At 44.3% G+C, this 144179-nt stretch overlaps 2 protein-coding genes across 3 annotated transcripts in view; one reads left to right on the top strand and one right to left on the bottom strand.

Annotated features, from left to right (window-relative positions):
• Positions 1-4160, top strand: part of LOC140425033 (cullin-1) — a 177511-nt gene extending 173351 nt beyond the window's left edge. For both annotated transcript variants that reach the window (XM_072508821.1, XM_072508822.1), the window contains exon 22: positions 3509-4160. In XM_072508821.1, coding sequence (XP_072364922.1) covers positions 3509-3589 — 81 coding nt within the window. In that variant the 3' untranslated portion in view covers positions 3590-4160. The remainder of the gene's footprint in view (positions 1-3508) is intronic.
• An 8550-nt stretch (positions 4161-12710) lies between these two features.
• Positions 12711-102571, bottom strand: ezh2 (enhancer of zeste 2 polycomb repressive complex 2 subunit). Its single transcript, XM_072508823.1, has 19 exons — positions 102395-102571; positions 89302-89430; positions 78418-78537; positions 77717-77837; positions 76110-76298; positions 69544-69646; positions 67432-67595; positions 56597-56688; positions 54436-54676; positions 48488-48654; positions 44202-44296; positions 39499-39539; positions 39256-39381; positions 32766-32944; positions 27794-27889; positions 24959-25040; positions 24775-24855; positions 16327-16411; positions 12711-13014 (listed from the first exon to the last, which is right to left on the bottom strand). The coding sequence occupies exons 1-19, from the start codon at positions 102509-102511 to the stop codon at positions 12954-12956; spliced, it is 2289 nt and encodes a 762-aa protein (XP_072364924.1). The 5' UTR covers positions 102512-102571; the 3' UTR covers positions 12711-12953.
• Between the last annotated feature and the right edge of the window lie 41608 nt (positions 102572-144179).

A 144179-nucleotide genomic window follows, 5' to 3' on the forward strand; every position in this document is an offset into this window, starting at 1 on the left:
GAAACATTCAATCTATTGTGTTCCGTGTGCCATTTTCCCCAGCCTCTTGGTCAGTCTGTACATAGCAGGAAATGCCTTTCCGATACGCCTGTTGATTTCTGCCTCAAGAGAGAGAGTTTGCTGGTAATGGTTGAGCTTAGGTAGTTAAACTCTTGGACCACTTCCAGTGTGTGGTCACCAATGTTGATGGATGGGCATTTATAACATCCGGTCCCATGATGTTCACTTTCTTGAGAATGATGGTTAAGCCAAATTCGTTACAAGCAGTCAAGCCTGTCGACACGTCTCTGCAGACGCGCTTCCATGTGGGATGTTAATGTAACTTTGTTGGCATAAGAGGAGTCTTTGATGTGAACTTTTCATACTTTTCTCTTGGTTCTAAGAAGGGCAAAGTTGAACAGGCTGCCATCTAGTTTTGTGTGAAGGAAAATTGCTTCTTCTGGAGACTTCACGTGAAGGAAGCAGTGAGATAAAAATCCCAAACCGTGTGGGTGAGAGTACACAGCCCTGTTTCATGCCGCTCAAGATGAGGAGGGGGGCTGATGAGGCACCATTATACTGGACTATACCTTTCATACAGTCATGGAACGAGAATGCTTAGTAACTTTGGTGGACATCTGATCAATTCTAATAAATTGAAGAGACCACGTTTGCTGACGATGTCGGCGGTAAGATTTATGAAGGCGATGTAGAGGCGCAACCCGTTGTTCACAGCATATCTCCTGTAGCTGGTGAAGGGAGATGACTAGCGTGTCGATAATGGATCTGTCAGTATGATAGTCACACTGTGCCTCAGAGTAGACACGATCAGCCAGCTTCTGAAGTCTGTTTAAAACAACTTTGGCAAAGGCTTTCTCTACTGTGCTATGCAGGGAGATTCCATAGTAGTTGTTGTAATCACCGCAGTCACCCTTTGTTCTTATAGAGGGTGATGATGTTGGCATTGTACATGTCCTGTGGTACTGTTCACTCATCCCAGCACAGGCAAAGCTGTTTGTGGAGTTTTGAGAGTGTAGCTGGCTTGGCACACTTGATTATTTCAAAGGTAATGCAATCCTTTCCAGGCACCTCCTCCTGGCTAGAGAATCAATGATGTTGCTGAGCTCTGGTTCTAGTGGCTGTTCGCCTAACTTGTCCATGACTGGCAGAGGCTGAACTGCATTCAGGGTGACATCAGTGACTATGTTTTTTCTGGTGTACGGTTCTAGGTAGTGCACCCAGTGGTTCATTGCTTTGGTCAGTGATTGTTTCCCCTTATTTAGACTTGAGGGGGTAGGTTTTCTTGCTGGTTGCCACAAAAGTTTCCTTGATATTGTCATATGTTTCTCTGATGTTTCCGGTATCAGAGGCCAGCTGAATAGGACTGCATAGATGTTGCCGGTAGTCGTTTGTACAGTGCCCAGCTGTTCTTTGAACAGTGCTTCTAGCTGCTTTAAGTATTTTCTCGCTGGGAGCTTGCTTGTAGTTAAGCAGTGCAGTATACTTGGCGACTATGACTGGCTCCATCTCTTCAAAGTGGGCCTGAAAGCAGCTGCTTGCATTTGCCAACAGTAATCATTGCTGAGTTATGAATGACATTTCTAATGTGAGTCCACTTGGTCTCTGCATCCCTTACAGGGGTATTTTGAAGGGCTTGTTCAAGGGAATCGAGAAACTCCTTTAACATGGGTGAGAGAGAAATTTTGGTAGTGTGATGTACAGGTGACCATTTTGCTTAAAATGATGTATCTTCTTTCGTTGGAGTCTAACTTTGCACACCAGGCAGTGGTCGGTGTGACATTCCACGCTGTGGAAGCTGCGTGTGATTAGAACACTGTTTAAAGGCACTCCTTTGGTGATGATGAGATACCTCCATGTCATAAACACACCTGGCGGCAGGGTTTGGTTTGAAAGAACCAGTTGGTCATGCAGAGGCTGTGATAAACACACCGGTCTCTGTCTGTTCTCGTTCATCCTTCCAATGTCATGTTGCCCGAGGCAGGGGGGCCATGAATCATGGTCGACCCCAACCATGGCGTACGTCCCCCAGCAGGAACAGATGTTCGGTGTTAGGGATGTTGCTGATTTATGATGTTGTGGAGTTCCTTGTAGAACTGGTCTTTAACTTCGGGTGAGGAACAAAATGTTGGGGCCTAGATGCTAAGCAAGTGTATTGGTCTAGGGGCGGCATGCAATTGGATGGACAGTATGCGTTCCAAACCATTTGTGGATGGCTGTATCATACTGAGCAAGGAGTTTCTGATGGCAAAGCCCATGCTGTCTTGGCTCTTTTGGATCTCTACCCTGCCAGCAGTACTATGAATGTTAGGTAGATTTTAGAAACCAACAAAGAATGACTTAAAAATTAGGGCAAAATTAGAGTGCGAGAGAAAGCTAGGTAGAAATATAAAACGGATGGTAAGAGTTTCTACAAATATTTAAAAAGAAAACAAGTGAATGTTGGTCCTTTACGAGGGTGAGATTGGGGAATAAATAATGGGAAACAAGAAAATTACAGAAGTGTTGAACAGGTCATTTGTGTCTGCCTTCACTGTGGAAGACTCAAAAGAGTTTGTCAGAAATACTTATTAATCAAGAGGTAAAGGGGAGGGGGGAACTTAAAACAATTCCAGACACTCAGAATGAAGGACAGGTGACTTGTCAGCCTTCAGTTTTCAAAGATTTTAAAGATGTGGCTGCAGAGAAAGTAGATGCATTGGTTATGACCTTCCAAATAATCACAAATGTAACCACGTCTATTCCACAGAGGGAATCAGAAAGCAGAAAACTGCTAGCATAACATATGTCATGGGAAAATACTCAAATCAATTATTAAGGTGTTAATAGCAAGATGTTACAATCAGGCAGAGTCCAGATGGTTTTGTGAAGTGGTATTGTGTTCTTTTGAGGAAGTAATAAGCAAGATGAATATAGGAAAGCCTGTGGATGTGGTATACTTGGATTTAATTAGTTGCACATCAAAATAAGAAACAGAAAATACTGGAAGTGCTCATCTGGTAAGGGCAGCATCTGTGAACAGAAAAACAGTTGCATTGCAGGTCTGTGACCTTTCATCAGAACCTGAAACGTTAACTGTTTTTCTCTTTGCAGATACTGCCAGACCTGCTGAGTATTTCCAGCATTTTGTTTTTATTCTAGATTTTCAGCTTCTCCAATAATTAGATTTTGTAAAACTGAGTGGTTGAACTCCCTACAATTATATGACAACATAAATCTACTTGCATTCACACACACGTGTTAGGAGTTCCAATATTTGCTCAGCTGTGCTCTGTGCCAGTCAGATATGGATTATTGCTTTTATTAAAATTATCTGCAAGTGTGAAATGTGGTACTTGGTAAGAGTTGTAACTAAGTCACCATCCTTCGAGGTTTTTGATTAAAATATTGAGTTGGAATCTCTGTGCATGTTCCTGTGATCAGACACCTGCCTGTTCCATGTATAAAATCTGTATATAAAGGAAACATTATATTTGCATTGTGCTGAATTGTCCTAATTTTTCCTTTGCAGAAATGTATCGACATACTGATAGAAAAGGAGTATTTGGAGCGTGTGGATGGGGAAAAGGACACGTACAGTTATTTGGCTTAATAATATAACAGTGTCTGAATAAAACTTCATTCCTAAGACATGCTGGCTTTGAAGACAGAGAATGCTATTAGTTTTGTGATAAAGATGGGAATGTAAAAGATTGCATTCTTGAACTCCTTGCAGCCAGCCTGCTGCACGCTGGATCTCCGGTAACTGTGAGAGCGGAAACCACCAGCCAGTCACATTTACTTTACAGAACTGTTCTCAGGATTGCTACATTTCAATATGTAAATATCGAAAGAAACCCCTAACCTTAATTCAGTAAAGTGATTTTTTTTAAAAAAGGAATTGAACCTTCTACATAGGGGTTGCATGCTACTGCCTATCTGCATTTAAAAACCTTACTTCAGCTATACATGGTCACCACTGCTCTGAATGTAAGGGGCAGCAGGAAAAAAAAAACTAATTTATGAATGCAATGTTGGCAGCACTTTCCAAAAGCATACTAGTGAATTTGAACAAGCCCTTTAGAAAATGTGTAATCTGCATTATCTGCTATGAGAGAAACCATTTGTATAGTGTGGTTCATTTTTTAATGTGTGATAAATAAAAATTTAATGATTTCTGTAAATGGTGTGACTTCATTTAAATCTGCCATCAAACTGTTATCAGACTTGCAGAAGTATCCTCACAAACAAATCCCTCAGTGTAACATTTATGTAAAAGTTGTATAGTATGCTTACAAAAGGAAACTATCCAAGTTTCAATGAAACCAATTTATTATGTATTCACATTGACGATGGTTAAAGTGTTATATTCTTCATGTACCCATTTTCAGTGCTTCAGAATACTTTAACTTGCAACTTCAGTAATGTATGAGGGATGGGCTGTTTTGGATTAGTAAATGGATATAATTATCCTCCTTTGTTTTGTTGATGTAAACTTGGTGCTAAAATAGAGTAGTTGATAACGAATGGCGATAACGACTTTCTTAAACATGCAAAGTTGCAGGAAAATTTGAATTGGTGTTTGGTTTAGGATGTAATTCTCAAGGTGCAGCTGTGCACTGTTTTTAAAATGAAATACTTTCTCATGTAACATCTTTCAACAGCCTGTTTTGAGCCAGGTTTTAATGAGTTTAAGTAGATTTTAGGAAAGACGAGCGATACTAAATTCCTAAATTTGTGAATCTGGAGGGATGGAAATGCTTTAAATTATTGTTTTGTGAGCACCAGATAGATCCTGCTCTCTCCCCCAAGACGAATGGTTGGAGAGTAGGACCTGGAAGAATCTGCCTTCATTGTCAATGATTGGGGAAGGGGCATTGCCTTAATGGAATAACGATTAATATCTAAAGGAGTTTGAACAGTGCAGGGCTGAAATGGAAAAGAAATTGAGCAGAGTGCATTAAAAAATATTGGCAAAAATTTTTTTTTAAATCAAGGAAAACACATTTGATAATTACATCAAAAGCGGATAACTAAGGAGTGTGGCTAATAAAGATCAAAAAGGTAATTGTATGGAGGCACAAGACACACACATGGTTCTCAATGAATATTTAATGTTTTCACGGGAGGAGTAAGCATGCTTGCCTTTATCTACCGAGGCATTGAGTACAGGAGTTGGGAAATCATGTTGCAGCTGTATAAAACCTTGGTTAGTCTGCATTTGGAGTATTTTGTGCAGTTCTGGTCACCACATTATCAGAAGGACGTTTAAGCTTTGGAGAGGGCTAAGAAGGTTCACCAGGATGTTGTCTGGTCTCGAGGGTATTGGCTATGAGAGGTTGAATAAACTAGGATTGTTTTCACTGGAAAGACGGAGGCAATGGGAAGACCTGATAGAGGTCTACAAAATTGAGAGGCATAGACAGGGTGGATAGTCTAGCTTTTTCCAAAGGTGGAAGGGGCCACAGATTCAAGGTGAAGGGGGAAAGTTTAAGGGAGATGTGCGGGGTAAGTTTTTCATGCAGAGTGGTGGGTGCTTGGAACGTGCCGACAGAGGATGTGGTGGAAGCAGGCACATTAGCAACGTTTTAAGAGGCACCTGGGTACACGAGTAGAGGGATATGGACCAAGTACGGGCAGAAGTTTTTTTTAGTTCCGGCATCAAGATCGGCTCAGGCCTGGGAGCTTGGAGGGCTGAAGGGCCTGTTCCTGTGCTGTACTTTTCTATGCTCTTTGTATGTAGCAGATGGTGTAGTTGTGAAATATTAGATGGGATAAAAAGTAGAGAGGAAATAAGGTAGTTAGTATCCTTGAAAGCAGGTAAATCTCCAGGCCTGGATGATATGCATCCCAGCTACGAAGGAAAACTAGGAAAGATATGACAGACTCTGGCCAGGTTTTCAGGTCCCTGGTTACATATGTGATACAATGGAAGACAGTAAACCATTGGAAGGAAAGAATCACCTGTGTAATGCTGGACTAGGTAAAGGAAGGAAAGAATCACCTGTGTAATGCTGGGCTAGGAAACAGTTAAGTGATGGAATCAGTAGATTAGTAAGAAAGGATCTTGGATTGCAGGCTCAAGACGTAGAATCAATTTGGATGGAGCTGGGGGTGGCACGGTGGTGCAGTCGTAAGCACTGCTGCCAACGGCGCTGGAGACCCGGGTTCGATCCTGGCCCCGGGTTACTGTGTCGAGTTTTCACATTCTCCCTGTATGTGTGTGGATTTTACCCCCACAACCCGAAGGTTGGGTGGATTGGCCACACTAAATTGCCCCTTAATTGGAAAAAGAAAATTAATTTATAGATGGAGCTAAGAAACAGTACAGGGCAGCAAACATTGATGGGACTTGTTTATTGAACATCAAACTAATGCTGATGTTGGGCTCGGTAAGTGAAGAAATTATTAAAGATTGAAACACATTATCAAGGACACTAAATTGATTGAATTTATTTAGATGAGGGTTGCATATTTAATGTATGGGAATACCTGCATGTTCTTGGAATTGGAACTATATTGCATTTCCTTCATTGTTGCTGAGTCAAAATAGAGATGTACCTACACATGGGATTGCAGCAGTTCAGGAAGGCAGCTCACCACCACCTTCTCAAGGATAGGCAATAAATGCTGGCCTTGCCAGCAATGCCCACATCCTATGAAAGAATAATAATTCTGGAGGTGCGAGGTTATGATGCATTTAGGAAGGGTTAAAATACACAATGACTGATAGATTGAGAAGTGTAGAGGAGTGCTTGCCCATAGATCCATGAAGATAAAGTGCTCAAGAAGGCATGCCAGAGTGATGTGATCAAGGCAGACTTGATTAGGGAACTGAAGGTGAAGGAACCCTTGCAATATGATAGAACTTACTCTGCAGTTTGAGAGGGAGGGGCTGCAATCAGATGTAACTATTACACGAAATAAGGGTAACTACAAAGACTTGAGGGAGGAGCTGGCCAGAGTTGATAGGAAAAAAAAGAGCCTAGCAGGGAAGACAGTGGAACAGCAATGGCAGGGGTTTTGGGGGGTTATTTGGGAGGCACAACAGAAATTCATCATATGGAAACATGCTGGATTTCCAGAAGACCTTTGACAAGGTGCCGCATGGGAGACTTAAATAATTTAAGAGCCCATAGTGTTAAGGTAAGATCCTGGCATGGATAGAGGATTGGCTGACTGGTAGAAAGCAGAGTGGGGATAAAGGGTTTTTATTCAGGATGGCAGCTGGTGACTAGTAGTATGTCTCGGGTAGGTGCTGGGACCACTTTACACAATATACGTTAATGATCTGGAAGGAGGAACTGAAGGCACTGTTGGTAAGTTTGCTGATGATGGAAAGATCTGTAGAGGAGAGTCTGAGGAAGCGGGCAGCCGCAGAAGAACTTGGACAGCCAAGGAGAGTGGGCAAAGAAGTGGCAGATGGAATACAATGTGGAAAAGTGAGTTTATGCACTTTGGAAGGAGGAATGGAGACATTATTTTCTAAATGGGGAATGCTTGGGAAATCAGAAGTACAAAGGGACTTGGGAGTCCTTGTAAGTTTACAAGCAGGTTGAGTCGGCAGTTTGGAAGGCAAATGCAATGTTGGCATTCATGTCGAGAGGACTAGAATACAAGAGCAGGGATGTACTTCTGAAGCTGTATAAGGCTCTGGTCAGACCCCATTTAGAGTATTGTGAGCAGTTTTGGGCCCATATCTAAAGAAGAATGCGCTGGCCTTGGAAAGGATCCAGATGAAGTTCACAAGAATGATCCCTGGAATGAAGAGCTTGTCATATGAGGAACGGTTGAGGACTCTGGGTCTGTACTCTTGAAGGATGAGGGGGGATCTTATTGAAACTTGCAGGATACTGCGAGGTCTGGATAGAGTGCACATGAAGATGATATTTCCACTAGTAGGAAAATCTAGAACCAGAGGGCACAATCTCAGACTAAAGGGACAAACATTTAAAACTGATGAGGAATTTCTTCAGCCAGAGGGTGGTGAATCTGGAACTCTGCCGCAGAAGGCTGTGGAGGCCAAATTATGGAGTGTCTTTAAGACAGATAGATAGGGTCTTGATTAATAAGGGGATCAGTAAGATTGAATGGGCTGAAATTATTTTCTGGAACACAGGAGGTTGAGGCAATTTAATTGAGGTGTATAAAATACACCTACATAGATAAATGGGTATGATATAATTGCTGTTATGTCGATGTGGTAATTGCATTTAGATGGATAGGCAAAGAGAAAAAGGTGGGGAAACTGTTAAGGGACAGAATCAGTACATTAAGTAGGAAAGGATCAAGATGTAGAATCAATTTGGGTGGAGCCAAGAATAAGTACGGGGCAGCAAACATTGGTAGGACTTGTTTATAGGCCACCAAACTAGTGCTAATTTTGGGCACCGTATGAATCAGAAACATGGTAATACAAGAATAATTGGTGACTTAAATTTACCAACTTAGTTTACTAAATAAGCACTGGAGGAATTCACAGTGTACTAGATGGGTTTCTGGAGCAGTACATTGACCCAACTAAAGATCTGGCTATTTTGGACCTGGTGTTGTGCAATGCAAAAGGGCTAATTAATAACCTTGCTGTAAATAAGCATTTGTTATTAAATACATTTTCTTAAGTTGGTCTTAATTCAGAAAGGAAGTTATGAAGGTCTGAGGGGCAAGTTGACTATGCTGGATTGGGAAAATACATGGGCAATGGCTAAGAAATGGTTAATGAAAGTTAAAGATTGCAGTAGATCAAAGGAAATTGCTTAAAAGGACGCCAATCAAAGTCAAAAGCGTGAGCATTCGGAGAAATTTAGAACACCGCAAAGGAGAACCATGAAACTGATTATGGGAAAAGAATATCAATGCAAACTAGTGAGGAATATAATGGACTGTAAAAAGCTTTATGTATGTCAAAAGAAAAAGATTAGCTGGGACATATACGCTAGTTACAGGTAGGACAGGATAATTTATAGTGAAGAACAGGGAACTGACGGAGAAGCTAGTTTGTGTCTGTATTCATGGAAGAAGATACAGAAAGTTGCCCAGAAATACTAGGCAACCAAGATATTTGTGGAACTAAAAAAAAAAGAGCTGAGTATTAAATAAAACTGGATTGAAGAAGCCTGAACCAGGTGAACTTCATGGTTATCATGCAAAATCCTTCCGGAACGTTTCCTGCAGACTGGAAAGTAGCAAACGTAAGATAACGATAAGGGAAGAATGAGAATGGAGAACTACAGATTAGTATGGAAAATGTAGAATCCATTACAAAAGGATGTGATAACTAGAAAGTGGTAAAATTGGGCAGTTAAGATGGATTTATGAACTGAAATAATGTTTGACAAACTTGTTGGGAGTTTTTTTGAGGATATTACCTGTAGCATTGATAATGGAGAAACCATTGTATGTGGTATATGGATTGTCATAAGGCTTTTGGGGTCTCACACCAGGTTAATAAAATTAGTGTGCATGGGAATGGGAGAAATATACTAGAACAGATTGAGATTTGTTTAAGTCAAAGCAGAATTGGAATAAATGGATCATTCTCAGGCTACCATCAAAGGATCAGTGCTAGGTGCTCAACTGAGAATGATTTGGATGTGGGGATCAATTCCAATACTTCCAAATGTGATGATGACACCAAACTAGGTGGGAACAAAGTTGTGAGGAGGATGGAAGGAAGAAGACTTGGACAGGCTAAGTTAATGAGCTGGAATATGTTAGATGGAATATGGGAATAAATGTGAAATTATTCACTGATGTTTTAAAAAAAAAAATGGCAGAATATTTATTAAGAGGGGTGAAGTGTGGGTGCCCAATGGGACTTGGGTGTCCTTGCTTGAGTCACTAAACGCTAGCATGCAGATGCAGCAAGCAATAAGGTGAATGATATGTTGGCCTTCAGCATGAGGGGATTTAAGAACAGGAGTAAAGATGTCCTGCTGCAGTTGTGTATCACCCGGAGTATTGTGTAGTTTTTGGTCCCCTTACCCACAGGGGGATATACTTGCCATAGGGGGAGTGCAATGGAGGTTCATCAGATTCATCCCTGGGGTAGCAGTATCATCTTGAGTGATAGTGGGTCTGTATTTGCAGAGTTTGGAAGAATTTTTTTTGGGGGGACGGCCTCATTGAAACTTACGAAATTCTGAGGGTGGATGTAGATGTTTCCCCCGTCTGGTGAGTCGAAAACAAGGGGACATAATCTCAGGGTTTGGTAGGCCATTTAAGAATGAGGTGGAGGAGGAATTTCTTCATAGAGGGTGGCAAACCTTTGGAGTTCTCTGCTCCAGAGGGCTCTGAAAGCTCGATCATTACGTTCAAAACAGAAAACTAGTGATTATGGAGTTGCATGGGAAAGTGGTGTTGAGGTCGCTGATCAGCCATGATATAATTGAATGGTGCAACAGGCTCAATAGGCTGATGGCCTGTAGATGGGAAGGGCCTCTTTCTGTGAAGTTGGTGGGCAATAACTAGGGGGCATAGACATAAAGAGCAAAGTAATCTTTTCACCAAAAGGGTAGTGGGGATCTGGAACTCAGCCTGAAAGGATGGAGAGGTAAAAACCCTTGTTTGCATTTTAAAAAACTTGATTGTGCACTTGATGTGCCCTAATGTCAGAGACAGACCAAGAGATGGAAGGCAGGGTTAGACTGGATAGCTTTTGCATATGGTATGGATACGATGGGCTGAATGGTCTGTTACAAATGTTTGTATCTTTAATTTCCCAAATATTGAGCTTCTCCTTGCCCGCCAGCAGAAAGGTTGGACCAAATGCCCTTGCTCCCACAAGCCATGGAAATAAAGAAATTCAGGGGAAATTATCTATTTTTGCACCCTAATCGAAGTATGAGTGGTGGATGGAACATCATTCTGAGAATGAGAAAGTGACTGCTCACCATTTTTTTACAGAATCCCTACAGGCAGGACGACATTTGACACATTAGAGTCTGCACCGACCCTTTTGAAAGAGCGCCCACCCAGACCCACTCTTACACCGTATCATAGAAAAATGAGGCCATACGGCCCATCGGGTTTGCACCGGCCCTTGGAAAGAGCATCCCATCCCCCTAACTCGGTAACCCCACATAACCTTTTGAACACCAAGGGACAATTTAGTATGGACATTCCACATAACCTGCACATCTTTGGACTGGGAGGAAACCAGAACAAACTTCACACAGCCAGTCACCCAGGTCCCTGGTGCTGAGAGGCAGTAGTGCTAACCACTGCCACAAGTCTTGTTACTTGGTGTTCCTGAAGGAAACAGTCATGTGTGTCCAGTCTTAAAACAGTGCTCCATTTTATTAAAAATTGTAAGCTTTGTTTTATCCATTCTTTTATTTTAAAGCAGACTGCAGTGTCACTGGGAACAGGAATTTCTAGGTAATAACTCTTCCAGCAAAGTTTATATTCTGTTTTATGCCACATCACAACTCTTCCTTTTGTAGTCTAGAATTTAAATCTGATTTTAGAATAGGATGAGAGGCTTGTCCTATGATGAAAGGCTAAGTCAATTTTAACGTACAAGATTCTGAAGGGATTCGTTGGGCACATGGGTTGTTCCCTTGGCTAGAGAATCTAGAACATGAGAGCGCAGCCTTGAGATATGGGGCCAATCATTTGGGGTTGTGATAATGAACAATGTCTTCAAAGGGCTGAGTGTCTTTGGAATTATTTATCATGTTTGATCGTTTTCTGTTACTTGTGATTGGAGCAGAGAATTTGCCTGTTTCAAGCTAGAATCTGGGGAGATCTTGGTTTTGGTCGGGCTTCCACTGTTTTGCCATTTTCTGCTGGTGGTAGGGACTTTAAACACATCTGGAGAGTTTCCAGGCTGCTATGGGAATTTCTACTCTTCCAAAAGCCCAAGTGGAAAAATGAACAGCAACGAACTGGCATGAATCTCTTCAAAGATTGAGGCAGGTCACTGCCCAACACTACCTTTTTAACTGGAGGCAGAATGTCTGAGCATTCAGTTTTCTGCACTCAGAATCTTAAATTGCTAATTTCTTCTGCCCATTATTTAATGCACCCAACTGAAAATGGGACGTCATAACGTGTATCAGTAGAGATGGATTCCTAATCGTCATTTGGAGCGTAAGTTGGGTAACCATCTTTGGAAGGCCATACTTGCTACAGACCTCTGCTGCCTAAAGTGGCAGGGACTTCACATCTGCCCATTTTATACTTTGAACTGGAGATTAGTGGTGCTAATGGGAAGTATATTATTTGGATAACAGGGGTGAGGGTGGGTACTGTCTGCTGTTTCTTGTGGGGTTACACAAAGGGTAAAATGTCAAAACTAGATTAATTATTTCACCAATTGTGGTACTGGAGTTGTCTGCTGCATCACACTATGAACCTGTAACTTCCTGTACACACTTATTTTCTTACTCAGTCACCAACACTTTATAACTCCCACGTTCAGCTCCTATCACCACCGTTGGAATGTGTGGTCGGTTTTCTTGACACACATTAATAGGTTCTGGAAATGCATACCTGCTGCGAGGCTCAGTAGGGCAAATTTGTGCAAAGTCGAGTCATGGAATACGTATACTGCAGGCCCTTAAAGGATCGCATCTCAGAACATTGGAAAATCCTTATCAAGAACAAGATATTGCTGAGTAATCCAGCACACATTCTGGTCATGCCTTAAAAAGGACAATGTTCCCATCACTAAAAAACATTCATGCCAAAACAAATCAAGTTCAAAAGTTTATGGTCACGTGCAAATTCAAGAAATTCAAGTTTTTTTTATTGATATAATTGCACCAACAGCTCACCACACTGGTGTAGTAAAAGATATAAAACCGGCAGCTTTTGAAAAAAGAAAGCTCTATTTTTTTTTTTTTACAGTATAAATTATCACAGTAGTTTGTTTTAATCAACCAGAGTTGTTTAAATACATCTCCATACAGTACATATAGAAATCCTGAAATGTAAAAGCAGCTGCCCATGTTTTGAATTGAGGCAGTTTAATTTCATGGTATTTCCATCTCTCTCTCTATACCAACATATTTAAGGGCATCAGCTTGACTGTACCTAAAATGAAAAAAAAAAGTGATTTGTAACAGTGATCTGTTTAAACCCAGCCATCGACTAACAGCATTTTTGAGCCCTGTCCTTGGTGTCTTCTTTAATATTCCTTTCCTTCAATATTTTTCAAACAATTGCTTATTTTCTTTTTGAAGTACTCATTGACTACTGCAATACCCCTTTAATTTTTGTGATCATAGATCTGTGAGCCATGGTGTCATTTCACCAACCAATGGAAATACTCAGTTTATCAGAAAAGTCTTCGTAGGAGCACAATAATTACTAGACGAAAAACAAAAGTCCACCTACCAACATGCTGTTGACGAATCACACATGGAGTACTGTATAGTTTTGGTCCCCTTATCCAAGGAAGGACAATTCCTTTTAAGGATGTAACAAGTATGGTGGATAAAGGGGAATCAGTAGATATGGTGCAACTGGATTTCCAAAAGGCATCTGATAATGTGCCACATCAAAGGTAAGAGCTTATGGTGTCAGGGGGTAATATAGGAATAATCGCTTATTGTCACAAGTAGGCTTCAATGAAGTTACTGCGAAACGCCCCTCGTCGCCATATTCCGGCGCCAGTTCGGGGAGGCCGGTCCGGGAATTGAACCCGTGCTGCTGCCATTGTTCTGCATTACAAGCCAGCTGTTTAGCCCACTGTGCTGAAGCAGCCCCTAGCAGCAAGAATAGAAGCGTGACTAACTGGCAAGAAAATGGGCCCTTTTCAGGTTGGCAAATTAACTAGTGGGGTGCCAACTATTTTCAATCTTTGTTAATGACTTGGGTGAAGAGTGAATGTATCGTAGCCAAATTCCCGACAATATAAAAAGGTAAACAAGTTGCGAGGACAGAATCTGAAGTCTACAAAAATTTGGCCGATGGATTTGGCCACAATCAATGTGGAAAAACGCAAGATTGTCCACTTTGGGCACAAGAATAGAAAAGCAGAATGCTGTGATACTGAAGGATCGGTGTCTCCTTGTACATGAAACACAAAGTTAGCATCCACTTACAACAACTAATTAGTGTAGATGAAATATCAGACTTTATTACAAGGGGGTGGAGTCCAAAAGTAGTGAAATGTTGCTACAACTGTACAAGTCATTGGTAAGACTGCATACAGCCTTATTGGAGGGATATGCTTGCATTGGAAGAAGTTTAAAGAAGGTTCAGTAGGCTGATTGCTGGGATGACGGGGAAGTTTGAGCAGGTTGGGCCCATACCCATTGGGAGTTGATAACGAGAGGGGATTTTATTGGAAGATAGAAAATTCTGAGGGAGGTTGACAAAGTAGATGCAAAGAGGATATTTCCCTCTTGGGGGCATACACCTCCTATTCCTTATATTCTTAAACACAATAGTTGCAGCAACACCTCTGGGACTTCCCAGTTCTATCCTTGCCTCTTTCATTTGTGGATTGCTCCCATATGTACCCTGATGGCTTGACAATTCTTCAAGAATAATCATTTCTTTGTTATTTGACTTCCTGGCAAAAATAGTGAATACTTAACTAGTCATGAGGAAGTTTGGAGCAACCAACAGCCTCAGTCACAAACTTTTCTGTCACTGCTGATTCCATCCTCAGAAATTTGCTCAGGCTACAAACACTGGCCTCTTGTTTGACCCAGAATAGTTTCAAACCTCAAACTATTATTCATCACCAAGAGTACTTAACTCTGCCTCACCTACTTGGTGATCATGGGTTTCCATTGGCCACAATTATGCTTGGAAATGTACTGCAATGGTTTGGCATTGCCTTCTACAGCCTCACCTACACAGCTGCCAAAATCCTAATTCACCTGAGGAAGGAGCAGTGCTCTGAATACTAGTGCTTGAAACAAACCTGTTGGACTTTAACCTGGTGTTGTAAGACTTCTTACTGTGCTCACCCCAGTCCAACGCCGGCATCTCCACATCATGGCCAAAATCCTCATCCACCCTTTTGTCACTTATCGACTAATCACTACTATTCAGTAAAAATAAATCAATAGAATCGGAGAGAATGGCAATTATTTAATTGGCACCAACTGCATGCTTAATGCCTTGATAAATGCAACTAGTTCAAAACTCAGTTACTCCTGTCTTGTTTAATCTCCCACTCTTATCCTATACCACTGTCACTCAGCATAATTAATTTAAAATTGTGGTCTGCCTCTTCAAATCGCTTGATGGCATTGCCCCTCTTCCTACATTGCATCCTCTGTGGTTCTTACAACCGTGGCTGAGACCTTTTGTGTACCCATCCCACCCTTTGTCTTGCAATTACCTCAAGTCTATTCTCAATCACCAATCTTCAATTGCTCCACTTATCTCTCTACCTGAAAAGGTGTTCAGATTTCAGTCTCCTCTACCAACTCTTCCTTGCCCTGAAAGAATCTTAGGCTGTTTTTCTAAATTAAAGCACCTTAATAATAGACAGATCTGGGCTGAATCATTCAAAAACCATTGAAAGTTTAATTCTAACCTAAAAGACCCAACTTTACTGCAATAATATGTTTGTGCCTTTAAGCACAAAAGGGTTGGTGATTTAGTCATTAATCATCAAAAACTATGTTTGGGATTATTTTTGACTGGTTTAAATTTATTGCAATGTTTTAAGTTAGTAATACTTAGACACTAAGTTTTGATACATGAAGCTCCTCCACCTCTTGCCCCAAACAAAATAAAATCTGATGTAAAATGGGTCATCTAAACAGTTCTGTACTCCTGAAGCACGAATATCAAATTTGCATAATTACAAAATGCCACCGTGACAGAAGAATTCAATAAAGGACAGTTCCAATAAAGGGACCTGAACTTTCCTCAAAGGGGAAAAAAAATCAAGTGGTCTCATTTGACAAAAATGCACTTAAAATTCTAGGTGACGGTGGTTAGAAAGGCATTGAACTGGAGAGCTGGTTTAGGCTCTACCATTTTGATTCCTGATTCAAATGGAAGTTTTAATTATTTAGGTCACCTGCTCTTCAAAAAGTGAAGCTACTGGATACTGAGTGATTGGCGTTACCATCATAAGCCACTGGACACAGAGTGATAGTACCACAACATAATTGTTTTCTTTTCCCCTCTAGTAGAGATTTGACAATAATATCCTGGGTTCTAATTTATTGCAACCTATAGATGTCACTTAAAATAAATATTGCAATCTACTAAATTTAAATAGATGAATCCGTTCCAAAGTTTCTAATCATTACTTCTAATCAGACGATTTTAGCAAAATGTGAATTAGAAACATGAAGACATTATTTCAAAGCAAATGAAAGAGAAGTCCTAATCTCCCAAGCACTCCTGCTACAAAAACATGGGTGTTCATACCTGTAGTCAAAGAATAATTCTTCTCCAGTCTGGATCGCTCTTTTGGCAAAGATGCCAATTCTGTGGTCTCCATTAACCATCATTACTAAAATCAAGAGAAAAATATAAAACCACTTTACTTGTATTCCAAAATCAAAAAGCACTGGATGCTTGAGTGCAAAGAAATCAAGGTTGGTAGTAATGAGAGTGCTGCATTGCCAGAGTTGCCATGTTAAACTTGGGCTGGCCTCTCAAGTGGCCATAAAAGATTCCATGGTGGTATTTTGAAGAGTAGCAGAGAAGCTGATATCCTGGCCAATATATATCCCACAATCAACAAACCCACTACCATGTGGTCAATTCTAAAATGGCCTAGTAGGTCGCTCAGTTGTGCCAAACCACTACAGAAAAGTTTAAACCAAACTGGAAGGACCACCTGGCATTGATTTAAGAACTGGAAATGATAACAGCACACTGAGCACTGTTGACCAAGCAGAGTCCTCCTTATTAACATCTGGGGATTTGTGCGAAAACTGGGAGAAATGACTCTTGGACCTGTCAAGCAATAGTCTGATATCATACCTCACAGCCAATGTCCTAGACACCATCACCATCCCTGGGCATGTCCTGTCCCACCAGGACAGACCCAGCAGAGGTGGCAGCACAGATGCAATACAATTGGGCGTTGCCCTGGGAACCCTCAACATTGAATCTAGACCACATGATGTCCAAAAGCATCAAGTCAAACATAGGCAAAGAAATTGTGGACACTTAACAGGACGAGGAGCAGATTCTACAAGGATCCCAATCGTCAATGATTTTGGGGGGGAGGGGGGTAGAGCACATCAAAGCAAACAGCAAGGCTGAAGCATGTGCAATTATCTTCACCAGAGGTACCGAGTGGATGATCCACCTTGGCCTCCTCCTGATGACCCCCATTATCATAGATGCCAGCCTTCAGCCAATTCAATTCACTCCGTGGGTTATCAAGAAATTAGCCGAAGGCAGTGGACTGCAAAGGCTATCGGCCCTGGCAATAGTCCAGTAATAGTACTGAAGACTTGGGCTTCAGAACTAACTGTGCCACCAGCCAAGATGTTCCAGTATAGCTATAACTGGCATCTACGTGGAGATTTGCCCAGGTTTGTCCTGTCTACAACAAGCAGGACAAATCCAACCCGGCCAATAGCCCCCTCATAATCATCAGCAAAATGATGGAATGTGGCAATCAAGCAGCCTTTTACAGCAATAACCTCTGCACAGATGTCCGTGTAGGCTCCACCAGGGTACTCAGCTCCTAATTTCATTATAGCTTCGGTCCAAATACAGACAAAAGAGCTGAACGCCAAGAGGGAAAGTGAGAGGCTCCCAATTCCTGTCCATCATCAACAAGGAACACTTCGAGACTTCCGGGTGCGGCGATGACCAGCTGAGTCGCACGTTTCGGCAGCTCCCTGTGAAACGGACTTTTGGGCTCTTGATAGGAGCCCCAACGGCAATTTTAACGGCTGAAAACACCGTGCGGTAAACCAGAAGGGTGTTCCCCCTGGACACGGATGGAAAAAGGAGAGGAAAGTGGCCGGATTGCAGCGGATCCTTTGGAACAACGGCAAGGAAGGCAAGCAGAAACCAAGATGGCGTCGGAAGGTGGCAGTTTCATATGGGGCCCTGAACAACAAGAGTTTTTGAAACGCTGCGTGGAGGAGATAAAAAAGGAAATGAAGAAAGAGTTGTTGGCCCCGATATTACAGGCGATTGAAGGGCTGAAAGAGGAACAAAAGACCCAGGAGCAGGAGCTTCGGGTCGTGAAGGCGAAAGCAGCAGAGAATGAAAACGACATACAGGGCCTGGTGGTGAAGTCGGAGATACAGGAGGCACACCAGAAACGATCTGTGGAGAGGTTGGAGGCACTGGAAAATAACGCAAGGAGGAACAACTTGAGGATTCTTGGCCTTCCTGAAGGTGTGGAGGGGGCGGACGTCGGGGCATATGTGAGCACGATGCTGCACTCGTTAATGGGAGTGGAGGCCCCGACGGGTCCGTTGGAGGTGGAGGGAGCATACCGAGTTATGGTGCGAGGACCGAGAGCAGGAGAAGCTCCCAGAGCCATAGTGGTGAGATTTCTCCGTTTTAAGGATAGAGAAATGGTCCTTAGATGGGCGAAGAAAACTCGGTGTAGTAAATGGGAGAACGCGGTGATCCGCGTCTATCAAGATTGGAGTGCGGAGGTGGCGAGAAGGAGGGCGAGCTTTAATCGGGCCAAAGCGGTACTTCACAAAAAAAAGATAAAGTTTGGAATGCTGCAACCGGCAAGACTGTGGGTCACATATCAAGGGAGGCACCACTACTTTGAGACGGCGGATGAAGCGTGGACTTTTATTGTAGAAGAAAAATTGGAATGATTGGACTACGAAAATGAACATTTGGACAAAGTGGTGGGACGAGTGGGGGGGGGGGCGAAGAGGGATTGTATGATTAATCCTGCGGTATGGTAACTTTTCTTTCTCCCACAGGTGGTGATGGGGGGAGGTGGGGAGGGAGAGGAGATGGGGCGTTGGCCATGGGAGGCGGGGCCGAGGGAGAGGCGCGGGCTTGGTTCCCGCGCTATGATAATTATGGCGGGAATAGAGAAGCAGGAAGGAGGCGAGGCCTTGTGATCGGGGCGAGCCGTGATCACGGGGGGAAGCCGAGGTCAGCCAGAGTTTGCTGACTTCTGGGAGCAACATGGGGGGAGTAATTACGCTAGCGGGGGGTCTAGCGGGGGGGGGGGGGGGGGGGGGGGGGAATTACTGGGTTGCTGCTGCTGGGGAAAGGGGGGAGTGGGTGCGGGAAAGGATGGGCGGGGGGGCACCGTCTGGAAGAAATACAGCCGCGTGGGAACTGGGCGAGAAGCTGGAAAAAGATGATGGCTAACCGGCAAGGGGGGGGGGGGGGGTGGGAAGCCCCCCAACTCGGCTGATCACGTGGAACGTGAGGGGGCTTAACGGGCCGATAAAGAGGGCACGAGTACTCGCACACCTTAAGAAACTTAAAGCAGATGTGGTCATGTTACAGGAAACGCACCTGAAACTGATAGATCAGGTTAGGTTGCGCAAAGGATGGGTAGGGCAGGTGTTCCATTCGGGGCTGGATGCGAAAAACAGGGGGGTGGCTATATTAGTGGGGAAGCGGGTAATGTTCGAGGCAAAGACTATAGTGGCGGATAACGGGGGCAGATACGTGATGGTGAGTGGCAAATTACAGGGAGAGATGGTGGTGTTGGTAAACGTGTATGCCCCGAATTGGGACGATGCCAATTTTATGAGGCGAATGCTAGGACGCATCCCAGACCTAGAGACCGGAAAGCTGATAATGGGGGGAGACTTTAACACGGTGTTGGAACCAAGGCTGGATAGGTCGAAGTCCAGGACTGGTAGGAGGCCGGCAGCAGCCAAGGTGCTTAAGGATTTTATGGAGCAGATGGGAGGGGTGGACCCGTGGAGATTCAGTAGACCTAGGAGTAAGGAGTTCTCGTTTTTCTCCTATGTCCATAAAGTCTATTCACGCATAGACTTTTTTGTGTTGGGTAGGGCATTGATCCCGAGGGTGAGGGGAACGGAATATACGGCTATAGCCATTTCGGATCATGCCCCACACTGGGTAGACTTGGAGATAGGGGAGGAAACAAGAGGGCGTCCACCCTGGAGAATGGATATGGGACTAATGGCGGATGAGGGGGTGTGCTTAAGGGTGAGGGGATGCATTGAAAAGTACTTGGAACTCAATGACAATGGGGAGGTTCAGGTGGGAGTGGTCTGGGAGGCGTTGAAGGCGGTGGTTAGGGGGGAGCTGATATCAATAAGGACACATAAAGGGAAGCAGGAGAGTAAGGAACGGGAGCGGTTGTTGCAAGAACCTTTGAGGGTGGACAGACAGTATGCGGAAGCACCGGAGGAGGGACTGTATAGGGAAAGGCAAAGGCTGCATGTGGAATTTGACTTGCTGACCACAGGCACTGCAGAGGCACAATGGAGGAAGGCGCAGGGTGTACAGTATGAATATGGAGAGAAGGCGAGCAGATTGCTGGCACACCAATTGAGGAAAAGGGGAGCAGCGAAGGAAATAGGGGGGGGTGAGAGACGAAGATGGAGAGACGGAGCGGGGAGTGGAGAGAGTGAATGAAGTGTTTAAGACATTTTATAAAAAATTGTATGAAGCTCAACCCCCGGATGGGAGGGAGAGAATGATGGAGTTTTTGGATCGGCTGGAAATTCCCAAGGTGGAAGAGCAGGAAAGGATGGGATTGGGAGCACAGATCACGGTAGAAGAAGTGGTGAAAGGAATTAGGAACATGCAGACGGGAAAGGCCCCGGGACCGGACGGATTCCCAGTTGAATTTTACAGAAAATATTTGGACTTGCTCGCCCCGCTACTGACGAGGACCTTCAACGAGGCAAAGGAAAGGGGACAACTGCCCCCGACTATGTCAGAAGCAACGATATCGCTTCTTTTAAAGAAGGAAAAGGATCCGCTACAATGCGGGTCCTACAGACCAATCTCCCTCCTCAATGTAGATGCCAAGGTCTTGGCCAAGGTAATGGCAATGAGAATAGAGGAATGTGTCCCGGGGGTGGTTCATGAGGACCAAACTGGGTTTGTGAAGGGGAGACAGCTGAACACGAACATACGGAGGTTGTTAGGGGTAATGATGATGGCCCCACCAGAGGGTGAAACGGAGATAGTAGTGGCGATGGATGCCGAGAAAGCATTTGATAGAGTGGAGTGGGATTATCTGTGGGAGGTGTTGAGGAGATTTGGGTTCGGAGAGGGGTATGTTAGATGGGTGCAGCTGTTGTATAGGGCCCCAGTGGCGAGTGTGGTCACGAATGGACGGGGATCGGCATATTTTCGGCTCCATAGAGGGACAAGGCAGGGATGTCCTCTGTCTCCATTACTGTTTGCACTGGCGATTGAGCCCCTGGCGATAGCGCTGAGAGGTTCCAAGGGATGGAGGGGAATACTTAGGGGAGGAGAAGAACACCGGGTATCTTTATATGCGGATGATCTGCTACTATATGTGGCGGATCCAGCGGAGGGGATGCCAGAAATAATGCGGATACTTGGGGAGTTTGGGGATTTTTCAGGGTATAAATTGAACATGGGAAAGAGTGAGCTGTTTGTGGTGCATCCAGGGGAGCAGAGTAGAGAAATAGAAGACCTACCGTTGAGGAAGGTAACAAGAGACTTTTGTTACCTGGGGATCCAGATAGCTAAGAATTGGGGCACATTGCACAGGCTAAATTTGACGCGGTTGGTGGAACAGATGGAGGAAGATTTCAAGAGATGGGACATGGTAGCATTGTCAATGGCAGGGAGGGTGCAGGCAGTTAAGATGGTGGTCCTCCCGAGATTCCTTTTTGTGTTTCAGTGTCTCCCGGTGGTGATCACGAAGGCTTTTTTCAAAAGGATAGAAAAGAGTATCATGGGTTTTGTTTGGGCCGGGAAGACTCCGAGAGTGAGGAAGGGATTCTTACAGCGTAGTAGGGATAGGGGGGGGGCTGGCACTACCGAGCCTAAGTGAGTATTATTGGGCCGCTAATATTTCAATGGTGAGTAAGTGGATGGGAGAGGAGGAAGGAGCGGCGTGGAAGAGATTAGAGAGGGCGTCCTGTAGGGGGACCAGCCTGCAGGCTATGGTGACAGCCCCATTGCCGTTCTCACCAAGGAACTATACCACGAGTCCGGTGGTGGTAGCTACACTGAAGATTTGGGGACAGTGGAGACGACATAGGGGAAAGACCGGAGCACTGGGGGGGGGGTCCCCGATAAGAAACAACCATAGGTTTGCCCCAGGGGGAATGGATGGGGGATATGGAATGTGGCAAAGAGCAGGTATAACGCAATTGAAAGATCTATTTGTGGATGGGAAGTTTGCGAGTCTGGGAGCGCTGACCGAGAAATATGGGTTGCCCCAAGGGAATGCATTCAGGTACATGCAATTGAGGGCTTTTGCGAGGCAGCAGGTGAGGGAATTCCCGCAGCTCCCGACACAAGAGGTGCAGGACAGAGTCATCTCAAAGAAATGGGTGGGGGACGGTAAGGTGTCGGATATATATAGGGAAATGAGAGACGAAGGGGAGACTATGATGGACGAACTAAAAGGGAAATGGGAAGAAGAGCTAGGGGAGGAGATTGAGGAGGGGATGTGGGCAGATGCCCTAAACAGGGTAAACTCGTCGTCCTCGTGCGCCAGGCTAAGCCTGATTCAGTTTAAGGTATTACACAGGGCACATATGACTGGAACACGGCTCAGTAAATTTTTTGGGGTGGGGGATAGGTGTGCGAGGTGCTCGAGAAGCCCAGCGAATCATACCCATATGTTTTGGTCATGCCCGGCACTACAGGGGTTTTGGATGGGGGTGACAAAGGTGCTTTCGAAAGTAGTAGGAGTCCGGGTCGAACCAAGCTGGGGGTTGGCTATATTTGGGGTTGCACAAGAGCCGGGAGTGCAGGAGGCGAAAGAGGCCGATGTTTTGGCCTTTGCGTCCCTAGTAGCCCGGCGCAGAATATTGCTAATGTGGAAAGAAGCCAAGCCCCCGGGGGTGGGGACCTGGATAAATGATATGGCGGGGTTCATAAAGTTAGAGCGGATTAAGTTCGTCCTAAGGGGGTCGGCTCAAGGGTTTACTAGGCGGTGGCAACCGTTCGTCGAATATCTTGCGGAAAGATAGATAGGGGAGAACAAAGAAGGCAGCAGCAGCGGCCCAGGACTTGGGGGGGGGGGGGGGGGGGGTGGCCTGAGACAAGGCAGTTGCCAATTAGGGCTAGTTTTTATTTTTTGTTATTTAATATTTATTTATTTGTTGTTGTTTTTGTTTAAATTTAAAAAAGGTCATTATTATCTGTATTGTTACAATGTTGTGTAAAGGATGCACAATGTACTGTGTTGGTTGACCAAAAATTTTCAATAAAATATTATTAAAAAAAAAAAAACAAGGAACACTTCAGCAGTGTGATGGTGTACTCGCCATTTGCCTAGTTGAGTACAGCTCCAACACCATCCAGAACAAAGCAGCTTGCTTGATTGGCACACCATCCACGATCTTAAACATTCATTCTCTCCATCACCAATTCACAGTGGTAGCAGTGTGCAATGCATACAAGATGCACTGCACTTCTGGAACTTGCTTCCTAACAGAACTATGGGTGTATCTGTACCAGATGGACTACAGATTCAAGGCAGCAGCTCACTGTCATCGTCTCAAGCGCAATTAGGGATGGACAACACATGACAACGTTGCCACTGATGCCCACGTCCCAGAAAGGAAAATCCTCAAAACCAATCAGATTATCTGGTCCTTATTTGTGGGTGCTTGTGTGCAAATTGGTTGCAATATATCCTACACTTTAAAATTACTTCACTGGCTGTAAAGTGGTAATGAAAGGTGTTTATATAAAACTATATAACTGGAGTTGCATTTCTACTTCTGTTTATGGACATAGTAATAAGCCATTCGAGATATGGGCGTCTTTCTCCGACCCCCCGCCTGGTCGGAGAATGGCCGTTGGCCGCCGTGAATCCCGCCCCCGCCGAAGTCTCCTGTACCGGAGATTGGGCGGGGGCGGGAATCGGGCCACGCCGGGACCCCCCGCTCAATTCTCCGGCCCGGATGGGCCGAAGTCCCGCCCAGAAATTGCCTGTCCCGCCGGCGTAAATTAAACCTGGCGGGACCAGGTGGCGTGGGCGGGCTCCAGGGTCCGGGGGGGGGGGGGGGGCGCGGGGCGATCTGACCCCGGGGGGTGCCCCCACGGTGGCCTGGCCCGTGATCGGGGCCCACCGATCCGCGGGCGGGCCTGTGCCATGGGGGCACTCTTTCCCTTCCGCCTCCGCCACGGTCTCCACCATGGCGGAGGCGGAAGTGACTCTCCCCACTGCGCATGCGCGGGAAACTTTCAGCGGCCGCTGACGCTCCCGCGCATGCGCCGCATTTCCGCGCCAGCTGGCGGGGCAACAAACGCCATTTCCGCCAGCTGGTGGGGCGGAAATCCCTCCGGCGTCGGCCTAGCCCCTCAATGTTGGGGCTCGGCCCCCAAAGATGAGGAGCATTCCGCACCTTTGGGCCGGCGCGATGCCCGTCTGATTGGCGCCGTTTTTGGCGCCAGTCGGCGGACATCGCGCCGTTGGGGGAGAATTTTGCCCCTGTTCTCTTAGGTGGCATTTTGATTACTGAGCTGCTACAGGAGTAACAGGATGTTGCTTACTTCCATTTTTCTGAACACAACTCATTCATACAGGTTAGCAGTTCATTTTTTTTTACATCAGTGAACTACTTTGCACCTTTCCAAGATCAGGGACGTTCTGTGCTCAGATACTTATAAAGCAGCACATGCATCTTGCTTTACATTGCAATCACAAACATTTAAAAAATGGTTTCTATATTTCAGTAGCCAGTTTTTTCACAACTTTAATGAAAGCAAGATGATACTGACCTTTGGCATAACAATTAGGATTAACGGAATGGTTTGCAAAACGTATTTTGTTACCCTTGCGTGTTGCATCAACAACAAAGTCTGAAAAGATGAAGGAATATTATAAATAACGGTTTCTACATTTTCACAACTTTTTGAATGAACTTTGATTTATGCAGTTCACCTAAACATAAAATGTTCATACCATTGTTCAGGTTGAAAAGGAAGCTGCACATATATTTGTCGTAAACTTTGCCACGACGATCAGCTTCATCCTGGGATATAATCTGGAAAATGGTTTTGATTAATTATTACATCACCTACATATTACAAAGTGAAATGCTGCTTCCTAATTTGTCAGATGTTGTTGGGCATCATGTCTGTGGCCTTAGAAATACAGCTCAAATGTGCGACTGAAATGTAAACCATTCAAAATGGAACATTAACAGGATTTAAAGTGGGTTCTTTGCAAAGCCACATGCTGCACATGCCACATGTCCACTCAACTGTTCAATTTCCAACTGTTTTATCTTTTTTTCCTCAGATTGTACATCAGCTTTATAGGAAGAGCAACATTATTGCACATGGGCACTAAAATTGGTGTGTGCAACTAGAATATCTTCACCTTCAAAAATGGCAGATTTAAAGTTACACCAATACTTAGATTATATTTGGCCTCTCCTGCATGCTGCCCTCAGCAACATCATACAAAAGTATAGCATTAACTTTCACTGTACGTTGATGCTATCCAGTTATTCCTTACCACAACTTCTCTACTCCTCCACTGCTGCTAAATTCTGAAACTGCAAATGGTTACAATTGAGGCCCTAAGCTCTGGAGTATCCTCACAACGTCTATTTTTCTTTGCATAAGGCACTTAATGAAGCCCACCTCTTTGACTAAGCTTTTAGTCATCTGATCTTTTTATATTAATTCATTTATGGGATATGGGCACGCTGGCTAGGCTAGTATTTATTGCACAAGTTGCCTTTCAGAAGTGGTCAGCTGCTTTCTTGAATCGCAGTGTGGGTACACCCACAGTGCTGTTACGGAGAGAATTACAGGGTTTTGACCCAGGGACAGTGAAAGAACGGCGATATATTTCCAAGTCAGGATGGTGAGTGCCTTGGAGGGGAACTTCCAGTGATGGTGTTCCCCAGGTATCTGCTGCTCTTGACCTTCTAGATGGCAGTGGTCATGGGTTTGGAAGGTGCTGCTTGAGGAACCTTGGCGAGTTACTGCAGTGCATCTTGTCGATGGTACACACAGTTGCCACTTTGCATCGGTGGCGGAGGGATTGAATAAGAGGTAGCAAATTTAAAACAGGCTCGAGGAGAAACTACTTCTCCCAAAGGGTTGTGAATCTGTGGAATTCGTTATCCGAATGCAGTGGATGCAGGATCAGTGAGTACATTTAAGGAGTTAAGATTTTTAAATTGGCGATGGGTTGAAGGGTTATGGAGAACGGACAGGATAGTGGAGTTGAGGCCGTGATGGGATCAGCCATGATCACATTGAAGTTGTTTAGGCTCGGGAGGCTAAATTGCCTACTTCTGCTCCTGGATCATGTGTTCTAGGGAGGAGATGCTCTGTCTGATTTTGCAATCTGAAGAGTCACGGATTGTACTGAACAAGTCATCTGCGAACATCCCCATTTCTGGCCTCATGATGGAGGGAAGGTCATTGATGAAGCAGCTAAAGACGGTTGGGCTTAGGGCACTAACTTGAGGAGCTCCTGCAATGATGTTCTAGACTGGAGATGATTGACCTTCAACCACCACAACCATCTTCCTTTGTGCCAGGTCTGACTCCAACCAGTGGAGAGTTTTCCCCGATTCCCATCGACTCCAGTTTAGCTAGGGCTCCTCGATGCGACACTCGGTCAAATGACTGTGAGGGCAGTCATTCTCACCTCACTTCTGGCATTCAGCTCTTTTGACCAAGTTTGAACCAAGGCTGTAATGAGGTGAGAAGCTTTGTAACCCTGGCGGAACCCAAATTGAGAATGGCTGGGTTGGATGTGTCCTGTTTCTCGTGTACAGGGCATACCTGGTCAATTTTCCACATTGCCAGGCAGATGCCAGTACTGTAGCTGTACTGAAGAGCTTGCCAAAGGGAATGGCAAGTTCTGGAGAACAAGTCTTCAGTACTACAGCTGGAATATTGTTAGGGCCCACAGCCTTCGCTATATCCTGTGCCTTCAACAATTCCTTGATATCACGTGGAACAAATAGAATTGGCTGAAGTCTGATATTAGTGACACTGGGACCTCCAGAGGAGGCCGATATGGATCATCCATTCGGCACTTCTGGTTGAAGACAGTTGCACCTAAATGGCTCAGTCACAGTTTGTTTTACAGTGCTCCCATGTTCAGACTTGGTGCATTTTATCACGTTCAAGATACTACATGAATATTGCTGGTTAACAGAGTGGACAGTGAGCTAGATGCAGAGGGAAGTGGTGGCATAGTGGTAATGTCATTGGACTAGTAATCCAGAGGCTCAGGCTAATGCTCTGGGTTTAAACACCCATGAAAGAATTTTAAAAAGTGCATAGAAACTAAATTATTCTGAAAAGTATAGATCATAATCATGGACTGTAAATTCCTTATAAAACTATCCTCTTGCTCTGCCACCTGGAATTCTCTACAACCTGACACGCAAATATTGGGCACTTCGAACTGGCAAAACACATCCATGTGCATTGTTCATTGGGAGAGACACAATGTGTTGAATGGCCTTGTTCTGTGCTGCAACAATTCTGCGATTTAGTCAGCAATTCCAATCATCAAGTGTCACCTAATTCCTTAGTAGTTATTTTCATTAATCCTGGAAGCAACTTGAACTGAGCATACAAGAATAGAGGGAGTTCAGCATGTGTTTGTTTCTGCTTCGGGAGCTGGACTGAAATCTAGTCACATCTACTGAGATGCTTAGAAAATGGTTGGTAAATTCTCAATTAACAAACAGGCAAACAATTCTGACCACCACAGAAGATTCTAATACTTAACCCTCAATGTACATACAATATTTCAACTAACCTCGCCACAATATTCAGAGATGAATTCATTTTTCTGCACTGGCTCTTTTATGAAGATGCCCCATCCAGCCACATCTGATGGTGCTAGCAGTAAGTGCTATTTTATGGGAGAAAATACAAAGTTAGAACAAAAACTTCTCATTTCCACTTTGGTGCATGAAATGTCTTCTAATACGAGTGCAACTATAAAGGAAACAGATTAAATTGCTCATGTGTCAATGCTCCAAACTAAACAAGGGCAGCGGAATTAATAAATTCAGTGGGGAGCTACATGTAGTCAGGGTAATTGTAACATGGCTACATAATGAACAGGACTGGCAATTAGGTATTGCAGGATATAACATTTAAAAAGAATAGCGAAGGTGGGTGGGGGTGCAGTGATGATGAATTAGCTATACTAATAGAGATAACACAATTAGTAGAGAAAAGGGACATAACTCATATTAAGATAGAAATGTCCATATGGCGATAAAGGATAATAGGAGATTAATCATTCTACTTAGGGGTATTCCAGAGACTATTAATATTGGAAAGAAAAAGATAGAAGGAACATTTAAGAAAATCCATGAAATTAACAAGCGAATACTCATGGAAAATTTCAATTACTCCCCCCAAAAATGGCCAAGAGACAGGAAATTGAGTTTTTACAATACATTCAGGATTCCTTCCTTATCTGGTGTACAAGAAGCCGAACAAAAAGAGGAATCACTGTTGGATTCAGCAAAATGAACAGTGCAGATAAGAGAAGTAAATATTGGGGGCGGGGGGGGGGGGGGAGAAAGACATCAAAGCAGCGACCATTGCTAGGTAATAAGATTTAATTGGGGAATTGGACACAGTATAGACTGGGATTAGAAACTAATTGCAAAGAGGTAGAAATAGAAACAGGGAAGATAAACTGTGGGGAAAAATTGACAAAATAATCAAGTGGAAAATATTTCTTTTAAAATGATGGCATGTTCAGGAAAAATATATTCTGCTAAAAGGTAAAAAATATCCAATAATAAAACACATGGTCAATTAAGAGATCAGGGAAAATTTTAAACTAAAAATAGACCCATACAAGCACCGATCATAATTTTCCAAATATGCATTCAATCAAATTTGCCTTAATGCCACATTTAATATGCATAGTCTTTTGCAATATTGCAGTCAAAGTGACTCTCTGTTGAGCAAAGTAGTGAGCAAACCAGGGTAAGCTAATGGATCCATTCCCTAGTTTGTTCAATAACCAGTTCCCATACCCACACAAGAAGGGATATTCAAGTAGACGGAATTAGTCAAGACTTATCAATTGATGTCACAAGCAGACAGATTTCTCAGAGGTGGGAGTCCTCTTACTAACGTTTTGAGTTAAAAATTTAAACTGTGAATACAGCAGAGGAAAGAGAAAGTTAACAGCTGCCTAAACTATCTAAGGTAGTGACTCAGACAACATTTCAAAATTTTACTGAAAATGATTTGGGGTTTGAATTATATTAATAGTAACTAGGTTTTATTTCCAAAAATTTTGAAGTGTGCTTCAATATATTTAAATCAAGTAAACAAGAATTTTTTTGAAAGAAATGAAGCTACTTTTATAAAGTATATAAATACTGTCATGTGAGAGTACCTTTAAGAAATGGGTGTTTATAAATGGGTGTGTATATAAATATCTGTAGTGAGAGTACCTTTAAGAAATGGGTGTTTACTACTGCAGTGATGTCAGAGTGGGTGGAGCTGGTCTGCCAGCTTTTTACTTACGTTTTTGAGCAGGCTGCAGGGTGTGTTTTAGTTTCGTTTTCAGAGCTGGATAGCTGCAGTTACAGCCAGAAGGTGTATGAATCTCTCTCTCTGTAATCTAAAGACTGTGAATCGATCCTGGTGATTTAAAACTACAACAGTAGTGATTTTAACCTGATGTGCTTCTGGTAAAAGGTGTTTTTAAGTCGTATGGGTGTTAAAAAGGAAAGCTTAAAGGTTTATTTAGTGTTGTAGTCTTTGGGGGTTGTATTTGAATTAATGGTTGCTAAGATGTTCACTGTATGTTTTAAAAAGGTTAACTTGAGTTCATAGAATAAACATTGTTTTGTTTTAAAAAATACTTTTCCATTTCTGCTGTGCCACACCTGTAGAGTGGGCCGTGTGCTCCCCATACCACAACCTAGTAAAAGTTGTGGGTCAGGTGAACTTTTGAAACACTTTGGGGTTCTCTAAACCCTGGCCCATAACAGTACCAAAAATTAATGAAAGACGATTATTCACATTTCGAAACAGGCATTCAGAAGATATGCAACAGAAATGTAATATTTCTAATAGGTATGCATTTTCATTCATAACATGCCTAGAAAAGGTGTTCTTCACTGGTTGCAAAACAAAACATTTTTGTTTGTTACCATATGTAAGTAAATACATACCCCAACTTCTAGATACATTTTTAGAAAAATAAATGAGAATTATATTTGAAAAATTGGTGAGCACTAAAATCATGATAGGGACAGGGCCTCTAAGGGATGCACAAACTAAACTCTCAGGCAGCGACAGAGAAATGGCACAAACAGTGAAGTTATTTTGCCATAGTATTTTCCAGGAAGACCAAAAAGTTGCAAACATTTGAAAAGGAAGATAGATAGGGGCCAGAAAATTGATAAACTAATCAAACATACCAGTTTAAACATGGGCAGCATGGTGGAACAGTGGTTAGCACTGCAGCCTCACAGCTCCAGGGTCCTAGGTTCAATTCTGGCCTCAGGTGACTGTCTGTGTGGAGTTTGCACGTTCTCCATGTGTCTGTGTGGCTTTCCTCCCACATCCAAAGATGTGCAGGTTAAGTGGATTGACCATGCTAAATTGCCCCTCAATGTCCAAAAGATTAGGTGGTGTTACTGGGTTATGGGGATAGGGTGGAGGCATGGGCTTAGGTAGTGTGCCCTTTCCAATGGGCCAAATGGCCTCCTTCTGCACTGTAAATTCTATTCTATCATAGAGCAGATAAAACCTCTAGTCTGGATGAATCGCATCTAAAACATAAAATGTGCGGCAGATATGTAAATATACATGTCGACATATCTATAACAATATGAGCTTTCTCCCGTCAGAACTATGTTGATTAGTCAGTTTAATAGGAGAGTAAAGCTCTGCTGTTCTGCACTTGTGGGATGATAGTTGGTTAAATCGATATTTTAAACTTTATTGTAGCATTCAGGTACGCTTGAGATTTGGAATGTCATGAGTGTAAAATATTTTGATCCATCATACACAAGACATCTTGCCCTCCATTTATAACCAGGTTTGGCTCTTCTAATCTCTGACATGCAAGTAACTTTAGGGAAGTGGTGTTTGAGTACAATTTCTAAAACTCCTGACTGTAGTTTGTGGAACTCCGCTATGCACAAAATAATTGGCACTTTAATTTTGTGGGCAGAGCTGGGACACATGCAGTTGCCAACGGTTGGTGTATCACTTACCCCCATGCAAAGAAGGAGTGTGAGAGGGAGTAGTGTGGATTCCAGATTCAATACAAAAAGACATGGGTTGAGGGGACAACATTGGAGGGCTGGCTTGTGAAAACGGAACGGAAAGAGCATGCAAGAGCGAGCACGGGTAGAATAGAATGGCATGGTATGAGGATTGCTTGGGAAGAGGGGTGGCATGGGAGATTGGAAAAGTCTGGCTTGTAATGCAGAACAATGCCAGCAGCGCGGGTTCAATTCCCAGTCTTCCCGAACAGGCGCCGGAATGTGGCGACTAGGGGGCTTTTCGCAGTAACTTCATTGAAGCCTACTTATGACAATAAGTGATTATTATTATAAAAGTCTCTGCTATATATGGAAGCATATCCAGCCTTTTCAGCCAAGATTTCCAGTACGTCACATTTTGCTGATATTTTCCAATGCCAGGCAAAGTTCATACCTGGTTATTTAGACACCAAGAGGAAATATTTTGCCATAAGATTGGCAACCAGTGCTGCATCAAGGTGCTTAGGTAATACTAAAATAGATTCAAATCTTCCTTTACATGTTACACATCACTCGAACCAAAGTTCTGCATCACTTAAATAATGACCAAAAATTAAATCTTAGGATAGTATCTGAAAAAAGGTTACAGAAGCCTGTGACTCTCAAATCATGCCATCAGGCTCGGCAGTACTTCAGTTAAGAATCACTCTCTACAGTAACTTCAAAGCTCCAGACTGCTTGAAAGAGATTATTGGTTTTTGTGCATCTTCTAGAAGTTCCCAGTGCAAAATTGGTGTGTAAAAGATCTGTGGATTATCATACCTTCTTCCACAGTTATTTCCTATTACTTCCAACATGAATGTATTTGAATCCTAGAGTAGAACATTGAATTTAGACTTTACAAAATTACCAGAAGTTGCTTCAAAATGAAGGAACCATAGTTTCTTGCACTGGAATTTTTTTGGTTGTTTAAATCTAACTGACTGATGTCCAAGGGAGAAATAAATTGATGAGATTTGCAAACATAAATTTAAGAGTACTGCACATCTTTGGATTGTGGGGGTGAATTCCACGCAGACACGGAGAGAATGTGAATATTCCACAGACAGTGACCTGGATCGAACCCAGTTCCACAGCGCCATAGGCAGCGGTACTAACCACTGCGCCACCATGCCGCCCAAATTGATATGAGTTAACAGAATGGTGTTGTATGAAATGGAGGCTAAGAGGTATTGCACATTCTGTTAAAGATACCAAATTCTCAATATATATTTCATGGCTCTTTGCACTTGGTTGACATGACAGCTTATCTGTTTGTACTTGAAGATTGATTGAAGAAAATATAATTATGGGCTAAAGTTCCTAGAAAACATGACTGCAAAAATAATGTTTATATACAAAACAGTGTAAATCCCCACAGCAACAAATTAAAATATTATCTGAATAAATGTGACAGAGATGTAAGGATGTCATACATTATAAAATCACAATGTCATTAGATTTAGTAGTAACAAGGCAGAAACTGTCGATAATCACCTTTTTAGATCCTCTCTGGATACTGCAGTTTTTGCACGACACATTCTTACTATCCCAGTGATCAGCAGCTCCACAAGTTTGGCACAAGTCAGGATCACATTCACGCACAGCAAGGTAACAAGGACATTGCTTGGTGTTGCACTGGGCCTTGCAACGACAACCAGGAAATCTGTTCTGACCTAATGGAGGAAGATTCTTCTGAATAACGTATAATGGTCACATTTAAAGCTCGTAAACTCAATATTTTGTATGCTCTCTCATCTTAATAGCCTCACTGTATTTTCTCACTATGCATTTGTTTGTCATACCAAGGTAGTCAACAACAGCTGATTAAAAGATTTAATCTACTTCAATGAATAAAACCGGAAAAGAAAGCAAATCACATTAAGGAGATCCAATCAAATCACAAGAATCTTTTAGAGCACAGGAGCCATTTGGCCTAATGAGTTTGCACGGGCTCTCTACCTAGTCCCACTCCCTGCCATATCCCCATAACTTTGTGTGTTCCCTTATGAATATCTCATTCAAACCCGCCTCTACAATCCTCTCATTCATTCCAGACTCCCAACTATCCTCTGGGTGTAACATTTTTCCTCCAATCACCTTTACTTCTTTTGCCCATTATTTTGAATCTGTGCCCTCGTTTTTGATGCTGAAGTTTTTCACTATTTACCCTGCCCATACTACTCAGGATCTTGAAAACCTCTATAGAGTCTCCTTTCAGCCTTCCTTTCTCCGAGGAAATTAGGCCCAATCTATTTCTCATACCCTGCCTAATTAGCGCCGTATAAAAATCCAACATGACCTCCTTACTCTCTCAAAACTGCTCTCTTAACATGCCATACCATCTTTAATGGTTTATGTACAAATATACCAAGGTTGCCTATTCCTACACCTTTTTTTAGAGGTTCTCTCTTTATTTTATACTGTCTCTCCATAATCTTGCTGCCAGTATTAATTACCCTGCACTTCTCTGCACTGAACTTCATCTGCTACTTGTTTGCCCAATCCACCAACATGTCTACACCCTTTTGAAGTTCAAGACTATTCTCATCACAGTTGACCATGTTTCTAATCTTTGATTCAACTGCACATTTTGAAATCATGCTCCGAACACCAGTCTTGGTTATTAATATAAGTCAGGAAGAGCAAGGGTCCCAACAATGACTCCTCGGGAATCCACTACAAATCTTCCTCCAATCTGAAAAAACAACTATGTATAACTACTGTTTCCAGTCACTCAGCTAATTTTCATCCAAGTGCCCACTTTTACTTTCATCCCATAAGCGAGAATTTTCCTCACAAATCTGTTGTGTGACTTAAAAGCTTTGAGAATCCATATCAACCTTCTGTTACCTCCTCATAGAACTCCAGCAAGTTAGTTAAACATGATTTTCCCTCAACAAATCCATGCTGGCTTTCCTTAATTATCCTGCACTTGCTTAAGCAACTGTTGATCTTGTCCTGAAGTATAGTTTCAAGAAGGTTCCCTACCACTGAAGCCAAATGGACTGGCCTTTGGTTGCCAGCTTTATCCTTGAACCCCTTTTTGAACAAGGATTTAACATTTGAAATTCTCCAGTCCTCTGGCACCACCCATGTCTAAGGAGAACTGGGAAATTATTAGTGCATCTGCAATTTCCATTCTCACTTTCCTCAGTACCCCTGGATGCATCTCATCTGTCCTGGTACCTTATCAATTTGAAGTAAAGATAGCCTCAGCAAAACATCCTTCTTCTGAATTGCAAATTCTTCCCCCTGTGCCAGATACCTCCTCTCACACTTTGGCCTGGGTAGCATCTTCTTCCTTTGCAAGGACAGTTGCAAAATACTGTTCAATGCCGCAGCTATTTCTCCTGCCTCCACCTGCAAGTCCTCTTCTCCTCCCCCCCCCCTCCCATCCCAAGTCAGCCCTGCTCTTTCTTTTCCACCCTTTTATTATTTACGTGCTTAAAGACGACCTTTCATGTTAGCTGCCAGACTTTTTCCATGCTCTCTCCTTGCTTTTATTGGTTTCTTCACTTCCCCTCTGGTCCTTCTATATTTAGATTGATTTGCTCTTGTACTTTCTACCTGACAGCTGTCGTACATACACTTCTTCCTTTTCATCTTCACTTTTCTCCCTCTTGTTATCCAGGGCACTCTGGATTTATTGGTCCTTCCTTCAAGGGGATATACCTCGACATGCCGGCTTACGTTTTCTTTGTGGTTTGCTCATTGTTCAGCCACTGTTTTTTCTGCCAACATTTGAGTCCAATTCACTCAGTCAGATGCATTAGCATCCCATCGAAATTGGCTTTCCCTCAATTAAATATACCAGCTCTAGATTGTTCCTTGTCCCTTTTCCATGGCCAATCTAAACCTTATCCACCTTGGCCAACTCATTCTCCAGAACGAGGCCCGCCTTCTCTTTGGACGAGAAACAGTAGTGTTGCAGAAAATTATCTTGAACTCTTTCCAGGAACTCTCACCCCTCTTGTTCCTTGGCACTATTCCTATCCCAGTTTATATTTGGAAAATTGAATTCCTCCATTAGATTTAGAGTCAGAGTTTTTACAGCACAGAAAGAGGCCCTTCAGCTCATTATGTCCACACTAACCATCAAGCACCTATCCACTCGGATCCCATTTTCCAGACTTGGCCTGGAATTTCAAGTGCACATCTAAATACTTCTTAAATGTTGAGGGTTCCTGCCTCCACCGCCCTTTCAGGCAGTGATTTCCAGATTCCAACCACCCTCTGGGTGACAAAGTTTCCCCTCACATCCCATCCAAATATGCTGCCAAGTTATTGACCCCTCTGTTAAGGGGAAAAGTTCCTTCCTATCCACACTCCTCAATTTTATGCACCTCAAACTGGCCCGCCCTCAGCCTTCTCTGTTCCAAGGAAAACAACTAGACTATTTAGTCTCTCTTGATACCTGAAACACTACAGCCCAGGCAATATCTTGGTGAATCTCCTCTGCACCCTCTCTAGTGCATTCACTTCCTTCCAATAGTGCACCACAGTACTCCAGCTGTGGTCTAATCAGTGCTCTATACAGCATCATAACCTCCCTGCCCTTATATTCTATGCCTTTGCTAATAAAGGCAAGTATCCCAATCTCTTCCACTAGTTGGTCTATATACTACACCGATCAATCTTATTGCCCCCTTTTCATCACTTATCTCTAGCTAGGGAGATTCCATCCTCGACCCCGCTGGAATATCTTCTCTCTCCATTACTGTAAATCTATCTTTCATCAACACTACCACTCCATCAGCCCTTAACCGCTCTTTTCTTCCTTTCCAGTCTTTCCTAAACACTTTGTACCCTGGAATATTTAACACCGTCTTTCTTTGAGCTAGGTCTATTATAGCAATATCATAATTCCATTTGTCAACCTGTGCCTGTACATCACAAGTCTTGTTAACCACACTCAGTGCATAAATATACATGCACATTAGCCCCAATTTAGGTGTTTTATTCACTTTCCCCCTTACTGACTTATTATTGCCTATTCTAATTAGTTTGCCTCCAATCAGTATTCACAAGATTCAAATTTGAAGCCGTAACAATAAGTGAAACGAAAATATTGGAAGTATACATGTATAACCCATCACAAATCACACTTAATTGTGGTAGATTCTTACAAAAAAGGGGCATTTGATTAGTCTTAAAGATTTTACTTATAACTTCATTCAATGAACATGAGTTCTACACCATCCAAGTAAATTTCACACCAACATTTTATAATTTCATAATCAGATTCAAATTTTATAACTATAAAGTATATAGTTTTGGCAGTAATCGTAGAATTCCTACAGTGCCGAAGGAGGCCATTCGGCCCATCGAGTCTGCACCAAACCTCTAAAAAGCACCCTACCCAGGTCGACTCCACCCACCCTATCCCCATAACCCTAGTTAACCTGCACATCTTGTGAACACTGAGGGGCAATTTATTGTGGCTAATTCACCTAACCCACAGATCTCTGGACTGTGTGAGGAAACCAGACCACCCGGAGAAAACCCATGCAGACATGGGTTGAAAGTACAAACTCCACACAGTCATCCAAGACTTGAACTGAACCCGGGTCAATTAAAAGGTTGAAGATAACAGGATTCTAATGTGTCCTACTGCTGGAGAGTTTGCACATTTTAAATGACGGCTTGCCTCCTTTACAGCTAGTGATTCGAAACAAACCTGTTGGGCTTAAACGTGGTGTTGTAAGACTTCTTACTGTATTTTAAACTGATAAGTGCATTTTCTACACCAGAATAAAATATAGCATGTTAATTACATTAGTGGGAGGGGACATCAAATGATAAAAATACGCCTGGCTAGTTTACAATCTTGTAGCATGAGTCTTTTTAACATCCTTTCATCCAGCATTCAGTCTGCACTCACCAACAATAATGGATCTGCAGGAATTGTCCCTTAGTTTCCAAAAGGGTAGGTGGGGTTACTGAGGTAGGGTGGAGGTGTAGACCTGATGTATCAAATGGCCTCCTTCTGTACTGTAAATTCTATAATTCAAGGGAAATTTAACTTGCCTTACAGGGGGTATATCAAATCTTCACTAGATTGATTCTTGGGATAAGAGGATTTTCCTATGAAGAAAGATTGTACAGAATACATCTAGAGTTTAGAAGGAGAGTAGATCTCCTTGAAATGTACAAAATTGAAAGGGGCTGACAAGGCAGAATGGTGTATGGCTGTTTTCCTTGGATGGCAAGTTTAGAACCAGCCAGCACCATCTCCAGATAATATTTAGGACTGAACTGTGGGAAAAAATATTTTCATTTAGCAAATTATGAATCTTTAGAATTCGCTACTCCAGAGAGCAGTGGATACTCTGTTGTTTATTCCAGGCTGAGATTAATAGATATTGGGAACTAAAGGGATCAGGAATGAGAATAATAATAATCTTTATTGTCACAAGAAGGTTTACATTAACACTCCAATGAAGTTACTGTGAAAAGCCCCAGGACAGTAAAGTAGGATTTCAGCCATGATTGAGGTGCCACGTGGCCTACATGTTCCTTTTTCTTATTTTTAAAAACATTACTCTGTTCATTATATAATAGATTTCTGTTAAAATGTGACATCAGGCAGGTGGAGGTGAAATTGGATAACTCTAGCCTGCTAATCCAGGGAATTATCCTGTGGGGAACAGGCAGGAAAGATCAAGATCAGCCATGATCATACTGAATGCCGGAGTGGGCACAACAGACCATATAGTCTTCTCCTGCACCTATTTATCGTGCTCGTGTGTAAGAGGACAGAAATGTATTACTTAGATGAGACAAAATAAAGGCAAAACATGCACGTTAAATGCAACACACAGCCTCTCCTGATACAGATATGATGCAACCAGAAACACCATCCACTGACTATTTAATCTTGCCACCAGGAATGGCAAAAAAAAAAAAAAAAAATCTCTATGCACAGATTTCTAATTCTGTCAACAGGAGTTAATCAATCTATAGGGTGCCACTATCAAACAAAATGGGATGCAACACATCTGAACAGATTGCTTGTCACTTGAAGGGACTTTCCACAAAGTTCCGGCTCTTTTTACAGTTTATCACAACTGATTTTGCATGCTACTTCTAGTCAGTGGCTGAACTAGAACCAAGAAACCACTTTTTTTGCATTTTCACCAATGAGCATAGAAGCATTAGAAATGCGCTGCTGTATATTTTCCTTTCAAGTCCATATGTTGAAGCTGATCTGAGCAACCATTTTGAAATCAGACCTGTATTATCAGTGATCAGATGAGTACTCTCTTATAAATATCCTTTCTCTACGACAAATACAAATGTAGGAATAGCTGGTCAGATCAGGTGGCTCATACAGTGAAGAGTTCAATACAAGTACAGTAGTGGAAATTGCAATGCATCAGTGTTTTGGCAATTGGTATAGCCTTGGGCTTTTTAACAATTAAATTCAACCACTTTTGTATTACTTTCAGGGGTGATGTCCAAGCAACAAAAATTGCCATAGACTTTACAGTGCAGGAGGCCATTCGGCAAATCGAGTCTGCACCGGCTCTTGGAAAGAGCACCCTACTTCAGCCCATGCCTCCACCCTATCCCTGTAACCCCACCTAACCTTTTTGGACACCAAGGGCAATTTATTATGGCCAATCCACCCAAGCTGTACATCTTTGGACTGCGGGAGGAAACCGGAGCACCCGGAGGAAACCCACGCAGACACGGGGAGAACGTGTAGTCTCCGGACAGTGACCCAAGCTGGGAATCGAACCTGGGACCCTGGAGCGGTGAAGCAACTGTGCCAACCACTGTACTATCGTGTTGCCCATTAATATTTCGTGCTCGGAATAAAAAAAAATTGAAACATTATGTTGATAATAAGTCATAACATCATTTTACCTAGACATCATGGTCATTACTAGCCATGCAGAAGGAACTGACACTGGATAGAGGGATTTGGAAAAATCACAAAACCGCTTTCCAAAATGATGCTATTTCTATATATTATACTTACATTCAGAACTGCATTGACAGAACTTTTCACAGAAGTTTTGAGCCATGACACAAGGACAGGCACTGTCACAGGGCTGACGTGGGTGGTCACAAGGCTGGTAGTTGTAAACATGATTGGATGAACCATCTAGGCAAAACAGCCAAAAAGGCAGTCAGCAAACTGTCAAAAGGAAAAATGCAGATGTTTTTTTTTTTAAAAAGAGAAAGTTTTTCAGTATAAAGACATTATCTTAAGGTTACTAACCTTTCTTTAATTGGATTTTTCTACAATGCGCAGCCCACAACCTGAAACAAATAGAAATAATCTTCAGATGCCTGGATGTGCGCATATAAAATATTTATTATCTAAGTCACACACACACACACACACACACACCTACATAAATCAGTACTTTTCAAACTTTTTTTTGTCCGGGACCAATTTTTACCAACGGCCATCCTTCAGGACCCATGCCAGCCGACCTTTGCGATCCACGCCGGCTGACCTTCACAAGCCACCATTTGCTCTTGCCTTTAATGCGACAGGTGAGCCTGCTTGGTCCTTACGAACGCACTCTAATCAGGTTTACAGGAGGAGAGGGCAATGCCCATATCGGGTGCAGAGTTCAGTCGGTTCCTTTGTGCCGTCTTCATCTTGGTGATGACAGAAAATCCAGCCTCGCACATGTAGGTCGTTGTGAAGGGCAAAAGCAACAAAATGCTTACTTTACTCAGCACTAGATACTCCTCAGAGACACTACTCCAGAATGCTGACAACCTCATTTGGCTTGTGGCGTGTTTTTAATGTGCTGTCACAGGTGTGGTGCAGAAGTTGTTTCTTCATTTGGAGTCAGCTGCAAGTTAACAATTGACTGTGGGACCTCAAAAGTGATTTTTCACCCACCGTTTCTCTCAAAATCTGAAACTGCTCCTCTGGAAAGTTGTGACAAAAACTGATCAGTGTGCACAGATGTAACCGAGTTCCCCTTACTAATACTGTTTTCTTCCATGTATCGTAGCAGTATGGGGAACATATAGCAGTTTTGGTTTTGTACTCGCACTTGCCCAACTTTTAACCACTTCTGTAAAGCATAGTTTTCTTTACAACGCTGAAAGCAATCACCCTTTCCTTGAAATTTGAGGTTCAGTTCATTTAAAATTGAAAAGTGTCTGCAAGGTAAGGCATAGTTAGCATCAGCAAACGAATCAGCCAGAGGGAATGATATTTCAAAGAGCAAAGCTTGAATTTGATACCTCAGTTCGTAAACTCTGACAAGCATCTGACCGCTTGACAGCCAACATATTTCTGTGTGGAACAATAAATGTGTGTGCTCGGCCTTCATACTTCATATCGGAACACAGTCTCAAAAAGACTGGTATTGAGTGCGCTGTGTTTAATGAAATTCACAACTTCACAATTCCTTTCAACACCACTTCAAGATCGGATGGAATTCCTTTCGATGCCAATACCGAACGCTAAATAAAACAATGATTCCAAACAAGTCCTGACCAGCTGAATCTTTATTATAACTCTGCTGTTTTTCCTGGTCATGTTGGCTGCTCCATTGCTTGTGATTCCTTTTCAATTAACCCAGTTGAGCCTGCACTTTCCAACCACTTAACTATTCAATGCTTCATAAATCTCTGCACCAGCCATGTTAGTTGGTAATGTCAGGCAGCATAGCAAATCCGCAACAAATTAATTGTGTCAAACATACCTGACATAAACTAGCAAGTTTTGAGGGTTTTAAACTTTCAGTTGCCAGTACATATAACACACATGGGCTTTGCAGTCTGATTTGCATTGGCACAATTAATAAAGCCATACCTTTAAAAAAAATCATTTTTATACTGCTTGGTTCCTCATTTCAGCTTCTTCTTAATGAGTTGCTCACCAGAGGCCTGGAGCTCACAACACTGCTTTGTCCTGCTGTGGACTCTCCTGAACAGTTCACACCATCACTGTTTTATCCTGCTGTGGACTCTCCTGCACAGCTCTCTTCAGCAGATTTGTTGCAAAGTCCTGATCAGTTTACGTCTCTGGCCCCGCTCTTCCTTTTTACAAAACGATCCATTTTCAATTCTTCAGTGCCAGCAGCTACAAAATGGAGGAATCTCTGCTCGGTGATTTCACGCACAGAACACGTGATATCAGTGTACAGAGGTGCATGAATTTTGTATACAAAAAAAAAAAAAAAACTGACCCTGGCACAGCGCACCTACGTTCGGGGGATGGCGGTCTACCCCACTGGGCCCCGGGTCTGCACACTACCAGATCCGGCTGAGGGGCACGCATGGCCGGCAATCTCGAAAGTCAGTTGCGGCCGGCATTTTTAAAAGCCTGTGGCAGCAAATGGGTGTTCCTCCCAAGATTGCAAACGCCGCGACCGATCGCTCCGCGGCCGTCCTGACACCCACCCACGCGTCACGAACCTGTGTTTGAAAAGCCCTGGTCTAGATATTGGTAAGCATCAAATTTCCCAATATTTGCTACTAAATTAAGTAAGTTTCTACATTGGCTACCATCATAGTGTTACACAAAATATAAAGACATAATTCTTATTCTTGAAGCATGCTATGACCATCGAAAAGAAAATTCAGCAGTTTAAAAATTTAAAAAAACAAATACAACAAAAAACAAACATGTTGTCTTAGGACTATCTTTTACAAATATCAAACCATAGGAACAGATACCGATAAAGGTAATGAGAACCAAGAGTTGAAATATTATATTAAATATTAATTAGTTAAATTGGAATATACTAGAGCAATTTGGTCAAGATAACAAAAACCTGCATTTATAGTGCATGTTTCTCAGCCAAACGGTTTACCAGCCAGTTAAGCTATTTTAGTGTGGCCAATGTTGTAACCAAGGAAACACAGCCATTTGCAAAGAGAAAGGTCCCAATTACAATATGATAAATAATTTGTTTGAGATTTGTCTGAAACACAAATATTGGCCAAAACACTGCTCTTCTTTGAAATACTGTCATAGGATATTTCACGTCCACATGAGAAGGCAGACAGGGCTTCAGTTTAATGTTGAAAGAAAGCACCTCCAACAATGCAGCACTCCAACAGTGGAGTGGCAGCCTAGATTTGTGCTGAAATCTGAAATAGAGTGTAAACCCAGTCAAGAGGCTAGAGCTACCTACTCAGCACAAAAGAACGTACAGAATATATAAATTAGTTGCTTTTTTGCCTTTACAATTTCCAAATAACTCATGCACCCATAAAACAATTAACTCATATTCCTGCAAGTAATAGATGTAACAATAGCCGCATAACAGTGAAATAAATGACTATGGTTCCAAAATGCTGAAGGAAGTGAAAGCAGCTTTAATACCAAGCACATCATTTATCCTGGCACTAAAAGACAAACCAATTATTTTGATGTAGCTTATTATGATGCCAATAATGTATCTACATTCAAAGAGAAACTCCTGCAGTTAGGCCCGTCTCTCTGATGGGTTAAGCCATGAAATTAAAAGCAAGGAGCACTGTGTCACATCTGACTCACCGTCTGTGACAACAGGTCCCGTTTAAGGTTGGCCAACACTCAACGTTTAATGGGTCTGAGAACCAAGTCTTCCTCAGCCAGTGTAGGATTTTAAGGATTACGGTCATCTCCTGTACTTGAATCTTGCAAATGATCCCAGCTATAAAAAGGAAACAGTGGAATGACAATTTATTTGCATTGCCTTTTGCTGCAAAATTGCAGCACTTGTTTTGAAACTTGTGGGATTTATCTGTGGATAATCACACATTAGCTCAAATTTTCTTCAGGTGATGGCCTGTTGTTGAGATAGCATCCTGTTTAGCCAGACGCCTGCATACATGTCAACCGTCTGTGCTTGACAGGGACATGCTTGACAGGGACAGTCAGCATTTTATAAGCATTATGTACTGATCTGCAAATAAAAAACAGCAGCACTCTCGGGCTATCTCCACCAATCTACTCTGCAACTCCCACCTCCTGTTGCTATTGATTTTGAAAGTTGCTGCACAGTTGGGAACTCTTGCAAGGACCAGGTCCTGCAAGGGGACACAAACATTCAAAACTGTGGCAGCAACAAAAACTGTATGAAACTGGGGTTCAAGAGCAACACTGGGAGTGACAGCCACAGAACCATGCTGGCCAGCTGTAAGATGAGGAATGTGCCAATGTGAACTGGGTGGAGATGAGAGTGGGGTAACATAAATTAAGGATTGGGGAGGGTGCAGGAAAGGGAGATGAGCACTAACATGAACCAATTGGGTTGGAGAAGGAAAGACAGTGACATTGAACTGAATAAGAATGTGAGTAGTCGGACAGTGTTTTTCTAAATCAAAGCAGCAATAAGCTGGAGGCCAGAGACTATGAACTGGGAGAAAGTTGAATTTAAACGCATCATCTTGAATTTTCTTTCTTCAATATAAAAGCTAAAGTTTATTGAGAAAACAGTTTGAGATTGTTGTTTTTGACCACCTTGAGGACCAGTACATCGAAATCCTTACACTTGCCTATAATCAAGAAATTCTGAACAAGCAGTGAACGCACTGACTGGCGAGTCAACAATTGACAGTGATGGGCTGATTTAGCATTTTAATTAGTTAACGCATTATTAATAATGTTTTCATTTGAGAAAAAAATCTTTGTGGGTTCCAAAGTGTGCGGATTCCAGCAATCACATCCAATTGGGCCATTGGATGTATTGCGTCAAAATAGTTAGTGAATAAATTGCTTTTAAGTTATACTTCTACATTCAGATTAATAGACTTTGAAGTTAGTTTTCTAAGCTATAAACGGAATTAGAAAAAACACATCTTAAAATTTAATCTTTCATAGGTACTTTTGTTGCACGTATGGCATGCGGAAAAAGTACGGTAAGGATAAAGACTGGGTCTGGTTCGATTAACGTAACATGATAACAAGCAACTCTCAGGTTCACCCAAGGATCAAGAACGTTTAACTAAAAGTATCCTTACCTGTGCTTTCTCTTCTTTTTTCTAGGGGGTGTATCAGCGTCCTCTGCAGGGACACGGGCCATGATATTAGATTCTTTCACTGCAAATGCATACACCTGAACAAGACAATAGCCAGCCTCAGTGCTTTATTCATTAAATGCAGCACTAAATTAAACATGCCAATACTTGTATCGAAAGAAACCCAGCATGCATAACTAATGAATACCTGGAAAAACTTTACGGCAAAAAACTACTGAATCAAAGCCAATTCGGAGTAGCTAAAAATGGCATTCAGAATACCTATAATTAAGATTCTCCTTTGGAATGCTTTGTTAGCTTTGTAATTTTATTTCCATTTTCATAAAGATACTGGGCTGGATTTTCGAAAAATGGGGCTCTGTCCCCCACACACACTGGCGTAAAAACGCTGGTGTTTCACTCCAGACTTTCCGAACAAAAATAAAGACCAATTCATCTACCTGCAGGGGGCTGGCAGGGACCCGGGTACCTTCACGCAGCGTTGGCTGCGGATACAGGCCCCCACACTTCCGGTTCCGGGTTCGCGCACGGCAGCGGACTCAGCTGACGGACCTGGACCAACAACAAGGTCCTACCGATCTGCCCCGTGCCGCTCCATATGCCCCACCTGATCGCCGCCCATAAGGCTCCCACCCTGGTGGTTGATACCACCACCACCCCCGCCCCCCCCCCCCACAGGGTGGTCGCTGACCGAGTCTGCAGCCGCCACGCGTGAGTCCCAACTAGCCAGCTGTGGTTAGAACAATGCCGACAGGAAGTTGGCCGGTCGGGACCGGAATATCGCTGGAAGGGCCTCTGGCAATGGCCCCCCAGCCACGCCGCGTAATTCACGTGCGAGCGATTCTCCAGGGACTGGAGAATCGCGGGAGCGGCGCCGGGTCCGATTCTAGTGTAAATATCGATCCTCCGCCCCCGCGCCAAACGCGATCTCGGCGAGGGGCTGCGGAGAATCCAGCCCACTATGTTCAGTTTTGGATCCATTTTTTCTTCTGAAACATCAGTTCATTCAATGTCCTTGGTCTCTGGTTACCGTATTAATGACAGCTTATGCAACCTAATACAGTGTGCCAGCTGTGAACCAGAAGCAGCAATGAAAATCTGTAATTACCTTAAAATGTTTGCGGAATCTTGTTTTAAACAGGTTTGAAAAGGACTTCTAAGAATTTGTATAATTTGTAAAGAGAACAATTATACTTTTTGGATTGTATGAATTACTGATCCATGAAACTGGATGATCCACGATTTGAAGCAGTCTCAAAAGGAAATATGGAAGTCATGTGGCTGCCAATCAAGAACAGAGAAACCAAGAGAAGAGAGGAGCAGAGAGTCAAGAAAGTTCTGGACAGAATTGCGTCACTGTATGGAAGATTGCATGGACGGAACCCTGTTTATGCAAACACTGCTGCCTCTGCAAGTCCTTGAAGGAAAGGGTTTTGAATTCTGTTTGGAAGAACTGGGTGGCTGAAACTGGGACCAGACAGGCAGAATATCTACTACCCACAAGATATTGTTTCTAGTACCTGCTATTCCATGGGTTTCCATTTCACTTGCCTTCAGGAAACTGAGAGGAGCTGGACCTGAGTCAGCACCTAAAATCGGGAGCCTTCAAGTGTCAGTGTGTGCTCATTGAGTTTGGCAAAAACAAATCAAACAGTGACATCACAGAAATGCCACAAGTTGATTTGTTGGTGAGTAACTATTGTTAGGAATTGTCTGCAAATAGAACGTTGCAATTAGGGTGTGTCTGTAAATTAGAAAAATGTCTTAAAAAATTACATAAGTAGCTGTTATCGTAAAGAGATGTAAACAGGAAGTAGAAAGCTTGGGAGTCAACTGCTTCATGGTATTTTTATATGGTTTATATAGTATTACTGTAATTTTGTATTACTCCAGTTTAAATCAACAGCAAGTGGCAGTGAGGAGAGGCATTAATTTTAAAAATTAAATTAGCTAGTTAAAACACTGTAAGGATTGCAGGACAGGTGATGTGTTGCAGCTGCAGTTATGTGGAATCTCGTGGACATCACATGGCACCCACATCTGCAGCAAGCATCTATGGCCCAAGGACCTTAGGTTCGAGTCAATGAGCTGGAAGCCAAGCTAGAGATACTGCGATGCATTGAGGGGGAAAGCAACCTGGACGCTATATGGAGTGCCACAGGGATCAGTGCTGGGGTCTCAACAATTTATAATCTATTACTTTGGTGAAGGGACCAAGTGTATAGTTGTTAAATTTGCTGATGATACAAAGATGGGTAGGCGTGTACGTTGTGAAGAAGACAAGTCTACAGAAGAATTTAGAAAGATTAAGAGCGTGAGCAAAATTTGGCAGATGGGAGTATAATGTGGGAAAATATGAATTTCTCTACTTTGTCAGGAAGAATAATAAAGCGGTATATTATTTAAATGGAGAGATAATGGAACTCTCAAGGATCTGGGTGCCCTGGTACACAAATCACAAAAAATAAGCAGGTAGGTAATTAGGAAAGCAAATAGAGTGTTGCCATTTATAAGGGATTAGACTACAAAAGTAGGAAAGTGTTGTTCCAGTTGTACAGGGCCTTACTGAGGCCATATCTGGTATACTTGGTACAGTTTTGGTTACCTTAATTAAGGAAGGACATAATACCATTAGAAGCAGTACAGAGAAGGTGCACTTGACTGATTCCTGGCATAAAGGGGTTACCTTATGAGGAGCAGCTAGACAGCTTGAGCTTGGAGTTTAAAAGAATGAGAGGTGATCTTACTGAAACTGAAGGTCCTGAGGAGACTTGTAAAGGGTGGATGCGGGAGGGATTAGAACTAGGGAATAGTGTTTCAAAATAAGGAGTCCCCCCATTTAAGATGGATTTGAGTAGAATGTTTTCCTAAAGACTTGTTAGTCAGTGGAACCCTTCCGTAGATACCAGTGGAGGTGGAGTCTGACTCACTTGTCAATCAGGAATCTAACTAAGTCAGTCTTAAAAATATTCAAATGTTATCGGGGGGGGGGGGGGAAAGAGACAAGAAAGCAAAGATGAGGCCACAATCAGATCAACCATGATCTTATATACCTTAATTAGATCTCCTCTCATTTTTCTGAACTCAAAAAAAGAGTGTAGGCCTGAACTGCTCAATCTTTCTTCATAAGACAGACCCCTCATCTCTGGAATTAATCGAGTGAACCTCCTCCGAACTGCCTCTAATGCAACGACATCCTCCTCAAATAAGGGTGCCAAAACTGTACACAGTATTCAGGTGCAGTCTCACCAATGCCTTGTGTAGTTGCTGCAACACTTCCCTACTTTTATACTCTATTCCCTCAGCTACAAAAGGCCAAAATTCCATTTATCCTCCTTATCACCTGCTGCACCACGTAGAGATCAGATTGTTTTTCTTGTCATTAACTTTGAACATTTCTAGTTTATTTTGTAATCAAAATTGGATATGTAAATAAAAAGTCAAAAACGGTGGCGCAGTGGTTAGCACTGCAGTCCCACGGCGCTGAGGTCTCAGGTTCGATCCCGGCTCTGGGTCACTGCCCGTGTGGAGTTTGCACATGCCCCCACAACACAAAAGGTGTGTAAGGTAGGTGGAGTGGAGGTGCTAAATTGCCCCTTAATTGGAAAAAATGAATTGGGTACTCTAAATTTATTTTTTTTAAAGTCAAAAACAAAATAATCAAAAAACTGTCCAAAGATGTGCAGGTTAGTAGGATTGGCCATGCTAAATTGCCTCTTAAGTGTTCAACGGTCAGGTGGGATTATGGGTTTGCAGGGGTGGGCCTATGTAGGGTGTTCATTCAGAGGCTCGGTGCAGACTTGATAGCTCAAGTGGCTTCCTTCTGCACTGTGGAGATTCTATTCTATCAAAGGGTATCACACGCTTGAGGGACTGCCCTACTCCTGTTCAAAATTCTTGTGTATAGGTCATTGATTCATGTTAAAGGTACAAATTGTGAAGTCTTGTCTGGCAATTTCTTCACTCAGGGTAGTTCGGTAAATTTGATTATTTCCAATGGGTACAGCCTTCACTTCTGAAACGCCAATACAGTTTAAATATAAATACAATCCAATCTATTATCAATTGTTGTAGGCATTGTGGAAACTGTTAAGTAGTGCAGGCACTCCTGAAATTTCTGCAATTCGCAGGTTGGATCATATTCATACCAAGAAATAGAATTTGTTTTTTTTATTTTACAGACTTCATTCACCTGTGAGAATATTTTACATGCACAGAATAGTTTTATCTCATTTTATTGCCATCTTTAATTAATTATTGATTTTTACCTGTCTACATGTTTTGGTTCCCAATAACTTGGCAATAGCACAGAAGTTATTGTAGTAAGTGCCATGTAAAACTCGGAACAGTGAGGCTTCAGCTCCACTCCACTCCACATCTGAAAGGTCAGATGTCAGTTTCATCTTCACAGGGGTTTGACATCTGGAGTTTGCCTCTGAATAAAATAAGAGTTTATAATCAGCAAAAGGTTTTGCATTGAAAATTTCATCCGTCACAATCCAGCGAAAGACGAGAAAAAAACCTACATAATAGCCATTTAAAATGTTGAGGCAAGGTAGGCAACGGTTAAAGAACTACCCTAATTTTTTTAATCTACTTCTACTGATGAACATGTAGTAAATGAAATTTGAGGCTGTAATTAATTAAGCTACTTATTTTGAGGAGTTACATAGCGCATTTCCACATCATACTTTCTATGTAACAAGTGGACAAAAGTAGTTACGGTCAGCACAAGCATCATGGGCCTTGATAATCATCATGGTAGAAACAGAACATATTAATTACAAAATTATAAAGTTTAGAGTGCACGTTTGAAGTCAGGTTAGAAGGCGATCCAAGAAGCTGAACTCAGTCTGAGCATTACTCTCTGCACACAACCACAGTTCACATTGCCAAAACAGGCACCCTGGTCATTAGAATATAATGCCATTATTAGTCAAACAGAAATGTTACAAGTGGCATAATTACTGCAATAAATCACAAGATTTTCTTAAAAAGTCCAAAAGGCAGCAAAACAAAGTATCAGAATAAAATGCTTATATGGGAGTGAAGTGTGATCCAAAAGAGCAACCAGTGAGACAGAGCACCAGAATAAATATGATTTCTAAATTCACATGCAATGCTATTTTTCGGATGAGCCAGTATTCAAATATGATTCCCTAGAGTTACTACACTGTGGTCAAAGATTGGCAGCCCCGTTAAAAATCCTGAGTTTCAACATATTCAGGAAATGCAGAGTACATTGTGGTGATAAATATTTAAGATTGATGTATCTGGAGTGATCAGCTTCCCCATTTCCTGGGAAATTTCTACAGTGAGGAGAAAACCCACAATCAGTGTAGATGGACCTGCAAGCCTATCTGTAGTTACTGAGTGAGGAAGGGATTGCTACTAAGATAAAACAGTGACATTAATCAAAACAAGAGCCTGAGGGGAGACCAGGGTGGGGGGAAACGAAGAAGAAGAAATGGAGATGCCAGTGGTTGGTCAGTGAGAAAAATATCAGCAACACCATTTTAATTACTTGCATGTCATGCACCATCTATCATCTCATGGTTTGCCTTAACCTGGATTTTGCTTGGTCCCCGAGAGGGCCCGAGAAGTAGTCCCACTTCTACCGCAGTCCCCCTCCCAGTCTTTTCCTTGCAAACGTTTTAGATAATTATTCAAGATCCTTTTCCAATCCAGATTGCAGCCTTCACCAGTCCCAGGCAATGCATTCTGAGATCCGAACCAACTGCTGTAAAAACATTCTGCACATTGTCATTCACCTGAAATCAGTATCCTCTAAATTTTGACCATTCCACAAAGTGGAAGTTTTATCAGACCGGTCATGGTTTTATCATATCTCCTCTCACCTTTCTCTTCTCCAAGGAGAACAGTTGCAAGCTTTGCTACTCTATTCATGTAGCTAAAGTCTCTAATCTCCAGAAATATTTGAGTAAATCCTTTCTGCACTCTTTCCAAGGTCTTGGTATCCTTCCGAAATACAATGCCAGAATTGAACATTACTTCAGTGGAGACTAAACCAGTGTTCTATAAAAGTTCAGCATAGCCTCTTTGCTTTTGCACTCCATGTCTCTATTTCTAAAGACCAGAATGCCAAATGTCTTATTAGCCGCATGCTCAGCCTGTCCTAACACCTTCAACGATTTGTGCTCATATACCCTTAGATCCCTCTGCTCTTGCTACAGTATTGTCCTTCTAGTTTACCTTGCCTTTCCTCATTCTGCCAAACAAAATACATCACTTCATACTTCTCTATCAAGTTTCAACTTCCATGTGTCCACCCTTTTCACCAGCCTACATTCTCTTACTATCCCCCTCAGTTCAGAATAATTCCAGGTTTTCTCTCACGCGCATATTTTGAAATTGTGCCCCACACTTCCAAGTTTAGGTTGCTAACCCAAGTCATAAAAAAAACAGTGGTCCTATACTGATCCCTGTGGAACCCCACTATATACAGCTTCCTCCAGTCTGCAAACCAATCATTCACTTCTAGTACTTCCTGCCACTCAACCAATTTTGCATCTATACTACCTTTGCCCCTTTTAATCCATGGGTTTCAGCATTCCTGACAAGTTTGTTATGTAGTACTTTATCAAACATCGGTTGGAAGTCAACACACACTATATTAACCTTCTGATACCTTAACACGGTCAAAGATTGGCTTGCCATTCAGATGAACGGCTGTTTAATTGTTTTTTCAAATTTGAGATTCAGTATGATCTATGTTGGCAGTTCCTTGCCACCTTCATATTAAGGAGTTAGGCCTTCAGTTTAGGCAATTAATCTGACAGACAGCTGTGTTAGAAACCTTTAATGGGACAGCATCTTTTGATTAGCTGTAGCCCTCTTTGGTTGAATACTGGATGTCATCTCTAGTTCAAGGGTTAGTATAGAAGTAGAATATTTCAAGCACCTGAAGATCTGCAAGAGTCGAGGTATAGCGATGCCTAACAGAACTTTCAGTTAGGCGTGTGCTGTGCCGAGCAATGTTTAGTGAAGTCAAAAGTGAGGGGCATCTTCATCATTATATGTATTGAGATGGGTAGAAAGGTTCATTGTGATTCACTGTTTACTGTTCATTCTCTCATACAATAAGACTACTGTGGCATTCAGCTGCAAATTTCCACATCATACCAACTTGCGTGTTTAAATTGTCATGCACCCATCTCACCCGGCCATCCTGACTCAGGCCAGGTGAGAATTAAGCAGCGAAGCAGCAGTGCACCTTGTAGATGATGCACACTGTGTTAGTGATTGAAGTAGTGAATGTTTACGACAGCGAAGGGATGGTCGAGCTAGGTGCTTTGTCCTGAGATTTTTGGACCGCAAGTGTTTTTAGAGCTACATTCATCCAGGCAAGCGGAGAATATTCCATCGTAGGCCTGACTAGTGCCTTGTCAATAATGGACAGGCTTTAGAGACTCAGGAGGGGACTTATTCGATGCAGAATTCTAAGCCTCTGACCTCCTTTGTAGCCAAAGTATTTATATGGCTGGTCCTGTTCATTTTCTGGTCAATGTTAACTCCCAGGATATTGACGGTGGGAGTGGTGGCTCAAGACATACACTGGAGGCTTACAGCAGTTAACAAAGAGGTGTATTGATAAAAGACAAGGTTGGAAAATAACAGGCACAGAGCACAATAGAACAAGTCTTAACACTTCAACTCCAGAGTCTACAATGCCATCCTGCTCAGAGGACCCCATGCAAACTCCCTATTGACCGGGGCTCATGTGCTCCCATACAATTGGCCCAGAGCTGTTCACATGGTCAGTGGAGCTTACCTCTTCAAAAAGAACTATGGTCCCACATCCCTCCCCCTTCAAGTCCCTGCGTACAACTACCCCAACAATATACAGAAGTTACAAATGTTATAAGAGACCACGGGGATGGGTGGGATGCAAAGAGTCCATCAAAGGTGTTCCCAATACTGGTGGGACTTCCAACTCCTCAAAGAACAAAGAAAAGTACAGCACAGGAACAGGCCCTTCGGCTCTCCAAGCCAGCGCCGACTGTGCTGCCCGTCTAAACTAAAATATTCTGCACTTCCGGGGTCCGTATCCCTCGGTTCCCATCCTATTCATGTATTTGTCAAGATGCCCCTTAAACGTCACTATCGGCCCTGCTTCCACCACCTCCTCCGGCAGCGAGTTCCTGGCACCCACTACCCTCGGTGTAAAAAAAAAAAAAAAAAAAAACTTGCCTCATACATCTATTCTATACCTTGCCCCTCGCACCTTAAACCTATGCCCCCTAGTAATTGACCCCTCTACCCTGGGAAAAAGTCTCTGACTATCCAATCTGTCTATGCCCCTCATAATTTTGTAGACCTCTATCAGGTCGCCCCTCAACCTCCTTCGCTCCAGTGAGAACAAACCAAGTTTATTCAACCTCTCCTCATAGCTAATACCCTCCCATACCAGGCAACATCCTGGTAAATCTCTTCTGCATGCTCTCTAAAGCCTCTACAACCTTCTGGTAGTGTGGCGACCAGAATTGAACATTATACTCCAAGTGTGGCCTAACTAAGGTTCTCAGGTGGCTGACATACTTTCTGATGGTCTTCCCATTGACGTTTACCACATACGACACCAGCCCTGGCTGGGCCACAACCCAATCCCACTAATCAAGGCGGAGCTGAAGTGAAACTACAGGCCAAAACCGGGTCTCTGACCCAGAACAACCCGTCACCCTTCTTTCCTGATCACCCACCCTTCTGGGAGGCCTGACGCGCCTCCACCCTCCCTGCCAAATTTGGAAACACAAGAATCAACCGGGTTCTCAACTGACAGTCCATGAGAAGCTCCCCCGTGGTGGAGTGAGGGGTTGAGTTCCACAGCAACAAACAATTAGCCAACCACTGGTACTTTATAAAATTGCTTTTTCATCACATTCTCGAAGGTCTGAACAGCCCTCTCAACCAATCTGTTAGATGCTGGGGTGATATGGGGCTGTCCTTGTGAGTCGTACGCCATTTGCTTGTACAAAAACCTGGAGATCATCGCCAATAAGAGGGGCGCCATTGTCCAATAAGACGGATTCAGGAAGTCCATGAATGGCAAACACTCTGCACAAGACATCTAACGTAGCCGCCAAGATAGTGGTTCCCATCTCTTGAATCAAGACTAAAAACATCTTGCCCATAAAAGTCATGGTGGACGGGTCCACGAGCGATCTGGTCATTCCCAAGGGTGACGAGTGGTGGACTGCAGCAAACCATGCTGCACCCGTGATCCCCATAGAATCACGTCATCCTCACAGATCAACTCGTCCTGGCGGGTGAAGTAGGAACTTACTTGCGCACATTTCTTGTAGTGCCACCTAGTCTGTATCATTCTTTTTACCTTTAAGAGGATGGGGTATTTTTGGATGTAGTTTCAGATGTGTGCAGCAGACACTGGCAGAGTGTCGAGGAAGTTCAAAACCAGTATGATACCATGGGGTACTGGTAGCGGTTGCATGCTCTTTGCAGGTGACTTAATACATCCACATTGGCAATTTGCATGTCAAGCCGGTGCTGGAAAGGATAATTGTAGGCCGCGAACAGCAAGGCCCAACGGTGCACTCTTACCCGCAGCGAGCTTAATCCCATTGAATGTCATGGGGCAATGGTTAGATTCACTCTTGGTGGAGATGCTTATTGCCTGGCACTTGTGGCAAGAATGTTACTTGCCACTTGTCAACCCAAGCCTGGATATTGTCCAGGTCTTGCTGCATTTGGACATAGGCTGCAGGCTGCTTCAGTATCTGAGGAATTGCTTGATACTGAACATTGTGCAGTCAGTCATCAGTGAGCAGCTTCAGTATCTGAGGAATCGCTTGCGAACATCCCCACTTCTGACCTTACGATGGCAGGAAGGTCATTGTTAAAGTAGCTGAAATAGTGGGGCCTAGGACACTACTCTGAGGAACTCCTGCAGTGATGTCCTGGAGCTGTAATGATTGGCCTCCAACCACCACAACCTTTGTGCCAGGTGGCCAGGTATGATTCCAACAAGCGTTGAGTTTTCCTCCTGATTCCCATTGACTCCAGTTTTACTAGATTGCAATCGCCTTGCAACCATGCTGCAAAAATAAAAATCTAATTATCTGAACATTTTAAATCTCTGGTATATTTAACAATTTAATCCACCTCTTCTCTTTCCTAATGCTTAACTAGACCCACACATTTTTTTTCTATACAATTGACAAATAGTTCCTTTTCTTACCAGAAGAACTTGTGGTATCATCCTTTTTGTCCTCTTCATCTTTGTCATTTATCTCGCCTGCAGTGTCTGTCCCAGCCTCTCGGTCACTGTCTGTATCTTTAGCCTCAGATTGGTTTATTGTTGGTGTACTGGGTCGACTTGTGCTATTTGGATGTCGTCCTCTACGACGTCCACCTGGACGCTTAGGTGGTGTTTTTATTCGCTCAGCTGTCAAAGCCACTGCGAAATCCTTTGCTCCATCCTAAAACAATGTAAGCATAATATAGATTGAGGCTGGTTTGTTTGTGTCACTGAGGATGTAGCGCTGTGCACTAACAAATTATTTTATTAACACATTTCCTTTAAAGATAAAAAACATCCCAAGATGTTTCGCAAACAGAAAAAGATATGGCACTCTAACTAACAGGGGGTTAGATTAATCAATTCCTTTTATAAATAGTTTTGCTCTGATAACATTCATCCATAAAGTTTTTTTTTCAATGAGGCCATTACAAAAGACATTGGTTAAAAACATAGTCCAGGCAGGGAACTTTCGAGGCAGTCCTCCAGAGTAGCCATAACATTTATTTTATCATTATGGAGATACAAGTTTTGAAATTAACTTTAAAAAATATAACTCCCTTCAATATTAAAATATTACAAGATGCCACAGCCAGTCCTTCAGCAAGAAAGCATTTAACTTGAGGTGAGTAAAGGTAAACGGACAACCGCTAGAAATAGGCCAAGTTTCATATCCCAGGAACCAACAGACTTTCAACTGAAGTTTTACAAAAAGCAAGCTTGGAGTTGAAATAAAATTATTCAAAGGGACACACACAGTGAAGAGACTTCATGGAATATGTTAACCAGGAGATAGCTGATATAATAAGATCACTACAATGGTATGTGTTTGTCCAGATTTAAGTGACATCGTGGCCAATGGATTCCTGTAAATAGTACTTTTATTTAGAGTACCCAATCATTTTTGTTTCCAATTAAGGGGCAATTTAGCATGGCCAATCCACATCTTTGGATTGTGGGGGTGAAACCCACAGACACAGGGAAAATGTGCAATCTCCACATAGACTATTGCCCGGGGCCGGGATCGAACTCGGGTCCTCAGCGCCATAGACTTAAATTTGTTTTAACGGCTGAAGTTCCATTCTATCTGGGTCAGCACCCCATCCCTTGGAAATGCTAGTTTCCAATACCGTTTGAGGGAAAACAATGCACCAATTTGTAAATGCTGATAAAATCTGGGGGTTCCTTGTTGAAACACCTTTTATATTTTCAGACATTATTTATGAACCCAAGATGTGGAATTCATACAATATTTAGCATGTTAAATCAATTAAAGGGCTGGGGGGGGGGGGGGGGGGGGGGGGGGGGGGGCAGGAGAATGGGGATGAGAAAATATCAGCCATGGTTGTATGGTGGAGCAGACTCGATGGGCCAAGTGGCCTAATTCTGCTCCTATGACTTATGGTTTGCATCAATCCAGGCGACATAGTGGCACACTGTTGCCTCACAGCACCAGGTACCCATGTTCAATTCCATGGGTGACTGTCTGTGTGGAGTTTACACATCTTCCAGTGTCTGCGTGTGTTTTCCGGGGCGCTCTGAATTCCTCCCCCAGTCCTAAGATGTGAAAGTTAGGTGGATTGGTCATGCTAAAATTACCCCTTAGTGTCCAACACTTAGATGGGGATAGGGTGAGGAGTGGGCCCAGGTAGGATGCTCATTCAGACTAGGGTGCAGATTTGATGGGCCGAATGACCTCCCTCTGTACTGTAGGGATACTGTAGGGATTCTATGATTGTCAGCGATATAATCTTTGGATCCTAGAAGTGTTTACGGACAAAGGTGCGACTTGCTTGGATAGCCATGGGCAGAATTGATCATTCACACTGATCTTAAGATACTCCCTCGAGTGGTCAGGAAGTGGACTGTTTGAAAATTTAAATTGAAAGGAAATAGCATTTGTGAGTATTGACTATTGACTGAAATTCATGGGAGCATGCTACTGATATTTGTATGTTATCAGGGGTATAATAAAGAGTTAAAAGAATACAGAGTTGTGAGCCTTGAGCATTATATCCCAAATGGATGGGTTCAGCTTAGACTCTTGCAGAGTGCAGGTTCACTTAGATATAATACTGATTGGGGTGGAAAAGTCTCCTACCAGAAACAAACAGCAGTCTGGTCCACATTGTTCTGTCTCAGCTCTGGTTTCTGGGGTTTTGCGTTTGTACGTATTAGGAGTAGCATGAAAAGCTGCATAAAAAACAAATACAGCATTAAGAATTCTTCGAGAAGTTTGTAATATAGCTAATCAATACCAAATTACAGTTCAGAATAGGAAGGCTAAACTGAACAAAAATCAGACAAACTTTCACCTACATTGTCACTACCACTTAGAATTTTTAGCAGGCAGATCAGCTGCTCCTCTTTCTCATAAAGCTCTTAATGATAAATTACTGGATTATTTTCTGCTACCTACCAAAAACAAAACAAACAAATGTGGAATGATAGTGGCAAGGGAGAGCTATGATTTAAAACAAGATTCATCTGAGCTCTTAATTTACAGCTTTTACTATACAATAGTTCTGAGGATAAGACAAAGACTTTCAGGACAGATCAGGAAAAAAATAAATTAGATGAGTTAATAGAAAATAATTTAAATATTGCTGAAAAGAGACATGTAGCTGAAAATCTTCATCTTTCACTGGCGACACAAGTGGTATTTTTCACTAGCGGGATACTGGTATCAGTCCATAAAAATGTTTTGCCTATCCTACCATTGAGAAACACTGGATTTCACCAATTGTGTAATGCCAGATACCTAGGTTATACATCCCAATGGTTGGCCGATGGAATTAAATATCATGTTCCTTTGGTCGTTCGCAATAGGCAGAGTACAGACTCTGTTCAATTAGACCATGTTTGAAAAACCCAAGACAAAACGTCTATGGTTAGGTGCGATTATGTGATTGGGCAGCACTTGAACAATTCGGAATGCGCCAATAGCTACACCAACAATCCTGCGGTAATAGCTACACTAACCACAAATCTAAGATAATCGGTCAAGCTCGAAATGTGGCTTATTTTCGTTACTAGAAGCCACATATATTCATACACAGGGTCCAAGTCTCTGCAAGCAAAAGGAATGCGTTAAAACTGTGCGCTTTTCTTGAATTACACATTAGCTTAGTGGACCTACAGATCTCCACTGCAATGCAAGTGTCAATCATTCAATTTGCTAACCAACCAAACAGCACCCGTTTCTCATGTAGCATATTGTTGCGATAAGCTTGAAATTTGACATTATTACATTCGTCCCGATGAGTGCAAGGTGAAAAGCTTCGGCAACGAATCTCTCTTTTCAGCAATAGTCAAGAAATTAATTAAATAAATTGAATCGGAGTTATATATCTGTTGGATTAAATACACTAATAGGCATGACAATATCAGAGACAGGACTGCTACATGCATTACGTGGGCCTGCCTGGACACACATCATGCAGGTTTAATACATATATTCACGAAAACTACAATGGTTGTTACTCCTGCAGCATGAAGTTGCAAGCTCAATAGTCAACTAGACATGCTCGGTAATATTTGGGAGGTATTGTAGTCAATGAAGAGCCCCGAAAAGGTAAGTCAAAAGTAGTTTATTTCCTACTCAGTTAAGAAAAACAGCAACTAAGCAACACTCCAGCTCCCTCTTGGGCCGGCTTTTATCTTGGGGAATTAACAAACCCCGCTGCGGGCATGGGGAGATAGATCGGGTTGAGGTTTTAACATCCCTCCCCCCAAAGTATTAAGACCTTCTATTCTGGAGAAGTCTCTCTTTTGTGCTTTGCCCACGGTTGCTGGATCAGGTGGGGGTGTGCGTCTGTGTAATAGAGTGTTAGGGAGATGTAGTGTTCGTGTCGATCATCTGGGGGTGGGGGGGGAAGGGAGTACAGTCAGTGACCATTCTCTGGCGAGGCGACCATCTGAAAACGCGGATGCGTGACTCTCCCATGTCGGATCCTGAATCTTCCACTTCACGCATCTCAGTGTTGGGAGTCCCAAGGGGGTGATGTACCCAGGCCCCCCAGTGCTGGGCAGGCAGAACTAGAAAATGGCTCCTCCGGTGGGGCTGGTCCAGACACTGGCTCTCTGCTCTAGAGATGGTCCAGATGCTTCCGCACCCTCTGCTCTATGTTTTTATCATGTAAGGTAGTGGCCCAGTCTGTTTCACCACGCTCCCTGGAATCCATCGGGCACCGTCTCCAAAGTTCCTCCAGTGTTCCCCCAGACAGAAACTTCTATTCTGCATTTGTCTGCTTTAGTACTACCTCTGGGAGGTATTATCTCCTTTTCACTTTCCTGCTAATATCGAGAACGTTAGGCTAAGGCAGGTTCTGAGCCTCCGACCCATCAGCAGTTTTGCTGGTGCCATTCGGTCGGAATAGAGCATGGTATGGATTGTGTGGCCTGTTTCCTCGTTTCATTCATGGAAGTCTTCACTGCTCATTCAGCCCGAACATTTGAGGAAGAGTGATATGGAGCTTCAACCCAGTTTGACTTCATGAAGCGTGTAAACTCCTCACTACTGAAAGGGGTACCGTCATCAGTGACTAATATCTTTGAGATGCCATGGGTACTGAATGAGAGCCGTAGCTTCTCGATGGTGGCCTTTAAAGTAGTGGGTGACATTCTATGCACGTCTATTAATTTGGAATGGGCGGCCACTATCAGCAAGAATATTGAGCCTCGAAAAGGTCCGGCAAAAGGGCACTCTCAAGGCCATCCCGGCCATTCCCATGGGTGGAGGGGTGCGAATGGCAGGGGCTTATGTTCCTGGCACATGGTGCATTGTTGGGCCAGCTGCTCAATGTCACCATCCCGGCCTGGCCACCATACATGGCTCCTAGCTAGCATTTTCACCTTCGACGACCTTGGGTGACCATTTTGTGTGGATCTAGAAATATGGCCTGTTTGCCTCGGCTTGGAATCACAACTCAATCTCCCACTGGAGGTTGCGGTCCTCCAAGCGGAGCTCTTGCTGCCTGGTCTCAAAACCCGCAGCACCTTCAGCAGTTTCCCATGCTGATCCCCATGTAAGACAACATATAACTTCACCAAGGCTGGGTCCTTCTGTGTCCAATCAAGAACTTGTGTAGCGACGATCAGCAGGGTATCCATTAAAAAAATGTTTAAAATAATTTTAGAGTACCCGATACATTTTTCCCAATTAAGGGGCAATTTAGTGCGGCCAATCCACTTAGCCTGCACATCTTTGGGTTGAGGGGGTGAAACCCATGTAAACACAGGGAGAATGAGGAAACTCCGCACGGAGTGACCCACAGCCAGGATCGTACCTGGGACCTTGGTGCCGTGAGGCAGCAGTGTTAACCACTGCGCCACCGTGCTGCCTGGTATCAATGAAATTTAAGATCGATACGACCTAGATAGTGTGGTGGAGTTATGGGGAAGCGGGGCATATTGGCAACAGGAGCTGGCTCAGATATTTCACGTTTGCAATCTGCCTGCGTGGGCGCACCGCTAACAGTAGAGCCCCAACGCTGCATCCGGAATATGCTATTGCCATTAATTGCCTTGTCCTCTTTAAACAAACCGAGCAATGGGCTTGTGGTCCGTTATAAATGGTAAAACGACGTCCATTAACACACTGGTGAAATTTCTTCACTGCAAAGACGACAGCCTTCTTTCTCAATCAGAGCATAGTTGCACTCCGCAGTGGCCAAAGTCCGGGATGTGTAGTCTATTGGTCTCTCCGTTCCGCCATCTAAGAGGTGGTATAACACTGTCCGGATTCCATATTGGGGGGGGGGGGGGGGGGTAATCACAAGTGAGCAAAAGGGGCTTTGAGGGGTCGTTGTACATCAGCAATCCTGATGACAAGTTCAGTATCGCATGCAGCTGTGCAAGGATGCTGAAGGGATAAATTTCCAGTAATAATTCACGATTTCCATGAACAACCACAATTCGGTCACGTTCTCAGGCCTGGGGGCTTGTTTAATTGCTCGCACTCTCTCTTCCATGGGGTGCAATCGGTTTTGGTCGAAACGGCACCCCATGTATGTGACGTCTTGTGTGTAAAAAAGACATTGTCCTCTCTTTAGGTGGATATTTGTCCTGAAAACCGACAGACGACCTCCTCGAAATTGCTCAGGTACTTCTTTTTGGTGGCTCCAGTGACTAGGATATCATCCAAGTAAACGGCCACTCGCAGTTGTTCTTTAGAGCAGTGTTTTTATCCAGGGACCCATTTTTATCTACCGGCCAACCGTTGAGATCCAATCCGGCCGACCATCGCCGCCCGAACTTCGCGACCCACGGGACCCTCCATTTTCTTTTACCTTGTTGGTTGCTGACAAAAATGGAGAAAATGGTTTTGGGTGACTTTGACCCCCCCCGAACTTGGGGAAAAAAAGGCTGCGACCATTCAAAAAATATGCGACCGCACTACGCATGCATGCCCAATCTTCGGTGCGCATGCGCATTGTTGCGCGTGCACACCCATGATCGGGCACGTATGCGCAGTGCGGCTGAATTTATTTTATCTGTTCCTGGCCATTTTGAAAGCCGCTCGCAGCCGGCATTATTAAAAGCTGGCTGCTGCGGGTGGATTTGCGCGATCGGGAGCGCCGCAACGGACGGCTCCGCGACCTATCCGTGGGTCGCGCCCCCGAGTTTGACAGTGCCTGCTTTAGAGGATGTCCTCCATGACTCTCTGGAAAATAACGCAAGCCAATGACACCCAAATGTTCATAGAGGCCTCTTTAGGTATTAATGATCACAAATTTTCTGTAAACCACACCTAGCTCCAACTGAGGTTTACTTGATCAATGTCGAGTTTAGAAAAAAAGTGTTCTTCAGCCAGCTTTGCTAGAGACCCTTTATTTGCAGCATCGGGTATCTTTCCAAATGAGAGGCCTGGTTCGCTATTGGCTTGTAATCCCCATACAAGGCAGCTTTATCTGGTTTCAGTACCGGGACTACAGGCGCTGCCCAATCTGAAAATTGTACCGGCTGGATGATTCCTAGGCTTTCCAAGAGGTTTAGTTCAGCAATACGCAGGGAACTGGGTCGGCCCTGGAGTACTTTGGTTGGGTCTCTGGGTCTATGTGAATCTTGGGCACGGCACCTTTGATCTAGGTACTTCCCCAAGACTTTGTATAATCCCCCAGTGTCCATCCTGAAAATCCACTGCCATCCCAAACAGAGCAACCAATCCTGGTCCAGCAGATCCGGACTAGGCCCCCCATGCTATTATCAAGGGCAGCCTGACAGACCGCTGTCTGTAGGCAATTGGGGTCATTGTTGTACCCACGATGGAAAGTGGTTCCCCAATGTACACTGCCAACCTCATCTCGGTGTCCCTCAACTTCAAACACTGGATTCCGTCCGGATCTTTTCGAACGTCTGCCGTCCGATCACCGAGACCGCAGCCCCATGTCCAGTTCCATTAAGAGTGGGTGACCATTCACCTGAACGGTGGACTTTGACGGGGGCAACCCGTGGCGCAGCAATGCAATTCAACTGCATCTTCATCGGGTCGCTCTAGCTAGAGGGTCCTGACTCTAGGCGGCCGCATTCTTCAACCACAGTGATGCACTTGTTGGCTGACCTGACATTGCTGGTCCCTGCGGTTTCTATGGACACAGATGCTGCACCCGCGCCCTCCTCCAGTGGCTCAGGGAAGATATCTCGCCTGGCTGCAGCGGCCCTCGGCCAACAGGCCTGGCCCCGACTGTGTTCAGGGAAGGGCTGGGTGCCAGACGTTTTGTTCCTAGGGGGAGTTTCTTGGCTGGATTGGGAAAGGAGGGCGGGGGGAATATCCAACGCTATTCACCTCCACCTTGGACATACCCTGAAGCTCCTGGATTAACATCTCCCCGTCATCCCGAGAAAGGGAGATCTCAATTGCCCTTTTTAGTTCCAAAGATATTTGCCCAGCAACTTCCACTGGGTTGCTATGTTGTTAACTCCGCACACAAGAGAAAGGAGATACAGAGCTTCCCAGTAGAGCCGGCTTCTACATTGCTGGGGAGGTGCTGACGACAGGGGAACTGGAGAAAGGGGTAGTATCGGCGGTTTACGGGGCTATTTTGGAGAAGGCGCCGCTAGAAGGGATCAAGGCAAAGTGGGAGGAAGAGTTGGGAGAGGATATGGAGGGGGGGGTTCCGGTGCGAGGTGCTCGGGAGGGTGAACGCCTCCACCTCATCTGCGAGGTTGGGGCCGATACAGCTGGAGGTGGTGTATAGAGCGCACCTTACAAGGGCGAGGATAAGCCGGCTCTTTGAGGGGGTAGAAGATGTGTGTGAACATTGCCGGGGGGGGGGAACGGGGACGCAAACCACGTTCATATGTTTTGGTCCTGTCCAAAGCTGGAGGATTACTGGAAGGAAGTGTTTAGGGTAATCTCTAAAGTGGTGCACGCAAAACTGGACCCGGGCCCTCGGGAGGTCATATTCGGGGTGTCGGTCCAGATGAGGTTGGAAACGGGCGTTAGGGTGGAGATCAACCTCTCCACCCTGTGCCCTGGGGGGACCTGCTGGATTTAACGCTTGAAAAGGTCAAATTTGAACTGAGGGGAAGGATGGAGGGATTCTACAATTCATGGGCGTTATTCATTATGCATTTTCAAGAATTGGATCACATCGAACATTAGAGGGGTTGGGGACTGGGAGGGTTGGGGGGAGGGGGACTGTATGTGTTAATGGTGCTTATGGGTCATTCCGGATTCCTTTTAGTCATTTGTTTATGTTAACATGCGGGCCAATATTTGGGGTTTGGTGGGAGGATGGGATCTTGTTATTGATATGGGGATTGACATTACATTCGTTACTGATTATTGTTGGTTGTAAATTTGGGAGAAAATGTGAAAAAGGAGAATAAAAACTCCGCACACAAGACGGTCTCATAACATCTCCGGTAGGGATTGCCCAGAGTTACAGTGCTCTGCTACATTTTGTAAGCGTGACAGAAACCCGGTAATATACTCCCCCGGGGTTCTCTCGGCCATATTGAATTGGTATCTTTGGACAATGACCGAAAGCTCAAGGTCACAGTGCTTCATTACGAGCGCCACCAATTAATCAAACGTCTTGGAATCTGGGGCTGAAAGGCAGTTTAGGTTCTTTACAACGCTGAAAATGGGAGCCTACAAGCGGTCGAAAGAATCACCTTTTGGCAGTCCTCCCAGTAATGGTGTTCTTCAGTATTTGCTTACTATTTTAATTCCAATAACACAGATTAGACCCGCTGAAACAACGGAGCCAAAAAAATTCCTTCCACCGGTTATAACTCCCACGAGAACGACCCAATGATCTCCCCATGGGGCTTGTGAAATATGAGCTCACCCACTGAGGGGCGGGGGCCCAACTGCCCTGAAAGAAAATGGCGCATCGGCCCCACATAACGAGCCTAGTTTTCCACACTAGCATAGTATCTACCGAAGAGCAGCATTTTTGAAACATTGCTAACCTGGCTCCTCTGTGTTTCGATGCAGCCATGGTCTGAGTGTCCAACAGCGCTGTCTGTAGTTCAGTTTTATCCTATTGACAATATTGCAGTCAACTAGACATACTCAGCAACATTTGGGAGGTACTGTAATCAATGAGGAGCCCCGAAAGCCAAGTCAAAAGTACTTTATTTTGTACTCTGTTAGGAAATACAGCAACTAAGCCAATACTCCTATCTTGAGATGCCGGCTCCATCTTGGGCCAGCTTTTATTTTGAGGGATTAACGAGCCCCGCTGTTGGGTCTCAACACGTGGTGAGCTTGTATTCCATGAGCCCCACAGAGAGATCATCGGGTTGTTCTCGTGGAGGTATAACAGGAAGGAAATTTTCTGGATCTTGTTTCAGCAGGTGCAATCTGTGCGCTGCTGGAACTAAAGAAGTAGTAAGCGAATACTGAAGAATCATATTGGACAAAGATTTTTCTCTCCACAAATGCTGCCAGACCTGCTACACATTCCTAGCCCTTTGTTTTTGTTTCTGATCTCCAAAATCTCATAGAATCATAGAAACGTTACAGCATAGGAGGCCATTCAGCCCATATTGTCCATGCCAGCCCGAGGACACCCAGGTGCCCTTTCTAATCACACCTTGTTGCGCCCAGTCAATAACCCTGTATCTTTAAGGTGCAGATCCAGGTACTTGTTAAAAGGAGTTTAGGGTCTCTGCCTCGACAACTTGGGCAGCGAATTCTAGACTCCAACTACCCTCTGCTGCATTTTGCTTTTATACAACTAATGCGGAAGACTGGCTGCCACTGGTAGACCAGGGACGAAGTGACATGTTAGGGTAGAAAGCTGATCACCTTTAAACTAGATCTGTTCAATGCGTACACCTGTTTAGGTATCCATTATAGGGATATAAAAAGGGTGACAGAATTTAGGCTTATGAACTGTAATGCATTGGGAAACAAGTAAAAGTACAGAATCATTGAATGATTACATTCCCTTGCTGGTTATGTCCCTGCAAGAGAAACTCAGCCAGTCTCATTCCCCATCTTTCCTCCGATTTCTACCCAATGCATTTTTAAAAGCCATAATTGAATCTGCCTCTCAGATCTAAACCCAACTCTCAGGCAATGCGCTCCAAATCTTAGCCACATACTACTTTAAAAAGGTTTCCCCCACATGTCATTGTTGGTTCTGTCATTCACCTTAACTTGGGGTCCTCTGGCTCTCACCCCTACTGCCAAAAGAACAATTTCTTCCGATCTACTCGTCTATCACATCGCAACCTTCTCTTCTCGAAGCAGAACATGAATTTCTATCTATGAAACCAAATTTCTCATGCCTAGAACCACCCAATTCTTTTCTACAGCTTCTCCAATGCCTTCCCATTCTTCCTAAAGTGTGGTGCCCAGAATGGACATTGTAGCAAAGTGGAGGCTGAACCTATTTTTTTTAATTAAAAGATCACCATAGCTTCTTTGCTTTTATACTTTATGTCCCCCTAGCTTAGGAGCCCACTTTACTGTCCCTTAACTTGGCACTTCATTCACGAGAACTTCATTCACGAGAAGTGATTCTTGACTCCTTTCCCAACTGGAAAACGTCTAAACCACAAACTGACTTTCAGTTGGTTTCTCCAGATGTTATCCCTCTAGCAAAAGGAGACAACCTTGGTCTCTTCAGTTCAAGCATGTACTCCTACCCACATTTTATGCTGTGAACAATATAGGCTTTAAAACTGTGAGGTTATGCACTTTGGCAAGAAGAATGGAGGCACAGACTATTTTGTAAATGGAAAAAGGCCAAGGAAAATCAAAAGCACAAAAGGACTTGGGAGTCTTATTTTAAGAATCTCTTACGGTTAATGTGCAGATTCAGTTGGCAGTTAGAAAGGCAAATGCAATGTTAACATTCAATACGAGAGGGCTAGAATACAAGAGCAGAGATGTACTTCTGAGGCTGATAAGGCTCTGGTCAGATGCCATTTAGAGTATTGTGAGCAGTTTTGGGCCCCGTATCTAAGGAAGGATGTGCTGGCCTTGGAAAGAGTCCAGAGGAGGTTCACAAGATCCCTGGAATGAAGAGCTCATCATATGAGGAACGGTCAAGGACTCTGGGTCTTAACTCGTTGGAGTCTAGGGGGGGGGGGGGGGGGTGAATCTTGTTGAAACTTACAGGATACTGAGAGACCTAGATAGAATGGATGTAGAGAGGATCTTTCCGCTCGAAGGAAAAACTAGAACCGGAGGGCACAGCCTCAGACCGAAGGGTCAATCCTTTAAAACTGAGGCGAGGAGGAATTTCTTCAGCGGGAGGGTGCTAAATCTGTGGAATTCTTTGCCGCAGAAGGCTGTGGAGGCCAAATCACGGAGTGTCTTTGAGATAGAGATAGATAGGTTCTTAATTAATAAGGGAATCAGAGGTTATGGAGAGAAGGCAGGAGAAAGGGGATGAGAAACATATCAGCCATGATTGAATATCGGAGCAGACTCGATGGGCCGAACGGCCTAATTTTGCTCCCATGTTTTATGGCTTGGTTCCTCTACCTCCTCTCTCGGATTCTTGCACACTGACCCTGTTGGTGAGTTTCAGGTGAAATATTTAGGAAACCCAATCTTACAACAGCTTCCTCTTGACACTCTCAAAATCTATCTCCATTGCAACATGAATCACGTGGGCCTTGTATCCTGGTGCAAATGTTAATTTATATTCCCTAGAACCGCCAACCCCATAAACAGATTAAAGTATAAAAGCAAATTACTGCGGATGCTAGATCTGAAACAAAAGAGAAAATGCTGGAAAATCTCAGCAGGTCTGGCAGCATCTGTAGGGAGAGAAAAGAGCTAACGTTTTGAGTCCAATGACTCTTTGTCAAAGCTAATAGCCAGAGAATGTGGGGAATATTTATACTGTGGAGTGAGAATGAAAGATGAGTGATAGCCACAGAAACCCAGGGAAACAGGGTGCTAATAGCCACAGAAACCAAGGGAAAGGAGTGCTAATAGCAGTCCCCCGAGTGAACACCGATTGAAATCTGACATTCATAATACCTCACTGGAACTTGAAAATCTATCCACTATCTGCACAGCTACTCATTGGTGTTTAGTGTGAATTTCTTGCACCCAGTAAAACAACCTGGGGCTCCCTCCAACAGCCAAAGCAACTAGACTTTCGACAGAGTTCAGAATAGGACACTCAATGCCACCATTTTACCCTAAATTAAAGATATAGCCGAAACACAAGAATTCTCATCAATCTGGTGTTTGTAACACAAGCCTATTCCTGTATATTAATTGTCCTATATTTATAAAATTCCCTAGTTCAGTTATTAATGATTTTTATACTAATTTAGATAATAAGCAGTTTATCATCCTCTATTTTAAAAAGTTGTATACTGTACCACATCAGCTTGGTCAGTATTCTAATCACACAAAACATAATGCCATTTTTTGAGAAAGCTGTGTAATTTATTATATATGTAAGAATTGTTAGTATTACTTAGACATGTAAACCAATACAATATCGTACTCACGATGTAGGAAACAGTCATATTTAAAGCACCGCCTACAGAACAGAGTATGGAATGAGTGCAAACTCTGTTCTCGTTGAACCGATTTGGCATTTGGTCCATCAATATTTGGTGTACACTCAGGAGGAAGTGCTCCAGGAAGTTGCTGTTCTGTCAATTCTTTGTACCTTTTAACAAAAAAAAAAAACAGAAAAGTTACGGTGCTTTCATTGTAGATTTTTTTATTTTTAATCTTCAGCCAGATGGTTGGATGAGTCAGTTTCCTTCGGAGGAAGGATATTAAATGTCATAATACCAAAACAATATAGTAAATCATTGAGAACGAAAGAACATTACCTTGCCACTGCAAGCAGTCAGATGGGAGATCCCTTATTTTTTAAATTGTGTCCTCTAGTCCTAGTCTCTCCCACAAGGGGAAGCATTCTTTCTGTACCTACTCTGTCAAATCCTCTCAGGATCTCATATATTTCAATAAGATAACTCCTCAACGCCAATGGATCCAGGTACAACCCGTCCAACCTTTCCCACAAGACAACCCAAGCCCCAGGTTATCAATCAAGTGAATCTTCTCTGAACTGCTTCAAACGCATTTATCTCCTTTCTTAAATAAGGAAACCAAAACTTTGTAGGAAACTCCAGGTATGGTTACACCAACATCTTGCACAACTGTAGAAAAACATCCTCTTTCATATTTCATTCCCCTTATAATAAATAACATTCCATTTACCTTCCTAATCAATTGTTGGATTCTTGCGTGTTGGAGACAATCATTGCATGACATGAATATTTCTTGCCATTTATCATCCCATGCCCTAATGTTGTCTAGGTTTTACTGTATGCAGGCATTGACTGCTTCAGTATGTGAGGAGTTGCTGAACACTGCAATGGCCAGCAATCAATGCAGCTTCTGACTTTTTAGAAGGAAGATCACTGATGAAGAAACTGAAGATAGTTGCATCTGGGACACAATCCAGAGAAACTCCTGAAGTATTGTCCTGGGGCCGAGATGATTGGCCTTCAACTAGCTTCCTTTTGCTAGTATGACTCCAACCATTGAGGCGTACTCCCCGACTCCCACTGACTTCAATTTTGCCAAGGCTCCTTGATGCCACACTCAGTCAATTTTATCTTGCTTCTGGCATTCAACATTTTTTCCACACTTGGAGCAATGAGGTCTGGAGAAGCCAAACTTTTAAATTCTTTCATGGGATGAGGGCATCACTGGCCAGCATTTCTTGCCCATCCCCAATTGCCCCTGAGGGGGCATTTAAGAGTCAACCACATTGCTGTGGGTTTGGAGTCACGCGTAGGCCAGACTGGGTAAGGACAGCAGATTTTCTTCCCTAAAACGACATTAGTGAACCAGAGGGGTTTTACCACAATCGACAAGGTCATTAGATTTTGAATTCCAGATTTGTATTCAATCTGCAGTGGTGGGATTCGAACCTGGGTCCCCAGAACATTACCCTGTGTCTCTGGAATACTAGTCCAATGACAATACCCAGGCGCCATTGCCTCCCCCAAAGCTGAGCAATTTGAAGTTCTGCTTGATGATGCCTTGCATTATATTACTGAAGAATAAGAGTATATTGGCGGGGTGGTACTTGGCCAAATTGGATTTGTCCTACTTTTTGTGGACAGGACATTCTTTTGCAATTGTTCACATTGCTGGGCAGATGCCAGTGTCGTATTGGAACAACTTGGCTCGGAGTACAACTAGATCTAGAGCACAAGTCTTTAGATCTACAGCCAGAATATCATCAGGGGCCATTACCACCTGATCTGTGGTTGATAAATTGCTTTTAATCTACAGCATGTTGGTGCTGCTATTTAGCATGCACATGGTCCTATGGTGTAGCATCGCCGGTATTGTGTGAATTCTTGTATGAATTAAGTTTCCAAGTTGCACTGCTCTTTCCTTACTACCATTGGATATGTCTGGATAGTTAAACATTTGTCGTTAATTGTTTCTGTGAAGTGCCCAAATTGTTACATTAAACTGAAATGACTATTTTTAATTTGCATTCATTTTCAAGAATCAACTGTACATAACCAAAAACTATGAACCATGGAAACTCTCTTTATCGTCCAAGCTTAAGAAAACGCAGTACTTACTTTTCTTTCAGCTCTTCTGGTGTACCTTTATCTGGGAACATGGATGAAATTGCTTCAAATATCTTGTCACATGGCTTTTTCTTCCCTTCATCACATTCTTTAACTGTGGACATAATGGAACAAATGATTGCAGATATGGAATATCATTGCAATGACGTTTTAGTAATATTTAAAGTATGTCATTATTTATAAATTGAGAATACATGAATATACTATTAACAATAAATCCACAATCAAGTAGAGACAAGTCCATACCAGAATAGAATGTTAAGAACATAAGAACTAGAGCAGGAGTAGGCCATCTGGCCACTCGAGCCTACTCCACCATTCAATGTGATCATGGTTGATCTTTTGTGGACTCAGCTCCACTTTCCGGCCCGAACACCATAACCCTTTATTCTTCAAAAAACTATCTTTATCTTAAAAACATTTAATGAAGGAGCCTCTACTGCTTCACTGGGCAAGGAATTCCATAGATTCACAACCCTTTGGATGAAGAAGTTCCTCCTAAACTCGGTCCTAAATCTACTTCCCCTTATTTTGAGGCTATGCCCCCTAGTTCTGCTTTCACCCGCCAGTGGAAACAACCTGCCTGCATTCCCTTCACAATTTTATATCTTTCTATAAGATCCCCCCCATAGCCTTCTAAATTCCAACAAGTACAATCCCAGTCTACTCAACCTCTCCTCGTAATCCAACCCCTTCAGCTCTGGGATTAACCTAGTGAATCTCCTCTGCACACCCTCCAGTGCCAGTACGTCCTTTCTCAAGTAAGGAGACCAAAACTGAACACAATACTCCAGGTGGGGCCTCACCAACACCTTATACAATTGCAGCATAACCTCCCTCGTCTTAAACTGCATCCCTCTAGCAATGAAGGACAAAATTCCATTTGCCTTCTTAATCACCTGCTACTGATCGCCAACCAGAGAAACATCCATTAATCCCCGCTCTTTGCTTTCTATTAATTAACCAATCCTCTATCCATGCTACTACTTTACCCTTAATGCCATGCATCTTTATCTTATGCAGCAACCTTGTGTGGCACCTTGTCAAAGGCTTTCTGGAAATCCAGATATACCACATCCATTGGCTCCCCGTTATGTACCGCACTGGTAATGTCCTCAAACAATTCCACTAAATTAGTTAGGCACGGCCTGCCCTTTATGAACCCATGCTGCGTCTGCCCAATGGGACAATTTCCATCCAGATGCCTTGCTATTTCTTCCTTGATAGATTCCAGCATCTTCCCTACTACCGAAGTTAAGCTCACTGGCCTATAATTACCCGCTTTCTGCCTACCTCCTTTTTTAAACAGTGGTGTCACATTTGCTAATTTCCAATCCGCCAGGACCACCCCAGAGTCTAGTGAATTTTGGTAAATTATCACTAGTGCATTTGCAATCTCCCTACCCATCTCTTTCAGCACTCTGGGATGCATTCCATCAGGGCCAGGAGACTTGTCTACCTTTAGCCCCATTAGCTTGCCCATCACTACCTCCTTAGTGATAACAATCGTCTCAAGGTCCTCACCTGTCATAGCCTCATTTCCATCAGTCACTGGCATGTTATTTGTGTCTTCCATTGTGAAGACCGACCCAAAAAACCTGTTCAGTTCCTCAGCCATTTCCTCATCTCCCATTATTAAATCTCCCTTCTCATCCTCCAAAGGACCAATATTTACCTTAGCCACTCTTTTTTTGTTTTATATATTTGTAGAAACTTTTACTATCTGTTTTTATATTCTGAGCAAGTTTACTCTCATAATCTATCTTACTCTTCTTTATAGCTTTTTTAGTAGCTTTCTGTTGCCCCCTAAAGATTTCCCAGTCCTCTAGTCTCCCACTAAGCTTTGCTACTTTGTATGCTTTTTCCTTCAATTTGATACTCTCCCTTATTTCCTTAGATATCCACGGTTGATTTTCCCTCTTTCTACCGTCCTTCCTTATTGTTGGTATAAACCTTTGCTGAGCACTGCGAAAAATCGCTTGGAAGGTTCTCCACTGTTCCTCAACTGTTTCACCATAAAGTCTTTGCTCCCTGTCTACCTTAGCTAGTTCTTCTCGCATCCCACTGTAATCTCCTTTGTTTAAGCACAAAACACTAGTGCTTGATTTTACCTTCTGACCCTCCATCTGTATATTAAATTCCACCATATTGTGATCGCTCTTTCCGAGAGGATCCCTAACTACGAGATCCTGAATCAATCCTGTTGCATTACACAGGACCAGATCTAGGACTGCTTGTTCCCTCATAGGTTCCATTACATACTGTTCTAGGAAACTATCGTGGATACATTCTATAAACTCCTCCTTCAAGGCTGCCTTGACCGACCTGGTTAAACCAATCAACATGTAGATTAAAATCCCCCATGATAACTGCTGTACCATTTCTACATGCATCAGTTATTTCTTTATTTATTGCCTGCCCCACCATAATGTTACTATTTGGTGGCCTATAGACTACTCCTATCAGTGACTTTTTCGCCTTACTATTCCTGGGGCAGGATTCTCCGCAATCGGCGCGATGTCCGCCGACCGGTGCAAAAAACGGCACGAATCAGTCCGGCATCACGCCGCCCCAAAGGTGCGGAATCCTCCGCATCTTGAGGGGCCGAGCCCTCACCTTCAGGGGCTAGGCACGCGCCGGACTGATTTCCGCCCCGCCAGCTGGCGGGAAAGGCCTTTGGTGCCCCATCAGCTGGCACGGAAATGCCTTTGCCGTGCGGCGCATGCGCGGGAGCGTCAGCAGCCGCTCACGGCATCCCCGCGCATGCGCAGTGGAGGGGGTCTCTCCCGCCTCCGCCATAGTGGAGACCATGGCGAAGACGGAAGGAAGAGTGCCCCCACGGCACAGGCCCGCCCGCGGATCGGTGGGTCCCGATCGCGGGCCAGGTCACCGTGGGGGCAACCCCCGGGGCCAGATCGCCCCGCGCGCCCCCCCCCCCCCCCCGGCCAGGACCCCAGAGCCCACCCGCGCTGCCTTGTCCTGCCGGTAAGAGAGGTGGTTTGATTCTCGCCGGTGGGACAGGCATTCCAGCAGCGGGACTTCGGCCCATTGCGGGCCGGAGAATCGCCGGGGGGGGAGGGGGCGCCAACCGGCGCGGCGCGATTCCCACCCCCGCCGAATATCTGTTGCCGAAGAATTCGGCAACCGGCGGGGGCGGAATTCACGCCAGCCCCCGGCGATTCTCCGACCCGGCGGGGGGGGGGGGTCGGAGAATCCCGCCCCTGATTTCCACCCAAATGGATTCAACCTTATCCTCCATAGCACCGATGTCGTCCCTTACTATTGCCCGGATGTCATCCTTAAATAACAGAGCTACACCACCTCCTTTACCATCCACTCTGTCCTTCCGAATAGTTTGATACCCTCGGATATTTAACTCCCAGTCGCGACCATCCTTTAACCATGTTTCAGTAATGGCCACTAAATCATCGTCATTCACGATGATTTGCGCCATCAACTCATTTACCTTATTCCGAATACTACGAGCATTCAGGTAAAGTACACATATGTTGGCTTTTTTACCTCTTCTGAATCTTAACACCTCGATCAGTAACCTCTCCTCAGTTATATTTCCTCTTAACTTTTCTCCTAATTTTCCATGTCGTTGAACCCATATCTTCATGTAACAACCTGCCGCGTCGCTTACCATTAATGTTTTTACTTCCCGTTTTATTCCTTTTAGTATTCCTGGTCCTATTCACTGAGCTCCCCTCAGTCACTGTACCTTGTACTGTCGCCCTTTTTGATTTTTGACTATGGCTTCTCTGCCTTACACTTTCCCCCCTTACTGCCTTTTGTTTCTGTCCCTGTTTTACTACCTTCCAACTTCCTGCATCGGTTCCCATCCCCTTGCCACATTAGTTTAAACTCTCCCCAACAGCTCTAGCAAACACCTCCCCTAAAGAAACTTATTCAAAAATTAGCAAATGCTTTCGAAAGAAACTAAAATCCTCTTCCTCGCTACTTCAAGGCAATCACTAATCCTTCAGTAACAAATCTGCTATCCACAATATAGGACTTTCGACAGAGAAACTTCATTTGGCAAGAACCAAGAAGCCAGAGATAATTGAATCCATATTCCCCCCACCCCAACGTGAGAGTTGTGAACAAACTTGGAGTTTGTGCTCCCTTATTTGAATGATTACAACGCCTCAGAACTATTTCCACTTCAGTTTTCCATCTGTTACACAATTCTGTGCTGCTTCTTACAACATACCCAATTTATTTGTAACAAATCTATTCAGAGGCAGCTTTTTAAAAAAAAAAATGTTTTCAGGGCTGGGCAATGCTGACAGTCACATCTATTCCTCTTCCCAGGTGGTCGTTAGTATTGTTAACTATCATGCTCCCTTTGTGTAGCTAATTATCTATGCTATTCTTCGATGCATTTGGGGATATATTTATTTTCTATAGCATCACATATCACATTTGAAAACGTCTCACTGTTCACCTTTCAGAGAATTAATTAATCTATTGATTTGGTAGCCGTCAAGACCTGAAGATCTCCGAAAAATTTCACAGCCTATGAAACGGACAGGACGGTGGAGTTGAGGGCAGGATGGGATCAGCCATGATCACATTGAGGGTGTTGGGCTCAGGAGGCTAAATCGCCCGCTCCTAGGTCATGGAGTCACATGTAGTCCAGGTAACGATGGCAGATTTCCTAAAGAACATTAGTGAACTAGATGGAGTTTTACGACAATCGACAATGGTTTCATGGTCATCATCCAATGGTTTCATTGGACGTTTAATTCCAGACATTTTTTTCTTTTTAAATTCAAATTTCACCATCTGCCATGGTGGGATTCAAGCACACATCCCCAGAGAATTACCCTGAGCCTCTGGATCACTAGTCCAGTGACAATACCACTACACCACCGCCTCCCCAAAGGACTGGAAAATTGCAAATGTCACACCACTATTGGGTTTTTGATGAGGCAACAGAGAGGGCAGTTGCTATGGTACGCTAGGATTTCCAAAAGGCATTTGATAAAATGTCACACAAGCTTGATAGCAGTTTAATGGCGACGCTGGGTAATCCCCAATTCCTTTTTGTAATTTGTTTGTGTGAACATGTGGTCTAATGTTTGGGGTCTGGCAGGGGGATGGGATCGTTGTTATTGATATGGGGATTTACATATTTGTTACTGATTGTTTGTTGTTGGTGGTGTAAATTTGGGAGAAAATGTGAAAAAGGAGAATAAAAAAATATTTTTTAAAAACAAGCTCGATAGCAGTTAAATCTATGGAACAAAGCTATTAAGTCTATGGAACAAAAGGGAAAGTGGCAGCATGGATACAAAGTTGGCTGAGTGACAGGAAACAAGTTTGGTTTTGGATTCCAGGGGCGAAATTCTCCGGAAATGGCGCGATGTCTGCCGACTGGCGCCCAAAACGGCGCAAATCAGACGGGCATCGCGCCGCCCCAAAGGTGCAGAATGCTCCGCATCTTTGGGGGCCGAGCCCCAACCTTGAGGGTCTAGGCCGGCGCCGGACGAATTTCTGCCCCGCCAGCTGGCGGAAAAGGCCTTTGGTGCCCCGCTAGCTGGTCCGGAAATGACATCTGACGGCATTCCCGCGCACGCGCAGTGGAGGGAGTCTCTTCCGCCTCCGCCATGGTGGAGGCCTCAATTTTTGACAATTTATATAAATGACTTGCTGAATTTGCCAACGACATAGATAGATCGGAAAGTAAATTGTGAAGAGGATGCAAGGAGGCTGCAAAGGGACATAGATAAGTTTTAAGTGAGCGGGCAAACATCCCGCAAACGGAGTATAATTTGGGCAAATGTGACTTGATCGAAACCTTTGAGATCCTACGGGGTATTGACATGGCAGAAGTTTAGAGGATATTTCCCAATTGAGAACTAGGGGTCATTTAAGATAGAGATGAGGAGAATGTTTTTTCTGAGGCGCAAGTCTCTGGAACTCTTCCGTAAAAGGCAGTGGAAGTAGAGTCTGAATATTTTTAAGGCGGAGCTAGATTCTTGATTAAAAAGAGGGTGAAAGGTTTTAGGGGATAGGCAGGAATGCGGCGTTGATGTTACAATCACATCAGCTATGATCTTATTGAATGACAGAACTGCAGATGGTGAAATTTAAATTCAACATCTGGAATTAAAAATCTTTAATGACCATTAAACCATTGTCAATTGTCATAAAAACCCACCTGGTTCACTAATGTCGTTTAGGGAAGGAAATCTGCTGCCCTTACCTGGTCTGGCCTACATGTGACCCCAGATCCACAGCAACTTGGTTGACTCTTAACTGCCCCTCAAAGGCAATTAGGGATGGGCAATAAATGCTGGCCCAAGCCTGCGATGCCCACGTCCCATGAACGAATAAAAAAAAAAAAAGGCTTGTGGGGCTGAGTGGCCTACTCCTAATTCATATGCTCATAAGTATCAAGGGATATGGGGATAGTGGGGGAAAATTGTACAAGAGGTAGATGACTGGCCATGATTTGTTTGAATGGCAGAGCAGGCTTGATGGGTTGAATGGCCTACTTCTGCTCCTATGTTCCCAAAGACTATAAAAAATACAAATCATATCCTTACCATCCATATTGATCTCCTGATAATCTTTTCTGGAATCATTGCTTTCTTCTTTGATGTCACTTCCATCTGTCTTCTCAGATTTGTTCTCTTGATCATCTTCATCATCATCCTCCTCTTCATCATTATCACTGTACTGGGTCAGAGCATTTACCAGCTCGACAAAGATCTCATCATTGATAAAACCACATTCTGCAATAGTGAAACAATCATGGATTGTAGGAGCCAAAGATTGCGAAACAAAATGGGCCCTCTAACCTATATTCCATTTAATGTGATCATGGCTTATCCTCTATCTCAATGCCATACTTCCTCTCTCCACACACTCCTAATGCCTTTGCTTAGAAATCTATTTTCTTCTTAAATATATTCAGTGACTTCACTGCCACAGCCTTGTGATAGAGAATTCCACAGGTTCGCCGAGGAGATTTCTCCTCGCTGATCATAAATAGCCTACCCCTTATCCTGAGACTGTGACACCCCCAGCAAGGGAAAAACACGAGATCCCATCTCATTCTTCTAAATTGCAGTGAATACATGGCATGCCTAGTCAACCCAATCTTTCCTCATACAACAATCCTGCCACCCCAGAAATCAGTCTAGTGAAGCTTTGTTGCACGCTCTCCATGCCAAGCATATCCTTTCTTAGATAAGGAGACAGAAACTGCTCATACTTCAGATGTAGGCGCACCAAGTCCTTGCACAACAGCAGTCCCATGCGTTCAAATCCTCTTGCAATATCAGTCAACATACCATTTGCCTTATTTTAACGGCTTGCTGCACGTACATGCTTGCTCTGTGACTGGTATACAAGGACACCCAGATCCCTTTGTACAATCAACATTTTCCAATCTATCACTATTTAAATAATACTCTGCCATTTTGTTTTTCCTACCAAAATGGATAACTTCACACTTACCCATGTTGCACTGCACCTGCCGTGTATTTGCCCATTGGCGACTTCCCTAAATCATCTTGAAGCCTCTTTACTTTCTCTTCACCACTCTCACTTCAGCCTAGCTTTTGTGTTGTCAGAAAACTTGGAAATATTACACTCAATATATTCTGAATAACTGGGGCCCCAAGCACTGTGGCACCCCACTAGTTACTATCTTCATCTTCCACTCTGAAAAAGACCCATTTATTCCTATTCTACTTCCTGCCTGTTAACCGATTCCCATTTCATGCCAGTATATTACCCACAATCCCATGTACTTAAATTTTGCACAAGTGGGACTTTTATCAAAAGCTTTCTGAAAATCCGAATACAACCACATCCACTGGTTCACCCTGATCAAAAACCATCAGTCAGTTTGTCAAACATGGTTTCCCTTTCATAAATCCATGTTGGCCTGGTCTAACCCATTGATATTTTCGAAGTGTCCCATTAGTACATCCTTTCCAATAGACGCTAGCATTTTTCCTGATGTTAGACCAACAGGTCTGTGACTCCGTTTCAATTTCACTAGATTAACTTTGGGAATCAGGAAAAACTAAACCCTCGATATGGAAATTATACATGGGCTTTAGGGCTCTCAAGTGTTCTCACATTTCATACTTTGGAAAACTTAAAAATCATGATAGAACTGACAAATTATGGATAGTCTTACCTCGGTCTCCATGCACCTTTCCATCATAGTTTTTGATGAGTTCTTCGATGAAAGTCCCATCTTGATCCAAGATTTCATCCCCCATGTAAGGAATGTTATGTAAAACAGTTTCATCTTCCACCTTAAATTAAAAAATTTCCTTACATCTCGTCATAAAGACAGAAACGGGCAAACATTTTGAGCTTATTTTTGTGCTCCTAAATAGTGTAGATTTTAAATTTGTGGACTATCGCAAGCGTGTTCATGCAACTTTATAATAAATGTCCAAATGCTTTTTTGAGGGGAGGAATGTTATGTTTGCAAAGTCAAGTTCAAAACAAGATTTTCAGCAATGCTAGCAAGGTCATAATTTATTCCGTAGAAAGTAAAAGACTCTCAATTGTCTATTTAATGTCGACACTGGTGCGCATGTTTCTTTTAGAAAAAGAGTTTGTCGTATTGTATTAGCTAAATTTTGTAAAGAATGTGCATGAAAAATATGTCACTTCATCCATTAATGAATGTAATATGAGCTGATCTGTATTAAAACATTAACTTTTGAATGCTGTTTTGAAAAAAAAAACTTGAGCAAAACTGAAATTGAATAACTATCCCTTTGTCCAAATAAAATATAAAAAACTTGCGATCCATGCATTACATTGATATATCACTGCGATTACACAAAAATTGAAAACAATTTTGCATATGCTTGAATCACGTACCATGAAATTTTGCTGAAGCGGAGACCAAGAATACATAACTGGGATTGAAGCCACTGCATTCAAAGTCTTCAAGGGAATGACCTGCTTTGGAAACTCTGGGAATCCGCTCTCAACAGCGCACTAGAAACGAACAAAAAAATAATTCAGATTGTAAAATTAATCCCACTTCTCTTTGCTTTCTTTATAGCCCTGCATAAGGCTTCAAATGCTTACCTATTAAAAGTTGCAATGATCTTAACAATTCCCTGTGACAAAACATTCCATGCTCCAACACTTGGCATAAACCAAATTCTTCTTTACTTGCAACCACTGTTCCCGCTAATTTTTTCCATCCAATGTCAGAATGAATTTTATGTTCACTAATTTAAAGGGAATGTACAAAATGTGCCACCAATAAAAATTGAAAACCTGCATGATAATAATCATCTTTTGTCACAAGTAGGCTTACATTAAAACTGGAATGAAGTTACTCTGAAAATCTCCTAGTCGGTACACGGAGGGAGAATTCAGTATGTCCAATTCGCCTAACAGCACGTCTTTCGGAACTTGTGGGAGAAAACTGGAGCACCCAGAGGAAACCCACGCAGACACAGGGATAGACAGGGACCCAAGCGGGAATCGAACCCGGGACCCTGGCGCTGTGAAGCAACAATGCTAACCACTGTGCTACCGTGCCGCCATATCTAAAATACATTAAGTTCTCAGAGATATGGAAGAAAAATATAAAAATGAGTGATTATTATCAAGGTGTACAGCTCAGGATGTTTATTTAATATGGAATTAAATAAAATCTGATAAGTGAGAGATTCCCTTGTATTTACTGAAATCTCTGGTTTTATTTATTTCTTTTTAGTGAACACACACTTGATCTGCGAGATGACTGGATCCAATTACTTTGAAATGGTGGCATTTCTGAAGACCATCTACTACCTGTCGCTTTCAAATTTGATATTTTAATCTTTCCTTTCTGATCCTGCAACCAAGTAATGGCGAGGTTCAAACTGCATAAATCCGCAACTTGTGCCCTTCGCAGTGAAAATTAACCCAAACATTGCTGATCGATCTGACTGTCTGCTGAAGAGTCTGGCATCCTATGTCATAGTGGGAGAGCTTTTCAATGCTCATTTCTGACTTTCTGTTAAATCCCAAATTCGCTTCACGCTTTAATCTCAAAACTAGTACCATGCTCATCATCGCAATGTTCTGTCACAATCACTATTTCCTGCTCAGAATTTCATAGCAGCCCCTACTCCCGACCTTCCTGCTTCTTATAAGCTGCCTATCCTGGTCCCCAGCAGCAACCTGCAAGCTACCCTCCTCTCTCTCCGAATATACTCGTCCTTTGACATTTTCTCTTGAAGACAGAAACATTTAGTTAACTCATTTGTGGTATTGAATGATGTCAGTAATTGTGATACAGACCGACATCATTGGGCCTATTTATCTGTGCCATTAAGAGTGAACTGTATGATGCAATGGAATTAAAATCAGCAACATCCTTCACAACCTAAACTCTTCTCATAACTAGTCTGAACAAGATTTGGGAGGGAATTACATTCAAATGTAATTTAATCAAAAAGAAATGAAAGGCCATGGGAGAAAGTGAAAACAAAAAAAGGGGTAAATATGAAGGAGAAAGTTCAGTCTAAAGCTGTTGAACTCAATGTTGATTTCAGAAGGCTGTATTGTGCCTAATTGGAAGTTGAGGCTTCACTGACGTATTGCAGCAAGCCAGCATTTATTGCCCCTTCGTAGTTGCCTTTGAACCGAGTGGTTTGCTAGACCATTTTAGAGGACCTTCAACCATATTGCTGTGGGTCTGTAGTCAGACCAGACTAAGTAAGGATAGATCTCCTTCCCTAAAAGGACATTAAGGAACCAAGTGACAATAGTTTCACGGTCACCATTATAGGCTTTTAATTCAAATTTCTTCCATGATGGGATTCAAACCCATTAGTCTGCGCCTCTTGATTACTAGTCCAGTGAGAATAATATTGTGTCACCACCTTCCCAGGCATGTAGTTTAGAAGGAACATAGCTCACAGCTTATTTATTACCAATATTCTGCATTTCTTTTTCCAAACTTCAAGTCTTCTTGGCGGGTAGACAGGAAAGTGTGTAGAGTTTATGTCACAATCAGATCAGCCATGATTTAATCAAATGGCAGAGAATGGCCTACTCTTAATTCGTATGTTTGTTTCATCATGCTGCCTTAATCCACTAAATTATTTTTCAATTTATCTGTCTGACAAGTTTTCAAAGACTTGGTATCGAGCCAGTGGCGTTAAGTTTGACCCAATAACATTTATGAATGAGTCAGTGGTTATTGGGTTTAATAGCTGGAAATTGCTTACAAGATGCAATCAGCTACTGAGCCAGTTGGCCAAGTTAACTTGAGGACAGCATCCAAAGCATTAAATAGCACCCCTGCCCAGCCGTAACCAATCAAATCTACTCATTATCTCTACAATTCACTAGGAAGCATTTAATAATAGCCAAGGAATTTTAATATTTTATCTCACTGTAACAGGGGAAAACCCACCCTTCACCTGCCATAAATCCTGAGCAACATAAATTTGAGAAATCAGCAAACGTAGACAGTGGAATGCACTTTATGCTTCAAATTTGTGACATGTGATTTAATTATGTTTCCATGTCTAACCTTCCAGAAACTCAGTTTAGCACCAAACTCGTTGGCTATTCTGGTTATGCACAATTTAAATGCATACATATTAAGTTAAGTTTTGGACCACTCAGTTTAATGATTTGTAGCAACAAGGATTGATTTAGTTTCCTGAATATATGCTGCAGGGAATTCTGGATTAGAATAGGGGCTACCAAAGACAAGAACGCAGTTACCATGTAATAATACGACAGTTGGATAAATGGAAAAGGAAAACAGATTCGCTGAATTAGGAACAGACATAAATTTATGTGATAAAATGCTCATGGACACATCATAGTAAAACATTTGACATTAATGTCAATTTAATGAGTAGAAGGGAATGCTCCATAACACTTTGCAAATGTTGATTGAGGGGTAAGTATTGGCAAAGACATCAATGTTAACTCAATGCTCTTCAAGATAGTGCTGTGGGATCTTTTACATTTACATGAAAAGGTGTAAAAGTTTAACATCTCACGTGAAAGACACAGCTTTAAAACTGTATTTTCCCCCATATGGATGAAGTGTCCAGCATCAACTGATCTTAAGGTTACATTTTCAAGCTTATTCTTGGTTTTAATAAGTTGCTACGGAAGACTGGATTTAACATGCATGTCTATCAGATACCCCTTTAACACTAGACCATACTAGATTCAAGAACAAAGTACGGCACAGTGATAGTCAGAGCACAATACTTAGCGGGCGATTTTGAGCCTACGCACTCCATCCGTGAGAAACTTGACGTGGGCTCAAAATCCGGAGAGAAGAGAAAAACCTTGATTCTCTCCAACGTGTTTGGGATTTTAAATTTTCATCCGCTCTCCAGTGGAGCAGTGCGAATTGCACTGCAGGAGCCGGGAACCTAATATTTAATATGTCATGTCATTAGTGAGCACTCTCTTCAGAACTTCCACACTCATGGAATATTCACTAAGTGCTGCTGTGAATCACACCAGTGTCATTTACAACAGGTCTACAAAAGCGTGAACTTGGCGGCCTCACATTGGAGGCAAGCGCTCAAGCAGCCATGGTTCTCCAGGCTTTTCACTGCTCAAGGTGCATTGGAGACAACGTGGGCACGCAACCCGGGGATTCAGTCACTCAATCACGGGTCGGGGAGGGGTCGCTATCAGGGCTTACGTTCCATTCACTTTGGGAACGCCCCTTGCTTTAAGGCGGTCTGAAGGTAGACAAGGGGGTCTGAAGGTAGACATCGCTTCCCTGTGGTGTTCCGTAGTTGGGCTTGTGGCAAAATCATCGCTGAGGGAGTGCCCATCCTTAGTGTGAGCAAAGAGGTGAATACGGACAGTGAGCACTGGGAGGTCATGTGTGAGGTCCCATGAGAGGCCAGACTGGGGTTCTCAGGAATGGGTTGCATCCCTGCCTCATGAGGAATGAAGATCCTTTCATTTGGGGAAGCACAACTGAATTGAGTAAACCACCACACTCAATTCCACTTTCTAGAACGTTTGTCTCTCAGGAATTGCAAGGCTGTGAAATAGAATGAGGGTGCCCTCTACATATGTGCTTGTCATGCTAATTGCAAGCTTCATTCTAATCACTTCTCTGACACAAGAGGCATTCAATTACTTGATATGCAATTTCATTGACAAGTCAATTGTGCCAATGAAATATGCAGAGCTCAATTTCATTGCCACTGATTGGAAGTTCCAAGCAGCCGCTGCTCAGGAATCCATACCTCCACTTTCAGGTAGCTGGCGGAGAGACAGCTGCGGCTGCTGGAGTGACCAGGATCGGATGGCTGAGGGGTAGGCTGGGTGACACCACACGAGTTGGCCATCACGCAGCAATGGATGTACAATTTGCAGCCAATGCCACCCATGACCTCAAATCAGCAGTGCTCAGTGCCGTTGGGTCTCATGGTCTTGAGGCAGCAAAAGTGTACGGTGAACTTCCTTCTGAGCTTAGACCTGTTCAAACGAAATTTCAAAGTGGCCCTAAACTCAACCACCCCCTCCCCCTCGGGACCCGGAGATCCACAGCTCGAACCGTCTTGCAGAAATGCCCTCTTGGGTCCTTTTGTATGGTACAGAGGGATTTCCAATATGGGCTGCTGCTGCACACATTTCATTTCCTTGCCCTCACCAGTCTACGTGGGAGTCTTGCCCCTCAACACAGGGACCTGGAGTGGAGGGTGTTGCACGCAGCAATCCCAATATAACCACAGGCTGCATCAGTTAACAGATCACAGGAGGCCTGCCTTTTTTTGCGGTGTTGAGGAGTTAAGTGCATCATGTGTATCTAAGTTGCGTTAGACTGCAGCCCATTAGGTTATTTGAAAAACTTTGCTACATTTTCATTTGCACTTCAGCCCCACACTCCTGATCGACAGGCACCTGGTGCAGAGAGAGGCAGGAAAGGAGGAGGACCTTCACATGAACCTGACCAAACTGGTCGCAAATAGGTCCAGACAGCAGGCAACGCCCAACCCGACTGTCTGCCCCTCTCTACCATAGCTACTTCGCAGCCAGGTCTTCTGCGCCCAGTGTATTGACCCTTTTAATCATCTTTTAGTTTGGTGTTTTAAGTTTCACTTTCACCTTCTTAGCTTGCATGCCCCAGGTGTAAGGTGCGATGGACCACGCCCACATGGCTCTACGCTCTCCATGGCATCATGCAGCTCAATCTATGAATCGTAAGGGATTCAGATCATCTGTGACCACACAATGCAAATCATACTTCCCGGGAAGCGTCCATAGAACATAGAAAATACAGCACAGAACAGGCCCTTCGGCCCACGATGTTATGCCGAACTTTTGTCCTAGATTAAGAACAAATTAATCTACACCCCAGTATTCTACCGTAATCCATGTACCTATCCAATAGCCGCTTGAAGGTCCCTAATGTTTCCGACTCAACTACTTCCACAGGCAGTGCATTCCATGCCCCCACTACTCTCTGGGTAAAGAACCTACCTGACATCCCCCCTATATCTTCCACCATTCACCTTAAATTTATGTGAGTTACATATTGGGGCAGTTGCAGACCCCAAACTTGTTTGAGGGAAGGGCATCGTCTAGAGGATGGCTCTTCGTGGACAAAGAGGTGGCTGATGAAAAATTGAGGCAGACTCTTTAATCAGTTTGGGAGGTGGGAGAGACATGGCACTGCGACTCTCACACTGTACAGGGATGAAGTGCCGAATGTGCTGGTACATTCATGGAGCATGGTGCCATGAAGTGACAGGGAGGAGGATTTGCGGATGAACAAAGTGCTATTTATTTACATGTTCTTTTTTTTTTTTAATTTAAAAGAGTGGTAACTAATCTGAACTAGTACTTCTGCTCATCCAACCGTTTCTTACACTTCTTAACCCTCACCATTCGTCTAGGTCTTTCCCCAGGATCCACAACGGAGGTTGAGGCAGTCTGCTGTCTTCCACGTCGCTCAAGTTGACTTTGGCAGACATCCCCTGTGGGGTCTGGACGCAGCGAATCCGTTTGTATTTTTGGGCAGCACAGGTGCAGGGATATTCGTTACCCTCCTCGGTGTGCGCGACTGTGTGTGTTGCTCACTTCCTCTTCCCTTCGAGTGCCTGGAGATCCCAGTGCTCCTCCAGGGGAAAGAAAGGCAGCTGGAGTGAGATCCAGATGCCCTATCATCCTCCGGCACGCACACTTGTGGATTCCCACCAGTTCCTGCACCATGCTTTTGATGCCCTCAGCTGTGGATAGCATCAGCTGAGTCACGGAGTGGACATCCCACACCATGGTATGCAAATCCTGCACCAAGGTCTCTACTGCGAATGCTACCCTTGCACTGTCCTTGTTGGATTGTACACATGGCACCTTCTCTTCGGTCAGAATGCGTTGAACTCCTTCACTTGGCCTCGCTGTCGAGATGATGGATGCTTTTATCCCTTCCTGATGCTCGCGACTCTGCCTTTGCAGTTCCATCAGCTCGGTTCGACCGGACCCAAGGGTGCGTCATTGGCCAGGGGCTCAGCTGTGTCCATAGCTCTGGCATCACTCAAGAGTTCCAATTTCTGCCTCTATAATAACAATCTTTATCATCACAAGTAGGCTTACTTCATTGCAATGAAGTAACTGTGAAAAGCCCCTAGTCGGCACATTCTGGCACCTGTTCGGGTACACGGAGGGAGAATTCAGAACGCCCAAATGACCTAACAGCACGTCTTTTGTGACTTGTGGGAGGAAACCGGAGCACCCGGAGGAAACCCACGGAGAATGTGCAGACTCCACACAGACAGTGACCCAAGCCGGGAATCAAATCTGGGACCCTCGCACTGTAAAGCAATAGTGCTACCCACTGTGCTACCCTGCCGCCTGCCTGCTGTGGATCATCACCAGTGAGTGATCCAGAAGCCTGTTTACTACTTAATCCCATTGAGGTGAGCAGCTGCACTGGTGGAGGGTGCAGGTGACAGCTGTAATACATCTTCTCTGGTGATGTCCAAGAACACCCCCAAGGCTGTTCGGGTCAGTGGTTTCCAGGGGCCGTGAGGATGGTATGGGCTGCTCTCTTTTGATTGCACAGGGAGATGGCATTAGTACATCACAGGGGATAAATGATGTGAGATTTCAGGAGTGACTGTTTGCCCTCAAGGTTCTCACTTTTGCTCACTGCCCCTGTGGAATCCATGATATACTGTTTCTTAGCAAGGGACATGAGTTAGTATGAAATCCATAATATCCTGGAGAAACGAAGGACATAAGTTAGAAAGGAATCCATAATAAACTGGTTCTTAGTGAATGACGCAAGTCTGTGGAGACAGAATGGTGGAAGTAGCCATAGCAAGGAAATGAAATATGAAAATCGCTTATTGTCACAAGTAGGCTTCAAATGAAGTTACTGTGAAAAGCCCCTAGTCGCCACATTCTGGCACCTGTTCGGGGAGGCTGGTACGTTACAGGCTGGTATGGTAAGGGTGTGCTTTTCTGTAAACTGCCCTAACCTCCAAGTCAGGAGGGGAGGTAAGTCTGCAAAAGAAGGATTAAAAGTGCTAGTGTTTCTATTGGTCCATTTGCACGGTTTTCTATTGGCTAGAGTTACTGTCCTTTCATTGGTCTAAACTGAAAGGTTTCCTCCTACAGTCCAAAGATGTGCAGGTTTGGTGGATTGGCCATGATAAATTGCCCTTAGTGTCCAAAATTGCCCTTAGTGTTGGATGGGGTTGCTGGGTTATAGGGATAGGGTGGAGGTGTTGACCTTGGGTAGGGTGCTCTTTCCAAGAGCCGGTGGAGACGCAATGGGCTGAATGGCCTCCTTCTGCACTGTAAATTCTATGATATCTTAACTGTGGTATTATTGGTGTATGTGACATGCAAATGAAGGATTAGAATGCAACTACAAATTCTATTGGTTAATCAAGCTATAAATGTTTCTGTTTACGAGAATAATTTAAAGCAATGCAGTGAATCCCACTGGTTTGCTCTCCGTGTACACATGTCAATAAAGATTGATCAAAGAGTGCTCCCATGTCTGCCTTGAAGTATGATGTGGAGATGCCGGCGTTGGACTGGGGTGAGCACAGTATGAAGTCTTCCAACACCAGGTTAAAGTCCAACAGGTTTGTTTCGAACACTAGCTTTCGGAGCGCTGCTCCTTCCTCAGGTGAATGAAGAGGTATGTTCCAGAAACATATACATATACAAATTCAAAGATGCAAGACAATGCTTAGAATGTGAGCATTTACAGGTAATTAAGTCTTTACAGATCCAGAGATAGGGGTAACCCCAGGTTAAAGAGGTGTGAATTGGCTCAAGCCAGGACAGTTGGTAGAATTTTGCAAGCCCAGGCCAGATAGTGGGGGATGAATGTAATGCAACATGAATCCCAGGTCCCAGTTGAGGCCGCACTCATGTGTGCGAAACTTGGCTATAAGTTTCTGCTCGGCGATTCTGCGTTGTCGTGCGTCCCGAAGGCCGCCGTGGAGAACGTTTACCCGGAGATCAGAGGCTGAATGCCCTTGACTGTTGAAGTGTTCCCCGACTGGAAAGGAACATTCCTGCCTGGTGAATGCCGCGCGATGTCCGTTCATTCGTTGTCGCAGCGTCTGCATGGTCTCGCCAATGTACCACGCTTCGGGACATCCTTTCCTGCAGCCTACCCAGCCTTCAGAACAACGATGACGACACCACACAATCCTGTCATGGCAATCTCTGCAAGACGGGCCAGCTCATCGACATGGATACCACCATTACACGCGAGAACACCACCCACCAGGTACGCGGTACATACTTGCAACTTGGCCAACGTTGTCTACCTCATACGCTGCAGGAAAGGATGTCCAGAATTGTCGTACATTGGCAAGACCATGCAGACGCTGCGACAACGGATGAACGGACATCGCGCGACAATCACCAGGCAGGAATGTTCCCTTCCAGTCGGGGAACACTTCAGCAGTCAAGGGCATTCAGCCTCTGCTCTGATCCTCCGGGTAAGCGGTCGCCAAGGCACCCTTCAGGACGCACGACAACGCAGAATCGCCGAGCAGAAACCTATAGCCAAGTTCCGCACACGAGTGCGGCCTTAACCGGGACCTGAGATTCATGTTGCATTACATTCATCCCCCACCATCTGGCCTGGGCTTGCAAAATCGTACCAATTGTCCTGGCTTGAGACAATTCACACCTCTTTAACCTGGGGTTACCCCTATCTCTGGATCTGTAAAGACTTAATTACCTGCAAATGCTCACATTCTAAGCATTGTCTTGCATCTTTGAATTTGTCTATATATATGTTTCTGGAACATACCTCTTCATTCACCTGAGGAAGGAGCAGTGCTCCGAAAGCTAGTGTTTGAAACAAACCTGTTGGACTTTAACCTGGTGTTGGAAGACTTCTTACTGTGCCTTGAAGTACTTTGACACCCCCACTTTGCCTTCAGCACAGGCGTGGTCCTGCTCCTCCCAGCCAGCTCAAGGGCTCTTTTCTCATGGGGAGGAGGAGGAGGAGGGGGGAATGGTGCAGAACACCCGCATGACTCCAGGTGGCTGTGCCCTCTCGCGTCTGTTGTGATCGATTTTGACTTGCAGGAATACAAGTGGGGAAAATGTAGGTGGGCGTCCTGCAAGTCTGTCGGATGGTTGAGAAGTGGGACTGGAGTGAGAGCAGGGATGTGAGGAGCAGAGTTGAGGAAGGCGAGGGGGAGAGATAGAATTGGCAAAGAGGGCCTCAAGACAGGTGGTCAACTCATGAAGTGGCTGGGTGAGCGATCACCTTGATGATGTAAAAGGGTGGGTGAGTGGGGTGTATTGAGAGTCTGCAGGGGGCAGACTAGCTTTGGCCAAGTGAAGATCATTCTCTCTTTTTTTTTTAAAAATATAATGGCACCACTGCCCCATCCTCTTCTGCAGCGAGTTGGCACTTACCCTCCCACACCGAAGTGGTCACCTTGCTGATGCGGATACAGAAGGTCCCACCTCTACTGTACAACCAACCAGGAGTCTGGTCAGGGCTCTCTCTGAGAAATAGTGCTGGATTCCTGGCAGCTATTCCCCCGGTTGAATCTGGAACAAGTGATGGGGAGGCGTTTATATGGCGCTCCCCAGTGAATACGTTTCCCCAGGACAGGCAAATCAGTGGCATGCCGTGATTTACATAGGGGGTAAAAACGTTTCTTTAAGGGGCTCAAAAGTCCGTGACACCGTCGGCAGGGTCCACACCGTTTCTTCTCACCAGAACGGACATATTTTTCGGTACGATTCCACAATATTTTCTATATTAAATGACCATACTTAACTCATAATAATTCATTGACTGTTAAGTGATTTGGATTGTCCCATGTAATTTTTTAAAAATAAAGTCTTTCTTTCTAATAATAGGATCATAAAGTTGAAATTGCAGTTTTACTATATTTCTCGGTTTCAAAGCTATAAATATTTTGGATGCAATCACCTTAACACAGCAAAAACTAATTTAAATCTCGATCCAGGCATGAAATTCTGAAATAAGGGCATAATTCAAGGTTTGGAGAACTGTTCCTCAGTTTGAAAGAGTCCAAAAGAGAAGTTAAGAACTCCCAACTGCCTTTATTTAACAACGCAACCGTGCAAATTATTTACAGAATGCTGATCAACAGGTACAAATCTTTCATACGTCTTTATCATGCTTAAATCAATTCAGACTTGAAGCATTGCTCGCACAAGGTAAACAATTTCCTTTCGACGGGGAGAACGACTGCACTCACAACTTATCAAATATGCTTTACCCTGTCATTAAAAAATGTATCATACCTCTCTGGTACCACGCATTGTGCTCACAGAAGTCATGATGTGAACAGGTTGTATCCTGTGCTGCTTCCAATCCTGGTTCAAGATATCCGTTTTTTCTTTGATTTTTTGGCGATTTGCATTGAACATACTCTGGAGAGAATGAAGGTTTTGTTAAATTCAATTTATATCAATCCAGACAAATATTACCTGCATTTACACCCCACTTTCCATCCCATTTAACAAATAGCAAAGAATTAGGGCCACAAACAAAAGGGTCCTGAATTTGACAGGCATGCAAGAAAATAAATTGCTTTCAGTATTTGCTGTACCATTTCTCTCCCATTGTTTGAGTAAAACAAAGGTTAGCTACTCCAGGTGTCAAAAAGAAAAAGTTAAAGCCACAAGAACAGAAATGATATATCACTCTTCTCCATTCCCCGAGAACAACACGGAATTAAACTATACACGTTTTCTTTACTCTGGTAATGAATGGCTGGACTCAAGCCTTGCATCCTCTACATTGCAACCTTGCAGCCATTTGACCCAACATCATTAAGAGACCTTGGTAATCTTTTTCCCTGGAGTTCTCCCTGGAGCAATCTTTGTGATGTCTGGGTTACCACTGAATTTTTACACTGAGCGTTTTTTACATACATTTAGGCATATTATCCATGGAATCACAGAGGCTTACTGCGCAGGAGTGGGTCATGCAATCAGCCAATCTCTTTGAATGAGATATCAGGCCTTGACCAATATCCTCTCTCTTTGCTAGTATGCTGTAAGTTCCTTATCAAGTGTTTGCCCAGATAGCATTTAAAATTAATATTAATAATCTTTAGTATTGTCACAAGTAGGCTGACATTAACACTGAAATGTGAAAAGCCCCTAGTCACCTGTTCGGTACACTGAGGGAGAATTAAGAATGTCTAATTCACCTAATAAGCACGTCTTTCAGGGCTCGTGAGAGAAAACTGGAGTTCCGGAGGAAACCTACACAGACACAGAGAACGTGCAGACTCTACACAGACAGTGACCCAAGCCGGGAATCTAACCTGGGACACTGGCACTGTAAAGCAACAGTGCTAACCACTGTGCTATTGTGCTGCCTATTTACTCTAATTATTCATGGAATCAGCCTTCCTTTTCTTTAAAAAATAAATTTAGAGTACCCAATTCATTTTTTCAATTAAGGGGCAATTTAGCATGGCCAATCAACCTACCTTGCACATCTTTGGGTTGTGGGGGCCAAACCCATACAAACACGGGCGAATGTGCAAACTCCACACGGACAGTGATCCAGAGCCAGGATCAAACCTGGACGTCGGCACCGTGAGGCAGCAGTGCTAACTACTGCGCCACCGTGCTACCCTAGCCTTCCTTTTCAAATAGTGTTCCAGATCCTGACAACTGAGTGAAAGAAAATTATTTTCATCTCCCCTTTGGATCTTTTCCAAATTATTCTGAATACATGACTTCTTTGACCCACAACTGAGGGAACGTTTTCCCCCTATTTACTCTATAAAAAGCCCATCATCTTGAAAACATTACACAACATTTAACTTTATCTGTTCATTAAAACAAAATCAATCCTAACTTTTCTATTCTTGTTGCAAATCTGGTGACCCTGGACCCTTGTAAACATCCTCTGCATCTTCCTCAATGCCTCTTCATCCTTCCTGAAGTATAGTGCCCAGAATTATTCACAACGGGCGGCACAGTAGTACAGTGGTTAGCACTGCTGCTTCACAGTTCTAGAGACCCAGGTTCGATTCCGGCTTGGGTACCGTGGAGTCTGTACGTTCTCCCCATGTCTGCATGGGTTTCCTCTTACAAGTCCAGAAAGACACGCTGTTAGATAATTTGGACATTCTGAATTTTCCCTGTGTACCCGAACAGGCGCCGGAATGTGGCGACGAGGGGCTTTTCACAGTAACTTCATTACAATGTTAATGTAAGCCTATTTGTGACAATAAAGATTATTAAAATACAGCTACTGAGGCTGAACTAGTGCTTTATAGAGTTACAGAATGATTTATTTGCTTTATATTCTACCAGAGTAACATTATATAATCTTTAACTATCCTCTGAACTTGCCCTACCACATTTACAAATTTGCGTATCTGGACAGCAAATCCCCATTCATCTCCACTTTTCAAAATCCTGCCATTTGTAGTATGCTATCTTGCTAGGAGTCCTCCCCAAATGCATAATTTCACATGGAACTTCACCGGTCATGCTGCTGCCCAACTTACCATCCTTCCCAAATAATACTGAAGCCTTTAAATATCCTTGCTCTGATCTATTACTTTGCATCATCTACAAACTAAAATGCTTCACCCTACATCCAAGTCTAGGATAGTGTTGGCTCTTCTCCATTAAGCCATGACAGCTCTGACTGAAGCCATTCCTATTCAAATTATTTTTATTCCAGAAAATGGTTTCCAATAACCTTTCTACTACCAGGCCGACTGACCTGTAGTTTCCTGGTTTATTCCTCTCCTCTTTCGTGAAGAGTAGTATGACATTAGAAACTCTCCCGTAGAGACTTCCGATGACAGGGATGTGCTAAGCAGACCCTCGGAGGATGACTCTCCTCCTAGGAAATCGAATTTAGGCAGTTATATCTGAAATTAGCCTGCTAGATCCGGTGAAAAAGCACTCCTCATCACCCTCTACAATCCACTAAAGATGCAGGCCAATAATCAAAGTGCTGAACAGCAGCTGCACCAGAGGCCGCAAGGAGACGAGAGGCAATGGGCGTGACAACGATCCCACATGGAAAGGAAGCCCTGGCCGCACCCTAAAGAGGGGGGCCAACAAGCAACGAATTACCCCTTGCCGGACAACAGCTGGAGGAAATTCCTCACCCGAGAGTTGAAGGAGCTCAAGGAGGGCATAAGGCTCAAGGTCCAGGCAGAAGTCAAAGTGGCAGTGGCCACCGTACAGGTGGCCCTCGACAAAACAGACAGGCATCTAGAAGCCCAGGAAAACACTATCAGACAACTAGAAAAACTCCACAGACCAAAGTGGCCAGATCATCGCCCTAGAGGCAGACGTAGCAAGGTTGTGGTGACCCAGAGGAGCCTGAGAGGCAGACATAACACAACGTTGTGGCGACCCAGGGGAGCCTAAAAGGGAGGAAGAAGAAAATCAGCCAAGGCCCACCTGAGAATAGTGGGGCTGGCGGAGGGGACCGAAGGCAGAAACTCCACGGACTACGTGACCAAAATGCTGGGAAACCTGGTGGTAGGGACAGCTTCCCCAGCCCACCAGAGATAGTGACCTGTGCGCCCAGTCTACGACCCAAATCCAGATCCGAAGATCAACCGAGGGCAATAATTGCATTGATGCACCAGTACCAAGATTGGGAAAGGAACCGGAGATGGGCCAGGCAGATGAAATCTTGTGTCCCTCTCGGTGGCAGGTTAAGAATTTATCAGGACCTGGCTAAGCGCAGGGGTGGATTCAACAGAGTGAATGCGGCCATGTTCAAAAGTGGGGTAAAGTTTGGGATGCTTTACCCAGCCAAACTTTGGGTAACCTACCAGCATAAGGAGCACTACTTTACAGCCCCAGCAGAAATGGACAGGTTCGTCCAAAGGAACGGGCTGGGAAAGCAGAAACAGCAAATGGGGGGGGGGGGCACTTTAGACTGGCTACAACAGGTCACACATTGCAATAGGGAGGTCGGAATGCAGGGGTACATCCACATGGCGGACACATAGTTGGCCGCCATGTTGGGAGGCCCCCGGGAGAGACAGACAGACAGAGACAGACAGACAGAGAGAGACAGACAGACAGAGAGAGACAGACAGACAGAGAGAGACAGACAGACAGACAGACAGAGAGAGACAGACAGACAGACAGACAGAGAGAGACAGACAGACAGACAGACAGAGAGAGACAGAGACAGACAGAGAGAGACAGAGACAGACAGAGAGACAGACAGAGACAGACAGAGACAGACAGAGACAGACAGAGACAGACAGAGACAGACAGACAGAGAGAGACAGACAGACAGACACAGAGACAGACAGACAGACAGAGAGAGACAGACAGACAGAGAGAGACAGACAGACAGACAGAGACAGACAGACAGACAGACAGACAGAGAGAGACAGACAGACAGACAGAGAGAGACAGACAGACAGACAGAGAGAGACAGACAGAGAGAGACAGACAGACAGAGAGAGACACGCAGACAGAGAGAGACACACAGACAGAGAGAGACACACAGACAGAGAGAGACACACAGACAGAGAGAGACACACACAGAGAGAGACACACACAGAGAGAGACACACACAGAGAGAGACACACACAGAGAGAGACACACACAGAGAGAGACACACACAGAGAGAGACACACACAGAGAGAGACACACACAGAGAGAGACACACACAGAGAGAGACACACACAGAGAGACACACACACAGAGAGACACACACAGAGAGAGACACACACAGAGAGAGACACACACAGAGAGAGACACACACAGAGAGAGACACACACAGAGAGAGAGACACACACAGAGAGACACACACACAGAGACACACACACAGAGAGACACACACACAGAGAGACACACACACAGAGAGACACACACACACAGAGACACACACACAGAGAGACACACACACAGAGAGACACACACACACAGAGAGACACACACACAGAGAGACACACACACAGAGAGACACACACACAGAGAGACACACACACAGAGAGACACACACACACAGAGACACACACACACAGAGACACACACACACAGAGACACACACACAGAGAGACACACACACAGAGAGACACACACACAGAGAGACACACACACAGAGAGACACACACACAGAGAGACACACACACAGAGAGACACACACACAGAGAGAGACACACACACAGAGAGAGACACACACACAGAGAGAGACACACACACAGAGAGAGACACACACACAGAGAGAGACACACACACAGAGAGAGACACACACACAGAGAGAGACACACACACAGAGAGAGACACACACACAGAGAGAGACACACACACAGAGAGAGACACACACACAGAGAGAGACACACACACAGAGAGAGACACACACACAGAGAGAGACACACACACACACCATGGGCATATTGTATCAGATTCGATGCACCCACTCTGGCCTCGGCTGTAGACCACCTGGGTGTTTGGTGAGACAGCAAGGTGACAGCATTGGAGTCTCATGGTTTGATTGTTTAAATCCTTGAAAAATGCGGCGGGGTGCCCGTTGATCCCGGTTTACTCTTGACCTCCGTTTTCGTTGTGCATCCGTGATGAAGTTATTATCCTGGGAACACCTTGCAACTCAAGTCATTATCCTGGACATTCCTCCCTGTTGGCTTGATGTTGTCTTCTTCTTTCCTTAAAGGGAAATGTGTAATATGGGTGTGGTGGCCTGTACTGTTGGTTATTCGGATTTGGAAAGTTCTCGTCTTGAGACGAAGTCTGAATGCAGGATTAATGCACAGTTTAAATCCTAAATGCAATGGGTCTTATATAATGTCTGATAATCCTCATAGTGGAGTGTTCCTTGACAAATCCCCCACCCATCCCGGATTGTTTAGATGAGCAGAGACAGAGTAGGAGTGGAAAGTTGGGTGTTTGTGTTTGTTGGGGAAAGCTTGCCTGTGGTGAACTTGGGTGTTGGTAGTGTGAGGAAGACCGGCTAGAAACAGCTATGGGCTAGAAGGGGAGATTGAATCCGCCATTTAATCAGGCCAGAAAGTCTTGGGCTACGAAAAGGAGTCGCGTTCTGAAGTTCTTTGATTTTGGCAGCTGAGTAGAAGCAAGTTTGAGAGATCATATATTATACCTTATTGAAGCAACAGCAGTTTTGCCTTGGGAAATATTACTGGATTTTTATGGGTAAGCATCTATAAAGGGAGAGTTGCCTAGAAGGTGGTTACGTGTGGATTTGACCAAGTAGGGAACCTTCTGGGAGGGAAATGTTTACAAGATTGGTTTTAACTATGTAACTGTTATCTTGTGCATTCATGTTTTCTTCTCCTTGTTAATAAACCTTTTAATTTAAAAAAAAAAAAATGTTACTCCACTACTTGAAGAGATCAGTACTCTTTACACCCCCCCCCCCCGTCTTGTTTTTAAGACTACCAAAAAGGGCATGACCTCAAGTCACGTTTCCCTCTGGGATTTGGTTTACTCAGAAATTTACATCTACTGTGGTCTTAACAGTGTGCAAGTCAGTAAAGCATGACCCTAGCAAACAGATTCCAAAGGCCAGAGGAGCCTCTGTCTCCCACTGTACATAGCACATAGGTTTCCAATGGTACAGGCAGTTTGGATTTCTTGGTTGATCAAGTGTTTATTTGTGCAGTGTCTCCCGGTCTTTTGCACATGGCTATTTCCAAATCATACAAAGTTCTAGCTGTTGGTTCTATGTTGTACATCAGGTAGGCTTTGCTGTTTCTTTCAATGACAGACGTCAGCTCTGCTAACAGTAGGTCTCAAGACCATTCCCTGTTGCAGGTTCCCCTTGACCAAATGTCACCGCTGTTGTGTCACCGATGATTAAACTCAGTAATTTACCAGCTTCATCAATATCAAAAGCATTTAGCCTTTACCAGGAACAATTAATCGTGCACCTTGCGATCACGGTGCTTGTGACAGATGGCTCCAGATCATCTTAAAACAATAGGCCTCTGCAAGACCGCAACAATAACATTCTTCTTGGCTAATGACAGTCCTCTACCACTCTTCTTCGAGTTATATGGTTCAACCAGTCATCTATCTACTTTTAAACATTTCCAATGATTCCCGTTTTCAGTACCAGAGGAACTAAAATGAGGGCTTGTCCACATACACCCCAGTGTCACTTTTGTACCCCTATAAGCTCCAATTAGCAACTCTCAAAGAAAGTTTGCAAGTTAGATTGAAAAGACTACCACTTTTAACCCCTTATAAGTTGATAAGTTCATAAGATATAGGAGCAGAATTAGGCCATTGGACCTATTCACCATTTTATCATGGCTGATATGTTCCTCATCGGTTACCTACAATGCTACAGACCAAGAGCTGGATTGCAAAATCAGCCAGAGCATCTCCTCCCTTGGCGTCATGAATTAGGAGTAGGCAATTTAACCTCCCTAGCCTAAATACCTTCAATGTGAACATGGCTGATCCCATCCTGCCCATTCTCCAAAACCCTTCAGCCCATTACCAATTAAAAATCTGTCTAACTTCCTTAAATTTACTCACTGCGTCTGCATCCACCACACTCTGGGGTAACAAATTCCACAGATTCACAAACCTTTGGGAGAAGTAGTTTCTCCTCAAATCTGTTTTAAATTTGCTGCCTCTTATTCCAAGATTATGACCTCTCGTTTTAGATTGCACGACAAGAGGAAGCACCTGCTCCATGTTTACTTTATCCATAACTTTTATCTTCTTGTATACCTCGATTTGATCTCCCCTCATTCTTCTAAACTCTAGATAGTATAGGCCTAAAAATTGTTCAATCTTTATTCCAGATGACTTCATCTTTAATGAAAGCTTCCATAACTTTACATGAATTCAATAGATGTCAAATGCCTTGGTCTGTAATTTCCTATGCCACTTTTGCTGACTTTCTTAAAATGAAAGTAGTAATGTCAGCTTTGCTCTAGTCCCCAAGCACGTCTCTAGTATTTGGCGATTTCCTTTTGGGATGGGAGGGGGCTGTAGGAGGGAAAGATAATTCTCCCTTATTTCCTTAAGCATTCGTGGATGCATCTTATCCGACCATTGAGTTTGTAATTCTCCTAAGCAAACTGGCAGTAATACAAGTAGTGTTGCAGTTTACTTCTGTAACGCCCGCTCATTTCACCTTGAAAAGTTGATAGTTACCCACCTCCTTTGTTGACAACTGAGCCGAAAGAAAAAAATAAACTTTTGCAGTTTGGCATTAATTTTCAGTAGACTCACTCTATCCCTCGTTTTTAATGCGAGTCTCACTATAACTACCCATCCAGTGTTCTGCATACCACAGAGCAGTTTGCCACAGCATCGAAGTGAAGATGTAACCGGAATGTTTCACAGCTTGCAGCACAATGGCCCACCACCATCAACAAGATATTTACCTCATCAGAGGTTGCTCACCCTAAGCAGTCAATTCTTCCAAACAACCTCATCCCACCCAGTAATTGTTATGATTTCACCGTGGTAAAATTTTCAGATGATATAAATGAAGGTGGTAGACTTCAAGGTTTAACAAGATAAGTAGGAATTAGGCAGAAAGACAAATTAGAGAAGGCTTCACAGGGATGTAAAACCCAGGAAGGGAATTAACACAAAATAAAAGTAACATGCATGGAAAATGAGCTTGGGTTGACAAGTGGCAAGTAACATTAGAACCCACACAAGTACTAGGCAATGACCATCTCCAACAAGAGAAAATCCAACCAGCTCCCTATGACGTTCAATGGCATTATAATCACTGAATTCCCTCATCAACAATATCCTGAGGGCTACCATTGACGAGAAACTGATCTGGACCAGCCATAAAAACACTGGTGAAAAGAGCAAGTCAGAAGCTAGGAATTTTGCAAGTGTAACTCACTTCCTCCTTCCCCAAAACATGTCCGCCATCTACAAGCCACGAGTCAGGGGTGTGATGGAATACTCTCCACAGGCCTGGATGAGTGCAGTGCCAACAGCACACAAGGGGGTGGCAGAGGTTAGTACTGCTATTTCACAGCTCCAGGGACTCGGGTTCGATCCTGACCTGGGGTGAATACGTAGAATTTGCATTCTCCCAATGTCTGGGTGGGTTTCCTCTGGGTGTTCTTGTTTTCCTCCCACAGAACAAAGATGTGCAAGCTCGATGGATTAGCCATGCTAAATTGCCCCTTGGTGTCCAATGGTTAGATGGGGCTATGGCCTCCTTCTGCACTGTCGAGATTCTATGAAGCTCGACACCACCAAGGAGAAAGCAGCCTACTTGATTGGCATCCCACCCACAAACAGTCACTCCTCCACCACAAATGCACTGAGGCAGCAGTGTGTACCATCTAAAAGATGGACTGCCACAACTCACCAAGGCTCCTTCAACAGCATCTTCAAAATCCACCTTCCCTACCACTTAGATGGGCATGGGCAGCAGATGCATGGGGACACCAACATTTGCAATTTCCCCTCCAAGCCACACAAAACCCAGGCTTAGAACTATATCCCTCACTATTGGCATGTCAAAATCCCGGAACTCCTCCCTTAACAGCATTGTAGGTTTAATTTCTGGAACTCCTCCCCCAACAGCATTGTTAGAATCCCCACAAACTGCAGAGATTCTAGAAGGTGGCTTACCACCATCTTCTCAAAGACAATTAGGGATGAGCAATAAAAATATTGCAAGCGATTGCACAACCAATATCAAATCAAATGTTGGGATGCATTAAATGGTCAATTACAATCTGAAATTGGGAGGTAATCATGGGTCCAGCTGCACTAAAAAGGATATGAGGATGGATAGGATACATAATATAGAGTGAAGGGAATGAGTTCAGAGTAATTGATAAAAATCGACTGAACAATTCATGTTACTACCAGGACCATAGAACATGAAGCAAACATGTTTGATCTTTTCCATCTAGAAGTTTCTTTGCTCCAATGAAAACAAAACACCTTTGTCCTCCTCGTTGTACTCCCATATCCACTCATTATAGGCACAAGACATTCATGGGTCTTTCCCACCCTCCAGATGTCCAAAATCAATGTCTTCCAAGTGGCCTTTTCTGCCTCCTTGCATGGTCAAATCATCTTTACTACATTCACTAGCATCCAGTTCTCTTCCATTCTGTTTTAATGTATTTCCTCACCTTCAAATCATTCATTTCGTATATAAAGCTAGACAACTGTTCCCTCGACCCTTTGTTTTGACTTGACTGATTAGCTTCAATTTTTCAGATACATAATTGCTTATATCAATCCTTTGCTATCTTAAGAGTTACAATCTCCACATGAAAAGTCATCATTGCACTAATCCCTAACCAACCCCAATATGTTTTTCTCCAGCTAAAGTTAAAAAACATTAATCTGTCACAGCATTTTTTTTGATTGTTACGTGTATTGAAGTGCAGTGAAAAGTATTTTTCTGCGGCCAAGGAACGTACAGAGTAGACAAAATGAATAATCAACGGAGAACATTAACAAATGGTACATCGACAAATAGCGATCGGTTACAGTGAGGAACAAGGGCCAAACAAAGCAAATACATGAGCAAGAGCAGAATAGGGAGTCGTGAATTGTGTTCTTAGAGGGAACAGATCAGTCCGAGGGAGAGTCGTTGAGGAGTCTAGTAGTTGTGGGGAAGCTATTCCAATGTCTGGATGTGCGGGTCTTCAGACTTCTGCATCTTCTGCCTGACAGAAAGGTCTGAAAGAGGGCAAAGTCTGGGTGGCTTTCTGAGGCAGTGGGAGGTGTAGATAGAATCAATGGGAGGGTGGCAAGCTTGTGTGATGCGTGGGCCGAGTTCACCAGGCTCTGCAGTTTCTTGTGATCTTGGGCAAAGAAGTTGCCATGTCAGGCTGTGATGCAGCCAGATAAGATGCTCTCTATGGCATATCTGTAGACGCTTGAGAGAGTCGATGCAGACATGCCGAATTTCATTAGCTTCCTAGGAAGTAAAGACGTTGTTCGGCTTTCTTGACTGTTGCATCAACAGGAGTGGACCAGGACAGACTGTTGGTGATGGTGACCCCCAGGAACTTAAAGCTATCGACCGTTTCCACTTCAGAGCCATTGATGTAGATTTTTGGGGGGGGGGGGGGGGGGGGGGGGGGGGGGGTGTGTCGTGCTACGCTTCCTGAAGTCGATGATCAGTTCCTTGATCTTTCCGACATTTAGAGAGCTTGTTTTCGGTACACCATGTGACCAAGTGTCTATTTCCCTTCTGTAGTCTGATTCGTCGTTGTTTGCGAAACAACTCACCAGTCATATCATCCACAAGCTTATAGATCAAATTGGAGTTAAATCTTGCAAGATAGTAGTGTGTGTATAGGAGTACAGTAGAGGACTGAGCACACATCTTTGCAGGGCCCGGTGTTGAGGACGATTGTGGAGGAGGCGCTGTTACCTATCCTGACAGATTCTGGTCAGTTGGTGAGGAAGTCAAGGATCACAGTTGCACAGGAAAGGGTAAAGTCCAAGATTGCAGAGTTTGGTTATTTATCTTGTCTCAATAATGGTGTTGAAGGCCGAGCTGCAATCTGTGAACAGCAGTCTCATGTGGGTATCCTTGTTGACGAGGTGTTCGAGTGTTGCTTGACGGGCCAAGGAGATAGAATCTGCTGTGGACCGGTTGCAGCGATAGCCGGACTGCAATGGATCAAGACCATCTGGGAGGCTGGCGTTGATCCGTCTCATTACTAGCCGCTCAAAGCACTTCATAAGACACGAGGGCCACCGGTCGGTAGTTGTTGAGGCAAGCTATCTTGTTCTTCTTTGGTACTGGTATTATGGTGGTCTTCTTGAAGGAGGTAGGCACTTCGGAATGGAGAATTGAGGTGTTGAAGATGCCTGCGAATACACTTGCCAGCTGGTCTGCGCAGGCTCAGAGTGGTTGCCCAGCGACTCCTTCAGGGCCCATCGCTTTCCGCGGGTTCACTTTCAAGAAGGCAGCCCTTACCTCCGAGGTTGTAATAGTGGGTATGGGTGCGTCCTGGGCTGTTGAGGCAGGTAGCACTGATGTATTGGCTGACTGTTCAAAACAGGCATAGAACATTTTCCGTTCATCGGGGAGGGATGCTCCAGCCCGAGATTCCACCTAACCTTGTTTTGTAGCCTGCAATCTCGTGTAAGCCCTGCCCATAGACATCATGGGTTTGTGTCGTTGGTCTGGGACTCTAGTTTGATCCGGTATTGGCTTTTGGTGTCCCTGATGGCTTCTGGAAGTCGTGCCTGGATTTCTTATACAGGTCAGGGTCGTCAGACTTGCTGCCACCTTCCGGAACTTCAGCAGGGAGTGAACCCTTTGTTTGAGCCAGGGTTTCAAATTGGGAAACACCCGTATTGTCTTCTTTGGTACACAGTCCTCGACACACCTCTGGTGGGGCAGGAGATATCTTGATGGAGTTTGGATAGAACCCTCCCAAGGTTGGCCTGGTTGAAGCCTCCAGCCACTATTGTCAGGGCGATTTGTTTCTTGCATGCGAGACAAGACAGAAACTAGAGCCACAAGTGGTAAATTAGTTTGCTTTAATGACCATTAAAGATGTGATTACCAAACGGGCAACGTTGGGAAATAAATATTTGAGGTACGCAGCATTTCAAATTACCATGTGGAATGGCAAAGAGTAGTAGTTCTGATAATACAGGGTATCAGAAGGGCAATAATAAGAAAGGATCTTGGCTCAAGAATATCTCGAGGTAGAATCAGTTATGGGTGGAGACAAGAAAAAGAATCAGAAAACACAGGTGGGAGCAGGTTACGGCCCTTTAACAGTAGTTCTACCTTTGGGACAGAGTATTACACAAGAACTAATTAGAGTTTGGAATATAACCACTGTAATAAGTCTGGCCACCTTCAGTCTTTATATAGACTCAAGAATACAAGTTTTTTTCAAATTCATTTTCGGCATCACTGGCTAGGACAAGGGCGGCAGTTACATGGGAACACCACCACCTGCAAGTTCCCCTCAAAGCCACACACCATCCTCACTTTGAGATATATCGGCGTTCCTTCACTGCCGCTGGGTCAAAATCCTGAAACTCCCTTCCTAAAAGTACTGTTGGTGCACCTGCTCTACAATGATTGCAGCGGTTCAAGAAGGCAGCTCACCACCATCTTCTCAAGGGCAGCAAGTGCTGGTTAAGCCAGTGATACATCCACATTCCATGAATGAATTTTAAAAATGAGGAGCAGTGTTAGTTTGCAATTGCGGGTATTCTTAATGGACAATATCTTGATAAAATCAATATTAATTTACTAAATGATTATTTGGTCACACGCACACCTATAATGTGAAATGTTACATGAAACACTTAAACATATAAATAAATTAAGAGCACCATCTCCTGATGCCACAAAAATGACAATTGGTCTGGTCATTTGAGCTACTTCAAAATCAAAAAATCTGTAGCCCCTTACCTTAACTTCATCTGCTCGTCTAAAGCGCTTCAGCTGCCGAAGACGCATATATTCAGATTTCACCCGCTTTCGCCAGCAAACTGGTCCTTTTGTAGATTTCTTACCAGTAAAACCCATGATTACTCGAGAGGTATTTATCCAAAACAAATATTTGCACTTCCACCCAGCAAGATAATCCTGCAAAAGATAAAAATGCATATAATACATTATAACACACATTACACCTCAGCCTCAATATAGTAAAATTGTGTGGCAAAGATGTCCGTGCCATATACAAGCTCACTTTCTGGCGGCGGTTTTCCAGTCACATTCCTTGCTGACTGCACATCTCATTATTGGCGCAACTCACCCAAAACAATGACAAAAGTGAGGGAAGATCATGATGGGAACCATGCCACAACAACACGCCTTAACTGACACGTCATTCTTTGGGAGTATTCCGCCTTCAATGTTGCAATTTTTCTACCATATTGCCATTGAGAACATTGGATCTCAACTTTTTAAAATGGAACAAGCTTATCTGATCACAATCACCAAGATGTGGAGATGCCGACGTTGGACTTCTGCATTCACCTGAGGAATGTTACCTCTGCATTCACCGGAGGAAGGAGCAGCGCTTCGAAAGCTAGTGACATCGAAACAAACCTGTTGGACTTCAACCTGGTGTTGTAAGACTTCTTACTGTGCACAATCACCAAGTAATTGAAGTCATCCACCTTCATTTTCTTTAGCAGAGAATTTGCTGTTCGTCTGGCCCACAAATCAGGTGATTAACGTATGATTTTATTTGTAAATCAAATAAGAAGGGCAGTTGGCATTTCCCTGAAGCCAACCACTATTCACTCTATTCCAAACTTTGGGTCTTAGCTCAACAATCCTTGATACTTTCTTCAGCAGCACACAAGCTGGCCTCAAGACACAGTTTGCTTATTGCCAGATTGCCTTGTGACCACCTGTACTTTAGCCATTAGGATGGTCAGGCCTCAAACATTACCCCACATTCTCCAACTCGCATTTCAGTAAATTTCCCATCCTCCAAGTAGCTACCCGCCCAACGAACTGCTGCCTCACTGCACCGGGGACTCAGGTTTAATTCCAGTCTTGGGTGACTGTATGTGGAGTTTGCATGAGTTTCCTCCGGTTCCCTCCCACAATTCCAAATGTGCAGGTTAGGTGGACCCCTTAGTGTCCAACGGTTGGTTGGGATTACGGGGAAAGAGTGGGGGAGTGGGCCTAGGTTATAGTGCTCTTTCATAAATTGATAAGACATAGGACCAGGATTAAGCCATTCAGCCCATCACGTCTGCTCCACCATTTGATCGTAGCCGATATTTTCCTCATTTGTTACCTGGATTGCTAAATCAGCCAGAACTTCTCCTCCCTGGAACACATAAACTAGGAGCAGGAGGCAATTTAGCCTCCCGAGCCAACCACCTTCAACGTGATCATCGCTGATCCCATCACGGCCTCAACTCAACTTTCCTCCCCGTTCTCCATAACCCTTCAACTCATTACCAATTAAAAATCTGTAACTCCTCCTTAAATTTACCCACTGTCCCCGCATCCATCGCACTCTGGGGTAGCGAATTGCTGATTCACAACTCTTTGGGATAAGTAGTTTCTCCTCAAATCTATTTTAAATTTGCTACCTCTTATTCCAAGATTAAGACCTCTCGTTTTAGAATGCTCCACAAGAGGAAGCATCTGCTTCACGTGTACTTTATCCAAACCTTTTAGCATCTTCTTTACCTCGATTTGATCTCCTCTCGTTCTTCTAAGCTCTAGATAAGAGAGGCCTAAACTGTTCAATCTCTCCTCATATGACAAACCCCATATCTCTGGAATCAATCTTGTGAACTTCCGCTGAACTATCTCCAATGCCACTACATCTTTCCTCAAATAAGGGGACTGAAACAGTCCACAATACTCCAGGTGTAGTCTCACTAATGCCTTGTATAGTTGCAACAACACTTCCTTACCTTCATATTCAATTCCTTTTCTAGAAATGCAAACATTCCATTTGCTTTCCTTATTGCCTGCTGCACCTGCATGCTAGTTTTGTGTGACTCGTGCACGAGGACACCCAGATCCTTCTGCAACAGAGCACCATGAAGTCTCTCCCCATTTAGAACATAGAACGTAACAGCGCAGTACAGGACCTTCGGCCCTCGATGTTGCGCCAACCTGTGAAACCACTCTAAAGCCCATCTACACTATTCACTTATCGTCCATATGTCTATCCAATTACCAGTTGAATGCCCTAGTGTTGGCGAGTCCACTACTGTTGCAGGCAGGGTATTCCACACCCTTACTACTCTCCGAGTAAAGAACCTACCTCTGACATCTGTCTTACATCTATTTCCCCTCAATTTAAAGCTATGTACCCTCGTACTAGACATCACCATCCAAGGAAAAAGGCTCTCACTGTCCACCCTATCCAATCCTCTGATCATCTTGTATGCCTCAATTAAGTCACCTCTTAACCTTCTTCTCTCTAACGAAAACAGCCTCAAGTCCCTCAGCCTTTCCTCATAAGATCTTCCCTCCAGACCAGGCAACATTCTGGTAAATCTCCTCTGCACCCTTTCCAATGCTCCCACATCCTTCCTATAATGCGGCAACCAGAATTGCACGCTATACTCCAAATGCGGCCGCACCAGAGTTTTGTACAGCTGCAACATGACCTCATGGCTCCGAAACTCAATCCCTCTACCAATAAAAGCTAACACACCGTACGCCTTCTTAACAACCCTCTCAACCTGGGTGGCACCTTTCAGGGATCTATGTACATGGACACCGAGATCTCTCTGCTCATCCACACTGCCAAGAATCTTACCATTAGCCCAGTACTCTGTCTTCCTGTTATTCCTTCCAAAATGAATCACCTCACACTTTTCTGCATTAAACTCCATTTGCCACCTCTCAGCCCATCGCTGCAGCTTATCTATGTCCCTCTGTAACTTGTAACATCCTTCCGCACCGTCCACAACTCCACCGGCTTTAGTGTCATCTGCAAATTTACTTACTCATCCTTCTACGCCCTCCTCCAGGTCATTTATGAAAATGACAAACAGCAGTGGCCCCAAAACAGATCCTTGTGGTACACCACTAGTAATTGGATTCCAGTCTGAACATTTGCCATCAACCACCACCCCTTCTTCCAGCTAGCCAATTTCTGATCCAAACTGCTAAATCACCCTGAATCCCATGCCTCCGTATTTTTCTGCAGTAGCCTACCGTGGTGGAACCTTATCAAACGCTTTACTGAAATCCATATACACCACATCAACTGCTTTACCCTCATCCACCTGTTTGGTGGATAAGTTGCCTTCCAGTTCTTTCGACCAAAATGCATGACATCACACTTATCCACGTTAGGCCCACTCTCCTAATCATCTACATCCATATGTAAGGTTCTTACTTCCTCATCGCAACTTACTATCCCACCTATTTTTGTGTCATCTGCGAATTTGGCTACAGAACCTCCAATCCCTGTATCCAAGTCATTAACATGGATTGTAAATAGCTAGGACAAAAGCCTGTGCCACCCCACTAGTTACATCTTGCCATCGAGAAAAAGACCAATTTATCCCCATTCCGACTCTCATCCGTCAGCTAGTCTTCTATCCAAGCTAATAAATTACCCCTAATCCCATGTGATTTCAAGTTGTGAATTAACCTCTACAAAGTAGCACAGTGGTTAGCACTGTTGCTTCACAGCGCCAGGGATTCGGGTTCAATTCCTGGCTTGGGTCACTGTCTGTGTGGAGTCTGCACATTCTCCCCATGTCTGCTTGGGTTTCATCCGGAGGCTCCGGTTTCCTCCCACAAGTCCCATAGACGTGCTTGTTAGGCGAATTGAACATTCTGAATTCTCCCTCAGTGTACCTGAACAGGCGTCGGCGTGTGATGACTAGGGGATTTTCACAGTAACTTCATTGCAGTGGTAATGTAAGCCTACTTGTGACAATAATAAAGATTATTACATTCCGTGCGGCACCTTATCAAACACCTTACAGAGCTCCGGATATGCTACAGGATCCCCATTATCCACTTTGCTTGTTCCGTGGGGTCGGTGCAGGCTCAATAGGCCAAATAGCCTCCTTCTGCACTGTAAGGATTCTAGAAAGCCCACATCCCATTGAAGAACATTAAAATAAGATCTGCCATCAGTGTGTTGCAGGAAAAGCAACCATATATAAACTGCCAAGTACACCGTTTGGATAGGCAATTATCCAAATATGTAACCATAACCAAATTATGGATTAAAATAATAAATCCTGAATGAAGGAGGAAAGATATTAAATAAGAAATTTCCTGAAAGGAATTTAAATTCTGGAAAAAATAAAATTGGCCTTCAGTGAGATTATTACTGGTCGGGGTTTCCCCAAATTAGGTAGTTTGCCAGAATAAACTATGATCTGTTTGTGACAAACTTCCCCAGTTGAGAAAGATATATTTTTATTCAGTTTTAAACATTTTCTACTTAAAACAAAATAACAGATATCAAAAGTAACAGAACATGCCCAACCTATGACCAGAAGAATAATACCCCCCCCCCCACCAAGCAGCTGATGGTAACCAACTCTTTAAAGTGAATACAGACTCATCCCTTACTGAACCCCTCAATCGCCCCCCTCGAGAGGAACATCACCTACTCAAGATACCACTGTGGAGTAAAGCTTCTGACTTGCTTTTACAGCCACTGCATTTACATGGATAGTCCAGTTCAGTTTCTGGTCAATGGTAACCCCCAGGATGCTGATAGCGGGGGTTTCAGCAAAGGTAACACGATCGAATGATAAAGGGCAATGGTTAGATCCTCTCTTGCTGGAGATAGGCACTGCCTGGCACTTGTGTGGCATGAATGCTAGTTGCCACTTGTCAGCCCAAGCTTGAATATTTGCCAGGTCTTGGATCCTTTGGATATCTGTATTTGGACATTGATTGCCTCAGTACCTGACAAAATCACCATGGTGCTGAACATCCCCACTCTGACCTTATGATGGAAGGAGGGTCATTAATGAGGCAACTGGAGCTGGTTGGGCCGAGGACATTATCCTGAGGAATTCCTGCAGAGATGTCCTGGACCTAGATGTTTGACGTCCAGAAACCACAACTATCTTCCTTTTTATTAAGTATGACTCCAACCAGTGGAAAGCATTCTCCATGACTCGCATGGACTCCAATTTTGTTAGGGCTCCCTGATGCCACACTTGGTCGAATGATACAAGGGCAGTCACTCTCACCTCACCTCCGGAGATCAGCTGTTTTCTCCATGTTTGGACAAAGGCTGTAATGTGGTAAGGAGCTGAGTGACCCTGGCTGAACCCAAACAGCATCAGTGATCAATCACGTTGTTGCTGAGTACGGTGTCACTGATGACCCCTTCCATCGCTTTACAGATGATTCAGAGTAGACTGATGGGGCAATAAATGGCCAAGTTGGATTTGTCCTGCTTTTATTGGACAGGATATACCTGGATAATTTCCACATTGCCAGGTAGATGCCTGTGCTGTAGCTGTACTGGAACAGCTTGGCTAGGGGCATGACAAGTTCTCGAGGCGGAATATTGTCAGGGTTCATAGCCTTTTGCAGCATCCAGCGTCTTCACGTGGAGTGAATCGAATTGGCTGAAGACTGGCATCTGTGATGCTGGGGACCTCTGGAATAGGCCGAGACGGATCATCGACTTGGCACTTCTGTCTTGGAAGAGACCAAGAAACAGATTATTTTCATGAGAAAAGAAACAATAAAATAGTCACAGTCATAGTCAGCATTTTTGAAAGAGTTTCAAACTTTATCAGATGCAAACAATAGCATGGCCTTGGGTAGGTTTTTACTTTTGGAAACATTTGGTGAACCTCCGTTCCACTTCCTCTATGGCAAGTACATCCTAGATAAAGCGATCAATACAATCTGCAGTCTCACTAAGGCTACTCCTGTACTCAAATCCCCTTCCAATGAAGGCCAACATACAATTTACCTTCCTAATTGCTTGCTGCACCTAGATGCTAGCTTTTAGTGACTCATGAACAAGGACACCCATGTTCCTTTGGATATCTACACTGCCCAACCTCTTATCATTTGAAAAATACTCTGCCCTTCTGTTTTTCTACCAAAGTGGATAACTTCACACTATCTGTTATGTTCTTGCCCATTCACTGACCCTCGCCAAATCCCCTTGAAGCCTCCTTGTATCCTCCTCACAACTCACATTTCATAACAGTCAAGAGAGGAACTCTCCAGCACCATTGGATAGATGAACCCCGATACCAGAGTAGACACTGCAATCCCCAAACAACATTACAGTGCCGTAAACAATGAAGGAACCAAGGAGCAGCCATCCATTGATGACAGCACACCACACAGCCAAACGCAAAGGTGAGCTTATTACCAAGAGCCATCTTCCATCCCAGCAGGTGTAATAGTGATCCACACAACGGGAGGAGCAAAAAACACTAGAGATAAGCCTAATGTTCAACAAAGTTTACCTACAGCAACTGAGCCTTCTACTCCTCTGGCAGACTGAAAACAGGATATGAAAGGGTTGCAAGACCCCCAGAACCTGGGAACTTAAGACTTATGGGGGGAATTGGGGATAGTAGTAATGATGCAAATACTTGGGTTAACTGGAATAACTTGTAAATACATTGGACAAACACATACAAGGAGGTGTAGTATAAAAGGTCTGACACATAAGGGAGTAACTTTGGAACGAGTAAAGTCCAGCCCCCAGTGATGTAGGCAAACACATGACCCACACTCCGAATCAGCATAACGTTGGACACCATTCACCTCTTATGTGTGTGTCAGAGGAAAATATTAACTGTGACTAATCACTATGTAAAGAAATGATGAGTACCAGTCAAACATAATGTTCTTCTCTGCCTACACTCAACCATTGCAGCACAAGTCCCAAGTAATTCATGGCATTTTAAAAGACCTTCAAATAGTCCTGAAAAAGCAGCACCCATACCGACACAAGCTAACCTGATATTATTTTCTATTGCAGCTTATCCTTCAAATAGGAAGCCATGCCAAAACAAGATTAAGTTTTGTCTGAATTTTTACAGTGAGGGCATAACCAAATTGGGTCTACAAAATGCGCCAACTTCAGGTTATTTTTTTTTTTTTTAATCTAAGCAGAGTATAACAATCATTGGGAACTCTGCAATCCTTCAAGAATTATGGAATAATGTAATCCTATACCCAAACATCAGATAAAAATCATAAATGCAATAGTGTGAAGGTTGAGAAAAGCATGCTGGAAATCTGTAATTAAAAAATGGTTACGGTTAACTGGTCTTTCACTTTCACACACCTTAAAATTTTAAGCACATTGCACATTCACCAGTTAGTTAGCCCCCTCGAAATTACCAAGGGCATTCAGTCTGGCACCAGACAAACCAACATACCATCAGATGTTTGCCAGATATATGACTATCTAGTTAGTATGTGCTGCAGTTGATGACACACCATCTGACTCATTCCACTTGACTCAATGATCCCAGGACACTTCTCGCACCCTGTTCAATTTAACAACTTTTTTCCTATTATCATATAAATCAATTTACACTTCTCCTGACGAATGCAGTTATAATTCAGCCACTTCTTTCATATCTAGCACCAATGCATAAATGCATGTCATAGCACAAAAATTAAACACAACCTTGTCTTTCGGCAAAGATTGGTATCGTGACCAGTACAGGCTTGGAGGGACTGTTCCTGTGTTGTATTGTCCTTTGTTCCATACACTTTTATTAGGCAAGATTTATTTCTTCCAAACCTTTGCATCTCAAATTTCAGCAGCTACCACTTATTGGCACTATGCCATCTATTGACAAGAGTGATGGTCCACCTTCCACTTGGAGAATACAAAACAGTAATACTGTGAAAGATTGGATCTTGTCAAACTTGGGCTGAACAAAGGCGGCATTTAAAACTACAATGAAGTGCTGATAGTCGTTTATGATAATGAATAGAAAGAATCATTTGGGAAGAATATTATTGAGGCTCAGGTAAGATATGATAAATAACTAAACTGCTGCAAAAAAATAATGTAAAGGAGAAGAGGATTATGTTGATTATTTTTCCGTATCTGAACAAGAACGAGCAATAGTTTTCAAGAGGCTACTCATACTTGTTATGGTGATCAGGAAGGCATCGCCTGAAAGGATGAGACCACACCAGGAATACTGTATGCAGCTTTGGAAACATATATTTGCATTGGTGCCATACAGCGAAGGTTCACAAGATTCTGATGGGGGTTGACAGGGTAGACAAGTTATTTCTCTTGGCTGGGAAATCTATAACACAGAGCACAGTCTCAGGGTAAGCGGCTGATCATTTAGGATTGAGATGAGGAGAAAATACTTCAGTCGAGAATTGTGAAACTTTGGATTGTCTAGCCCCGAGGGTGGTGGACACTCCATTGTTGATTAAAAATAAGGCTTTGAGATTGGCAGATTTTTAGTCTTTCGAGGAATCAAGGAATATGGGGAGCGGACAGGAAAGTACGAAAGTGGTACTAAAGCCAGAAATCAGTAATTAACATATTGAAAGGCGGAGCAGCTTCAAAAAGGGCCATACGATTTCCCTCTGCTCCTGTGTCTTTATGGATGGTGGAAGCAGAATCAACAGTAACTTCCTGAAGCCAACTGGATCTATAGGTGTATCGGCAAAATTTTCAGGGCTATGAAGAAAGAGAAGGGAGTAGGATCAACTGGATAGTTTCTGAGGCATAATAATCCAAGGGAGTTCAAATGTCAATTACCAAGAAGGGCAAGGAGGAGGATGACATTCTGTGGGATCCATCTTAGATCAGTAAAGATAACAAAGGTTAAGGGTGGCAGTTAAATTAGTTTTGCCTTTACAGTAACCCACATTATCTTCAGCTTCACTAATAGAAAAAGTCGAGTATCAATAAATAACTGCATCATATCGATAGCCTGTGATGTTGCTTTTAATGATTTTGTCACCTCCATTTCTAGATTCATTCAATTCCTCCAACTCCTTCATTTGCTAAGATATAGGTGCTGTTTCCTACCTGATTTTTCCTATTGTAATACATCATCGCATATATCATCTTAGGGGCTGTTTAGCACAGGGCTAAATTGCTGGCTTTGAAAGCAGACCAAGGTAGGCCAGCAGCACGGTTCAATTCCTGTACCAGCCTCCCCGAACAGGCGCCGGAATGTGGTGGCTAGGGGCTTTTCACAGTAACTTCATTTGAAGCCTACTTGTGACAATAAGCGATTTTCATTTCATTTATGTTCAAATTTGTCACTTATTTGCCCAGTTTGTTACTTTTCTAATGCATTTTCCTATTAAGTTGCATTTTTGCTTTGTTAGCTACACACCGCAGGTTATTCATAAAGGCCCACCTTCTCAACCCTGTTTCATCTGAGGTTTGGTGATCCTCAAGTTAAAGCACCACCAGTCAGTTCTTCCCCTTAAAGGGGAAAGCAGCCGATGATCATCTGGGACTGTGGCGATTTTACCTTTACCTAGATAGATATAATCTGCAAATTGATATGAGTCACAAAACTGATTCATGTTCAACGTTCTACCTGGGAACATCTAAATAACTACCTTGACCCTTATTTTCTAACTATTCCGTTATTTGACCCCTGGCTCCCTATGCCCAAACTTTTGTTATGAGTGGGTGCCTTCTGAAAATCCCAGTATGACATCTATCGACCGCATTACCCCTGCCCACTCTGCTACTTCTTGGACCGAGTGTGCAGAATCCATGCTGGCCCCATCATATTTCTCGGTGCTCTACCGCTTCTTAGTGTGGATTCTTGTAACCTTCCTATCGCTGTCGTTAAGTTGACTGGTTTGTCAAGCCGTTTTGCTTTTAGTTCCCCTTTCTGTAGACCATTCAGTCCATCATGCCTGAGAGTACTCTCTGAAAAAAACTAACCAATTAGTACCGATCTTCTGTTCTCCCCCGCCTTGTACATTTCCCTCCTACTTATCACATCCCACTTGATGACTGGGTTTTGTCATCATGCCTCTGTCACCTAGTTAATCAGCGTGCCCTAATTCAATTGGCAATAGGACAGACAGTATCCCTCAGGGTACCCGGGAGAAGCAGAAATTACATGATTACGCGGGGAAATCAATGTCTAATAAACAAAAAAGTTCATCGCCGGTCCGGATGACTAAACTCGGCAGCTGATAACACGGGGATTTGATCGGAAGGACTAAACCTCCGCGCCCCCGACAGATGAATACAGACTGGTCTGGAGGCAGTCTGATCCGATCAGCCCTTGAGGCGCCCCCATTATTCGTGATGATTGATGGAAAAACATGTCCCTGGAAACAGGCGCCGATTCCCGGGGGGGGGGGGGGGGAAGAGAGAGAGAGAGAACGTGGCGAGCGCGCGGATTCTAAACGCTGCCCGCGAGCGGCGGCCGTTTGAATTCAAACCCCCCACCCCAGAGCTTCCATTCGCCACAAACAACCGAGCCGCTCACGGTCCTACTCACTCGGTAAAGACCGAAAGGGAATTAGAGCAGAAGCTCTAACCCGCCTCTTTCTTACCTGGAGAGAGAGAGAGATAAACTGACCCTTGCTCTTCTCCTGTGCCGCCGACAGCAAGGCTAAACTTGGAGCCGAAACTTTGGGAGAGTTTTCTTTGGGTGAGTTTACTGCCCGGCGATGTTAGTGTGTCGGTGGTGGCGGGGCCAGCGGCCGGTACCCCCGCTTCCCCCTGCCCCGCTTGCCTCTCCGTGCCCCGGCTTCTGCTCTGCGCCGGGCTCTCACTCTTCCTTTCTTTCTCTCTTTTGTCTTCGTTCTCCGCCCGGCTACACAGATAGGGCGCGAAAAGAGCGCGCCCAATCCAATCAAACTTTACTGAACCCACTAACAAGCTCTGCTTCCGTTGGCCGGCCGCCACCCAGCTCCCTCCAATGGGCGGCAGGCTCGCACGGTAGTGTGGGATGTGGACATGTGGTGCTTCTTTGTGTGTTTTTAGGGTAATTTTTTTCGCCTCCGCCAAGCGTTGAGTAACCTGAATTTAAGGAACTTGGGACCGTCAGGATGGAACTACCATAACGCGTAGCGTAAAGTTAAACCTCAGGCTATGTGCTTGTAATCTCTAAATGTAACGTACAGGTTTCTATTTATAGTTCCTTGTTTCCCCCCCTCCCCCAGCTTGAAATCCAGACTCCGGTGACCATTGGCTGCTTGGCACCGATTGTTGCTGCTGTTGCATTTCCAGTTTTGAGCAAGTTGTGGGTGAAAGATTACTCATTTCGTGCGCCGAATCCGCTCAGTGTTTCAGGATGAGCATAATGATTTTAACGCGTTTAACTTTTATATTAAAATAAATTCTGTGGGGGGCCGGTTGCGTTTGGCCTCCGCTCCCCTGGATTTGGGTGTTGCTGTTTTTCTCTTTTTGACTTCTGCTGAAAAATTCGCATGTCCTATCGTGATGGGATCAGACTTGACTCAGATTTTATCCTTGGTCGAATAGTTTGACACTTAACTCGTGTGGGCAAGGGCTACTTGTGGGAGGGATGCCAGCACGTGCAGACGCATATGCCTTAAAAGTGTCAGTACCTTCAAGAAAACAGGGATATCTGGATTTAGCTTAAGATATTCTTATTTTAAAATTTTATTTGAGATAACGTTTTGGTTTTGTTGCTCTCTTTGGTTGGCTCTCAATATGGCGGTCAATATGGTCGCCTTCCTTAATTCTAATTACGTTTGCTCTAGAGTCGCCAGGTATCTTTCGATACCGCCACAAGGTTCAAACCCGAATACTGATCAAAGACTCGATACACCAGTTAGTTCAAAGTCAATACTTATTTATTTACACACACAGTTAAATATACTCTTGCACGAAACTCTACAGACTAAACTATCACGACTGCTAAAGCCTATACTGAGCTTCGGGCGCCCACTCAGTCAGAGGAACAATAGGCGTTGTTCGGTTCTGAGGCTGCTGGGGTTGAACTGGTAAAGGGGAACAGCTAAGGCCGTCTGTCTGGTAGCGTGCGTTGACCTTGGACTTACTTGCTTCTGGTGCAGCTGGTGGACAGGTCTCTCCTTGGTGAGAGCCGGGTCCAAGAGAACGATTCTCTCTTGGTGGCTCCTTCTTATACCCAAATGGGCTTTGCGCTCTTTTGGGCGGGCCTTGAACTTGGCCCCAATCAATTGGGCCGTTTCTTGATCATTCATATTGATCTCATCCAATAAAAGGGTGGGTGCCCTGATGGCTGGGCGTGTCCTAGGTGGCCTTTGGCCTGCTTTGTTTTCGGTCTCCTCTGGTGCCGGGGTGTCTGCCTTAGTATCGGTTACTCAAATGTAACTCTTTTGTTCCCGGAGATGGGCCATTAGTATGCTAATGGGCCTACAGTTTTGGTCTTGTTTGGGAGCTGCGGCTCCAATATGCAGACAAACTCTGAACCTGCTTGTTTTCTCAGTATTGTCCATTTTCCCTGCAATCTTTGCAAAGTGTCCATTTTGTAATCGGGAAGTGGTCATCCCAGATGGCTACACTTCCTCCTTGTGATCCTCCACGCAAAGCGTGAAGGATCACATTACCGCGTCGTCTTCGCTCTCTGACCAAGCTGGGCACCCATAAGCACATCACGGGCTCTACACTGTCCTATCCTATGAATCAAAATTTTAACCTAAAATCATTTTACATACATACATCATTATGAAATTCTACAGGGCGCTATGACATTCAGGCATGCATTACAAAATAAAAAAACTGGAACCTCTAACTATCCTCAATAAACTATCCTCACTCAAACAATCAACAATAATCTACAACACATTAAACTGTACAAATAGCAACACAAGTTTCTCTGGCTTGGCAGTCAAGCACAGAGGTTTACATTTCTTTATTGAACGAACAAAAACGGATGCACTTTAATTCACTTAAAGGCGTTGGGGGGTAGCGTCCGCGCGCAACTGAAGGGATCCCGCTAAGATCCAGGTGAAAAGCATGAAGGTCGTCTTCATTTTTCCCTTTTTCTGTCTTCTTTTTCATCCTCTGGGGTTCCTGAGGTTCCGGAGTTCTATGGACACAAGCATAATATCTGTTATTATTTTGCTTAAGATCTCGTATGTCTGTCTGTCTGTCCTTTGTTGCCAATTATCCATTATAATTGGTCACCATCTGTGACTCCCTCATTTTAAAAACACCCGAATATTTGGACAAGACATCCGAGAAAAATACTGGCACAGTGCGAGCCGTCTCGCAGCATGTGCGATCTACCATCCTAGTGTTTGAGGATGTAAATAGCATACGGAAGCAACCTAAGGGTCGCCAGAAACAAACAAAAGAATTTCGAACTGAAAGTGCCAAAATGGGGTGCGTATGGGCCACGGCGGGTAAGGAATGGGTGGAATCCCCGGGTAGGACGGCGACCAGTGCCGTATGTGCTCTACCCGAGCGCAGCTGACCAGAGGGGGGTCCTCAGGCAGGGCGGGGACCAGTGCCGTTTCTCCACTGCCTGAGCGACCGGCAAGTATGGGTAAGAATGTGATTGACGTGGGGGCTACCTCTCGTGATTACGTTCAAATCAGGAGAGTAGTTATGAGAGGTGTCTGCCGACAAACTAGTTCCTCTGAACGGTTGTCTGTCGACAAACGTGTTCCATTAACAGCCATTGGGCGTTTTGGATGCTGTTGGGGGGGATGACCTACCGGGGGAAGGCCCTAGCGGTCAGGTCTCTGGCACGGAGTCTGGCTCTGGGGCTCAGAAGGGAAGGGGGGAGAATAGAAAAGCAATAGTTGTAGGAGAGTCAATGGTTAGGGGAATAGATAGGAGATTCTGTGGTCGCGAGCGAGACTCCCGGAAGGTATGTTGCCTCCCGGGTGCCAGGGCCAGGGATGTCTCGGATCGTGTCTTCAGGATCCTTAAGGGGGAGGGGGAGCAGCCAGAAGTCGTGGTGCACATTGGTACCAACGACATAGGTAGGAAAAGGGGTGTGGAGGTAATAAACAAGTTTAGGGAGTTAGGCTGGAAGTTGAAAGCCAGGACAGACAGAGTTGTCATCTCTGGTTTGTTGCCGGTGCCACGTGATAGCGAGGCTAGGAATAGGGAGAGAGTGCAGTTGAACACGTGGCTGCAGGAATGGTGTAGGAGGGAGGGCTTCAGGTATTTGGATAATTGGAGCGCATTCTGGGGAAGGTGGGACCTGTACAAGCAGGACGGGTTGCATCTGAACCAGAGGGGCACCAATATCCTGGGAGAGAGGTTTGCTAGTACTCTTCGGGAGGGTTTAAACTAATTTGGCAGGGGAATGGGAACCGGATTTGTAGTCCAGCAACTAAGGTAGCCGATATTCAGGACGCCAAAGCATGTAATGAGGCAGTGGGGAATGGAACACTGACAAAGGAGAGTATTTGCAGGCACGGAGATGGGTTGAAGTGTGTATACTTCAACGCAAGAAGCATCAGGAATAAGGTGGGTGAACTTAAGGCATGGATCGGTACTTGGGACTACGATGTGGTGGCCATCACGGAAACTTGGATAGAAGAGGGGCAGAAATGGTTGTTGGAGGTACCTGGTTATAGATGTTTCAATAAGATTAGGGAGGGTGGTAAAAGAGGTGGGGGGGTGGCATTATTAATTAGAGATAGTATAACAGCTGCAGAAAGGCAGTTCGAGGAGTATCACCCTATTGAGGTAGTATGGGTTGAAGTCAGAAATAGGAAAGGAGCAGTCACCTTGTTAGGAGTTTTCTATAGGCCCCCCAATAGTAACAGAGATGTCGAGGAACAGATTGGGAAACAGATTTTGGAAAGGTGCAGAAGTCATAGGGTAGTAGTCATGGGCGACTTTAACTTCCCAAATATTGAGTGGAAACTCTTTAGATCAAATAGTTTGGATGGGGTGGTGTTTGTGCAGTGTGTCCAGGCAGCTTTTCTAACACAGTATGTAGATTGTCCGACCAGAGGAGGGGCAATATTGGATTTAGTACTGGGTAATGAACCAGGGCAAGTGATAGATTTGTTAGTGGGGGAGCATTTTGGAGATAGTGACCACAATTCTGTGACTTTCACTTTAGTAATGGAGAGGGATAGGTACGTGCAACAGGGCAAGGTTTACAATTGGGGGAAGGGTAAATACGATGTTGTCAGACAAGAATTGAAGTGCATAAGTTGGGAACATAGGCTGGCAGGGAAGGACACAAGTGAAATGTGGAACTTGTTCAAGGAACAGGTGCTACGTGTCCTTGATATGTATGTCCCTGTCAGGCAGGGAAGAGATGGTCGAGTGAGGGAACCATGGTTGACAAGAGAGGTTGAATGTCTTGTTAAGAGGAAAAAGGTGACTTATGTAAGGCTGAGGAAACAAGGTTCCGACAGGGCATTGGAGGGATACAAGATAGCCAGGAGGGAACTGAAGAAAGGGATTAGGAGAGCTAAGAGAGGGCATGAACAATCTTTGGCGGGTAGGATCAAGAAAAACCCCAAGGCCTTTTACACATATGTGAGAAATATGAGAATGACTAGAGCGAGGGTAGGTCCGATCAAGGACAGTAGCGGGTGATTGTGTATTGAGTCTGAAGAGATAGGAGAGGTCTTGAATGAGTATTTTTCTTCTGTATTTACAAATGAGAGGGGCGATATTGTTGGAGAGGACAGTGTGAAACAGATTGGTAAGCTCGAGGAAATACTTGTCAGGAAGGAAGATGTGTTGGGCATTTTGAAAAACCTGAGGATAGACAAGTCCCCCGGGCCTGACGGGATATATCCAAGGATTCTATGGGAAGCAAGAGATGAAATTGCAGAGCCGTTGGCAATGATCTTTTCGTCCTCACTGTCGACAGGGGTGGTACCAGGGGATTGGAGAGTGGCGAATGTCGTGCCCCTGTTCAAAAAAGGAACTAGGGATAACCCTGGGAATTACAGGCCAGTTAGTCTTACTTCGGTGGTAGGCAAAGTAATGGAAAGGGTACTGAAGGATAGGATTTCTGAGCATCTGGAAAGACACTGCTTGATTAGGGATAGTCAGCACGGATTTGTGAGGGGTAGGTCTTGCCTTACAAATCTTATTGAATTCTTTGAGGAGGTGACCAAGCATGTGGATGAAGGTAAAGCAGTGGATGTAGTGTACATGGATTTTAGTAAGGCATTTGATAAAGTTCCCCATGGTAGGCTTATGCAGAAAGTAAGGAGGCATGGGATAGTGGGAAATTTGGCCAGTTGGATAACGAACTGGCTAACCGATAGAAGTCAGAGAGTGGTGGTGGATGGCAAATATTCAGCCTGGATCCCAGTTACCAGTGGTGTACCGCAGGGATCAGTTCTGGGTCCTCTGCTGTTGTGATTTTCATTAATGACTTGGATGAGGGAGTTGAAGGGTGGGTCAGTAAATTTGCAGACGATACGAAGATTAGTGGAGTTGTGGATAGTGAGGAGGGCTGTTGTCGGCTGCAAAGAGACATAGATAGGATGCAGAGCTGGGCTGAGAAGTGGCAGATGGAGTTTAACCCTGAAAAGTGTGAGGTTGTCCATTTTGGAAGGACAAATATGAATGCGGAATATAGGGTTAACGGTAGAGTTCTTGGCAATGTGGAGGAGCAGAGAGATCTTGGGGTCTATGTTCATACATCTTTGAAAGTTGCCACTCAAGTGGATAGAGCTGTGAAGAAGGCCTATGGTGTGCTCGCGTTCATTAACAGAGGGATTGAATTTAAGAGCCGTGAGGTGATGATGCAGCTGTAAAAAACTTTGGTAAGGCCACATTTGGAGTACTGTGTACAGTTCTGGTCGCCTCATTTTAGGAAGGATGTGGAAGCTCTGGAAAAGGTGCAAAGAAGATTTACCAGGATGTTGCCTGGAATGGAGAATAGGTCTTACGAGGAAAGGTTGAGGGTGCTAGGCCTTTTCTCATTAGAGCGGAGAAGGATGAGGGGCGACTTGATAGAGGTTTATAAGATGATCAGGGGAATAGATAGAGTAGACAGAGACTTTTTCCCCGGGTGGAACTCACCATTACAAGGGGACATAAATTTAAGGTGAAAGGTGGAAGATATAGGAGGGATATCAGAGGTAGGTTCTTTACCCAGAGAGTAGTGGGGGCATGGAATGCACTGCCTGTGGAAGTAGTTGAGTCGGAAACATTAGGGACCTTCAAGCAGCTATTGGATAGGTACATGGATGACGGTAAAATGATATAGTGTAGATTTATTTGTTCTTAAGGGCAGCACGGTAGCATTGTGGATAGCGCAATTGCTTCACAGCTCCATGGTCCCAGGTTCGATTCCGGCTTGGGTCATTGTCTGTGCGGAGTCTACACGTCCTCCCCGTGTCTGCGTGGGTTTCCTCCGGGTGCTCCGGTTTCCTCCCACAGTCCAAAGATGTGCGGGTTAGGTGAATTGGCCAATGATAAATTGCCCTTAATGTCCAAATTGCCCTTGGTGTTGGGTGGAGGTGTTGGGTTTGGGTGTGGTGCTCTTTCCGGGGGCCGGTGCGGACTCGGGGGGCCGGGTGGCCTCCTTCTGCACTGTAGATTCAATGATAATCTATGATTAATCTAGGACAAAGGTTCGGCACAACATCGTGGGCCGAAGGGCCTGTTCTGTGCTGTATTTTCTATGTTTAAAAGGGTAATGACGTGGGGCCATGAAAACTTTTAAATTCACTAACAACATTTAACATGTACATTAAACGAACAAACATACAACAAACATGGTGCAGATTCCATCAGAAAGGACACCGTATCTCTCCCATCGGTTCCTTTTTACCATAATGTAGACACCTCATTGCTCAGAAGTGAACAGGGTCGCAAAGGGATTCGTTTGGTGGGTGTCAGACTCTATGTCATCATCTTCTCCTGGCTGCCATACTCTTGACTGGAGTAGTTTGGTTAAAGCTGCTTGGGGCGAATTTGGGTCTTATCTCATCATTCCAGATGAGCCTGAACGAATTGTCTCAGTGCCAGAATTGTGTGTCGAGGTTGGAGCTACTAGGTTTTAATCCGTAATCGTCGGGCGGTGGGTCTGGATCAGGGGCTTTGATGTACGTGATTTCGAAGGGGTCACTGGAATCATGCTCGGATTCGCTGGGAGTGGGGCCTCGGGCAGGGGTGTAATCATAACGTGGGGTGCTGTGGCTGTCGTCATTGCTATCGCTATCACTGTCGCTGATGGTTGAAGGAAGGGAGAGGCGGAGTCGTGCCTCTGGGGTGGAGTTGAAGATGTGTCTGAGGACGGGCTGGACTGACTGGGGGAGGGTAGGAATAGGTCGTTCGTGGGCGGGGCGTGCTCATCTGCTGCTGCAAGCGAGATGTGGTGTGCATGGTTATTCTGCGAGCCGTAAGCTGGTTTCTGTGAAACCACGCAGACTTGCTGTTGGGATATATGATCTTGTATACCGAGGGGCTGACTTTGTCCGAAATGGAGTACGGTCCGGAAAATGTAGAGGAAAGGAATGAACTGGGGTTGTATAGGGAAAGCATCACTTGCTGCCCTACTACAAACTCGGTGGCGTGTACCATTTTATCAAAACAAACTTTGCTTTCTTTCCTCCTGGTCCCAAGTCTCACAGCTGCTGCAAGCTGGGCTGCCTTTATATTCTCCATTAGCTGCTGTACAGCATTTTCATTCATGAGGGCGGTGACTGCGGGGCTGGCCAAATCCAGTCCTAATAAATACTCTGTCCCTTTAATGGGGCGTCCGGTCATGAGGGTGTGGGGAGTGTATTCTGTGGACGTGGATACCGTGTTCCTTATGAACATCAGTGCAAAGGGGAGAACTGAGTCCCAGGTGCTGTTCTGTTGCACCATTTTCCTGAGAGTGGCTTTTAGAGTTCTGTTCATCCTCTCTACAATGCCGCTTGACTGGGGGTGGTATGCTATGTGAAACTTCTGCCTAATTCCAAAAATTGTGAGGACGTTTTTCATTACTCGTCCTGTAAAATGGGAGCCTTGATCGGACTCTATACTGCGTGGGAGACCCCATCTTGTAAAGATGTGATGTGTTAGGAATTTAGCTGTTGTTTTGGCCGTATTCGTTCTGGATGGAAAGGCTTCCACCCATTTTGTTAAGGTGTCGATGACCACCAACACATACTTAAAACCATTTCTGTAGGGGTCCTATATAATCTGTCTGCAAATTCGTCCAGGAGCCATTAATGGGGCGGGTGTGACTAAGCTGAGCCTTTCTTGCATATCTGTCCGGATTGTTCTGGGCACAGATCAAGCAATTTTCAATGTAATGGGTTACATCGGCTTTTAAATCAGGCCATCAGCAGAGAGGTCTGAGGTGGGTTAGGGTGGGTTCAATGTCTTGTTGTCCATGATTGGCAAGGAACTGACAAATAATCTGGTTCCTGTCCTGGCTGGGAAATACATCAATGCTGTCTTTCAAAATCACACCGTCATGTGTGGTTATTGCGTTCTTAAACTTATCGTACAGGGCTGGGAAGGTTCCTTTTCAAACTTCCCTGAGCTTTTCATCTTCCTTTGGGCTTTTGCTAGATCCTGAATGTTGGGCTGTGAGACCTGAATCGCGTGTACTGGGGTGCTCTCGAGGGGGGAGGGGGGGGGGGGGGGGGTTCCAAAAGCAACCATGTCTGGAACCTGCCTTCGCTAGGGTGTCTGCTTTAACGTTACCCGGGGGGGGAAGAACGGTGATGACTGCGAACCTTAATGATACCATATTTCCTATCTTTAGCTGTCTCTAGGATATGCCGGAGTAATGGGGCTGAGGGTAGGGGCTTTCCGTCTGCAGAAACAAATCCTCTAGTTTCCCACAGGGGTAGGAATTCTGTTAAACTGTTACAGATATATAAACTGTCCGAATATATGTCCGCTGGGGTCGGAAACGAGTCGGGGTGATCGACAATGTAAGCTATGGCTGCCAGTTCTGCTGCCTGCGAGCCTAGATGTCCTGGCAACTTTAATGAAATCTCTTCAAGGGCGCGTCCCTGCACGTCCTCGACATAAATGCCACAACCGGTGATTCTCTTTCCATTCAAAACTGTGGAGGAGCCATCCACATAAATTTTCAGAGGTGCGCACGTGTCTGTGGGCTGGGGTCTCTGGGGTGTATTACCTACTTTCCTGGGAGCTGACTTAGGTATAAATGGGCCTGAATTATGGTTTGTGGTGATGATCTCACACTCGTGGGGTACCTGCATATCGCAAATTGTCGGCTAGGAAAGTGTGGGTCTTGGTTCTCTTAACTGTACTGTCCCGTCCTTGTAAAGACCATAAGACATAGGAGTGGAAGTAAGGCCATTCGGCCCATCGAGTCAAAGAACAAAGAACAAAGAAATGTACAGCACAGGAACAGGCCCTTCGGCCCTCCAAGCCCGTGCCGACCATACTGCCCGACTAAACTACAATCTTCTACACTTCCTGGGTCCGTATCCTTCTATTCCCATCCTATTCATATATTTGTCAAGATGCCCCTTAAATGTCCCTATCGTCCCTGCCTCCACTACCTCCTCCGGTAGTGAGTTCCAGGCACCCACTACCCTCTGCGTAAAAAACTTGCCTCGTACATCTACTCTAAACTTTGCCCCTCTCACCTTAAACCTATGCCCCCTAGTAATTGACCCCTCTACCCTGGGGAAAAGCCTCTGACTATCCACTCTGTCTATGCCCCTCATAATTTTGTATACCTCTATCAGGTCGCCCCTCAACCTCCTTCGTTCCAGTGAGAACAAACCGAGTTTATTCAATCGCTCCTCATAGCTTATGCCCTCCATACCAGGCAACATTCTGGTAAATCTCTTCTGCACCCTCTCTAAAGCCTCCACATCCTTCTGGTAGTGTGGCGACCAGAATTGAACACTATACTCCAAGTGTGGCCTAACTAAGGTTCTATACAGCTGCAACATGACTTGCCAATTCTTATACTCAATGCCCCGGCCAATGAAGGCAAGCATGCCGTATGCCTTCTTGACTACCTTCTCCACCTGTGTAGCCCCTTTCAGTGATCTGTGGACCTGTACTCCTAGATCTCTTTGACTTTCAATACTCTTGAGGGTTCTACCATTCACTGTATATTCCCTACCTGCATTAGCCCTTCCAAAATGCATTACCTCACATTTGTCCAGGTTAAACTCCATCTGCCATCTCTCCGCCCAAGTCTCCAGACAATCTAAATCCTGCTGTATCCTCAGACAGTCCTCATCGCTATCCGCAATTCCACCAACCTTTGTGTCGTCTGCAAACTTACTAATCAGACCAGTTACATTTTCCTCCAAATCATTTATATATACTACAAAGAGCAAAGGTCCCAGCACTGATCCCTGTGGAACACCACTGGTCACAGCCCTCCAATTAGAAAAGCATCCCTCCATTGCTACCCTCTGCCTTCTATGGCCTAGCCAGTTCTGTATCCACCTTGCCAGTTCACCCCTGATCCCGTGTGACTTCACCTTTTGTACTAGTCTACCATGAGGGACCTTGTCAAAGGCCTTACTGAAGTCCATATAGACAACATCTACTGCCCTACCTGCATCAATCATCTTAGTGACCTCCTCGAAAAACTCTATCAAGTTAGTGAGACACGACCTCCCCTTCACAAAACCGTGCTGCCTCTCACTAATACGTCCATTTGCTTCCAAATGGGAGTAGATCCTGTCTCGAAGAATTCTCTCCAGTAATTTCCCTACCACTGAAGTAAGGCTCACCGGCCTGTAGTTCCCGGGATTATCCCTGCCACCCTTCTTAAACAGAGGAACAACATTGGCTATTCTCCAGTCCTCCGGGACATCCCCTGAAGACAGCGAGGATCCAAAGATTTCTGTCAAGGCCTCAGCAATTTCCTCTCCAGCCTCCTTCAGTATTCTGGGGTAGATCCCATCCGGCCCTGGGGACTTATCTACCTTAATATTTTTTAAGACACCCAACACCTCGTCTTTTTGGATCACAATGTGACCCAGGCTATCTACACCCCCTTCTCCAGACTCAACATCTACCAATTCCTTCTCTTTGGTGAATACTGATGCAAAGTATTCATTTAGTACCTCGCCCATTTCCTCTGGCTCCACACATAGATTCCCTTGCCTATCCTTCAGTGGGCCAACCCTTTCCCTGGCTACCCTCTTGCTTTTTATGTAAGTGTAAAAAGCCTTGGGATTTTCCTTAACCCTATTTGCCAATGACTTTTCATGACCCCTTCTAGCCCTCCTGACTCCTTGCTTAAGTTCCTTCCTACTTTCCTTATATGCCACACAGGCTTCGTCTGTTCCCAGCCTTTTAGCCCTGACAAATGCCTCCTTTTTCTTTTTGACGAGGCCTACAATATCACTCGTCATCCAAGGTTCCCGAAAATTGCCGTATTTATCTTTCTTCCTCACAGGAACATGCCTGTCCTGTATTCCTTTCAACTGACACTTGAAAGCCTCCCACATGTCAGATGTTGATTTGCCCTCAAACATCCGCCCCCAATCTATGTTCTTCAGTTCCCGCCTAATATTGTTATAATTAGCCTTCCCCCAGTTTAGCACTTTCATCCTCGGACCACTCTTATCCTTGTCCACCAGTACTTTAAAACTTACTGAATTGTGGTCACTGTTACCGAAATGCTCCCCTACTGAAACATCTACCACCTGGCCGGGCTCATTCCCCAATACCAGGTCCAGTACCGCCCCTTCCCTAGTTGGACTGTTTACATATTGTTTTAAGAAGCCCTCCTGGATGCTCCTTACAAACTCTGCCCCGTCTAAGCCCCTGGCACTAGTCCACTCCACCATTCAATCATGGCTGATTTCAACCTCATTTACCCGCTCTCCATAGCCCTTAATTCCTCGAGAAATCAAGAATTAATCAACTTCTGTCTTAAAGACACTCAACGTCCCGGCCTCCACTGCCCTCTGTGGTAATGAATTCCACATACCCACCACTCTCTGGCTGAAGAAATTTCTCCTCATCTCTGTTCTAAAGTGACTCCCTTTTATTCTAAGGCTGTGCCCCCGGGTCCTAGTCTCCCCTGTTAATGGAAATAACTTCCCTACATCCACCCTATCTAAGCCATTCATTATCTTGTAAGTTTCTATTAGATCTCCCCTCAACCTCCTAAACTCCAATGAATATAATCCCAGGATCCTCAGACGTTCATCGTATGTTAGGCCTACCATTCCTGGGATCATCCGTGTGAATCTCCGCTGGACCCGCTCCAGTGCCAGTATGTCCTTCCTGAGGTGTGGGGCCCAAAATTGCTCACAGTATTCTAAATGGGGCCTAACTAATGCTTTATAAAGCTTCAGAAGTACATCCCTGCTTTTATATTCCAAGCCTCTTGAGATGAATGACAACATTGCATTTGCTTTCTTAATTACGGACTCAACCTGCAAGTTTACCTTTAGAGAATCCTGGACTAGGACTCCCAAGTCCCTTTGCACTTCAGCATTATGAATTTTGTCACCGTTTAGAAAATAGTCCACGCCTCTATTCTTTTTTCCAAAGTGCAAGACCTCGCACTTGCCCACGTTGAATTTCATCAGCCATTTCTTGGACCACTCTCCTAAACTGTCTAAATCTTTCTGAAGCCTCCCCACCTCCTCCATACTACCTGCCCCTCCACCTATCTTCGTATCATCGGCAAACTTAGCCAGAATGCCCTCAGTCCCGTTATCTAGATCGTTAATACATAAAGAGAACATCTGTGGTCCCAACACTGAACCCTGCAGGACACCACTCGTCACCGGTTGCCATTCCGAAAAAGAACCTTTTATCCCAACTCTCTGCCTTCTGCCTGACAGCCAATCGTCAATCCATGTTAGTACCTTGCCTCGAATACCATGGGCCCTTATTTTACTCAGCAGTCTCCCGTGAGGCACCTTATCAAAGGCCTTTTGGAAGTCAAGATAGATAACATCCATTGGCTCTCCTTGGTCTAACCTATTTGTTATCTCTTCAAAGAACTCTAACAGGTTTGTCAGGCACGACCTCCCCTTACTAAATCCATGCTGACTTGTCCTAATCCGACCCTGCATTTCCAAGAATTTAGAAATCTCATCCTTAACAATGGATTCTAGAATCTTGCCAACAACCGAGGTTAGGCTAATTGGCCTATAATTTTCCATCTTTTTCCTTGTTCCCTTCTTGAACAGGGGGGTTACAACAGCAATTTTCCAATCCTCTGGTACTTTCCCTGACTCCAGTGACTGTTGAAACATCATCACCAACGCCCACTATTTCTTCAGCTATCTCCTTTAGAACTCTAGGATGTAGCCCATCTGGGCCTGGAGATTTGTCCATTTTTAGACCTCTTAGTTTCTCTAGCACTTTCTCCTTTGTGATGGCTACCATATTCAACTCTGTCCCCTGACTCTCCGGAATTGTTGGGATATTACTCATGTCTTCTACTGTGAAGACTGACGCAAAGTACTTATTCAGTTCCTCGGCTATTTCCATGTCTCCCATTTCAAAATTACCAGCGTCATTTTGGAGCAGCCCAATGTCAACTTTTGCCTCCCGTTTGTTTTTAATGTATTTAAAGAAACTTTTACTATCATTCCTAATGTTACTGGCTAGCCTACCTTCAAATTTGATCCTCCCTTTCCTTGTCTCTCTCTTTGTTATCCTCTGTTTGTTTTTGTAGCCTTCCCAATCTTCTGACTTCCCACTACTCTTTGCCACATTATAGGCTTTCTCTTTTGCTTTGATGCATTCCCTAACTTCCTTTGTCAGCCATGGCTGCCTAATCCCCCCTCTGATAACCTTTCTTTTCTTTGGGATGAACCTCTGTACTGTGTCCTCAATTACACCCAGAAACTCCTGCCATTGCTGTTCTACTGTCTTTCCCACTAGGGTCTGCTCCCAGTCGATTTTCGTCAGTTCCTCCCTCATGCCCCTGTAGTTACCTTTATTTAACTGTAACACCTTTACATCTGATTCTACCTTCTTTCTTTCAAATTGGAGATTGAATTCGACCATATTATGATCACTGCCTCCTAAGTGCTCCCTTACTTTAAGATCTTTAATCAAGTCTGGCTCATTACATAACACTAAGTCCAGAATGGCCTGTTCCCTCGTGGGCTCCATCACAAGCTGTTCCAAAAAGTCCTCCTGTAAACATTCAATGAATTCCCTTTCCTTGGGTCCACTGGCAGTATTATTTACCCAGTCCACCTGCATATTAAAGTCCCCCATGATCACTGTGACCTTGTCTTTCTGACATGCACTTTCTATTTTGTGGTGCATCTTGTGCCCCTGGTCCTGACCACTGTTAGGAGGCCTGTACATAACTCCCATTATGGTTTTTTTGCCTTTGTGGTTCCTCAACTCTACCCACACAGACTCCACATCATCCGACCCCATGTCGTTTAGTGCTATTGATTTAATTTCATTCCTGATTAACAAGGCAACCCCGCCCCCTCTGCCCACCTCTCTGTCTTTTCGATAGGTTGTGAATCCCTGGATGTTTAAATGCCAGTCATGAACCCCCTGCAACCATGTCTCTGTGATGCCTACCACATCATACCTGCCAGTCACAATCTGGGCCACAAGCTCATCTACCTTGTTCCGTACACTGCGCGCATTTAAATATAGCACCTTTAATTCTCTATTGACCGTCCCTTTTTGTTTTCTTAGTGTGGTGGACCTTGGTTTACTGAGCCTTTCCATACACTGTGTCATATTTTGTGGGATGGGGACTATTGTAACCTCTCCTGAGTTCTGTCTTTTCGTGCTTTTTTGTATTCCTAAGCAGCTACGCTTCCCACTGATGACTTCACCTCTTGGTTCCCTGACTTTCCCTTCCCCCCCCAATCTTTAGTTTAAAGTCCTATTGACCACCCTATTTACTCTTTTCGCCAGAACACTGGTCCCAGCTCGGTTCAGGTGGAGACCATCCCAACGGTATAGGTCCCCCCTGTCCCAAAACTGATGCCAGTGTCCCATGAAAAGGAACCCCTCATTCCCACACCACTCTTTCAGCCACGTGTTAACTTCCCTTATTCTTGCCTCCCTATGCCAATTTGCACGTGGCTCAGGCAGTAATCCGGAGATTATGACCCTTGAGGACCTGTTTTTTAATTTGAATCCTAGCTCTTTATAATCTCTAAACAGGCCCTCTTTCCTAGACTTGCCTATGTTGTTGGTACCAACATGGACCACAACAACTGGATCCTCCCCCTCCCTCCAGTATCCTTTCAAGCCGGTCAGAGATGTCCCGCACCCTAGCACCGGGCAGTCAACATAACATGCGGGACTCTTTATCCTGCTCACAAAGGATACTATCTATCCCCCTGATAATAGAATCCCCTACAACTACAACTTGCCTATTTACTCCCTCCCCTTGAATGGCCTGCTGAACCATGGTGCCTTGGTCAGCTGACTCATCCTTCCTGCAACCCTGTTCGCCATCCACACAGGGAGCAAGTGCCTCATACCTGTTGGACAGAGTCAAGGGCTGAGGCTCCTGAGTTCCTGACTGCTGGTTCCCTTTACCTGCCTGACTTGCAGTCACACCCTGCTGTCCCTGGCCACTAGCAGGATTTAAACTACTTACTCTGACAGGTGTGACTGCCCCCTGAAACACAGTGTCCAGGTAAGTCTCCCCCTCCCGGATGTGCCTCAGTGTTTGAAGCTCAGACTCCAGCTCATAAACTCTGAGCCGGAGCTCTTCGAGCAGCCAACACTTACTGCAGATGTGGTCGCTGCAGCTCGCAATGGGATCTGCCAGCTCCCACATCAAGCAGCTCAAGCACATCACCTGACCAGCCATCACTAATTAATTAATTAGTTTAATTTAAGTTTATGGTGGGGGCAGCTTCAGCCAATCAGACACTACCCTGCACTTTTAACTGAAAAACAGCACAATTAGATTAACCACTTACCTTTCCTGGTTACCTTACTGCACCAAACTAGCAAATTCTCACTGTCTGTATCTCTCTCACTCCGGCTGTGTCTCCTTGACCTGCGCAATGCTAATATAATATAATAATGCTAATAATAATAATATAATATGGCACTTACCTCACACCAATGGGTCTTATTATTAGGTTAGAGGAGGAGGGCGGGTGGGAGACACTACACATGTAGTGTCTCGGGTTTCCTCTCCACCAGAATTTATTGGTTGGGGGGGGGGGGTCTTCCCAGAAGTCCGCAGGTCGGAAAAAAAAACCCCAGAAAATAAGTTTTTTTTTTAAAAGGAGAAACTTACCTCCCAGAAATCACTTGCGAACTGCTCCCGCTGAAATTGACTAGCCTGCTCCTGTGAAGGGTAAAAGAAGGGTCCAACGGGCTGCGCGGATTTGGCTGACTGTGCCATCTTTAAGTCGACTGTCTAATAATAGCTGTGTTGGGGTGTGTTCAGTGAGAATGGTGATGGGGTTGAGTCCTATAATGTAGGCGAAGTACTGTACTGCCCAAAAAACTGCGAGCAGGTGCCTTTCGCAGGCAGAAAATCCTTGCTCGACAGGATCTAACACGCATGAGGCATATGCCACGACACCTAGTCGGTCATGGCGTTCCTGGAGGAGCACGGCCGAAAGGGTTTGGTCGATGCTTGCTACTTCGATTGCATACGGGGAAAGTGGATCTGGGACCTGTAATGCGGGGGCTGTGTTGAGGGCTCTTTTAAAGCATCCATGGCATCCGTGTGCTGTGGAAGCCATTCCCAAGGTGCCTGTTTCTTGAGAAGGTCGGATAGGGGCGCTGCTTTTGTGGCGAAACCGTCGATATGGTTTCGGCAGTAGCCAACCAGTCCTAGAAATGACCAGAGGGCTGAGACATTATGGGGAAGGGGCAATTTGACAATCGAGTCAAGTCTCTTTTGCTCGATCTCGCGTTTACCATGCATGATTACTGTACCCAAGTAAATCACTTTTTCCTGCAAAATCTGGGCCTTCTTGGGGTTGACTTTACATCCAATCTGTTTTAGGAGTCCAAGGAGTTCGGCGAGAAGCAAAATGTGCTCTGCCTTTGTGTCTGGCTGTAGTAGCAAGTTATCTACATACTGGACCAGACAATTGGGTCGGGAAAATTTTGTTAATCCATTTGCCAGCTGTCAGTGGAAAATGGAGGGGGAGTTGTGGAAGGCACGTCCACGTGTATTGCTGTCCCTGGAATGTAAAGGCGAATTTGTATTGGCACATTTTATCCAATGGAATGGACCACGGTTCAATTCCCGTAACAGCCTCCCCGAACAGGCGCTGGAATGTGGCGACTAGGGGCTTTTCACAGTAACTTCATTTGAAGCCTACTTGTGACAATAAGCGATTTTCATTTTCATTTTTCATTTCAAAAGCCGTTGCTAATGTCCAAAACCGACATTTTCTTTGACTGTAGTCCCTGTTTGAGCATGGTCTCGGGACTCGTGGCTACGGTGGGGGCTGCTTACTAGGGTTACTTTGTTCAGTTCCCGGTAATCAATGGTCAGTCGCCATGATCCATTGGGTTTCCTGACAGGCCACATTGATGCGTTATTCGTGGAGGCTACTGATCGGACTACGGCTTGATCAAGCAGACTCTCTGTTACTTTGGAGATCTCTCCCTCTGCTTCTTGGGGAAAACCGTACTGCTTTTGGGGTCTGGGGTCGGGACCTGTAATGTTCACTAAGCCAGCTATCTTGCCACAGTCGTGCTTGTGCTGTGCAAATGCTGCTTTGTGTTGCTGTAGGACTTCCCTAATCTGTTTGTCCTGACTAATGACTCGGGGGTCGAACCAGAAGTCTTCTACTGCGCTGATTCTGTTTGCATACTCTCCAACTGTGAGTGTGGCGGGGGCTCGTGCTGCCTTTGCCATTCTCCATACACATTTATTTACCGGATCAAATGAGAGGTTGTGGGAGCTCATAAAGTCGATTCCCTAGAATGTGTTCAGCTGCCTGGGGTAGATCGACCAAAACTACGGGGTGCTGAGTTGTAATGTTCCCTATTTGTATCGCTACAGGGGCTGTGATGTGTCCTTGTTGTAAATGACCTGAGAAGCCACTGAGTGTGATGGTGTCTGTTGTGGCCCACGTGTCTCGTTGAAACATCGTGGAGGAATTGAGCGTGGTGCGGGACCCTCCTGTGTCCCAAAGAAATTCTACGGGGTGTCCCCGGACTTTGCCTGCTACTACCGGTCTACCGGACTTGACCCAAAGGGTGTCGCAGACCCAAGTTGGGGAGCCCGAACACCGTCAGTCGGTGCCGTTCATGTCTGCGTTCTCTGAACGGGCGCTGACACTATGGATTGGCTTTGCCCTATTCTTATTTAGGATGCCTGTCTGTTGGTTTCTCTACTACCTTTGGGGCATGTTGCACTCGTGCATAGTGTCCTAATTGTCCACAATTGTAGCATTCCTGGGATTTAGGCTGCGGTGGGCTGTTCCTGCCCTCATTTACCCATGCGGGGTTCTGGTGTGTCCTAACTGGATTCATGTCTGCCTGCTCTTCCTCTGGTTTTGCAAATGCGGTTTTGCCTTGGACGGATTAACATAGAAAATACAGCACAGAACAGGCCCTTCGGCCCACGATGTTGTGCCGAACCTTTGTCCTAGATTAATCATAGATTATCATTGAATTTACAGTGCAGAAGGAGGCCATTCGGCCCTTTGAGTCTGCACCAGCTCTTGGAAAGAGCACCCTACCCAAACTCAACACCTCCGCCCAACACCAAGGGCAATTTGGACATTAAGGGCAATTTATCATTGGCCAATTCACCTAACCCGCACATCTTTGGACTGTGGGAGGAAACCGGAGCACCCGGAGGAAACCCACGCAGACACGGGGAGGACGTGCAGACTCCGCACAGACAATGACCCAAGCCGGAATCGAACCTGGGACCATGGATCTGTGAAACAATTGTGCTATCCACAATGCTACCGTGCTGCCCTTAAGAACAAATAAATCTACACTATATTCCGTAATCCATGTACCTATCCAACAGCTGCTTGAAGGTCCCTAATGTTTCCGACTCAACTACTTCCACATGCAGTGCATTCCATGCCCCCACTACTCTCTGGGTAAAGAACCTACCTCTGATATCCCTCCTATATCTTCCACCTTTCACCTTAAATTTATGTCCCCTTGTAATGGTGTGTTCCACCTGGGCAAAAAGTCTCTGACTGTCTACTCTATCTATTCCCCTGATCATCTTATAAACCTCTATCAAGTCGCCCCTCATCCTTCTCCGCTCTAATGAGAAAAGGCCTAGCACCCTCAACCTTTCCTCAGAAGACCTACTCTCCATTCCAGGCAACATCCTGGTAAATCTTCTTTGCACCTTTTCCAGAGCTTCCACATCCTTCCTAAAATGAGGCGACCAGAACTGTACACAGTACTCCAAATGTGGCCTTACCAAAGTTTTTTACAGCTGCATCATCACCTCACGGCTCTTAAATTCAATCCCTCTGTTAATGAACGCGAGCACACCATAGGCCTTCTTCACAGCTCTATCCACTTGAGTGGCAACTTTCAAAGATGTATGAACATAGACCCCAAGGTCTCTCTGCTCCTCCACAATGCCAAGAACTCTACCGTTAACCCTGTATTCCGCATTCATATTTGTCCTTCCAAAATGGACAACCTCACACTTTTCAGGGTTAAACTCCATCTGCCACTTCTCAGCCCAGCTCTGCATCCTATCTATGTCTCTTTGCAGCCGACAACAGCCCTCCTTACTATCCACAACTCCACCAATCTTCGTATCGTCTGCAAATTTACTGACCCACCCTTCAACTCCCTCATCCAAGTCATTAATGAAAATCACAAACAGCAGAGGACCCAGAACTGATCCCTGCGGTACACCACTGGTAACTGGGATCCAGGCTGAATATTTGCCATCCACCACCACTCTCTGACTTCTATCGGTTAGCCAGTTCGTTATCCAACTGGCCAAATTTCCCACTATCCCATGCCTCCTTACTTTGTGCAGAAGCCTACCATGGGGAACTTTATCAAATGCCTTACTAAAATCCATGTACACTACATCCACTGCTTTACCTTCATCCACATGCTTGGTCACCTCCTCAAAGAATTCAATAAGATTTGTAAGGCAAGACCTACCCCTCACAAATCCGTGCTGACTATCCCTAATCAAGCAGTGTCTTTCCAGATGCTCCCAAATCCTATCCTTCAGTACCCTTTCCATTACTTTGCCTACCACCGAAGTAAGACTAACTGGCCTGTAATTCCCAGGGTTATCCCTAGTTCCTTTTTTGAACAGGGGCACGACATTCGCCACTCTCCAATCCCCTGGTACCACCCCTGTTGACAGTGAGGACGAAAAGATAATTGCCAACGGCTCTGCAATTTCATCTCTTGCTTCCCATAGAATCCTTGGATATATCCCGTCAGGCCCGGGGGACTTGTCTATCCTCAAGTTTTTCAAAATGCCCAACACATCTTCCTTCCTAACAAGTATTTCCTCGAGCTTACCAATCTGTTTCACACTGTCCTCTCCAACAATATCGCCCCTCTCATTTGTAAATACAGAAGAAAAGTACTCATTCAAGACCTCTCCTATCTCTTCAGACTCAATACACAATCTCCCGCTACTATCCTTGATCGGACCTACCCTCGCTCTAGTCATTCTCATATTTCTCACATGTGTAAAAGGCCTTGGGGTTTTCCTTGATCCTACCCGCCAAAGATTGTTCATGCCCTCTCTTAGCTCTCCTAATCCCTTTCTTCAGTTCCCTCCTGGCTATCTTGTATCCCTCCAATGCCCTGTCTGAACCTTGTTTCTTCAGCCTTACATAAGTCACCTTTTTTCTCTTAACAAGACATTCAACCTCTCTTGTCAACCATGGTTCCCTCACTCGACCATCTCTTCCCTGCCTGACAGGGACATACATATCAAGGACACGTAGCACCTGTTCCTTGAACAAGTTCCACATTTCACTTGTGTACTTCCCTGCCAGCCTATGTTCCCAACTTATGCACTTCAATTCTTGTCTGACAACATCGTATTTACCCTTCCCCCAATTGTAAACCTTGCCCTGTTGCACGTACCTATCCCTCTCCATTACTAAAGTGAAAGTCACAGAATTGTGGTCACTATCTCCAAAATGCTCCCCCACTAACAAATCTATCACTTGCCCTGGTTCATTACCCAGTACTAAATCCAATATTGCCCCTCTTCTGGTCGGACAATCGACATACTGTGTTAGAAAAGCTTCCTGGACACACTGCACAAACACCACCCCATCCAAACTATTTGATCTAAAGAGTTTCCACTCAATATTTGGGAAGTTAAAGTCGCCCATGACTACTACCCTATGACTTCTGCACCTTTCCAAAATCTGTTTCCCAATCTGTTCCTCCACATCTCTGCTACTATTGGGGGGCCTATAGAAAACTCCTAACAAGGTGACTGCTCCTTTCTTATTTCTGACTTCAACCCATACTACCTCAATAGGGTGATACTCCGCGAACTGCCTTTCTGCAGCTGTTATACTATCTCTAATTAATAATGCCACCCCCCACCTCTTTTACCACCCTCCCTAATCTTATTGAAACATCTATAACCAGGGACCTCCAACAACCATTTCTGCCCCTCTTCGATCCAAGTTTCCGTGATGGCCACCACATCGTAGTCCCAAGTACCGATCCATGCCTTAAGTTCACCCACCTTATTCCTGATGCTTCTTGCGTTGAAGTATACACACTTCAACCCATCTCCGTGCCTGCAAATACTCTCCTTTGTCAGTGTTCCCTTCCCCACTGCCTCATTACATGCTTTGGCATCCTGAATATCGGCTACCTTAGTTGCTGGACGACAAATCCGGTTCCCATTCCCCTGCCAAATTAGTTTAAACCCTCCCGAAGAGTACTAGCAAACCTCCCTCCCAGGATATTGGTGCCCCTCTGGTTCAGATGCAACCCGTCCTGCTTGTACAGGTCCCACCTTCCCCAGAATGCGCTCCAATTATCCAAATACCTGAAGCCCTCCCTCCTACACCATTCCTGCAGCCACGTGTTCAACTGCACTCTCTCCCTATTCCTAGCCTCGCTATCACGTGGCACCGGCAACAAACCAGAGATGACAACTCTGTCTGTCCTGGCTTTCAACTTCCAGCCTAACTCCCTAAACTTGTTTATTACCTCCACACCCCTTTTCCTACCTATGTCGTTGGTACCAATGTGCACCACGACTTCTGGCTGCTCCCCCTCCCCCTTAAGGATCCTGAAGACACGATCCGAGACATCCCTGGCCCTGGCACCCGGGAGGCAACATACCTTCCGGGAGTCTCGCTCGCGACCACAGAATCTCCTATCTATTCCCCTAACCATTGAATCTCCTACAACTATTGCTTTTCTATTCTCCCCCCTTCCCTTCTGAGCCCCAGAGCCAGACTCAGTGCCAGAGACCTGGCCGCTAGGGCCTTCCCCCGGTAGGTCACCCCCCCCCAACAGCATCCAAAACGGTATACTTGTTTTGAAGGGGAACGGCCGCGAGGGATCCCTGCACTGTCTGCCTGTTTGTTTTTTTCCCCCTGACTGTAACCCAGCTATTCTTGTCCTGTACCTTGGGTGTGGTTACCTCCCTGTAACTCTTCTCAATCACCCCCTCTGCCTCCCGGATGATCCGAAGTTCATCCAGCTTCAGCTCCAGTTCCCTAACACGGTCTTTGAGGAGCTGAAGTTGGGTGCACTTCCCGCAGGTACAGTCAGTGGGGACACCGGTGGTATCCCTCACCACCCACATCCTACAGGAGGAGCATGTAACTGGCCTAGCCTCCATCCCCTCTTACCTACAGAATATAGCTGCTGTGTGGACTAACTAGATCTCCGCCCTCCGACTCTGCTCCCAGTCAGCTACACTTCCTGTAAACTCCTGGCTCTCTTCGCACTCTTTGCGGAAATGTCGGAAACAAAATGAAAGGAGCACCTTACTCCCTCCTCACCTAACTCCCTCGGTCACCAAACTCTCACTATCGCACTCAAAAAGCACCAAATTTAGCACTCCCTCGGTCACCAAACTCTCACTATCGCACTCAAAAAGCACCAAATTCAGCACTCCCTCGGTCACCAAACTCTCACTATCGCACTCAAAAAGCACCAAATTCAGCACTCAGTGCTGATTGTTCCCAAGCACGGGACAATCTTTTCAAAACCCATTTCTCGTTGTGGGCCTCGTCTGAGGGGTTGTAATTTGCGCAAGCTCTCTGTACTGCCTCTGTCGCATGAGAGATTAGGATTTGAGTCCATTTGGCCATATTATCCGCGGACAAATGGGCGCGGGCTAACTCTCCAAATACTGCTGTGAAATGTATCCACAAGCGTCCAGCAAACGCTGTGGGTGCTCCGTTTTCTTTTGCCTACACATGTTTAGGCCTTCTACGGGGTTTCCTCTGTTATAGCTGATCGCATCCAGGATCGCTGTGCATTTCTTGGAGTGTGCCTCCTCCTACATTCTGTGGGTCGGGAAGGGCTGTCACGACTGAAGGGTCGAAGCTTAAAACTGAGCTTCATTTGCTCCTTTTCGTCCAGGCCGTACATGATAGCCTGCTGTTTAACTCTAGCGAAAAACTGGTGGGGGTCTGATGTGGGAAGGAACAGTGTAATTTTCCCACACGCGTCCCGTAATTGGGTCACGGTTAATGGGGTTGTATATAGGAAATCTGCGGTTCCTTCTGCTGTGGCCCTGCGGTGTGTGGTTACAGGGTTCATGGGGTGTGTTCTGCCTGTTCAGTCGGGGGTTGGGGTGCTTTCCTCTTTTGTGCTTTTTCTTGCGTACATGTCCCATGTACGTATCTGTGGGCAGTTTTGTTTAACTCCTGCCAATCGGGGCCGTTTTCCTGGTCTAACTGGGGTCCAAACGTACTTGAAACCCATTCTGGACAGAAGGCAGAGATTGCAATTCTGCAATTTGCTCCCGGCACTTTGCGTGATCTACGGAGCTCTGCTTTGTTCCATTGTGGAACAGTGGAGCGCTCGTAGGGCTGCTTTTAAATCATTGCACTGTTTCTGCAATTGCTCTACCTGTTGCTCGGTTTCTTGTCTTACCAAGACCGCGCGTTGCATGTCCTGGTAGGCCTTATCGTACTGGGTCTGAAAACTACTCAAATGGGTGAGACAAGACTGGTGTGCCCTCTTGGCATCATCCACCTCTCTGTCCCTCGCTGCTAACTGTTCTCTTAAATCCTTATTCTCCTCAAATTTGCTCACATCTCCCTCACTATTTCTGTCTCTCTCCTCAATCTCTCTACGGAGCGTCCTAACACCCTCCTCTGTGCCTCGCAATTGTGCCAAGCAGGACACGATTGCCATCGGCTTGCGAGCTTTCCCCAAGCACTTCTTATGAATCTCTGACAGGTTCTCCCACCAAATATGTCCTATACTCTCGGGACCTGTTTCGTCATTGGCGCAGAATTCACTCCAAAGGGGCCATCCTTTCCCTTTGAGATATTTTCTGATCGCTTCTTCCCATACGGGACACTGTCCTACTCTACTGGTCGCTGCGACCTCGTATTCCTGGGGGTTCATAAGGCGTTCCATTGCCTTCATTGCCATTTTCTCGCTATCTCTGGGTTCTCTACTGAATTTGGAACAGGGGGTGATAAAGTGGTGATGCAAACACGGGTACAGCTTACGCTAGTTTCCGGTCTACAAAACTCCCGACAGTTTTACGCAACAAAATCTCTCAGGTTTACCTTATATCCCTGTTAGTATGCATGCATTAACACACTTCCGAATCTCGGAGGTTTTATCAGTATCGTTCTCACACTTGTGGTTTTTCTGTTTCCAATTGGATTCTAATTCAAATTTGGGTACTCTCGGAGTGACTAGGCCACTTCTAGGTCGAGTCCCGTCAGAGGTCGCCAGTAAATGTTGCTCTCTTTGGTTGTCTCGGAACATGGCGGTCAATATGGTCGCCTTCCTTAATTCTAATTACGTTTGCTCTAGAGTCGTCAGGTATCTTTCAATACCGCCACAAAGTTCAAACCCGAATATTGATCAAAGACTTGATACACCAGTTAGTTAGTTCAAAGTCAATATTTATTTATTTACACACACAGTAAATATACTCATGCACGAAACTCTACAGACTAAACTATCATGACTGCTAAAGCCTATACTTAGCTTCGGGCACCCACTCAGTCAGAGGAACGATGGCCGTTGTTCAGTTCTGAGGCTGCTGTGGGCGAACTGGTAAAGGGGAACAGCTAAGGTCATCTGTCTGGTAGCGTGCGTTGACCTCGGACTTACTTGCTTCTGGTGCAGCTGGTGGACAGGTCTCTCCTTGGTGAGAGCCGGGTCCAAGAGAACGATTCTCTCTTGGGGGCTCCTTCTTATACCCAAAGGGCTTCGCATCTTTTGGGCGGGCCTTGAACTTGGCCCCAATCAATTGGGCATTCATATTGATCATTCATATTGATTTCATCCAATAAAGTGGTGGGTGCCCTGGTGGCTGGGCATGTCCAAGGTGGCCTTTGGCCTGCTTTGTTTTTGGTCTCCTCTGGCGGGGTGTCTGCCTTAGTATCGGTTACTCAATTGTTACTCTTTTGTTCTCGGAGATGGGCCATTAGTATGCTAATGGGCTTACAGTTTTGGTCTTGTTTGGGAGCTGCGGCTCCAATATGCAGCCAAACTCTGAACCTGCTTGTTTTCTCAGTATTGTCCATTTTCCCTGCAATCTTTGCAAAGTGTCCATTTTGTAATCGGGAAGTGGCCATCCCAGATGGCTACAGTTTGGGAAAATGTTGGTACTAGCCCCTATTTATGGAAACCACCGATTCTCCATGGCAAGACTAGATATAACATTTAAACAGTGAAATTGAGACAAGTAAAAGACTTATTCTTAGAAGGTAGATTTACGAATTGAAGAATTGAGGGAGAAACACAAAATGCAGGAGGAAAAGTTTAGATATCTTCAATTACGAAATTTGGTGAAAAAGAAGTTGTCCTCTTTCCCTCGACTACCAAATAACAACCTTCCTGATAAATTGCTCTTGCCAGATGATTTGGAAGATCCGAAAATTACCAACATTTAAAGATGGCTGATGGACACAAAGAAAACACTGATTGAAGAAATAAAACAAGAGTTGGATATGGAATTGGAATGGGGACTATAGAGTGAAATTATGCGCAGGGTTAATACCACACCTTCAGTGGCTAGAATGAGCTTAATACAGTTCAAGATAGTACATAGGGCCCATATGACACAGGAAAGAATGCGCAGATTCTTCACAGAGGTAGAAGATCCAGCTAACCATGTCCACGTATTCTTATCATGGTCACGATTAGTGGGGTTTTGGAGCATGGTATTTGAAACATTATCAAAAATTGGGAGATGGAAATATTACCGGGTCCTCTTAGAGGCAAATTTTGGAGTCTTGGAAATAGAACTTGGACTAATGGCAGGGAAAAGAGACGATGTAGTGGCCTTTGCCACATTGATTGCCCAGAGGCGAATTCTATTAGAATGGAAGTCAGAAGATCCACCAAAAATATTGACACGGTTCGGGGATCTTATGAAATTCTTTAAACTTGAAAAAATTAAGTTTGCACTTCATCGCTCAGATGGGGAATTCTGGACGAGATGGAAGCTATTCTTGTCCCTATTTACAAATCTATTTGTTGGCAGCGGGTAAAGGGAGGGGATGGGGAGACGGGAAAGGTTTAATGGAAATAAGGGGGGGAAAATCTCAAATTAGGAAAATTTATTTTGTTTTTGATTGATTGTTTGTATGTTATGTATATCCTTATTTGAATAAAAATATATTTTTAAAAATGATTATATCAAATAGCAGAGCAGACTCAAGGGCTAAATGGCCTACTCCGGAGTCTGATGTGCCTATGGATTTTATTGGTTCTTCATTCTTTGCTGGGGAAACTGGATTCCTATAATCTGTGAAAGCTTCCAACTAAAATGCAGATATGAAGATAACTTCCTATAAGCACCATTTTTTTCCTGTGTTCTCCTGTGAAGCACCATAGGATATTTTATTACATTAAAGGTGCTATATACAGAAAATAAGTTGATGTATGTGTAGCACGTTTCCAAGATGATTCCCAAGATTTTAATAAAAAGTACAATTTTGTGCATGAGCATATGTCATATGAGAGCATCATTGGACTTAGCGGTGATGGCCTGTCCTCAGCCTAGCATTCATTGTTGTTATTTACACATGAAGAACAGCTGGAGGTCCATGTTGTGCTGTACTCTGAATTGCTCAAAGTCAAAAAGACAAGCAAACAAATTAGAGGTTGAGTTTTAATAGCTTAGGGACAGTTTATGACCCGAGCCTCTGAACAATAACAATCGTTTAATAATTACTCAAAAGTTCAAGAGGAAGATCGTTTCATTCATCTTAGATAATTCAACCAGAAGCCCCTGCTGAGTCTTCCCCCCCTCACCAACCCATTGTTGTAAATTATTGTTTCTTCCAAGCATCTAGGGCTTGTACCTCCAGCAGCAATCTATCTGGAACTTTATTCTAAGCATTAATTACTTTCTGGGTGACAAACAGCTTCTTGTTTTCCATTTTAAAAGTTTTTTTTTGTTTGGAACTCTGTTCTGCATAGTCCATGATTCATGTCAATATTTTGAAGGTAATATTTAGTTCTGTTGTTGTAATAGTAAGATAATTAAAATGCTGGGTTTTAGGGATTTCCAGAAAACAAAGAAATGGCAGTTTAAAAGCTTTACCCATGTTTGTTTAATAAAGTCAGAATAGAAGATATGGAGCTATGAAACAGACGGTGGCCTTGCTTAGTCACCTTGGATGATTGCACATTCTCTATGCATGGGTTTCCTCCGGGGGCTCCGGTTTCCTCTCAAAAGTCCAAAGATGTGCAAGTTAGTAGATTGGCCATGCTAAATTGCCCCTTATTGTTCAGAGGTTAGGTGGGGTTGTAGGGAAATGGTGAGCAAGGGCAGCACGGTAGCACAATGGTTAGCAATGTTTCTTCACAGCTCCAGAGTCCCAGATTCGATTCCCAGCTTGGGTCACTGTGCAGAGTTTGTACGTTCTCCCTGTGTTTTCGTGGGTTTCCTCCAGGTGCTCCAGTTTCCTCTCAAAAGTCCAAAGATGTGCAGGTAAGGTAGATTGGTCACGCTAAATTGCCCCTTATTGATCAAAGGTTAGGTGGGGTTGCAGCAATAGGATGAGTAAGGGCGGCACAGTAGCACAGTGGTTAGCCCTGTTGCTTCACAGCTCCAGGATCCCAGGTTTGATTCCCAGCTTAGGTCACTGTGCGGAGTCTGCACGTTCTCCCCGTGTCTTCATGGGTTTCCTCCAGGTGCTCCGGTTTCCTCCCACAATCCAAAGATGTGCAGGTTAGGTGCATTGGCCTTGTTAAATTGCCCTTAGTGTCCAAAAAGTTTAGGTGGGGTTACGGGAATAGGGTGGAGCCGCTGGGCCGAATGGCCTCCTTCTGCACTGTGATAAGTGGATCTGGGTGGGTACTCTTTCGAGCCAACCTGATGGGCTGAGTGGTTTCCTTCTGCACAGTAGGGATCCTATGATATTAAATACATTGTAAATTAGGGATAATTGACTTACAAGGGAAGATAGCCAAGAACAGACTACATCGCGATGGAAATAGATGGAGCTTAGAAAGACTTTCTGGTTTCAATTTAACTGGGTGTTTTCCTAGAGACGGTTGTTGTTGCAGTTTCGACCTTGTGTGGTTTGCGGCTCACTGAGAGGAGTTATTTGAAAATAAACAGACAGACTGTAAGCAGAGTAAAATACTAACTTCATCATTCAGCAAGTGGAAGGTAGTGGAAAATATTAAGTAACCAGTAGATTAGCTTGGAAATATTTGAAAAACAACTAGGACAATTGACAGAGGCCTCCACAGTCAAGAGAGGGTAAATGTTAAAACAATCTCTTGAGAATAGCTGGAGCTAAGGAAAATTCACCAGAGGACAGTGGTATACTTGTGGGTGGCCCCTACAGAAATAAAAACCTTTAAAATTGATGTGTTTTATAAGGGACGCTTGGAGGAAGTGGGAAGTAAATGAGTACATAATATATATTTAAACAATATTGTTAAGCTAATATTGTTTGTTTTGTGAAAGATTTTAATTTTTTCCAATAAAGTTTGTTTTGTTTTTTAAAAAGTGAAATCTTGTGATGTAGTTCTATTGAGGAAAACAAAGTATTCTGATTTTTAAATGTTAATGGCCCCTAACGAGATGTAACACCCTTTATACTATTCCTAAAATTTCACCTGAAGTAGCCCTCTGGATTGACTTTTTTCATATGTCCTCTTTTACATAAGATCATCTATGAGGTGCATATCCTCATTTCCATGTGGAAAGCTGACAGAAGAGGAACTTGTAATAACCCTCATGGGACCCACGGGGATGATGCAATTGATCTCCCTGTGGGGCTCGTGGAATATGAGCTCTCCCACTGATGGGACGGGATTATCTTCACGAAAAATGCCAAGTAAAGGTTGATACATAGATACATAGAAGATAGGAGCAGGAAGAGGCCTTTTGGCCCTTCGAATCTGCTCCGTCATTCATCGTGATCATGGCTGATCATCCAACTCAGTAGCCTAATCCTGCTTTCTCCCCATATCCTTTGATCACATTCTCCCCAAGTGCTATATCTAGTCGCCTCTTGAATATATTCAATGTTTTAGCATCAACTACTTCCTATGGTAATAAATTCCACAGGCTCACCACTCTTTGGGTGAAGAAATACCTTTCATCTCTGTCCGAAATGGTTTACCCTGAATCCTCAGACTGTGACCCCTGATTCTGGACACACCCAACATTGGTAATAGCATGCCTACATCTACCCTGTCTAGTCCTGTTCAAATTTTATAAGTCTCTATGAGATTTCCCCCTCATTCTTCTGAACTCCAGTGAGAACAGTTCTAACCTAGTCAATTTCTTCTCATATGACAGTCCCGCCATCCCTGGAATCAGTCTGATAAACCTTCGCTGCACTCCCTTGAGAGCAAGAACATCCTTCCTCAGAGAAGAAGACCAAAACTGCACACAATACTTGAGGTGTGGCCTCACCAAGGCCCTGTATAATTGCAGCAACACATCCCTGCTTCTGTACTCAAAACCTCTCGCAATGAAGGCCAACATACCATTAGCCTTCTTTACTGCCTGGTGTACCTGCATGCTTACCTTCAGCAAATGGTGCACAAGGACACCCAGGTCCCGCTGTACACTCCCCTCTCCCAATTTACAACCATTCAGGTAGTAATCTGTCTTCCTGTTTTTGCTTCCAAAGTGAATAACCTCACACTTATCCAAATTATATTGCATGTGCCATTGATTTGCCCACTTACCCAACCTGTCCAGATCATGCTGTAGGATCCCTGCATCCTCGTCACAGTTCACCCTCCCACTCAACTTGGTATCATCTGCAAACTTTGAGATATTACATTTTGTTCCCTCATCCAAATCATTAATATATATTGTGAATAGCTGGGCTCTCAGCACCTATCCCTGTGCCTGCCAATTTGAAAAAGACCCATTAATTCCTACTCTTTGTTTCCTCTTTGCCAACCAGTTTTCTATCCCCCTTAATACATTTCCCCCAATCCCATGCACTTTAATTTTGCACAATAATCTCTTATGCGGGACTTTGTCAAACGCCTTCTGAAAGTCCAAATATACCACATCGACTGGCTGCCCCTTGTCAACTGTACTGATTACATCTTCAAAGAATTCCAACAGATTTGGCAAGCATGATTTCCCCTTAATAAATCCATGCTGACTCTGACTGATCCTGCCACTCCTTTCCAAATGTTCCGCTATAAAGCCCTTGATAATGGAGTCAAGAATTTTTCCCACTACCGATGTTAGGTTTACTGGTCTATGCGGTGACTTCCGGGTGCGGCTATGCAGAGCTAGGTCGCATATTCGGTAGCTCCCGCTTGGAACGGACTTATGGGCTCTTTTACAGGGCCCCCACGGCATTTGTTTGACATTTCCCG

This window comes from Scyliorhinus torazame, chromosome 6, assembly GCF_047496885.1.
Source record: "Scyliorhinus torazame isolate Kashiwa2021f chromosome 6, sScyTor2.1, whole genome shotgun sequence".
Taxonomy (NCBI): domain Eukaryota; kingdom Metazoa; phylum Chordata; class Chondrichthyes; order Carcharhiniformes; family Scyliorhinidae; genus Scyliorhinus; species Scyliorhinus torazame.

What these genes read in the sequence shown, in the direction of transcription:
- ezh2 (XM_072508823.1), bottom strand. Translation starts at nt 102,511, where the DNA reads ATGGGTTTTACTGGTAAGAAATCTACAAAAGGACCAGTTTGCTGGCGA. An exon ending in AAAAAGAAGAGAAAGCACAG is followed by an intron (nt 39,540 to 44,201) that starts GTAAGGATACTT and finishes TATTTGTTTCAG; the next exon opens with GTTGTGGGCTGCGCATTGTA. An exon ending in TCTCTGAATATTGTGGCGAG is followed by an intron (nt 25,041 to 27,793) that starts GTTAGTTGAAAT and finishes ACCATTTTCCAG; the next exon opens with ATTATATCCCAGGATGAAGC.